This window comes from Aquarana catesbeiana, linkage group LG11, assembly GCF_042186555.1.
Source record: "Aquarana catesbeiana isolate 2022-GZ linkage group LG11, ASM4218655v1, whole genome shotgun sequence".
NCBI classification, from domain to species: Eukaryota; Metazoa; Chordata; class Amphibia; order Anura; family Ranidae; genus Aquarana; species Aquarana catesbeiana.
The window spans coordinates 16827298-16971476 of NC_133334.1; the positions used below are offsets into that span (position 1 = coordinate 16827298).

Here is a 144179-nt window from a genome sequence, read left to right on the forward strand (position 1 = left end):
GGTGTACAGATTTCTTGCTCGGCATTTGTTCAGATCTATGCTAACATTTCATTTATAAAACTATGTGGCTTATTTTATATCTGTGTTTAACATTATGCCTGCATGGTATCTGCAGTTCATCACCAGCTTGTCAGCTGCAGATTATACCAGCATATGAGGATTATGAATATGTTCAGGATGGAGACATCATCATTGGAGGAGTCTTCACCGTCAACTGTCTCATGGCCGATTACAGGAGCCGTGAGAAGCCGAACGTCACTAGCATGTTCTGTGTAAAGTATGTAATTGGAACAAAAAAATAAAAGTCTACTGAGACTCATACCTGTAAGGCAGGGTTCCCCGAACTACAGCCTGTGGGCCACATTAATCCCACTACAAGATTTGATATGGCCTGCAGCTCGGGTCAGAGGCCTATCCCTGTACACAGTTTGAGGATGCAGATGAGCTGAGATTGCCTATTGTCTCTGCTTTGACCCAAAGTAAGGGGGAATGTGATGGGGGTCTCTGATGTGAGTGGAACTCTGATTGGGATTCTGATGTAAGGAGAGACGTTTATGAGAAGTAGGGGAAGGGGTATAGGTTGTAAGGAAGAGGCCCTTGTCCTCAACAACATGGGGGCAGGGTGCGTTGCCAGTGTGTACTCATGTTGAGGGCATGTGACCTGGTATGGTTCAGGAAGGGAGGCTACGTGCCCCTCTCCCCTCTCTTTCCTGGCCAGCCAGGCTGCATAATAGGATTAAGGGACTGGTATGGGTTTTTAGAGGAACCTCAACATATTTTTATTTTTTTTATTTTTTTTGTGTATGGAGTCTCCTTAAAATCTATACCAAAATGAAAGTTTTTTTTTTTTTTAATTATTATTATTCTTGCTGTAGAAAGTGCTACGGTAAAAATTACATTTACAGTGAAAAATATGATAGATTGCCAGGGTGGCTGCAACCCTATCCTGGTCAAGCTCTCACAGACAGAGACAGCTATTCAAAATGGGTAAAAATCATGGACTGTAATTTTTAGGGCTTCCAAATTTAGAGGGAAACTTATTTAACCCCCCCCCCCCCGCTCTTTTTGTGAGTTGTCAGGTACAAGAGGGGAAGGGCCGCCAGCAGAAAAACATTAAGCGTACAATCCTGTGGTCATACTGCCTGTCCTTCCCCAGAGTGAAACCTTTAAACTCAAGAGGAAAACAAGCAGTGCCATCTAAGTGCAGCATCAATCATTTTATAAGGATAAAACAAAGGAGAGACACTCACAAGAAAATAAGTGCGCTACGCTTTTAAAAATCATAGAGGGTTCCTCCGCTCCCAGGATCTGTGCCACTGCCGAGACGCAGCCGGTAGAGGTGTCGGCGCTGATGGCTCTCAGCGCTTCTGGGCTGTGCGCATGGGTACACTCTGTCAGTGGAGATGGCGTGGCTGCTGGATCCGAGGCGTGGTTCATGTTGGGAGCATGCGTTCTCCTTCCTCAGGCTTGTCTGAGGGCCCTCTTGTGTAGGGATTAGTAAGCACTGGTGGGGGCGGGCATGAGAGTCTCGTCCCTAACTCACCATAACAACACATTAGCGGCCATTATAAACCTATGTACACAGTGCTAATGAAAAAAACTATTGCTTACTACAGGTAATGACATAAAAAGATTAAAACATATATGTACTTACAATTTCAGAGCACCGGAAAGGTTTAGACCTTAACGGTCATACCTTAATAAATAAATAAATAAAAACATATATTTGTATTAGTAAGCAATACAAAAAAACATTAAAACAAACTATTTCATTCATAATATTCTAAATAGATTAAAAAAGAAAATAAAGATAAGAACAGAGAAATAAAATCTAATATACACTCAGCAACCACTTTATTAGGTACACCTGTTCAATTGCTTGGTAACACAAATCAGCCAATCACATGGCAGCAACTCAATGCATTTAGGCATCTAGACGTGGTGAAGACAAATTTCTGAAGATCAAACCGAGCATCAGAATGGGGAAAAAAGGGGATTTAAGTGACTTTGAACATGGCATGGTTGTTGGTGCCAGACGGGCTGGTCTGAGTATTTCTGAGATTTTAACACACAGCCATCTCTCAGGTTTACAGAGAATGATGGGTAAAAGAGAAAATATCCAGTGAGCGCAGTTGTGTGGAGGAAAATGCCTTGTTGAGGTCAGAGGTCAGAGAGGAATAGGCAGGCTGGTTCCAGATGATAGAAAGGCAACAGTAACTCAAATAACCACTTGTTACACCCAAGGTATGCAGAATACCATCTCTGAATGCACAACACATCCAACTTTGAAGCAGATGGGCTACAGCAGCAGGAGACCACTCCCATCAGCTAAGAACAGGAAACTGAGTCTAGAATTCACATAGGCTCAAAAAAATTGGACAATAGAAGATTGGAAAAACGTTGTCTGCTCTGATAAATCTCAATTTCAGCTGCGACATTCAGGTGGTGGTGTCAGAATTTGGTGTAAACAACATAAAAGCATGGATCCATCCTGCCTTGTATCAATGGTTCAGGCTGGTGGTGGTGGTGTAATGGTGTGGGGGGATATTTTCTTGGAACACTTTAGCCCCCTTAGTACCAATTGAACATGGTTTAAATGGCACGGCCTTCCTGAGTATTTTTGTTTACCATGTCCATCCCTGTATGACTACAGTGTCCACATATTCTGATGGCTCCTTCTAGCAGGATAATGCACCATGTCACAAAGCTCCAATCATCTCACCACTGATTTCTCAAACATGGCAATGAGGTCAATGTACTCCAATGGCCTCCACAGTCACCACATCTCATCCAATAGAGCACCTTTGGGATGTGGTTGTCAGAGCTGGGCTCACCCCTTCCTTCTCAAAGCTGGCTGCCACAACCCCCACAAGGGCAAGGGTTGTGGGGATGAGGCCCTTCTCCCCATCAACATGGGGACAAGGTGCTTTGGGGGGGCTACCCCAAAGCACCCTCCCAATGTTGAGGGCATGTGGCCTGGTATGGTTTAGGAAGGGGGGCGCTCTCTCGTCCCCTCCTCTTTTCCTGCAACCTTACCATTTTGCGTGCTCGGATAAGGGTCTGGTGTAGATTTTTGGGGGAACCCCACTCCATTTTTTTTAATATGGCACGGAGTTCCCCTTAAAATCCATACCAGACCTGAAGGGTCTGGTATGGGTTTTTGGGGGGAACCCCATGCCATTTTTTTTTTACATTTTGGTGCGGAGTTCCCCTTAATATCCATATTAGACCCGAAGGGCCTGGTAATGGAATTTTGGGTGACTCCCACGCATTTTTTTTTCAATGACTTTCAATGACTTTTATGTGTATTGTCGGGACCGACAATTCATTAATAGCTAGCACCAGCGCTAGCGCTTTTAAATTACTTTTTTTTCCTTTAGAAAAGTAATTTTGCTTTCGGACTGTTATAAACACGAAAAATATGCGCTACTTTACAGGCATACTATAGACACCCCATGTACAAAATTTAAAGGAATATTTCACTTTAATGCCCTGTACACATGGTTGGATTTTCCGATGGAAAATGTCCGATCGGAGCGTGTTGTTGGACATTCCGACCATGTGTGGGCTCCATCGGACATTTTCCATCGGATTTTCCGACACACAAAAGTTTGAGAGCAGGCTATAAAATTTTCCGACAACAAAATCCGATTGCGTCAATTCCGACCGTGTGTGGCCATTTCCGATGCACAAAGTGCCACGCATGCTCAGAAGAAATTCTGAGACGGAACAGCTCAATCTGGTAAAATTAGCGTTCGGAATGGATACAGCACTTTCGTCACGCTGCAATGTCAAAAATAGTTTAATACAGCACACTCTCTTCTTCTTTATAATGTGAGAAGAATGAAGTAGTTTTGCTGCTCATATTCACTCAGACTTCTCACAAACTTATTTCTTTATTATTATTTGGGATTCCCTCAATATATTTAGATTTGTCACATCTGACCAAATTTTTTTGGGGTTGTTTTTAAATATTTTATGTTTTTTTCAAGGCTGTTTTTTTTTATTTTTTGGGGTTTGTCTTTTTTTCAAGTGTTTTTATTGTTGTTTTTTTGTGTTTTACTACATAATATTTTTGTGTGTGTTTTGTGTGTCAAGTTACCACAACACCATTGATATCTTGTATTATTGAATCTCAAGGAGATTGTTTGGTGTTGGTGTCCCTTGTTAATTTCACATTGTATTTTTGAAATGTACCTGCCTCCTCACAAACAAACTGTCCTTTTTGAAGGAAAACACACATAGGAGAGTATAATTGAAACAAAAAATCCTTTATTAAGGGCTCAGAACCAAACAAAGAGGGAGGCAACGCTGGATAAACAGTTAAAATTAGCGAAGCCTTGGACCCCCAGGGCAGACATCAATTCTTTACCAGCAAAATTGGTGGCCTGAGGAGTCTTCCTTAGACGCTTCTTTCCATGCTGTGGCTGTGGTGTGGGAGATGTGCCAGGAGGAGGAGTAGGACCTTGAGGAGTAGGAGGAGGAGGAGTAGGACCTGGAGGAGGAGGAGGAGGAGGACCATGTGTGAGGTCACAAATGTGGGCAGCACATGTTATTTTGCCCCTCAACTCCTTATTGAGAGCTTCCAAAATTAGGAACTCACACAGGAGTCTTTGGACCTCCTCCATCCGCATCATTTTGCAGGCAGTTCTGCCAGCAAAGTCCTCCTCCACAGTGTGGAGGGTTTTTAGAGCCCCTGTAGCCTTCCAAAAGAGGCCTATGGAAGCCTCCTCCAGGGTACTCCTCTTCCTGGCACTTTGACTTTGCAGGTGTAGGGGAAGGACCAGGATATCAGGAAGCCTGCTCGGCCTGGCCACCTCCTGGCTGAGACTTCCCTGTGTATGAAAAAGGGACATGGTTTTAGTTTTTGCTTCATCAATCACAATCGTAAATTAGTAGTACTCCAAACTAACATCTAGTTAACATCATTGATTGGACAACCATAAATATTTAGAAGAATGCTATACCTGGCTCAATCTGGGCTCCTCCACATGTTGCTGCCTGAAAGGCCCAGGTTGGGCATCAGAAGCCTCAGCTGGGGGGAAAGAAGCGTGGAAAGAAGACTGGAGAGTGATGGGCCGGGTTCAGTCTGACCTGCCAGAAAATGCAGCCTGTCATAGTACCACAGCCTAGGGAGATAGATGTCACCTGCTGCTCCGGATCTCTGGGAATGCTGGACCTTCTTGTGCTCCCTTAGATATGTGCTCCTCAGGCCACCAATTAGGGCCTTCAAATAGAGGATGTCTGCCATGGGGATCACCTGCTTCACAAATGCCAACAAACTATCCAGCGCTGCCTTCCTCTTTGTTAGGTTCTTATAAGGTGGGTGGTTTATCTGCCACAGTCAAGGCAGCTCCCTGTACATATAAATGAATATGGCCATAAATTCATCCTCTATAAAAATATCTATTTTCACTGCAAGACACAACACAAGACAAACCCTAATGTCAGCCTAAAGTCTACTAAACTTGTGCAAATACAGGCCTCAATCTAGAAGCAGTATAGGCCCAATGTAAAATCTTACCTTACCTTACCTTACGCTTTATAGACACCGCACATGCGTGAAACGCCGCCCGCCCCTGACGTTCTTTCTAGCCCCTTCTCGTTCGTCACAGCGGGGAAGAGCACACTGCGGAGTCAGAGCAGGTGTCGGATAATTAGACCAACGAGGAGGAGGAGGAGGAAAAGCCCGGAGCCTGAAACGTCCAGAAGGAGACGATATAAGGCATCAAATATGTCCTTTGGGGAGATGTTGGAGATGGTCAACATAATGAAGAAGGCCAACCATGACGGGAAGTATGGACCTTACCCCAACGTCAGAAAGGCCAAGATAATGGCGAAAGTAGTCAAGAGTCTGCACCGGAATTTCGGGGTACGACGATCGAAAGATCAGCTCAGGAAGCGGTGGTCTGACCTCAAATTAAGAGAATACGAGCAGTACAGAAAGATCCGGAGAGTGCTGCAAAAAAGTAAGTAGTGCTGTGTTCCTATTCTTTATGTTTATTAGTTTCGTGCTGCTCCATGTGCTTTTCTTAACTGTTTTCTTAACTGTTATCCAGTTTAAAATGGCAACTTTCATGTTCATGGGCACATTATTCATTCGTATCAAACATAGTTTGTTTGGCCATATGCAATTGCCATCATTTTTTGGGGCTTACTTGTGTGAAAAGAATTGGGTTGTGTAGATGTGTTTGTTACTAGAATGAAATGCAAACTAGATTCTGTGTAAGGAGAGGACACTCAGCAGTTTACACATCTGGACGCAGGAGCACTAGTGTGGGACCCCAGAACACCCTTTTTATTAGGGGGCGGGACCCCAGAACACCCTTTTTATTAGGGGGCCCCACACAGGTGCTCCAGTGTATACTATAGGGGGGTCTCCATCTGTGAAGCTTGTACAAGACAGGTAAAGTATTCAAGCTTGACAAAGAACTCTGCCAAAACAGACAATTGTACCCCACTTCCAAGCAATGCTTCATATTTATAGTTCTGACATCAAATATCTGTGTGCTAAGTATACCTATTTTTTTGTACATAGGGGATAAAAGACTCAGAGGACACCCCTCATCCGAGGAGACCACAGACCCCCCCCCTCTGGAAGAAGGTGAAATCCCCCAAAGCCAAGCAGAGCAGGAGGAGGAAGACGTGGTGGAAATTGTCACCACAACAGGTGAGTGTCTGCGACCACAGGCTCAGGTAAGAGATGGATGCTGGCAGATTTATAATACATGGTGTTTTTTTTGTTTTATCTCTTTTTAGGTGATCGTGATGTTGTGGATCCTGATCCTTTCACCTCTGAAAGTGCCCAGATCCTGATCGGGGAGATCATGGGGTGTAATGTTGTATTGGAAAACATCAAGAAAAACATCAATGATGTTCTTCAAAAAAATAAGATCATCATTGATGTTTTAGGGCGAGTTTAAAAGCCCTCCAAATCCCTTTGTTTTTTGGTGTGCTACAATTTTTGAACATTTTTTTACAAATATTAGAAAAGCCAAATTTTGAAGAGGCACACAGTGTGTCAACATGTGCTATCTGCCATCATGGGAGATCAATGGACGCGTTTTGGGGGTGCAACCCCTTTCTCAATAATAAAGTAGCTGTGAGGAAAGGGTTGCACCCCCAAAACACATCCCTTGATCCCCCATGATGGCAGGTAGCACATGTTGACAATCTTAAATTTGTGTGCATCTTCAAAATTTGGCTTTTCCTGGGGTGACCCTCACCCCATCTGCTGAACGCAATATCAAACTCAGTTTGTAAATACTCATGTCTGATATTGCCTTCAAGTTCTACCAAATGTGAACTTTGTAAGTTCAAGATTTGTGTCTTTCTTGTTGGTTTTAAACATGCCTGTTTGATCTAAAATGGACATTTCTAATTTTTCTAATGTGACCCCAAAAATTGTTATACAACAAACATGTTGATTTGTTTTAAAAACCTTTTCTAAATGCACATGTGATTGTGCTGGTATTAAAAAGATTGTTAATCAAGATTGTGTGGATTATTGTCTCAACGCTACAAAACTTTTGTTGTGCTGTAATGGGTGTTTTCTGTGACAATGGGGGTTATTTCCTGAGGGGAAATCCACTTTGCACTACAAGTGCAGTTTCAGTGCAGTTTCAAGTGCACTTGTAGTGCAAAGTGTCTTTGCCTTTAGGAAATAACACCCAACAGTGCTTTGTAAGGTTACACAATCACGCCAATTTCAGGACTCACCACATTTCTCTCAGGGTCAGCTAAAACAAACACACACAGGAAATGTCACCAAACCTTGTTTTGTTTTTTTTTATTTAAAAAATGTTTTAGACATTGTCTGGCATATTGATGGCCCCCCTACCCGCAAAGAATTCAAGGTATCTTAGCCGGACATCACGGGCAGTCAGGGGGGGCAAGCCAGGACGGCCACTTTCAAGCGCCGTCAGGGTTGGTTCATTTGGAATTGCAGCCTCAGGCCCAACTGAGCCAGCATAGTTGGCAGAATGTTTCCGTAAAAAGTTGTGTAGAACACAGCACACCAGGATAATGTGATTTAGTTTGTACTCCGCCATATGTATGGGTGTAAGAAATAGGCGTAACTGGCTGGCCATGATTCCAAATGTGTTCTCCACCACTCATCTGGCTCTGGCCAGCCGGTAATTAAAAACCCTCTGGTCCGGGGTGAGGGTCCTCATTGGGAATGGCCGCATAAGATGGTCCCCCAGCGCAAACGCTTCATCCGCAACGAAGATGAATGGGAGTCCTTCCACATTGTCTTCTGGAGGTGGCAAGTCCAAGCTGCCATTTTGGAGATGCCTGTAAAACTCTGTCTGGGCGATGACTCCACCATCCGACATCCGGCCATTCTTCCCCACGTCCACATACAGGAACTCGTAAGTAGCCGACACCACCGCCAACATCACAATACTATTGAACCCCTTGTAGTTGTAATAGTACGACCCCGTGTTGGGTGGTGGGACGATGTGGACGTGTTTCCCATCAATTGCCCCTCCGCAGTTAGGAAAGTCCCACCGCTGGGCAAAGTAGAAGGCCACAGTCTGCCATTCCTGTGGCATGGAAGGAAACTGGAGTCAAAACAAAATCAAAAATTAGTCATTTTGCACATAAACAGGGAAAGCAGATTAGACACAAACATTCTTGGCCAACATCAAGCTAACATTTTTATGAGGGAATTTTTTAAGACCAAAGTATAAGGTACACCTATCAGATCCCCCCCCTCATGGGCCATTTATAACATTATAGGGGGGGAACTCTTGGACAGGTAACCCTCTTGACTTCATTGAGAGATGAATGGCTAAATAATGGTTATTACTTTGGCCAGCCCCTCCTTAGTTACACTATTGGCAGCCCACTGGATAGGTAAGAAGTGTCACAATACAAAGATATAAATACACACTGTACACATTTGAGCACATTTGGACATTCTGCTATTACCTATCAAGATAATAATAGTATACAAAAACTTTAAACAGTACCATTTGAAAGTATACAGGCAGGCCCTTGCACTACATGCTTTGGGGAATTCATCCATACATCTGAGCACAAAAGAGATGGGTATAGTGTGTATGGGTTTGGCAAAGTCAGCAGATAGATGATTGAGGATAGATAGAGAATTGGTATCAGCTGACTTAGCAGTTGGGGGGAGGGAGGGTTACAAATGATTTGGGGACACCCAAAAAAAGCCTCTGGCACTCTGCCTGAATTTAAAGCACAAATCACATTTCTAAACATTTTAGGGGGTGTTTGGGGTAAAGCACTACTATGGAGCTGATAAAATACATTGTTAAGTGACTACATGAGGTGAATATAGGGCCAGGAGAGCATGCTGGGGAGGTAAGTGAGGCAAATATGTATGAAGGACAAAAAATAATTACATAAAAATCCAGCATGCATGAGGACATTCACAGCATATTACAATCATGGTATTTAGGGAATGATGAAAGAAACACTATACATTATCAAACATTATATACAATAAAATGTGATGTTAAAGGATAAATCTTACCTTAATATACTCCTTCTGCAGGACCTGGATGATGGCAGAACAGGTCTCCGGGATAATGATCCCCAGAGCCTGGGGGGGGATGCATGTCAAGAACTTGAGGTCCTGCAGGCTTCTCCCTGTTGCCAAGTACCGCAGGGTGGCGACCAGCCTCTGCTCCGGAGTGATGGCTTGCCTCATGCAGGTATCCTGCCTGCTAACATAGGGGGTCAGCAAAGCAAACAAACGGTGAAAAACGGGGTCCGTCATCCGGAGAAAGTTCCTGAAATCATCAGGATTATTCTCACGGATCTCACGGAGCAAAGGCATATGACAGAACTGATCACGCTGGAGCAACCAATTCTTGGTCCATGAACTCCTCCCCACCCTGTTCATGGACTGGACTTGTGTCAAGGTCAGGACCCCAACACCAAGCCCCCGCACAGCACGAACTCTACGTGGAGTACGTATATGCAACATGGCTGGAAAACGGTCAGCTGCTCAGAACGAAGTAACAGAATGCACTGAAGAACAGCAAGGCCTGTGAAGAGCGACCTGAAAAACAGTAACAAACGAACAAGAACACAATGACAAGTCAAGGGTACTCGCTGCACGCACTGAAGAGCAGATACAAACCCACAAGCACAAACTGAACAGCAGAAAACGATCTGAAAACCACGAGTCTGAAAAAGCGCGAATCATCTCTCACCAAACTTTTACTAACTCGAGATTAGCAAAAGGAAACCAAAGGGTGCCGCGCTTGGTTCTGAACTGCCCTTTTATAGTCTCGTCGTACGTGGTGTACGTGACCGCGTTCTTGGCGATCGGAAATTCCGACAACTCTGTGCGACCGTGTGTACGCAAAACAAGTTTGAGCCAACATCCGTCGGAAAAAATCCTAGGATTTTGTTGTCGGAATGTCCGATCAATGTCCGACCGTGTGTATGGGGCATTATTGTTTCACTTTAAGCATTATTAAAATCACTGCTCCCGAAAAAACAGACGTTTTTAAAACTCTTTTTTGCTTTGATACATGTCCCCTGGGGCAGGACCCGGGTCCCCAAACACTTTTTATGACAATAACTTGCATATTAGCCTTTAAAATTAGCACTTTTGATTTTTCACGTTTGAGTTCCGTAGACTTTAACGGTGTTCACGTGTTCGAACACATTTTTTGCCTGTTCGCATGTTCTGGATGCAAACTGAACCGGGGGGTGTTCTGCCCATCCCTAGCTGTGAGTGATGTAGTCTGATTCTCGTGTGCAATTATGTTTGAGATGACAAAACTGACTTTTGGGAATGTTGTTCACCCAATGGGTGATGGCATCTCCTATGATGCAAATAGCAGTTGCCCGTCGTGGGTTTATTGTAATTTTGTGCACAAATGGTATTTCCATCATGATAAATTCCAGATCTAAGAACGCCAACGTTTCTGTGTCATATATTAAAGTAAAAGATAGCCCCACGGAATTTTGATTACAGTGTTCAATGAAGAATTGGGCTTCCTTTAACCTACACTCTGGGTTCACACTAGCTGCGGCTGCGGCTCACAGCAGGGGGTCCGGTGCATCCTTGTTCTCTGTTTCAGGCACGAATCAGGTCCGAATTTTTGCCTGAATTTGGACCTGAAACGGAGCCAAAGACACACAGGAACCTTCTCTAGTGCAGACCGTGGCCGACCCGGAGCTGTGTGAACTGGCTCCATTGAGAGCCGGTCATAGTCACCTGTCATGCGAATCGGATGTGGGAAAAACCTGCATCCAATTCGCATAAGTGTGAACCCAGCCTTAAATTCAAGGCAGCACTCACCAACACCCTCCTTACCACCTTCCCAAGCCGGCGTGTTTGCTGAAGTGTAAAAAAAAAATGTTTTTTCCCAATCCCCACATGCTCAACATCTATTTTCCAGCTTGGCACCTCCACTGGTTCAATATCTGCTGGTTAAAACAACCCCTTTTTTTTAGTTATAGGTTAGGGCATGTAAATTTACCTTGATGTACATGTCATGTCAGAGAGGACCTTCAAGAAAAGAGGGAAAGGGGGATCTATGACTAAAAGGATGACTTTTAATAAAATGAATGGGATCTGGATCACAGAGTGCTACTAATCACCTACAGCAGATGGTAATCAAATCAATACATTTATTTTATATATGACACTATATAAAACACCAACTTCAGCCAAGAACAATTAGCAAACATGTCCTTTGAACATAGTGCAGATGGAGAGGGAAAGGTTGCAAGGAGGCTGCAGAGCATCAGAAGAGTAAGTCAAAAGGAACATGTTCCCTCTATGGTTTCCTGAGTCACTGGGGAAGCTATCCAATTGGATCTATCTTGGATGAGGCAGAGTCTATTTAAAGTGATACTAAACACACACTGTTTAATTTACATTCTCCCCTAGTGTAGGGCCAGGTCACCCATCTGGTAGAGACAGTGATAAGTGGTAGGGAGAGGTTCCAGATGAGTAGGGAAAGCATAGGAACACACCATCCTTCCTGAAGACCTCCCCATTTGGATACAGACTGACCAGGATGCATTTGACCCCTCAAGACAGAGATGCTGTTGGCACATCAGAGACCTGCTCTGCTACACACTGCTGGTACATTGTGTACGTTTTCCTGGTCGGGCATCTTGCTGTCGGGCTTGTCGTGAATTATTGAACTTTGACATTAATACAAGTTCTGTTCTCTGCAACTGGACTCTAAATGTTTACTGCACCATGCTGCACTTCCCAGCAAACTACCTACATTCATTAAAGGTTTACATCTTCCATCGTACATACTTTAATATACCATACAATATCTAGGCAGTTATCAGGAGCAGATGTGTCTACATTTTTTTTTTTTTGGTGGGTCAGCAAGTGTCACTTATTATTGAAAAGGATCTACATAACTGGGCAATGGCATTGATGAATTACCATTGTGGGACATTTTTTGTTTTATTTTATTATTTTTGTTAGGGTGTCTTTTTTTTGTTTTTTTTGTAAATGAGTAAGCAGTGGTTCCATGTATCCGTTACTTATTCACATATGGGTATCTAGGCCACCATTATTTTCAAGGGAGCTTCCAGATCCTGATAAGTTTTCCCCTCATGGACACCTCACAACCAAGAGCCAAGGTTGAAAAGAGGAGGACTTGTCAACATGAAGACAAGGGTTATGCTCCCTAGCAAGGTACCTTCCACATATTGAGGGCATGTGGCCTTGTTTGGTTGTGGATGGGGTTCTTTGCCCTCCAATTCCTGGTCAACCAGGCTGCAATCTCCAATAAGGGTCTGGTGTGGATTTTGTGGGAGACAGGAATGGAATATTCTTGTGTGGGATCTTTGTTAAAATCCATGCTAGATTTTCATTGGGGCTACAATAGACTGGAATGTATTTTTCTTTTTTTGGTGGTGAACATTTTTTTAAATTTTTTTATTTAAACTATAATAACCAATGACTGTTGGGCTTTACCCCCGCCCCTTCGCAAATTTCCCTCCCAATGTTGAGGTCAGCCTGGTTCAGGGGGTGGATTTACAGCAACAGAATTTTTGTTCTATAAAGGACATGTCAAAATTTGTCTGTGCGTTTATTTACAATTTTTTTTTTTAAATGGGGGAGGCAGAATCTACAGGGTCCCCTTATTTTTACAAGGGATTCCATATTTTGATAAGCCCCCTATCTGCAGACCCCTACAACCACCAGTCTGCCTCAAAATCCACACCAAACCATTATTCAGGTAAGCAGTCTGGGTGACCAGAAAAGGGGTGGGGCAGTGGATCTTTGACATGGCGAAGATCATATGTAAGCAACTGGAATAAGCTCTTTTTATTTCCACTTTGTCACTAAACCTCTAGGTTTTAGGAAGCTGATGACCTCCTATAGCCAATGTATTAATTCTCTTATATTAACAGACCTATGCATCATTACTACAAGAGACTTCAAATGTTCCTTTTTGCCATTGACCAAATGAATAGGAACTCAACAATCCTGCCTAATGTTACCCTAGGATATCATCTTTATGACTCGTGTTCTGATCCCAGAAAGGCCATTAAAAGTGTTTTACAGATTTTATCCGGACCTGGAGAGACTATTCCAAATTATTCCTGCCGAGACCACCAGAAATTAGCTGGTTTTATTGGAGACCAGAGTTCAGCCACATCCCTGCCTATAGCCCAGATATTATCTATCTATAACCATGTGCAAGTGAGTATAATAGCATAAACTACGTCTCATGTCTTACGAATAAAAGGAACTCTCGCAAAGATTTTGATAGGGGGTGTCAGAAACCATTAAATCGGGCCGAGACAGAAGTACAGTTAAATCAAACTTGTTTAATAATAAAAGTAAAAAAGAACAAACGTAGTCAAAACATAGCCAAAGTTCAGTAAACGGAACTGATAGTCAGTCAAGCCAGAAGTCAGGGATCAATGTAGTGGAACAGCAAGCAGGATCTGGAGCCAGAAGGGATGTCAGCAAAACAAGTCTTGAACAGGATCGCAGGAGATTGTCTCTGAGATGTTGACCAAGACTTGCTTTGCTGACAACCCTTCTAGCTCCAGATCGAGCTTGCTGTTCCACTACATTGATCCCTGACTTCTGGTTTGGCTGACTATACATTCCGGTTACTGAACTTTGGCTATGTTTTGACTACATTTATTCTTTTTACTTTTATTATTAAACAAATGAGATTTAACTGTACTTCTGTCTCTGTCTGATTTCATGGTTTCTGACAATAGGTGAGGAGAGAAACTGGTGGTGACAAGAGCTTAATGGAATGAGACAACCAACCCGCATCCCTTTATACATATACAATGGACGATTTTTCCTCTTAAGTGGGATTTTAAAGGGTGGAAGTCTCAAAAAAAGGTATAACAAAAAGTATAAAAAATTATCAGAATTTTATTGTATCAAAATTTAAAAGAAAAACATGTGCTAGAATAGAAACAATGGATAAAAGCAACAATGGATGCCAGAATTAACAAATGATGAAAAATACAACCAGGATATACATGACAGGTCGACAGAGCTACACAAAACCCCACAAAGGCTATATCAGCAAGGAGCCAATTGACAGTGCAGGCCCAACGCATTTCGAGGCTTTATATAAGGATTACGACCTCTTCTTCAGGGGCTAGAGGTAGGGTGTATATCTGTCATGCTATTGCAGGGTCAATACTGTATGGCATCCACCCCAGGCAAGGGGGAAGGGGAGAACGGTAAGCCACCGGGGCCCAGATCCGAATATCAGCGACGCCGCCACACAACCAGGACCGCCAGCAGATCAGGACCAGACACAGAGGGCGTCACGTCCCTCAGCTGTATTTTAAATTCTCTTTATCAAAATCTCTTTGTCAGCTATTGACGCAGGCTAGGATTATCTAAGCCTTGACTCCTCGGGCGGGTAAACAGCAACTGACAGCACCCCCAGTGTGTAGGATATACTATTGGTGCATAATGAAGGGTTGATCCCTGTGCTGATTCACACAACAGTGTTGTCTATAGTGGCTGATAGATTTTAGATACCTCGCTCCGGGGGAAAAGATGGCAGAAGAGCGTCTATTCAGCAGCTTGAGCATATAGCAGCTGCACTTTCAGTTCTGTGTCCTCCCAGGGCATACCCTGGGAGGACACAGAACTGAAAGTGCAGCTGCTATGATATGCTCAAACTGCTGAATAGACGCTCTTCTGCCATCTTTTCCCCCAGAGCGAGGTATCTAGGGGGAAGTATATTGATAAAACATACCAGTCATTAGTATATGTACATATATACACATACACATGCACATACATATCATGAGTATATCTCATAGGTATAGAGGGTGTAGAGGAGCAGAATTATTGGAGACAAAACAAAACAAAAAAAACAAAAAAAACAAAACAAAACCATGTATATGAAATGAAAAGAGAATGATAAAGATGCAATACTAATAAAAACTCAAAATATGCCATAATTTTTCAAAATAGTATATAGCATTATAGGGACTTACTAGTTCAAACAATTAGCTGCATACAGAGCAACAGGCTATGGTCTGACAGTCTGCCAACAGGTACTTCAGGTCAACATCACCATGGTTCATTGCAGATTCAGATATGAGTAACATGTGTGGATATATATAAAGTGGAGGTCTGAACTCAAAGATGGTATAGAGATTTGCTGATATATATCAGGAGGAGGTCATTGATGCCAATTAGGTACGGCCAGGTAGGTCAAACCACCAGCGTCCACGAGGAACAACCAATGCAAAGAGGGGAATGTACATCCCTACATAAAAAATAAAAAATAAAATAATATAATACTATTGGAGTATAGATGTCAAGGGTCCATAAAGTAACAATCCATACATAAATAAATATTAAATGTGCAATGGATGTAATGTAATAAGTTGTAGCAAGGAAGGGAAGAAAGGGGGGGGGAAGAGGGGAAGGGGGAGTGGGGAAAATGGAAAGAGGGGAAAGGTTGGCCAAGGTTGGGGCATACATACACACACATATATATATAAACACATAATTATAATATGTAATGCATGAATGGATATATAGGAATAGTGGGTGTCTAGGGCCAATGCAAGTATATTTATCCCCGACAGTCATGTCCTATGGTATGCAGCATACAGTCAAAAAACTTTTAATGTAGATAAGATAGGTTAGGTGAGGATATGCCCAGTACACGTTGCTCTATGCAGTCACGATATAGGCAAAAAGAAATAATATTGGGAGTAAAGCTTACTTACAGATTGTGGGATGTATGGAATCACAACCTCCAGCCTGGCATCCAAACCTGGATATGCAGCACAAATGTGTTTGCATTTGGAGGTTTTTTAAATGCAAAGAGCAAATGAGGAGGGAGTGGTAACACCTGTGTTGGGCGGGGAATGTGTATTAATGACAACTGAAGGTACTAGCTAGTGAAACTGGGTGTGAGTAAGACCCGGCGTCAACCCCCTCCGCTGAACAGTGTCAGCAGAGGATGTAATGTGTGCCAGGAAGTTGTAACCCCGGCGCCGGGGCGTCCGGCGTACACCGCGTCAACGGGCGCGGCGACGCCAGATGTCGCAGCGCCGCCGACACAGGAAAGGAGGACTCAGTAAGGCCGCCCCGGATGGCAGCCGCTATGCGCAGGTGCAAGCAGCGAACCAATGGGCGGCCGAGAGTCCTAAGTATGGCTCCACTATCGAAGGATGTGGAGCCTACCTGTGCCGGGGGACATGATGCTGGCAATAAGCGCACCACGGCCGATGGAGCAGCAGAGTGTCAGATTAAGCGCAATATACAATCATGTATAAGCAATATATACAAACATCTACATGCAATGTACAATGTATATTTGATCTGTACAATGAGCCCAACATACAGTCATGTATTAGATAACCAGAGGCATATTATATAAATACCGATGGAATTACAGGTATCAATGTAGCATTGTGTCTCAAAAGCAAACAAAACGCATACATATGTAAAACGCATACATCATGTAACCTCATTATAAATGAAAAAGACTTTTTGAAAAGAGATAAATAAAAATTTTTTTACATAATCTAAACATACATATATAAAGTACTGTATGATTGAGTGCGATAGGCAGACTTTTGCTAAATGGTCGGCTGATAAGATCAAATTAGGTGGTTATAGATCCCTCTCATAGCCCCCTGACGTAAAGCCTTGTAAAAATGGTTTAAAGCTTAATATTTCATTAAGGCCTGGGGGTGAGGTGGCATTTAAATTTGCAATCCATCTCATCTCTCGTTGGAGGAGCAGTTTATTAAGGTCTCCACCTCTACACGTCTGATGGATACGGTCTAAGGCTGTAACTGAGATTCTGGGAAAGCGTTTACAATGGACTAACTTAATGTGTCGGCCCCATGGGGAATCAGGGTCTTTTGATTTCATTGCCGCTATGTGTCCATATAGGCGCTTACAAAGTTTCTGAATAGTTTTGCCAACATAGAAACAACCACACTCGCACAGTATTAAATACACTACAAGTGTGGTCTGGCAATTAACATAATGTCTGGGGAAAAATGTCCACCCATTAGGGAGGCGCGGATTTGTGTTGGTATTGATATACCTGCAGTAGCCACACGACCCACATGGAAAGGTGCCAAATGTATTGCATAATGAAAGAGACCTTGCCTGATTTGCCTTTAGAGGAACTGGTCATAGACCGCATACATAGACTTCCGAAAACCGCAACACATTCCTGCAAAGCTTCCTAGGGATACCATTGCTAGGATTCATTATTACAGGGTTAAGGAAAAATTGATTTATGCCACAAGACGTGCTGAACACTTCTCTGACTGCATGCAAGGGTTATCATTCTTTGCTGATTTATCCGCCCATACTATGCAACGAAGACGTAACCTTATGACTATAACAAAACCACTCAGAAACCATAATATTCCCTACTGATTTTTTCTTTTACTATTTCTGGGCATTCCTCATACCAATTACAATATTTAGTATGTTTCTTTTTCCTTTACCTTGATTTACCCATTGCTTACTCCCTTCCCATTCACCCGTACCATCCCAGGGTTTCCTTCTTTTTATCATTATTTGTTGTAATTCACACCATTCGGGGTCAAAGTCTCTAGTTCAAAGTTCCAAGGGTCTTATTTTGTGAAATGTCTTTCTTTAAATGTAACCCTCTCCAGTGTTTTTTAACCCCATCTATTCTATAAAAGGTCAATAGACTTGGGTCTTTATTATGGAAAGCGTTATAATGTCTAAAGACACTATGGGGGGTCATTTACTATAGCGCTGAAAAATTATCCTGCAGTGCCAAAAAATAGCGCTCAGAAAATGCCAGAAAGACTGCAACTCTCAGAAACTGAGCGCTAATGCAAATGGAAAGCAGCGCTATTGCCGGCAATAATGCCTGTCAGATCACATATGCTGGAATAGTGGAAGTCAATGGGGCTCGAACCTGCAAAATCCAAAGTTTTCACTGAAGGCTTATATGCAAGTTCTTTGCCATAAAAGTCATTTAAAAGTGCTAGTGCTAGTGACAGCTATTAATGAATTGTCGGTCCCGACAATACACATAAAAGTTCATTGTTAAAAATGGCCTGGGATCCTCCACAGTGCATTACCAGGCCCTTTGGGTCTGGTATGAATATTAAGGGGAACCCCCGAACCAAAATTAAAAAAAAAATGGCATGGGGGTTCCCCCAAATTTCATACCAGGCCCTTCAGGTCTGGTATGGATTTTAAGGGGAACCCCGCGCCAAAATAAAAAAAAAATGGAGTGGGGCCCCCCTAAAAATCCATGCCAGACCCTTATCCGAGTACAAAACTTGGCAGGCTGCAGGAAAAGAGGGGCAGCGAGAGAGCGCCCCCCCACCTGAACCGTACCAGGCCACATGCCCTCAACATGGGGAGGATGCGTCAGAGGGGCGGGGTCTCCCACGCACGTCACGGGTGGCCCCGCCCTCAGCTATTTAAGAACTGTCACGGCAGGTCTAGCATCATTCAGCGGGCTCCTCCCATGGACGCAGCTCGTGTCATGGTGGCGTCTTTCTCCGTATCTCAGGACGAGGAAGGATTACATCACTGGATTTTTTTTCTTTTTTAATTAAGAACTTGTCCCATTGTCCAAATGTACCCGTTACCATTTCACACAGGGGGGTCCGTGATCTGGGGGTCCCCTTGTTAAAGGGGGCTTCCAGATTCCGATGAGCCCCCCACCCGCAGACCCCTACAACCACCGGGCCAGGGTTGTGGGGATGAGGCCCTTGTCCCCATCAACATGGGGATATCCTCCCCATGTTGAGGGCATGTGGCCTGGTACGGTTCAGGAGGGGGGGCGCTCTGTCATCCCCCTCTTTTCCTGCGGCCATTTTTAAAACTTTTTTTGCATTGATACATGTCCCCTGGGGTAGGACTCGGGTCCCCAAACACTTTTTATGACAATAACTTTCATATTAACCTTTAAAATTAGCACTTTTGATTATTCATGTTCGTGTCCCATAGACTTTAACGGTGTTCGCACAAATTTTTTGCCTGTTCGCATATTCTGCTGTGAATTGAACAGGGGGGTGTTCGGCCCATCCCTAGTTATCATTGAGAATCATGGGGTACAACTTGTCAAGCAACTCGGAGGTCCAAAGTCGCCCAATTGTGAACCAAGTCATATATATTTTAATAGAAAGGAGCTCTCATTTATACTTGCATTTACATCAGCAGAACAAATGCAGGAAGTGATGTGTGCACATGGGCCAGAAGCAAATGTGTGGGGATGCCAAACAAATTAATGAACCCCACCCACACCAAATCTAATTACCACATCCACCCCCACATTGATTAAGTAGACATCATACCCTTATCTGGAAAATGAGCAGCACCTCCTCTTTGCTAAAGAGGGACCTCACCATGTCCACCTAGACGGAGATCCTGACCAACACAGGAACTTCTGGGTGATTACAATGACTTATTTCTGGGTCAGAAGGCGAAGCCATGCTCTTTTGATCGCTGCTGCAAATATTTGATCGCAAACACGATTAGAATTTTATTATTTTTGTTTATTTTCAGATATGCAAATTTGTATTTCTACTTATCATATTTCAAGGCATTCGATAAGAAATGGTGTCCCTGGGATAGCAGCAGGCAAATGACAAAAACAAAAGGCCCAGTTTGAGCCCTGGTTCACACTGACAGAGGGAGGAAATCGTTCAGATGAAATCACAATTTCATTCCCACATGTCAGTCCCGACTGCAGGGGGAATTTCAGAGACATCTGTGCAGGTTTCTGCACTGATATCAATACAAATTGCACTCCAAAGTCGCACCAATTAAAACAATTGTCACCGATTTGACATGTCAAATCGCACCAATGTGAACTAAAGCTGACACATACAACACTGCCTATCCACCAGCTGAATTCATTACCTGCAATTCTCCACAGCTGTTATATATAAAGATTCCACCTTTATCATTTACTTGCAGGTGTGCAGAAGCCTAGGTTTACATTGTAGCGATTTGTCATGTGACTTGAGAGATCAAATCACATGACTATTGGCAGCAATGGCACTGTTCCAATCGATGCGACACCGATTTTGTGGTGCCGCACCAATTTGCTAAAGTAGTTCCTGCACTACTTTTGCCAATTTCAGGTGCGACTTCAATAGACATCTGTGTATGAAGCCACATGGATGTCTATCAAGTAGCACCTGAAATCGCACTGACCTTGCTACTTTGAAATCATGCTACTTCAAGTGAAGTAGCGTGATTTCAAAGTAGCATCAATGTGAACCAGATGCTAGAGATTAGTTTTTTGGTGCACAAATACATATAGAAATAAGATAAGAGATATTGCACTTTCCCAAAACCACCACCACAAAAACTAAAGAGAAAGAGAAAAAAGAAAAAAAAAAGAAAAAAAAAGAAAAAAAAAAGAAAAAAAAACACCACAACAAAGTTCAATAATGTACTTTTATTTTATCAGCAGAAAAAAAAAAATGTACATTCATTTACTAGCTTAAAAAAATTGGACAGGATATATGGTGCTACATTTAGCAATTGGATTTTAAGGGCTCTGCTCATAGGAGCTTACAATCTAAAATTTGACAAAACCTTAGAGTGGATACAGCTTTAATTACAGTGTATAACGGGCAACACATCACATTTTTATCTGCAAGATTATAGAAACATACTTAACAGTCATTCTTACAAAGCATTCCAACATAATATTAAAAAAGACTTATTCAAAACACCCACCACCAGCCCACAATCCACACATACATACATTGGTGACCATGTTCTGCTGGAAGCTGCATTTCTGTGTACACGATTAAACAACAAGATCAAAAAGAGTAGAAGGTCAGCAGATGCTTCAAAACGATGTTTGCATGGTCAGACCGGAACAATACACACACAACATGGCCACATAAACCTACTTTTGATTGAAAAAATCCACAAGAATTTTAGCAAATATCCCTAGTTTGGCATTTGTCAATAGGCATAATATTATTCCTTCTCCCCCACGCATCACAGCAAAAAACCTGACCTTCTCAGGCCCAACGAACCCCCCCCACTGCAGCCCTTTATATAAGAGAGGTTGTATTGTTAGCACACTGACATGCCCAATAGAAGTACACGCCCACCAGTATCTTTCAATCTGTCTTCTCAGTGATTGCACCTGATGGGCTGGAACACATAATAGTATTCGCAACTGTGTTCGCCCTTGGCTATGTGCATCAAACCTCCAACTACAGGCCAAAGATCGAAGTCTATTTGCATTTACAAAGCAACAGTTTTCTAAGCATATGTACCTGTGCAGTGTAAACCCTAAAATTTGAAATGTCCGAGTCCCTAGGCATGATTAGTGCTAACAAACATTAACATCAGTCCCTGGCTTTCGACAGGAGACAAATAAAATGCCAGCATGTCTTTAGATTGTGGTGAGAAACCCACACAGGGAGAACATATAAACTTCAACACAAGCATAATGATTTTGGGGAATTGAGCCAACACCCCAAGTGCTGCTAGACAGAACTGCTACCCACTTAGCCACCAGGCAGCCTTACACATATTCTCTGCATCTCTGTGGTGTGAACCAGCCCTAAGTCCATAGCCATGCTCAGTCAGGCACTGATGTTGGACGAGAAGGCCTGACCTACAGTTTCCGCTCTAATTCTTCTCCAAGGTGTTATGTTGTGTTGAGGTCAGGACTCTGTCCAGGCCAGTCAAGTTCCTCCACCCCAAAATCACTCATCCATGTCTTTATGGACCTTGCTTTGTGCACTGGTCCAAATTATTTGGTGGAGGGGGGATTATGATGTGGGGTTGTTTTTCAGGAGTTGGGCTTGGCCTCTTAGTTCCAGTGAAGGGAACTCTTATGCCCCATACACACGGTCGGATTTTCCGACCGAAAATTTGCGATCGGAGCGTGTTGTTGGAAAATCCGACCGTGTGTGGGCTCCATCGGACTTTTTCCATCGGATTTTCCGACACACAAAGTTTGAGAGCAGGCTATAAAATTTTCCGACAACAAAATCCATTAGTGTCAATTCCGACCGTGTGTGGCCAATTCCGACGCACAAGGTGCCATGCATGCTCAGAAGAAATTCCGAGATGGAACAGCTCAGTCTGGTAAAATTAGCGTTCAGAATGGATAGAGCACTTTCGTCACGCTGCAATGTTTTAAATTGTTTAATACCGCGCACTGTCTTCTTCTTTATAATGTGAGAAGAATGAAGTAGTTTTGCTGCTCATATTCACAGACTTCTCACAAACTTCTTTCTTTATTATTTATCGTGATTCCCTCAATATATTTTGATTTGTCACATCTGACCAAATTTCTTTTTTGTTGTTTTATTTTTGTTTTGTATTTTTTTCAAAGCTGATTTTTTTTCTAGTTTTGTTTTGTATTTTTTTCAAGGCTGATGTTTTTTTTTGTTTTTTTGGGTTTTACTCCAGAATATTTTTGTGTGTGTTTTGTGTGTCAAGTTACCACAACACCATTGATATCTTGTATTATTTAATCTCAAGGAGATTGTTTGGTGTTGGTGTCCCTTGTTAATTTCACATTGTATTTTTGAAATGTACCTGCCTCCTCACAAACAAACTGTCCTTTTTGAAGGAAAACACACATAGGCGAGTATAATTGAAACAAAAATTCCTTTATTAAGGGCTCAGAACCAAACAAAGAGGGAGGCAACGCTGGAGAAACAGCAGAAATTGGTGAAGCCTTTGGCTCCCAGGGCAGACATCAATTATTTTACATCAAAATTGGTGGCCTGAGGAGTCCATATCTAAGGGAGTGCAGTCTGGTCCAGAAGTCCCAGAAGTCCTCATGAAAGCAACAGATGACATGTAAGTCCCCAGGCTGTGGTCATACAAGAGACTGCATCTTTTGCCAGACCAGACTGAACCCAGGTCATCACTCTCTGGTATTCCTTCCACGCTTTCTTCAATGCTGTGGCTGTGGTGGTGGAGTTGTGGCAGGAGGAGGAGGAGGAGGATGTTCCAACTCACTCAGGTGGGTATTGGGTGTGATTTCGCCCCTCACCCCCTTAGTAATGACTTTATAAAGAAGGTCCTCACACAGCTGGCATTGACCCTCCTGCATGCCCTGCTGTTTGGTGGCAGCCATGCAGGCAAAGGCCTCTTCAGGAGTGGGGGTGGCTCTGAGGGACGCAGAAGCCTCCTGAATCAGCCTGAGTGCTGAATACTGCACGTGACTCCCCTTCCTGGGTCTTTTGGTTGGAAGGCGGAGGGGAGGAACCTGCGATTCGGTCAGGCTCCTACTGGGCCCAGGCTTCTCCTGGCTGCCACTTAGCCCCGCCTCCTCCTGGATGCCACTAACCCCCGCCTCCTCCTGGCTGCCACATTCCACAGCCTCCTTCTGTGTGCCACATTCCACAGCCTCGTCCTGGCTGAGGTCTTCCTGTGTATGAAAGGGGACATAGTTTTAGTTTTTTAGTCATCAATCACACACAATTTTCATCTCATGACTGTTGCAAATTGAATGTTTTTTTTTAACATAAAAGTTTATTAAAGCATTAAACTTGTATACATACATATCTGTATAGAATAAATTTGAAAATGAGGTAAAAAGTACAATACAATGAACAATCCAGTTGAGTACAATTATGTTGTCTTGGATATTAATAAAGATTGGCAAACATATAATGAAACCAAGTTATCAATTATGACACATGGTGATGTCAAAGGCAGGATATTCAGGTGGTCATAATGTTATTATACATGTCCTGTCATTATTGTAGGCTTGATAAATTAAAATATGATCTACCATTTTTATTAATACGTACTTCAATTGTTATTAAGAGGGTATATGGAAAGAGTATAAGGAGAAAAAGTACAGAAGACATTTCAGAGGGGTGGGATATGCGAGAAGGGGAAGAAAAAACAAAAAAAGGGGGACAAAGAAAATAATAGGAGAAGTTACCTTAGGTTACATTGTTAGGGAGGACCTGTTGGTTTGATCCATAATATGAAGGATGAATCTACCATATTCAACACATTATATTGTTCCAAATCTCTAGGGATATATCCGGGAGTTTGTAAATCAGCAAATCAAGAAGAAAGGTATTCAGACCCTCTATTTATCTCATTAGTTGTTCAAAGGCCTGTGAGTACTTGAAAACAAACCACGGAGACCAAGTTTTATGATATTTCTCGATAATTTCAGATGATTGTGCTGCTGTATCTTCCATCTCGCAGATGTATGCAACTTTATGAAGCCATTCTTTTAGTGTAGGAGTGTGTGTGGATTTTCAGTAAAATGGAATAAGTGAGTTGGCTGCATTAATTAGATGTTTAGAGAGAGATGCTTTATATTTTTTAAATGAGTAATTTGTTACATGTAGCAAGCAACATGCCGCATCTAATTTTAGTTTGGTCTCCGTGATCTGTTGAATAACTTTCCTAACCCCAAGCCAGAAAGCTTGTATCATATCACATTGCCACCATACATGTAGCAACGTACCTCTAGCCTTACTGCATCTCCAGCATAAATCGGTAGTCTGAGGGTACCATTTATGTAATTTATCAGGGGTGGCATACCAGTGAGTCAGGATCTTATAAGCCGTTTCCTGCATCCGTGTGCTTATCGAACCTTTATGGGATAGAATACAGGCTGCCTCCCATTGTTTGTCAGTGAACTGTGTATCCAGTTCCTTTGACCATCTCTCTCTGAACCTGTCCATGTCATTACTCTTCAAATTCTGTAGCAAAGCATAAGAAAAAGAAGTAGATTTTTCCACTAGTTCTCCCTTCATACATATTTGTTCGAATTCAGTAAGGTCTCTTGAAAAATTATTCCTGCAAATAGCAGAATTGACAAAACTGCGTGCCAGGAAGTATGTCCACATAGGCATGTGAGGCGCTTTGTTATCTCTCCTGAATTGAGGGAGATCTTTTATTGTCTTGTTGGTGAAGCATTGCCATGCAAGAAGAGGCATATTGGTGTCTGTTGTTGTCAGAAGGTGATTACCCATGCCCGATGGAAAGTCTGGATTATCTTTTAGCGGTGTGAGAGGGCTTAGTGGAGAAGAAAATTTAGACTGCTTTGCTAGGCTGTGAAAAATGTCTAGGGAAGCACCTATAAGTGGGTGAGTCTTCACTGTGTGGGGGTATTTCAATTTGGAAACCCGAGGTAGAAATTGAAGTGGGATAGAGTACACGTCATTTTCTATGGTGACCCAGTCTTTACTTTTTGAGTGTCAGTGCCAATCAATGATACAGGCAAGATGTGTGGCAAAGTAATAACTTTTAAAATCAGGTATCCCCAATCCCCCCAAATTTTTGGGTCTAGTGAGGAGAGAGGCTTTAATACAGGGCGGTTTGTGAGCCCAAATAAATTTCATTTGCAGTGCGTGTAGCTTTTTGAAAAAATTGTGGGGGATTTTTATAGGTAGAGTGCGTAGTAGGTATAGAATTTTTGGCAAAACAGTCATCTTATATGTGGCTGCTCTGCCGAACCATGAAAAATATGAAGTGTGCCAATTTTGTAAGTCTTTTTCGATAGTTTTAAGGATAGGTGGTATACCTGGTTCAACAGCTCTCATGATTGGCTGGCAAACATTCAAGGGTATACCCTATACCGCAAGGATAGAGAGAGTAAAAAAGGGGGAGGGGTATGCCTTTATATCAAGAATAATGTACAAGTGAATGTGAGAGATGACATCACTGAGGGGGCTAGGGAGGAGGTGGAATCTTTATGGGTAGAGCTCCAAAGGGATGAAGCTAAGGGGAAAATAATACTGGGAGTATGCTATAGGCCCCCTAACCTGAGGGAGGAAGTGGAGACGGATCTCCTATCACAAATTGGATTAGCAGCAAGGATGGAAAGTGTTATCATAATGGGGGATTTTAATTATCCAGACATAGACTGGGCGGAGGGAACCGCACATTCATTTAAGGCTCGCCAGTTCCTTAGTGTCTTGCAGGACAATTTTATGGGTCAGATGGTAGACGCACCAACTAGAAATAAAACATTACTAGATCTACTGATTACCAACAATACAGACCTGATAACAGATGTGGAAATACGGGGCAATTTAGGTAACAGCGATCACAGGTCAATTAGTTTCAGTATAAATCACACAAATAGGAAACATGAAGGGAACACAAAGACACTGAATTTCAAAAGAGCCAACTTCCCTAAACTACAAACCTTGCTAAAAGGCATAAATTGGGATAAAATATTAGGAACAAAGAATACGAGGAGAGATGGGTTTGCTTTAAGAGCATATTAAATAAGGGCATTAGCCAATGTATCCCATTGGGTAATAAATTTAAAAGAGCGAACAAACATCCTGGATGGCTTAACTCCAATGTAAAAATGCATATAAAAGCAAAGGAGAAGGCCCTCATAAAATACAAGGTTGGGGGATCATCCTCAGCATTCAGAATTTATAAAGAATGCAATAAGAAATGTAAGGGTGCAATTAGGATGGCTAAGATAGAACATGAAAGACACATAGCGGAGGAGAGCAAAAAAAATCCCAAGAAATTCTTTAAATATGTAAACAGTAAAAAAGGGAGGACAGACCATATTGGCCCCATAAAGAATGAGGAAGGACATCTGGTTACAAAGGATGGGGAGATGGCAAAGGTATTGAATTTATTCTTCTCCTCAGTCTTCACGAGTGAATCGGGGGGCTTCAGTAACCAAAACTGCAGTGTTTATCCTCATGACACAACACAGGAAGCACCTACATGGTTAACAGAGGACGGAATTAAAATTAGACTTGAGAAACTTAACATTAATAAATCACCGGGACCAGATGGCTTGCATCCGAGGGTACTTAGGGAACTCAGTCAGGTGATTGCCAGACCGTTGTTCCTAATTTTTACAGACAGTCTATTGACTGGAATGGTACCAGCTGATTGGAGAAAAGCCAATGTAGCACCAATATTTAAAAAGGGCCCAAAAAACATCCCTGGGAATTACAGACTAGTTAGCCTAACATAAATAGTATGTAAACTCTTGGAGGGGATGATAAGGGACTATATACAAGATTTTAGTAATAAGAATGATATCATTAGCAGTAATCAGCATGGATTCATGAAGAATCGTTCTTGCCAAACCAATCTATTAACCTTCTATGAGGAGGTGAGTTGCCATCTAGATAAAGGAAGGCCCGTAGACGTGGTGTATCTGGATTTTGCAAAAGCATTTGACACAGTTCCCCATAAACGTTTACTGTACAAAATAAGGTGCGTTGGCATGGACCATAGGGTGAGTACATGGATTGAAAACTGGCTACAAGGACGTGTTCAGAGGGTGGTGATAAGTGGGGAGTACTCAGAATGGTCAGGGGTGGGTAGTGGGGTTTCCCAGGGTTCTGTGCTGGGACCAATCCTATTTAATTTGTTCATAAACGACCTGGAGGATGGGATAAACAGTTCAATCTCTGTATTTGCAGACAATACTAAGCTAAGCAGGGCAATAACTTCTCCGCAGGATGTGGAAATCTTGCAAAAAGACCTGAACAAATTAATGGGGTGGGCGACTACATGGCAAATGAGGTTCAATGTAGAAAAATGTAAAATAATGCATTTGGGTGGCAAAAATGTGAATGCAATCTATACACTGGGGGGAGAACCTCTGGGGGAATCTAGGATGGAAAAGGACCTGGGGGTCCTAGTAGATGATAGGCTCAGCAATGGCATGCAAGGTCCGGCCACACCTGGAGTATGCTGTCCAGTTCTGGGCACCAGTCCTCAGGAGGGACGTACTGGAAATGGAGCGAGTACAAAGAAGGGCAACAAAGCTAATAAAGGGTCTGGAGGATCTTAGTTATGAGGAAAGGTTGCGAGCACTGAACTTATTCTCTCTGGAGAAGAGACGCTTGAGAGGGGATATGATTTCAATTTACAAATACTGTACTGGTGACCCCACAATAGGGATAAAACTTTTTCGCAGAAGAGAGTTTAATAAGACTCGTGGCCACTCATTACAATTAGAAGAAAAGAGGTTTAACCTTAAACTACGTAGAGGGTTCTTTACTGTAAGAGCGGCAAGGATGTGGAATTCCCTTCCACAGGTGGTGGTCTCAGCGGGGAGCATTGATAGCTTCAAGAAACTATTAGATAATCACCTGAATGACCGCAATATACAGGGATATGTAATGTAATACTGACACATAATCACACACATAGGTTGGACTTGATGGACTTGTGTCTTTTTTTTCCAACCTCACCTACTATGTAGGTGGAAAATTACGTTCAAAAACTGAGGAGAGTTTAGGTGTCAGCCAGGTACCCAGATATTTTATTGCGGAATTCTCCCATTTAAAGGGGCTGTTACTCTGAGCTCTATTCAATTTGTCAGCCGGCAGCGTGATGTTCATAGCTTCGGACTTCGAAAAATTAATTTTAAGGTTGGAGATGTAGCCATATAGGGAAAACTCTTTCATTAATGAGGGGATAGATATGTGCGGGTCTGTCAAGAAAAATAAAAGATCATCTGCGTAAGCAGCAACTTTGAATTCTCTGTCTGTTAATTTGAAACCACTAATAGAGCTATTTAAAAGGATATGTCTAATGAACGGCTCCAGTGATATGATGAAGAGCAGAGGAGACAATGGGCACCCCTGCCTAGTCCCATTTTTTATACTGACACTTTCTGATAATGTGCCATTTATTTTGATTTTGGCTGAGGGATTTTGATACAGAGCTGAGATCCACGTCAGCATATGTGGTCCCAGTCCTATATGCTCACAGGTCTTCATCATATAGTCCCAAGCTACTCGATCGAAGGCCTTCTCCGCGTCGGTGGACAAGATAAAGCCCTCGATCTTTCGCTGATGTGCTGCATATATCAGGTCTAAGGATTTCATGACATTATCTTTAGCTTCCCTATTGGGGACAAAGCCCACCTGATCTGGTCCAATTACGTCATGTAGTAGGGGTTTCATCCTATTAGCGATAATCTTAGCTAGTAGCTTGGCGTCAAGGTTTAATAGTGAGATCGGACGATAACTGGCGCAATGCGTTGGGTCCTTGCCTACTTTGGGAAGTACTGTTATGTGTGCCGCCAGGAAATCATGAGGGACGGTTCTCTGATTAGATAGTGAATTCAATGCGTTTGTTAAAGGGGAGGTCAGGATATCTGTAAATGTTTTATAATAAATGGCGCTAAAGCCATCTGGGCCTGGACTCTTTCCTGTTTTCAAATCTTTGATAGCGTTTTGAATTTCTGAAGCTTCAATTTGTTTCTCCAATTGTGCAATGTCCTCTGTAGCTAGAGGTGGGAGTTTAGATTCTTTTAGATCATTTTTAATAGCCAGGTCCCTGTCTCTCAATATGTTGTTGGGTTTGTGTTGGGGTGGAAGATTGTATAGTGCAGTATAAAATGCATGAAAATGTTGTGCTATTTTATCCGTTGCTCTATCGATTTTGCCTGATTTATTTTGTATGCCTAAAATTGAGTGTTGGGATATTTGACCTCTTAAAGCCCTTGCTAGAATTTTCCCCGTTTTGTCCCCATGTTCGTAATAGATCTTTTTTTTAAAAAAGAGAAATCTCCTAGATTTAGTTTCCAGAATGTCTTTGAGGGACTTTCTTGTTTCCAGTAACAAAGCCGCTGATTGAGTTGTGAGTGATTGCTTATGCAGGGTCTCTAATTCACGTATTTTATTAGTCAATTTAACCATTTCTTTCTCTGTTTCTTTTTTCTTATGTGTTCCCATTTGGATCAACTCCCCTCTGATATAGCATTTGTGTGCCTGACAGACCATTAAGGGATCTGCTGCTGGGGTGATGTTATGTGTGAAGTACTCTCTTAATGATGACGTCAGTTTTGGTAGTAAGGATGGGTCTGTTAAAAATGAAGAGTTTAATCTCCATGTGTTGGATTTTACAGTGGGTTCTGATATGTTCATTGTAATGGCTATTGGGGCATGGTCCGAGATGGTCTGTATGCCTATGTTCGCTTCACTTAGTGTGTCTAGGTCCCTTTGTGTGACAAATAAGAAGTCTATTCTCGCATGACGATTATGTGGGATTGAGTAAAAAGTATAGTCTCGGTCCTCTGGGTGTAAAAATCGCCATGTGTCGACCAATGACAGAGAATGTATCAGATTTTTGATTTATTTGAGAATTTTATACGTGAGATATGTTTTCCCTGATGAAGTATCTTCAGAGGGGTTGAGAGGGACGTTAAAGTCCCCTCCCAGGATCACGCGACCTGTATGAAAACTTGTCAACTCTGTGATCATTTTCTGGCAGAATGAGATTTGTCCTGAATTTGGGAAGTATACGTTAGCCAGGGTTATGGTAGTTCCATGACATGACCCTTTCAGGAAGATAAATCTTCCTTCTGGGTCCACTAATTTATCTGTTAATTCAAATTTTGCGTCTTTACTGATTAAAATTGAGACCCCTTTGGATTTGGAGGTATTATTTGTAGCATGATGTGCCTCTGTGAAGTAGTGGTCAGTTAATCTTGGTATATGGTTTGTCTTGAAATGTGTTTCCTAAAGGAAAACAAAATTGGGCCTACCTTTTTTCAATTCTCTGAGGAGAGAGGATCTCTTCTCAGGGATGTTCAAACCCCTCACGTTGTGTGAGATGATTGTAGGGTTGCCTCCCAGACCTGAGTAAGCCATGGTAGGTATTCAGAGAGAGATGCTCCAACACTCCCTTATGCCCTGCTTGATAGATAAGTGGTAAATACAAAAAAAAAATTAAAATAAATGAAATTAAATGAAATTAAATTAAATAAAATTAATTAAATTAATAAGAATAGACAGGGAAAAATTATATACAAATAAATGAGAAATATGTAAATAGCAGATATATAACTGTTATCTGAAGATTCTATCACTTTATACAGGTATATGTATGTAAAGGAGATATCAAAGTTTAAGATAAAGATAGGAAGAAGAGTAAAGAGTTAGGGTAAAGAAGTAAGAGTGGAGGGGATATAGGTACTTCTTCCTTGAACGAATGGTACGTCTTGGAAGATTAAATTTAGTGTGGGCTGATGGGCACAGCCGTTGCCCACTGCTCATATTACTGTGAGGTTGGGGAAGACACCCAGCGAGGGGGACCCCTTGAGAACAAACACCTATCCACAAATAAACGTAGGTGTTTAAACACTCTGTGGAAATAAGGTGTTATTCAACAGTGGGTGAACCAAGCCTGGCCAGACTATGGCCTGAAACTTTCATTTAGTGTGCTGAAAGGTCTAATCTGCACTAACCAAACTAATTGAACAATAATAAAAAAAATAGTAATCAGTCGGCTATAGGCACCATTTTGCCACCTTGTCAAACAGTTAGGTTCTGCTATTTAAGGAATATTTATAATTATAGAATGATTGTCTATAACTATAGCTGAGTTCTTGGTTACACTTGGGAAGTTGTGGAGTGAATATGGAGTCATCCGTTCTTCACCAATGCAAACGGAGTATAGGATGTAGCCTATGAGAAGCGTAATATGAAATGAACTTCGTTTCCCTAACTGCCTCTTGTCCAGAGGGGGGGAACACAGCAACCAAGAACTTCTTAAACGAAAAATGAAACCAAAATGGTCATAAAGAAAAATAAAAACCAGGCCAAAAACGCTGCTGATTTTCCTTAAAATCCATATGCATCTGGTAGATATATTTCAATAAGCAGATAGTCTACTCCTGAAGACCACATTGGTGTCCTGAAGTATGCTAAATTAACTGAGTTTGGTCATATTTATCCGAGATCCGTAAATATCAGTGAAATGTGAGTATAACTCAACTCAAATTGGATCTGGTAGCATTAGAATATAAAGCATAAAAAAAAAAAAAAAAAAACATAAACCCCAAAAATGAACCAAACCGATTGTATGGAAGCCATCCGATAAAGACATTAGCAGGGTGCAGTTTCCTCAAACATTTCTATGCAGGAATGAAGCTGTTGCTGTTATTCCTGGTCCTCCATCATGTTTCCGACGGGATGCGAGCGACTGCGCGGTGTGCCATTTGATTGTGTCTCTTGACGAGAATGCTTCTGTTTTTTAGAATGTTGTTTCTCAGGTGTATTCAGAGGAGAGCGTAATGGACTCCGTTCCTGGGGTGGGATGATAAATTCCTGGTACCAGTCCGGGAGCTCAATTACTCCAAGTTGGAGTGCGTCACAGAAATCCGGGAGATCTTCTGGCGTGCGTAGCGTGTGCTGTCTGCCATCAAAAGTAACCAATAGTGCAAAGGGGAAGCGCCAAGTATATCTTATCTCTTTCTCCCTTATTTTATCCAATAAAGGTCGCAGGGCCCTGCGGTTTTTCAAGGTGGTCTGGGATAAGTCTTGAAATAGTTTAATGCATTCGCCGTTGAAAATGATTTGGTCATTTCTGCGAGCTTTAAACATTATTTCCTCTTTGAGTGCAAAGCTTTGCAGGCAGCAGATTATGTCTCTTGGGGGTAAAGTGTCTGGGCCCCTGGCCCTCAGGGCTCTATGCGCCCGAATGAACTCAATTTCTGTGTCTTCTGGTTTCTCTAAGAGGCTGTTGAAGACTCTTTGTAAGACTGAGGGGATTTGAGATCTGTGATGGCAGCAGAAAACGAGGCCTTAATGTCAGCTGCAAAGCTTGACATGTCCTCATATGTAAGGGGGTGATCGGCTCGTGAGCTTCTCCTACCGTACTCCTCTGCTGCCGACTGAGAATCCTCACTGAACTCGTCGTCCGCATGGACCGGCGCCATCTTGCCTCCCTCCATGTCTCTCAATGCCGCAGCCTGATTCCAGAATATGTCGGAGATATCTCTCCCAGCGCTTGTGGCCATAGATCGCCATGATCGGGTGTGATGAGGGTGCTTGTTTTGTCTGCTCATCCTCGGTGCCGAGTGCAGAAAAGATGTGCTTGGGCCGAGTATCTGGCGGAGCTCTGAAGTTAGGCTGCCATCCTCGCTGCGCGCCAAGCCACGCCCCCGCAAATTGAATGTTAACAAATATAAAAGACTATCATTCTGAGCCCAGCATTTTTCATTCTTGTCCCAAATATTTTTGCCCACTACTGTCTATTGATATGTAAAACACTTTATTAAATCAGCACCGGAATGCACCGGAATTTCGGGGTACGATGATCGAAAGATCAACTCAGGAAACAGTGGTCGGACCTCAAATTAAGAGAGCATTAGCAGTACCGAAAGATCCGGAGAGTGCTGCAAAAAAGTAAGTAGTTGTCCTGTGTTCCTACTCTTAATGTTTATTACGTTCGTGCTGCTCCATGTGCTTTTCTTAACTGTTATCCAGTTTCAAAAGGCAACTTTCATGTTCATGGGCACATTATTCATTTTGTTCGTTCAGCCTAGAAAACACCATTGTTTTGGCCATATGCATTTGCCAACATTTTTTATGGCCTACTTGTCTGAAAATAATTTGGTTGTCTACATGGGTTTGTAACTAGAATGAAATGCAAACTAGATTCTCTGTAAGGAGAGGACACTCAGCAGTTTTCACATCTGGACGCTGGAGAACTAGTGTGGGACACAAGAACACCATTTTTATTAGGGGGTCCCACACAGGTGCCCCAGTGGATACTATAGGGGTGTCTCCATCTGTGAAGCTTGTACAAAACAGGTAAAGTATTGAAGCTTGACAAAGGACAATAAAAATGAAACATCTTGGAACTCTGCCAAAATAGACAATTGTACCCCACTTCCAAGCAATGATTCATATTTATAGTTCTGCCATGAAATATCTGTGTGCTAAGTATTCATATTTTTTTATCATAGGGGATCAAAGACTCGGAGGACACCTCTAATCCGAGGAGACCACAGACCCCCCACCTCTGGAAGAAGGGGAAATCCACCCAAGCAGAGCAGGAGGAGGAAGACATGGTGGAAATTGTCACCACATCAGGTAAGTGTCTGCGACCACAGGCTCAGGTAAGAGATGGATGCTGGCAGATTTATAATACATGGTGTGTTTTTGTTTCTATCTTTTAGGTGATGTTGTGGATCCAGGGCATTTCACCTCGGAAAGTGCACAGATCCTGATCGGGGAGATCATGGGGTGTAATAGGGACTTGGAAAACATCCTGAAAAACATCAATGATGTTCAACAAAAAAAGAAGAACATCATTGATGTTTTAGGGAGAGTTTAAAACCCCTCCAAATTCCTTTGGTTTTGTGTGTGCTACAAATTTTATACATTTTTGGTCAAATTGCCGAAAAGCCAAATTTTGAAGATGCACACAGTGTGTGAACATGTGCTATCTGCCATCACGGGAGATCAATGGACGCGTTTTGGGGGTGCAACCCCTTCCTCAATAATAAAGTAGCTGTGAGGAAGGGGTTGCACCCCCAAAACACGTCCCTTGATCCCCCGTGATGGCAGGTAGCACATGTTGACATTCGGAAATTTGTGTGCATCTTCAAAATTTGGCTTTTCCTGGGGTGACTTCACCCCATCTGAACGCAATATCAAACACAGTTTGTAAATACTCATGTCTGATATTGCCTTCAATTTCTACCAAATGTGAACTTTGTAAGTTTAAGATTTGTGTCTTTCTTGTTGGTTTTAAACATGCCTGTTTTATCTTAAATGGACATTTCTACTTTTTCTAGTGACACCAAAAATTGTTATACAACAAACATGTTGGTTTGTTTTAAAAACCTTTTCTAAATGCACATGTGATTGTGCTGGTATTAAAAAGATTGATAATCAAGAATGTATGGATTATTGTTTAAACGCTCCCAAACTTTTGTTGTGCTCTAAGTGGTGTTTTCTGTGACAATGGGTGTTATTTCCTAAGGGCAAATCCACTTTGCACTACAAGTGCAGTTTCAAGTGCACTTTAAGTGCAAAGTGTCTTTGCCTTTAGTAAATAACACCCAACAGTACTTTGTAAGGTTACACAATCATGCCATTTTCAGGACTCATCACATTTCTGTCAGGGTCAGCTAAAAGAAACACAAGCAGTAAATGTCACCAAAGATTTGAGTAGTTATTTTTTTTTTATTTGAAAAAGGTTTCAGACATTGTCTGCCATATTGATAGCCCCCCTCCCCGCAAAGTATTTAAGGTATCTTAGCCGGACATCACGGGCACTCAGGGGGGCAAGCCAGGACGGCCACTTTCAAGCGCCGTCAGGGTTGGTTCATTTGGAATTCCAGCCTCAGGCCCAACTAAGCCAGCATAGTTGGCAGAATGTTGCCATAAAAAGTTGTGTAGAACACAGCACGCCAGGATAATATGATTCAGTTTATACTCCGCCATATGTATGGGTGTAAGAAATAGGCGTAACCGGCTGGCCATGATTCCAAACGTGTTCTCCACCACTCTTCTGTCTCTGGCCAGCCGGTAATTAAAAACCCTCTGGTCCGGGGTGAGGGTCCTCATCGGGAATGGCCGCATAAGATGGTCCCCCAGCGCAAACGCTTCATCCGCAACGAAGACGAATGGGAGTCCTTCCACATTGTCTTCTGGAGGTGGCAAGTCCAAGCTGCCATTCTGGAGATGCCTGTAGAACTCTGTCTGGGGGATGACTCCACCATCAGACATCCGGCCATTCTTCCCCACGTCCACATACAGGAACTCGTAATTAGCTGCCACCACCGCCAACATCACAATACTATTGAACCCCTTGTAATTATAATAGTATGACCCACAGTTGGGTGGTGGGACGATGTGGACGTGTTTCCCATAAATTGCCCCTCCACAGTTAGGAAAGACCCACCGCTGGGAGGCTACAGTCTGCCATTCCTGTGGAGTGGAAGGAAACTGTGGAGTCAAACAAAAAAAAATAGTAATTTTGCACATAAACAGGGAAAGCTGATTAGACACATTCTTGGCCAACATCAAGATAACATTTGTTTGAGGGAGTTTTTAAAGACCAAAGTATAAGATACAACTATCAGATCCCCCCCCCCTCTCATGGGCCATTTCTAACATTATAGGGGGGGACTCTTGGACAGGTAACTCTCTCCACTGCATTGAGAGATGAATGGCTAAATAATGGGTATTACTTTGAACAGCCCTTCCTTAGTTACATTATTGGCAGCCCACTGGACAGATAAGAAGTGTCATAATACAAAGATATAAATACACATTGTACACATTTGAGCACATGTGGACATTCTGCTATTACCTATCAAGATAATAATAGTATACAGAAACTTGAAACAGTACCATTTGAAAGTATACAGGCAGGCCCTTGCACTACATGCTTTGGGGAATTCATCCATACATCTGACCACAAAAGAGATGGGTATAGTGTGTATGGGTTTGGCAAAGTCAGCAGATAGATGATTGAGAATAGATAGAGAATTGGTATCAGCTGACTTAGCAGTTGGGGGAAGGGAGGGTTCAAAATGATTTGGAGACCCCCCCAAAAAAGCCTCTGGCACTCTGCCTGAATTTAAAGCACAAATCACATTTTTACACATTTTAGGGGGTGTTTGGGGTAAAGCACTACTATGGAGCTGATAAAATACATTGTTAAGTGACTACATGAGGTGAATATAGGGCCAGGAGAGCATGCTGTGGAGGTAAGTGAAGGCAAATAAGTTTGAAGGAGAAAAAAAATAATTACATAAAAATCCAGCATGCATGAGAACAAAGGGGACATTCACAGCATATTACAATCATGGTAATTAGGGAATGAGGAAAGAAATACAATACATTAGCAAACATTATATCCAATAAAATGTAATGTTAAAGGAAAAAAATCTTACCCTAATATACTCCTTCTGCAGGACCTGGATGATGGCAGAACAGGTCTCTGGGATAATGATCCCCAGAGCCTGGGGGAAGATGCCTGTCGAGAACTTCAAGTCCTGCAGGCTTCTCCCCGTTGCCAAGTACCGCAGGGTGGCGACTAGCCTCTGCTCCGGAGTGATGTCTTGCCTCATGCAGGTATCCTGCCTGCTGATATAGGGGGTCAGCAAAGCCAACAAACAGTGAAATACGGGGTCTGTCATCTGGAGAAAGTCCCTGAAATCATCAGGATTATTCTCACGGATCTCACGGAGCAAAGGCATATGACAGAACTGGTCATGCTGAAGCAACCAATTCTTGGTCTATGAACTCCTCCCCATCCTGTTCATGGACTGGACTTGTGTCAAGGTAAGGACCCCAACACCAAGCCCCCACACAGCACAAACTCTACGAGGAGTACGTATACGCAAAATGGCTAGAAAACGGTCGGCGGCTCAGAACGAAGTAACAGACCGCACTGAAGAACAGCAAGGCCTGTGAAGAGCGACCTGAAAAACAGTAACGAGCGGACAAGATCGCACTGAATAATACAATACGAACTGACTGCACGCACTGAAGAGCAGATACAAACCCACAAGCACAAACTGAACAGCAGAAAACGATCTGAAAAGCAAGAGTCTGAAAAAGCGCAAATCGTCTCTCACCTAACTTTTACTAACACGAGATTAGCAAAAGGAGCCCAAAGGGTGCCGCGCTTGGTTCTGAACTGGCCTTTTCTAGTCTTGTCATACGTGGTGTACGTCACCGAGTTCTTGGCGATCAGAAATTCCGACAATTTTGTGTATGCAAGACAAGTTTGAGCCAACATCCGTCGGAAAAAATCCATGGATTTTGCTGTCGGAATGTCCAATCAATGTCCGATCGTGTGTACAGGGCATTAAGGCATCAGCATATCAAGACATTTTGGACAATTTCATGCTCCCAACTTTGTTGGAACAGTTTGGGGAAAGCCCCTTCTTGTTCGAACATGACTGCACACCAGTGCACAAAGCAAGGTCCATAAAGACATGGATGAGCAAGTTTGGGGTGAAGAAACTTGACTGGCCTGCACAGAGTCCTGACCTCAACCCGATAGAACACCCTTTGGCTAAATTAGAGCAGAGACTGTGAGCCAGGCCTTCTCATCCAACATCAGTGCCTGGCCTCACGAATGCACTTCTGGAAGAATGATCAAACATTCCCATAGACACATTAAACCTTGTGGACTGCCTTCCCAGAACTTGTTCTAGCTGCAAAGGGTGGGCCAAATCAAATTTTTACCCTACGGACTAAGACTGGGCTGCCATTAAAGTTCATGTGTGTAAAGGCAGGTGTCCCAATACTTTGGGCTAAATAGTGTATCTGGAAAAGACAATAGTGGTGGAACCCTCCTACACATAAATACTACATTTAGACATAGTTATAGGAACTGGGAGATGAGACAACTTCTCTACATGAAGCAGCATGTTTGGGATTTGAACCAAGACACTCAGGGATACTAAGCAGAACTTCTAACCTCAAAGCCACGGAGCTGCCATGCGTGAGAACCTCCTACACATTAAAACACATACATACACATAAAAACACATAAATACTGCATTTCTTTGGACATGCAGGTGATGGAATTACATTACTTAAGAGTTATTCTTCTTGATTTATTCTGTGATATTTGGTGTTTTTTTGTGGGTGAGAGTAGAATATTACCCTCAAATTTTGGGGAATTACATTTCAATTTTGGATGTTGGTACACATATCACATTTTTTGGGCTCAAATGATGAATATTTGGAAATAATAAAAAACACAAAAAATTGTGATTCATTTTAAATTTGCATCAGCAATGGTATTGTTTGTGGATTGTAAAGACACCTGTGTGAGTTTGGGTAAAGATTGTTTTGAGATGGAGAGTAACAAGTGAAAGTGACAGAGAAAAATATATTTTAGCAAAACATCAAAACATTCCAAATTCTAGTATTCTTAAAAACAAAATATTTTATGTAGTAGCAACAATGTTGCAAAGGAAAATTTATTTCAGAGAAAGATACATTTCATCTCAACATTAAAAGGTTTTTTTTGTGAAAGTTACCATTGTTCTATTAGAATCAATGGCTGAAACTTGCATTGGACTATAATAGAGCAGATTTTCACTTCCAAAAAATGCTCTCTAATTAGCTCTCATTTTGGTATTTACTATAGCACCGGGTAAAAAAGACACTTGAGTTAAAATGAGAGCTATTTTCAGGTCTGAGCATGCTCAGTTGTCTTGGCACCTAGTTGTCCAAAACGGGGAATTTTTCACTTCTCAGACTTTTAAAAATATTTCAGTGTAAAAATCACTTTTTTACACAGTTTAAAAGCAGATTATCTTTAAATAATATACCGCATATTTCAGTACCATTTAGGCAATTATATCATGCTCTAAACATTATTTCCATGTGCAATTCTCCAGGTTTTAGCAGAGTAATGCCCCGTACACACGGTCGGACTTTGTTCGGACATTCCGACAACAAAATCCTAGGATTTTTTCCGACGGATGTTGGCTCAAACTTGTCTTGCATACACACTGTCACACAAAGTTGTCGGACAATCCGATCGTTCTAAACGCGGTGACGTAAAACACGTACGTCGGGACTATAAACGGGGCAGTGGCCAATAGCTTTCATCTCTTTATTTATTCTGAGCATGCGTGGCACTTTGTCCGTCGGATTTGTGTACACACGATCGGAATTTCCGACAACGGATTTTGTTGTCGGAAAATTTTATCTCCTGCTCTCCAACTTTGTGTGTCGGAAAATCCGATGGAAAATGTCCGATGGAGCCCACACACGGTCGGAATTTCCGACAACACGCTCCGATCGGACATTTTCCATCGGAAAATCCGACCGTGTGTACGGGGCATAAGGGTTTGGGTGGTATTTGGTTTCAGGGAACTATAGTAAATTTGATTTTTGGAGTATTTTCTCACCAGCGCTATAGTGAATACCATTTTAGCGCTAATTAGCTCGATTAGGGCTAATTAGCGCTAAATTGCGGCAATTAGCGCTAATTAGCGCCCCGGGGCTATAGTAAATGACCCCCTATGGGGTTGATTCACTAAAGGCAAATCCACTCTGCACTTGAAAGTGTACTGAAAGTGCACTTGGAAGTGCAGTTGCTGTAGATCTGAGGGGAATATTTGAAATGAAGGGAAGCTCTGCTGATTTTATCATCCAATCATGTGCAAGATAAAATGCTGGTTTTTATTTTCCTTGCATGTCTCTCTTCAGATCTACAACATATGCACTTCCAAGTGCACTTGCAGTGCACTTGTAGTGCAAAGTGAATTTGCCTTTAGTAAATAACCCCCCATGTCTTTGATACTCCTTTCTTATGTAATTTATATGTTCTTTAACTCCGTTCTCTTCAAATACTGGAGCCCGCATATTCACAAATGGAAGAAATACAAAAATAACAGTCGATCACTCTTGATCTGGAGCTCCATGTGAGATTTTGCCTCATGGGGTAAGAATGACCATAAGAAAAGTGAGGGATCAGCCCAGAATTACATGGAAGGAGCTTGTGGCAGTTGGGATCACATTCACCAAACAAACCATTGGTAACACAAAATGCCACCATGGATTGAAATCCTGCAGCACCTGCAAGGTCCCCCTCCTCAAGAAGGTACATGTACAGGCCCATCTGAAGTTCGCCAATTAACTTCTAAATGATTCAGAGAAGGATTGGAAGAAAGTGCTGTAGTCAGATGAGACCAAAATTTAGCTCTTTGGCATTAACATAACTCACCGTGTTTGGTGGAAGAAAAATGTTGACTATGACCCTAATGCCACGTACACATGAGCGGACTTTACGGCAGACTTTGCCCGGCAGACAGGATTTCGTCTGACAATTCGATCGTGTGTGGGCTCCAGCGAACTTTGTTTCAAATCTATCCGACGGACTCGAGTTCGGTCGAAAAGTCCGCTCGTCTGTCCGCTAGTTCGACGGACAAAAAGCCACGCTAGGGCAGCTATTGGCTACTGGCTATGAACTTCCGTATTTTAGTCCGGTCGTACGTCATCACGTACGAATTCGACGGACTTTGGTTGATTGTGTGTAGGCAAGTCCGTTCATTCAGAAAGTCTGCCGTAAAGTCTGCTCGTGTGTACATGGCATAAGAACATCAGCCTTACAGTCAAGCATGGAGGTGGAAACATGATGCTTTGGGGCTGTTTATTTGCTAAAGGTACAGGCTGACTTTACCACATTGAGGGCCAATGGACGGGGCCATGTATTGTAAAATCTTGGATGACAACCTTTTTCCCTCAGCCAAAACACTGAAGATGGGTCGTGGGTGGGTCTTCCAGCATGACAATGACCCAAAACATACCGCCAAGGCAACAAAGCAGTGGCACAAGAAGAAGCATATTAAGGTCACGAAGTGGCCTAGCCAGTCTCCAGACCTTAAAGAATAAGTTCACCTTTACAAAAAAAAATAAATGCACATATTTTTGAAGTTAAAAAAATGGGCATTTGTTATTTTTTTTTGTTGGGAGCCCAGAAAGCATTGCACCCAAGATCAGCAGATTATGGGTGCAATGCAAGGCCCTTGCAGACTCTGTGTGTAAGCTGTTTGGTCCTACATTGTATGGCCAAGCAGTTACACAATAGCAGGAAGCATCAATGAACTACCACAGTATGTGTATATATATAAATATATAGATATATATATGTGTGTGTGTGTGGGTGTGTGTGTGTGTTGATAATCGATACACATTATCAAAATTTGATAACAAGAATAAATAAAAATTCATATCTGCATCCTTCATCAATGTTTGCATCTTACAATCTGCAATTTGCATTCATTCACCAATTGCAATTGAGATTGCACTCTGCAGGTATACACTATCATCATTTCTGACAGGGGATTCCCACAGGCTGTGCACTACAGTTTGGCTTGTCATCTGTGGCTCCTCCTACATGTGGGCTGGTGTGCGATCTGGGGAATGACATGGTTGCTCCCTGGCTCGTGCAGAACAATCACATGTCCGCCGTTACGAGCCGCCCACATGCACAGTCTCAATATCCCACGGTAATCTGGCCCCTCGCAGACTACTGTCTGTTCAGGCCAGCCCCCTCTAGGATCATACAGATGATTGGACACATGTACGGCCTCTGGAATGCATGACCACGCCCTCTCACTCAATGGTGTGCGTTCCACCGAGATCCATCCACCCAGGTCTGCCACTAGGGTCTACCAGCCCGCCCCACGGACCCGCCCACTGCCGGCTTTTTAAAAAGCCTGCACTTCTATGCTGAACATCGCTGATGTCTCTCATGGGGAAGATGGTCAAAAACTTCCCCTAAGCTAAAGGCACTCTCTGGCAAGAGGCTTTCAGAATACCCACAGAAGCAAACGCTTCCTGCTCTCTCGCTGATGCACGCAGGCTGCAGTTCCCTCACAAATCTCGGATGCAGGTCATTAATACAGGTGTTCACTCACGTCATGGACTTATCCATTCCCTATATAGAATGATGGTGTCACAATTGATACATACCAGTAATTTGGGTCATCCCTTTCAGGTCCAATTTTCCCTGTTCCATTCCTCTCGTGTCATTCTTTGTACGTACTATTGACAGACCACACAGAAAGAGAAACACATCTCTCCACACCACATAGGTAGGTGAGATTCAATTCCCTCATACATACTCACCAGTAAGGATGAGTCGAGTTTGAGCCGAACAGTGAACAATTTGGGGTGTTCGCGGCAAATTCGAAAGCCGCAGAACATCCTTTAAAAGTCTATGGGAGAAATCAAAAGTGCTAATTTTAAAGGCTAATATGCATGGTATTGTCATAAAAAGTGTTTGGGGACCTGGGTCCTGCCCCAGGGGACAAGGATCAATGCAAAAAAAAAGTTTTAAAACGGACGTTTTTTTGAGAGCAGTGAAAAAAAGTCATTTAAAACTACTCGCGGCTATTAATGAATTGCCAGTCCGACAATACACATAAAAGTTCATTGATAAAAACGGCATGGGAATTCCCCACAGGGGAACCCTGAACCAAAATTTAAAAAAAAAATGACGTGGGGGTCCCCCTAAATTCCATACCAGGTCCTTCAGGTCTGGTATGGATATTAAGGGGAACCCCGGCCAAAATTTAAAAAAAAAAAAATGGTGTGGGGTCCCCCTCAAAATCTATACCAGACCCCCACGCCAATTTTTTTAAAAAAAATGGCGTGGGGTCCCCCCAAAAATCCATACCAGACCCTTATCTGAGCACGCAACCTGGCAGGCTGCAGGAAAAGAGGGGGGGACGAGAGAGTGGCCCCCCTTCTGAACCGTACCAGGCCACATGCCCTCAACATTGGGAGAGTGCTTTGGGGTAGCCCCCAAAACACCTTGTCCCCATGTTGATGGGGACAAGGGCCTCATCCCCACAACCCTTGCCCGGTGGTTGTGGGGGTCTGCGGGTGGGGGGCTTAACGGAATCTGGAAGCCCCCTTTAACAAGGGGACCCCCAGATCCCAGCCCTCCCCCCTGTGTGAAATGGTAAGGGGGTACAAATGTACCCCTACCATTTCACAAAAAACTGTCAAAAATTTTAAAAATGACAAGAGACAGTTTTTGACAATTCCTTTATTTAAATGCTTCTTCTTTCTTCTATCTTCTATCTTCTTTCTTCTATCTGCTATCTTCCTTCGGTTTCTTCCTCCATCTTCTTCTTCTGGTTCTTCTGGTTCTTCCTCCGGTGTTCTCGTCCGGCATCTTCCTCCGCGGCATCGGTGTCTTCTTCCCTTCTTCTACTCGGGCCGCTCCGCATCCATGATGGCATGGAGGGAGGCTCCCACTGTGTGATGCTTCTCCTCTTCTGACAGTTCTTAAATAATGGGGGGCGGGGCCACCCGGTGACCCCGCCCCCCTCTGACGCACGGGGACCTGACGGGGACTTCCCTGTGGCATTCCCCGTGACGTCAGAGGGGGGCGGGGCTCACCGGTTACATAACCCCGCCCCCTTCTGACGTCACGGGGAATGCCACAGGGAAGTCCCCGTCAAGTCCCCGTGAATCAGAGGGGGGCGGGGTCACTGGATGGCCCCGCCCCCCTTATTGAAGAACCGTCAGAAGAGGAGAAGCATCACATAGCGGGAGCCTCACTCCATGCCATCATGGATGCGGAGCGGCCCGAGGAGAAGAAAATAAGAAGACGCCACGGAGGAAGATGCCGGACGAGAACACTGGAGGAAGAACCAGAAGAACCAGAAGAACCAGAAGAACCAGAAGAAGAAGAAGATGGAGGAAGAAACCGAAGGAAGATAGAAGATAGAAGAAAGAAGATAGAAGAAAGAAGAAGCATTTAAATAAAGGAATTGTTAAAAACTGTCTCTTGTCATTTTTAACATTTTTGACAGTTTTTTTGTGAAATGGTAGGGGTAATTTTGCACCCCCTTACCATTTCACACAGGGGGGAGGCCTGGGATCTGGGGGTCCCCTTGTTAAAGGGGGCTTCCAGATTCCGATAAGCCCCCCACCCGCAGACCCCCACAACCACCGGGCAAGGGTTGTGGGGATGAGGCCCTTGTCCCCATCAAAATGGGGACAAGGTGTTTTGAGGGGCTACCCCAAAGCACCCTCCCAATGTTGAGGGCATGTGGCCTGGTACGGTTCAGGAGGGGGACGCTCTCTCCTCCCCCCTCTTTTACTGCGGCCTGCCAGGTTGCGTGCTCGGATAAGGGTCTGATATGGATTTTTGGGGGGACCCCACGCCATTTTTAAAAAAAAATTTGGCGGGGTTCCCCTTAAAATCCATACCAGACCTGAAGGGTCTGGCATAGATTTTGAGGGTGACCCCACGCCATTTTTTAAAAAAAATTTTGGCCGGGGTTCACCTTAATATCCATACCAGACCTGAAGGGCCTGGTATGGAATTTAGGGGGACCCCCACGTCATTTTTTTTTTTGGTTCGGGGTTCCCCTGTGGGAAATTCCCATGCCGTTTTTATCAATCAACTTTTATGTGTATTGTCGGACCGGCAATTCATTATAGCCGCGAGTAGTTTTAAATGACTTTTTTTCCTTTGAAATGTCATTTTGCTGTCAGACTGTTCTAAACACGGGAAACATGCACCCTTTTACAGGCATACTATAGACACCCCCCAGGTACGAAATTTAAAGGGATATTACACTTTTATTGTTTCACTTTAAGCATGATTAAAATCACTGCTCCCGAAAAAACGGCCTTTTTAAAACGTTTTTTTGCATTGATCCATGTCCCCTGGGGCAGGATCCAGGACTCCAAACACTTTTTATGACAATAACTTGCATATAAGCCTTTAAAATTAGCACTTTTGATTATTCATGTTCGTGTCCCATAGACGTTAACGGTGTTCGAACAAATTTTTTGCCTGTTCGCAAGTTCTGGTTCGAACTGAACAGGGGGGTGTTCGGCTCATCCCTACTCACCAGTTTCTCACCTCAATTTAATGCAATATGCACTTCTTTAAGCTCACTCCATGTGCACACCTCTGCACGTATGTTTATGTGCTCCGTTTGCACGCTGATATGTTCACATAATAGTGGCTTTACTTTTGTCACCAGCAACAGAACAGATGCGTGCTCATCACGCATGCGTCTCTGCATGCATATGTTTGCGTGTGCACCCGTGCATCTTTTTGTGCACGCCATGTGCACATGCTTATATGTACATGCACGTGTGGATTGTGTGATTTTACATGCACACTTGCTGGTTGTTTCAATTTATTTCTATACAGGTGTGTGTGCATATGAAATTTCATGTGTGTGTATGCGCACATGTGTATGCATGTATGTGTGTTTATACATGTATACACTTTATATGCTTCTATATATACATTTTAATGTGTATTTTTTTATATATCTTGCATGCTGTCTATCCACATGTGCACCCCATTCATAGCTATGTCTAGTGAACCCACTTCAGCAAGTAGCAATTTTAAAGGTTTTTTAATGTTTTAATGTTTGAATTTTTAAATGTTTTAATGCTTCAATACTTGTATTATTATTTCTTTATAGAAAATACCTCAATAGGTCTATACCTTTTGGTTTTTTTATGTATTTTAACATATAATTCCTAATTCAATTATACGTCTCTGGTCTGTATTGTTAGCACACAACCCCAACTTTTAACATACGCTCTGTACTATACACATATTTGATATCTATTCTGTCTCGAGCGCTGGGATGTGGACAGGTCTAGACCTAAGCAGAACTGATCACTTATCATGTGACACACCTCCCAACTAGCCGTTCCTTTCATGTTGGTTTAGCGCATTATACAGATTCTTCTCCTTTTTGCAAGGCTCTGATGAAGAGGGAAATTCCCCCGAAATACATCAGCCTACTTTGAGTACTTGCCCTTGCATGGGCATGTTCAACTTTTAAACTTTTTATGTGTACATTTTGTAACCCAGCTTTTATGAAAACGTAGAAACTTTTTATATATGCATTTGTCTTATTTGTATAATAATAAACTGTATAATCTTGATCCAAGCGTTTGATCACGCGCCTTCCACCTCTTTTCTTCCACTATGACAACTACCACAGGGCTCAACAGCGCCGTGGTAGTTCAGTTGAGAACAACAAGCCTACAGCCGCAAAGATCTTGCAGTTTTTTGATTCACAGAACACTGTGAATAGATGAAACTGGCGGGTGGAGGCCCACATCGCTGTGTTTTTTTACGGATTATGAAAGCTAGCAGAAGGGAGAAGATACCCCTCTAGCTGTCAGACTGGGGGTTTGGGAGAAGGGGAGGCTGATGCATCTGTAACATGTTACACCCTGAATATGGGTGTAACTTGTAACATGTTTCAAAAGGTGAACGTATCCTTGAATCCTATAGAAAGTTTATGGAGGTAGCTGAAACTTCGAGTTGCCAAGTGACAGCCAAGAAACTTTAAGGATTTAGAGAAGATCTGGAAAGAGAAGTGGACCAAAATCCCTCCCGAGATGTGTGCAAACCTGGTCACCAACTACAAGAAACGTCTTACCTCTGTGCTTGCCAACAAGCGATTCTCCACCAACTACCAAGTTATGTTTTGCCTGGGGATCAAATACTTATTGTATTCTCTGAACTGCAACTCAATTTATAACATTTGTATCATGTGTTTTTCTGGATTTTTGGTTGATATTCTGTCTCCATCATTTAAAATACACCTATTATTAAAATTATAGACCCTTCATTTTTTTGTATGTGGGCAACCTTACAAAATCTGCAGGGGATCAACTATTTATTTTCCCCACTGTAAAGTGATGCTATATCTACCGTTACTAGTATTCTATCTTTATTTAAAGTGACTCCCTGAAGGTGATTGATAACATCTTTGCTATCTTTTATATAGGAATTTCTGTTCTTTGCCAAGGGTTGTAGATAGAGGTTTCATGGCTTTAATAAATGGTATTACCCTATGAAATGTCTTTCTGGTGCCCTCTCCTTTATGATGCGGATCTGAGAGTAACTATGATGGCATTATATATACAGCATGGATGATGGTATGACACACAATTGGTCCAAATCTTTTATTGACCTCCCTCGGTAAAAGCTCAGGGGGTCAACAACCTCTGGTGAGTTTGTACCTTATAGGAGACACAGTGGACACAAGGAGTGGAGGAGATTGAAGTGGATTTGCACAGAGCACTAAAACACTTAGGACTCTAAGAAGATTTCACTTTTATTTTGCACCATAGCCCTTTAGTTTTGGACTGGAAATAATATTGATTTATTGGTATATAATCTACATGTATTGTATTTTAGGTTGTGTTATATTAGATTTTGCACGGTGGTAAGGTGAGCGCAACCTTTTTTTTTTTACGTCTCAAGTCTGGTGTGTCAGGGCTGTTCTGTCAGCCTGTTTTCACCTCAGTCTCTTCGGTTCATTTTTATAATTTTTTTTGCATGTAAATTTTAATAGTTTTAGCAATAACCACTCAAGGGCCGAGCCTCTTTCAGAGATTTGTTGTTTACAAGGTAAAAACTGTTTGTTTTTTTTGCTAGAAAATTACTTAGAACCCCCAAACATTATACTTTTTTTTCTAACTTAGAGAATAAAATGGTGGTCATTGCAATACTTTCTGTCACATCGTATTTGCCCAGCGGTCTTACAAGCGCACTTTTTTTGGAAAAAATAGTTTTTTGAATTAAAAAATAAGACAACAGTAAAGTCTTCCTAATTTTTTTTAATATTGTGAAAGATAATGTTACATCGAGTAAATTGATACCCAACATGTCACGCTTCAAAATTGCGCCCGCTCGTGGAATGGTGACAAACTTTTACCCTTAAAAATCTCCATAGGCGACGTTTAAAAAAATTCTACAGGTTGCATGTTTTGAGTTACAGAAGAGGTCTAAGGCTAGAATTATTTCTCTCGCTCTACTGATCACGGCGACACCTCACATGTGTGGTTTGAACACCGTTTTCATATGCAGGTGCTTCTCACGTATGCATTTGCTTCTGCACGCGAGCTCGTCCAGATGGGGTGCATTTAAACAATTTTTTTTATTTATTTATTTGACCTTTTATTTATTTTTTTTACACTGTTTTTTTTTTAAATTGTCACTTTTATTCCTATTACAAGGAATGTAAACATCCCTTGTAATAGAAAAAAAGAATGACAGGACCTCTTAAATATGAGATCTGGGGTCAAAAAGACCTCAGATCTCATATTTAGACTAAAATTAGGGATGGGCAGAACACCCCCCGTTCAGTTCGCACCAGAACTTGCGAAGAGGCAAAAAATTTGTTCGAACACGCAAACACCGCTAAAGTCTATGGGACACAAACATGAAAAATCAAAAGTGCTCATTTTAAATGTTAATATGCAAGTTATTGTCATAAAAAGTGTTTGGGGACCTGGGTCCTGCCCCAGGGGACATGGATCAATGCAAAAAAAAGTTTTAAAAACGGCTGTTTTTTCTGGAGCAGTGATTTTAATAATGCTTAAACTGAAACAATAAAAGTGTAATATTCCTGTACATTTTGTACCTGGGGGTGTCTCTATAGTATACCTGTAAAATGGCGCATGTTTCCCGTGTTTAGAACAGTCTGACAGCAAAATTACATTTCTAAAGGAAATAAAGTAATTTAAAACTACTCGCTGCTATAATAAATTTTTGGTCCGGCAATACACATAAAAGTTAATTGATAAAAACAGCATGGGATTCCCCCACAGGGGAACCCCGAACCAAAATAAAAAAAAATGCGTTGGGGTCCCCCAAAATTCCATACCAGGCCCTTCAGGTCTGGTATGGATTTTAAGGGGAATCCCTGACAAAATTTTTAAAAAATGGCATGGGGTCCCCCCAAAAATCCATACCTGAGCATGCAACCTGGCAGGTCGAACACACCAAATTGTTCGCTATTCGGCGAATGGGCGAACAGCCAATGTTCGAGTCGAACTCATGTTCCACCCGAACATAAAGCCCATCCCTAACTAAAATGCAATAAAAAAAATTTGTCATTTAAAAAAAACAAAATGGCCCTTTAAGAGCTGTGGGCAGAAATGATGTTTTGACATCGCTTCTGCCCTGCATTGTTATGGAGACGGGTGGGGGCCATCTTCCCCTCACTTGTCTCCATGCCCAGCAAGGGCGAAGATCCGATTGCCTCTGCCGCTGTGGACGGTTCTGGTAAGCCGCGGAGGGCACCGCAGCACGGCGGGAGGGGGGCCCTCTCCTGCCACCAATAAAAGTGCTCTTGCGGCGAATCCACCACAGAGACCACTTTTATCTTAAACCAGACCACTCACTGAAGTAGAGGATACCGGGGTTATGGCAGCTAGCTGCTGCCATAACAACGGTATTCCTCTTCAAACAGCCGACATAAAACGACGATGGGTGGTCTGGAAGTGGTTAAGTGTAACAAGTTCAGTGTATCTATCATATACAGTGCCTTGAAAAAGTACTCATACCCCTTGAAATGTTCCACATTTCGTTCTCTAGCAAACCTCTGAGGGCTTTACAGAACAGCTGTATTTATACTGAGATTAAATGACACACAGGTGGACTCTATTTACTAATTAGGTGACTTCTGAAGGCAATTGGTTCCACTAGATTTTAGTTAGGGGTATCTGAGCAAAGGGGGCTGAATACTAATGCACGCCACATTTTTCACATATTTATTTGTAAAAAAATTTGAAAACCATTTATCATTTTCCTCCCACTTCACAATTATGTGCCACTTTGTGTTGGTCTATCACATAAAATCCCAATAAAATAAATTTACGTTTTTGGTTGTTACATGACAAAATGTGGAAAATGTAAAGGGGTATGAATACTTTTGCAAGGCACTGTACATAGGCATACAGGCACAAGTGAAAAAAAAATACAAAAGACATAATATATTAAAAACACTGAAGATATCTCTCCACATTATCCATTGCTCGGTCAGAGAGCATAGATACCTGAGCAGTGACTGATAATTGATAATCATAAAATAGTAAACATTTGCTCCTCTCATTCTCCTCCCATCAGGACTAAAATCAAATGGGTCGGAGTCATCCCACCACTATCTACAAGTTAGTAAGCTCCTGGCAAGGGATCTGGCATCAGATAAACTACCAACACTTCTAATGTGCCCTTGAGTTTTTCTGTAGCGTATCACACTGTGTATTGTCATATACCTCAACTGTTGACTACACAGCCTTAAAAATGGTTTGATCTGTGTGTCAGTTTTCTGGGCGGTATACAATTTATCCATAAGCATATAATAGTGTTACAATAATTTACAAATGGGGTCCCATCTCAACAATTGGGTTTTCCCGACCTCACTGGATTGTTCAGTACAGTGGAGAAATGCCCCTGCCTGCAGACCACCACAGCCAAGGGTTCAGGGTTGTGGGGAAAGACCCTTATTCTCATCAACATCGGGACAAGGTGCATTGTCAGGGGGGTCTCCCAGGCAAGGTACTCCCCCATGTAGCTGTGCTCCACCCAGCACTGATTAGAAGATAGCTGTCACAATTAGGGGTCAGGCTCGTAGACCAGTAGCTATGGCAGTAGAGTGGCACCCAAAAACCAGCAGAATAAGTCAACAGGCAGGTCACCCCAGTGGATGATGGGCTCACCCAAGATGCAGGGTCTAAGCACTAACCAGTATTCACCAGAGCTCCTGATTGTGTATATATGTTTTTCTGCATGTTAGTACCAGGTTGCAGTCCTCAGGGTCGTCGCGCCAGGAGGTGAGCAAGCTGGGGTTCAGTAGCAGATATAGTAGGTAGAGATCAAGCAAAAGCATAGTTAATAAACTAGTGAGAAGGTCAGTAACAAGTGATTGCAGGTTGGTACCAAGTAGAGGTGTAAACAAGGAACAAGTCAAAAGTCAGTAACAAGTGGTAGTGTAGATAAAGACAGCTGCAGGTGCGCAAAGGAGCAATTTATCAGCTGGAGAGAGCACAATAATCTGGCAAGCACAAAGCCATGGCTTAAATCAGAGTTCATGGGAGGAGCAAAGTGTTCAAGGTTCACCCGAAACAAGAGACGAGGCAAGAAAGTCCATTTGAGCTGTCCATCATCTCAGGAAAGTCCAAGATCAGACAAGGAGCTGTCCCACATCTCAGGTGGCTCAACAAGTAGAGCCCCTGCTGGACGCAGCAGAGGTTGTGGCTTCATATCCGGGTCCTGACAATAGCATTGGTAACAGGACAACGGGGCATCACATATTATAGAAATCTACAGAGTGTATGTACCCACCACCTCTTAAGTCAGTGATGACCTCACCTGCTCCACACTTTTCATCACTACTTGGTTTTGTCAGGAGCAGTCAACCCACAGACACATTAAATTCCCTAAATCCCTCTAATAGCTCCATCAGCTTCCTTATCAACCTGCAAATATTATTTTATTAATGCCAAATTCCTATTCAACAAGCATTTTTTTTTGTAGCTGGCTTCCACCCCAAACAAGATGACAATATAAATGCTTTTCTACTACTCTGGATCTGGTTTGCTGAACGTATTTACTATTATTAACATTGAGACAATTGCTAATATAATAAAAATGTGCAACATCCTAAATAAACTCAATAACCAAACACAATTTCAGCAAATTGAGTGGAAACAAAGAAACAGAATAATATAAAAGTGATAAGTTTAAGCAACCACCAACATTGGGGCTGCATAAATAATATAATATAAACACTGTATGTGCATATAATGTATACATTTTTTAAATACTGAGCTTATGAGACCAATAAAACATGTGATCAAAATTAAATAACCAGCACAAAATAACAGTGAAAACTCAAAACTTTTGTACACTGTCTGTGAAAAGTCCAAAAAATCCAAATCTTTGTGAAATAATGCATATTAGGAGTTGGCCTTCAACAAAAAAAGTAGATTTCCAAACTCTGCTTCTTTGAGCCTGATTATATGGGATTTTCTCCTGGAAGATTAAGTCTGCTGGAGTCTTGCTTTGTGATTTAAATGGATTCATGACAGGGGCATATCTGCCGCGTCGCTGCCCCCCAGGCAACTGCGCTATAGTTGAATGTCGGCTACAGCGCGGTCATCTGGTTCTGGAAGGGTGTCTATTGACACCCTCCCAGAACCACCTCCCATTGTGTGCCTGCTGTGGTGCACACCATCGGACACAGCTGGGGGTAAAGAGTCAATCACAGCATCTCTTTACCACATGATAAGCTGTGACCAAGGAGCTGCAGAGATCCACAGCTCAGGTGGGAGAATCTGTCCACGGGACAACTATTAGTCGTACACTTCACAAGTCTGGCCTTTATGGAAGAGTGGCAAGAAAAAAGCCATTGTTGAAAAAAAGCCATAAGAAGTCCCATTTGCAGTTTGTGAAAAGCCATGTGGGGGAACACAGCAAATATTTGGAAGAAGGTGCTCTGGTCAGATGAGATCAATGTAACTTTTTAGCCTAAAAGCAAAACATTATGTGTGGCTGAAAACTAACACTGCATATCACCCTGAACACACCATCCTCACCGTGAAACATGGTGGTGGCAGCATCATGTTGTGGGGATGTTTTTCTTCAGCAGAGTCAGATTTGATGGGAAGATGGATGGAGCCAAAAACAGGGCAATCTTATAGGAAAACCTGTTAGAGTCTGCAAAAGACTTGCGACTGGGGCAGAGGTTCACTTTTCAGCGCACAATGACCCTAAAAATACAGCCAGAGCTACAATGGAATGGTTTAGATCAAAGCATATCCACGTGTTAGATTGGCCCAGTCAAAGTCCAGACCTAAATCCAATTGAGAATCTGTGGCAAGACTTGAAAATTGCTGTTCACAGATGCTCTCCACCCAATCTGACTAGTAGAGACATCCCCTAAAAGACTTGGAGCTGTAATTGCAGCGAAAGGTGGTTCTACAAAGTATTGACTCAGGGGGGCAGCATACAAATGCCCCCACACTTTTCACATATTTATTTGTATCATTTATCATTTTCCTTCCATTTCACAATTATGTGCCACTTTGTGTTGGTCTATCACATAAAATACATTTAGGTTTTTGGTTGTAACATGACAAAATGTGGAAAATTTCAAGGGGTATGAATACTTTTTCAAGGCACTGTAGTATATAAAAATATACATATCATAAAACTAAAATAAAACTAATTACACTTCAATCCCAACCCAGGTTTCCACCACGGTAGACGCGGACACCATCCTTGTGCCATCCATGGCACTTCATAAAATTACAATTTAAACTATGTAACTAAAAGTCCTCAGAACAACATAGAGGACAAATTCATACTCATATTCTACCGCTGCACCAACTATCCCTTATAGGTAGAATAGATCAAATGTACCTACACAGATAACCCTAATATTTAATTATCAGAAATAAAACAGTTCATGTTCAAACCACTAGGATGCAAGATATTTATCAACAAATCCATATTAATCTATACATATTTAATTGTTTCATATTAGATCCGCTCCGGGGGTTGAACATGATATTAATAACATAACATTTTAGTTGGATCCATTCCATAAAATTCCTTAGAATGTTTAGAAACTTTTTATAATTATCATGACCCTTAGGCACATTATTATTCCATTCTTTAACCCTAGTCACCAATTTTCTTGGTGTGTGACCCACATACTGATGCCCACATGGGCATTCTAGTATGTAGGAGGCATAACAGATGTCACAAGATATATCTTCTAGATTCTCCCCCCATGCTATTACATTCAAAGTGATCTATTTTCCTAAGACTATTACCAATCACTCTGCAGGGTAAACACTTCCTATAGGTAAAGGGATCTTTACCCTCAAAAAACAGTTGGCCTGAAGGTGGCAGTGGTTAGTTGCTGGCTGAAGGCTTTTTTTTGTCAGTGAAGCCCTTAGCCTGCATGTGATCACTATGACATAGTTGGATCATTAATGTCAGTAACATCAGGGACTGGGCTAGCAGCTTTGAGAAGTATCCTCTGGTGGCTCTCAAAGGGGGACATTCTTGTGACTGTTTAGTGAATGTCACTTTTTGCCACTAAAGAGCAGATTTCGGTGAATGAGGGTGAATGAGGGTGAATGTTGTTTGGCCCACTGAATGTGCACGTTATTATATAGATTTGTTTATTCATTACAGGGAAGGATTTATGTTTGACTGTTTGGAGAGTGTGAAGTAAATGTAACATTTACCATTTGATACATAGGACCTTAACATCTCATTTTAGAAAGGTGTGTCTTCCTAGATACTTCAAAGCTTAGCTATCTCCTGTAGGTTTATAGCCTCAATGCTGAAACACGTCTCCTTTTTTTTTAGATCAGTTATGGGGCAATGGATGATTTTTTCATCGACAGAGCTGTTTTTCCCTCTTTTTACCAAACAGTCCCAGATGAATTTATGATTTATCTTTATATATCAGAACTTATCAGACATTTTGGATGGACTTGGGTTGGAATAATGTCATCTCCAGATGAAACTGGGCAGAGAGCATCGTTACAGTTATTAAGAATTTTGTCACATCTTAAAATTTGTGTGGCCTTTATATTCACTTCTTGTATTCATTTATCAATGTTTGACAAGAGGGATTTGGAAAGTTCATATCGGACCATTGAGAAATCCTCGGTAAAAGTGATCATACTCTGTGGAACATATCATGATGTAATATTTGAAACCTTAATGAGAAGATTATTCAGGGATGTAACATTGATCCTCCCTCCTAATTGGGCCTCACATATTGCTCTTATAGAAAAGTATCCAGATAGTTTTAATTGTAGTTTATCCTTGAACTTGTGGTCAGAAGCTAATAAGCATTTTAAGAATTTTGTTGATGGTTTCCATCCAATGATCCGCCCAAAAGACAAGTTACTTAAAGAGCTGTGGATGACAACACTTTTCTGCTTGTCAGGAAACAAAGAAAAAGATACTTTATATGAAAATCTTTATCGTATTTCTCTTCACAATTGTACGGGTCAGGAACATTTACCGGACTCCGGAGATTATTCATCTGACAGAACTTCAGATCCTGTGTATGATGCAGTGCAATCTATGGTCTATGCTCTGAACATTCTTCATTCATGCCAAAATTATTCTTATATTAAATGTCACGCAGATGATGAAGAAAAATATAAACAAAAGGTGAGAACAAATGTGGCCAAAAAATAGATTAGACTTTTATTAGAATTCTTCAGTGGACACACACGAGTCAATGAGTCATGATTTGTAACAATTGAACAAGTTGCAGCTTACTGTTTGTAGTATCAGGTATAGCAGATAGCCATCCCAATGGCCAACTAGTGCGCACAGCAAATTATCACAGCTGCTGCAATTTTGAAAGCATCAGCTTAGCATTGTCAACCTGCAACAAGAAGTGTTGTTTCTGGCAGCATCTCTGAGTAAGAAACTTTGCAGCAGATTTTACAAAAAAAAAATATGCTTAAGAAAACTGTATATTGTGAGGCATCATGTGAAACATACCAACAAATAAATGTAAGATTTACATACTCTCTGGTAATGTCTTGTCTAGATCCTATATATTTAGCTGTCAGAAAAAATGAATGGTGCTAGTTTAGATGACTGGTTAAGTTAGTAACTTCAAGTAGATGTTGAATGACATTTAGTTTGATAAAAGACCCGGTATCATAAACACTCTAAAACATGCACATACACCCCCATACTTAAAAAGCCTTCCGTGGACCCAACCAAGCTTAACAATCTATGCCCCATCTGCTTGCTCCCCTTTTCCTCTAAACTCCTTGAACGCCTGGTCTACAACCAACTGAGTGACCACCTCATTAAGAATAACCTCCTTGATCCCCTTCAGTCTGGATTTCGCCCTCAACAGTCCTCTGAAACTGCTCTTTTAAAACTCACAAATGACTTACAGATAGCAAAATCCAATGGACACTACTCTGTACTCCTACATCTGGACCTTTCGGCTGCCTTTGATATGGTTAACCACCCCTCCTCCCCAAAAAAACATTGCTCCTTTGGTCTCTGTGACTGTGCTCTTTGCTGGCTCTCATCCTACCTATCCCACAACACCTTCAGTGTGACTTACAATTCTGCTTTCTCCTCTCCCCTTCCCTTCACCGTTGGGGTTCCCAAAGGTTCTGATCTTAGACCTCTCCTATTTTCAATCTACACCATCTCACTGGGTCAACTGACAGCCTACCATGGCTATCAATATCATTTTTACACTGATGACACTCACATCTCTCTCTCCACCCCTCAACTCACTCAATCAGTCTCCTCATGCATCTCTAAATTACTAGCAGACATATCTATCTGGATTCTGGATGAGCCGAACACTCCCCTGTTTGGTTTGCACCAGAACTTGCGAACAGGCAAAAAATTTGTTCGAACACGCGAATACCATTAAAGTTTATGGGACACGAACATGAATAATAAAAAGTGCTAATTTTAAAGGCTTATATGCAAGTTATTGTCATAAAAAGTGTTTGGGGACCTGGGTCCTGCCCCAGGGGACAAGGATCAATGCAAAAAAAAGTTTTAAAAACGGACGTTTTTTCGGGAGCAGTGATTTTAATAATGATTAAAGTGAAACAATAAAAGTGTAATATCCCTTTAAATTTCGTACCTGGGGGGGTGTCTATAGTATGCCTGTAAAGGGGTGTATGTTTCCTGTGTTTAGAACAGTCTGACAGCAAAATGACATTTCAAAGGAAAAAAGTCATTTAAAACTACTCGCGGCTATTAATGAATTGCCGGTCTGACAATACACATAAAAGTTCATTGATAAAAACGGCATGGGAATTCCCCACAGGGGAACCCCGAACCAAAATTTAAAAAAAAAATGACGTGGGGGGTCCCCCTAAATTCCATACCAGGCCCTTCAGGTCTGGTATGGATATTAAGGGGAACCTCGCCAAAATGTAAAAAAAACAGCGTGGGGTCCGCCCAAAAATCAATACCAGACCCTTATCAGAGCACGCAACCTGGCAGGCCGCAGAAAAAGGGGGGGACAAGAGAGCACCCCCCTCCTGAACCATACCAGGCCACATGCCCTCAACATTGGGAGGTTGCTTTGGGGTAGCCCCCCCAAAACACCTTGTCTCCATGTTGATGGGGACAAGGGCCTCATCCCCACAACCCTTGCCTGGTGGTTGTGGGGGTCTGCAGGTGGGGGGCTTATCGGAATCTGGAAGCCCCCTTTAACAAGGGGACCCCCAGATCCCGGCCCTCCCCCCTGTGTGAAATGGTAAGGGGGTACTTACCCCTACCATTTCACAAAAAAACTGTCAAAAATATTAAAAATGACAAGAGACAGTTTTTGACAATTCCTTTATTTAAATGCTTCTTCTTTCTTCTATCTTCTATCTTCCTTCAGTTTCTTCCTCCATCTTCTTCTTCTTCTGGTTCTTCTGGTTCTTCCTCCTGTGTTTTCATCCGGCATCTCCTCCGCGGCGTCTTCTTATCTTCTTCTCCTCGGGCCGCTCCGCATCCATGATGGCATGTAGGGAGGCTCCCGCTGTGTGACGCTTCTCTCTTCATCTTTTTCTTCATCTTTTCCTCTTCATCTTCTTCTCTTCATCTTCTTGGCTTCATCTTCTTTTCGGGCCGCTCCACATCCATGATGGCATGGAGGGAGGCTCCTGCTGTGTGATGCTTCTGCTCTTCTGACGGTTCTTAAATAACGGGGGGCGGGCCACCTGGTGACCCCGCCCCCTCTGACGCACGGGGACTTGACGGGGACTTCCCTGTGGCATTCCCCGTGACGTCAGAGGGGGCGGGGTCACCTGTTACGTAACCCTGCCCCCTTCTGACATCACTGGGAAAGCCACAGGGAAGTCCCCGTCAAATCCCTGTGCGTCAAAGGGGGCGGGGTCACCGGGTGGCCCCCCCCGTTATTTAAGAACCGCCAGAAGAGGAGAAGCGTCACACAGCGGGAGCCTCGTTCCATGCCATCATGGATGCGGAGCGGCCCGAAAAGAAGATGAAGACAAGAAGATGAAGAGAAGAAGATGAAGAGGAAAAGATGAAGAAAAAGATGAAGAGAGAAGCGTCACACAGCGGGAGCCTCCATCCATGCCATCATGGATGCAAGAGACCTGAGGAGAAGAAGATAAGAAGACGCCGCAGAGGAGATACCGGACGAGATCACCGGAGGAAGAACCAGAAGTACCAGAAGAAGAAGAAAATGTAGGAAGAAACCGAAGGAAGATAGAAGATAGAAGAAAGAAGATAGAAGAAAGAAGAAGCATTTAAATAAAGGAATTATCAAAAACTGTCTCTTGTCATTTTTAACATTTTTGACAGTTTTTTTGTGAAATGGTAGGGGTACTTTTGTACCCCCTTACCATTTCACACAGGGGGGAGGGCCAGGATCTGGGGGTCCCCTTGTTAAAGGGGGCTTCCAGATTCCAATAAGCCCCCCGCCTACAGACCCCCACAACCACCGGGCAAGTGTTGTGGGGATGAGGCCCTTGTCCCCATCAACATGGGGACAAGGTGTTTTGGGGTGCTACCCCAAAGCACCCTCCCAATGTTGAGGGCATGTGGCCTGGTACAGTTCAGGAGGGGGGCGCTCTCTCATCCCCCTCTTTTCCTGCAGCCTGCCAGGTTGCGTGCTGGGATAAGGGTCTGGTATGGATTTTTGGGGGGACCCCACGTGTTTTTTTTTTTCATTTTGGCGCAGGGTTCCCCTTAAAATCCATACCAGACCTGAAGGGTCTGGTATGGATTTTAGGGGGGGACCCCACGCCATTTTAAAAAAAAAATTTTGCCCGGGTTCCCCTTAATATGCATACCAGACCTGAAGGGCCTGGTATGGAATTTAGGGGGGCCCCCTCGTCATTTTTTTTTTAAATTTTGGTTCGGGGTTCCCCTATGGGGAATTCCCATGCCGTTTTTATCAATGAACTTTTATGTGTATTGTCGGACCGGCAATTCATTAATAGCCGCAAGTAGTTTTAAATTACTTTTTTTCCTTTGAAATGTAATTTTGCTGTCAGACTTTTCTAAAAAACGGGAAACATACGCCCCTTTACAGGCATACTATAGACACCCCCCAGGTATGAAATTTAAAGGGATATTACACTTTTATTGTTTCACTTTAAACATTATTAAAGTCACTGCTCCCGAAAAAACGGCCGTTTTTAAAACTTTTTTTTGCATTGATCCATGTCCCCTGGGGCAGGACCCAGGTCCCCAAACACTTTTTATGACAATACCATGCATATAAGCCTTTAAAATGTGCACTTTTGATTTCTCCCATAGACTTTTAAAGGGTGTTCCGCAGCTTTCGAATTTGTCGCAAACACCCCAAATTGTTCGCTGTTCGGTGAACTGGCGAACAGCCGATGTTCGTGTCGAACATGAGTTTGACTCGAATTCGCAGCTCATCCCTAATCTGGATGTCATACCACTTATTCAAACTCAACTTGTCCAAAACTAAGCTCAAATATTTCCTTCCCCACGTGCCTCTTCCCCTGACCTCTCTGTCTAGAGCAATGGCACAACCCTTCCCGGCATGCCAGGGTGCTAGGTGTTATCCTGGACTCTGAACTCTCCATTTGGCCCCACATCCAATCACTTTCCAAAGATTGCCGTCTCAACCTCCGCAGCATCTCCAAAATACATTCCTTCCTAACCAATGAAACCAGAAAGCTCCTAGTTCACCCCCTGGTTATCTCTTGCCTCGACTACTGCAACTCCCTCCTCATTGGCTTACCTTTAAATAGGCTATCCCCTCTTCAGTCCATCATGAATGCTGCTGCGAGACTCATCCATCTTTCAAACAGCTCAGCATGTACTACCCCTTTCTGCCAATCCCTCTATTGGCTGCCACTCACCCAACAAATTGAATTCAAGATACTAACAACAACTTACAAAGCCATCCACAACTCGTCCCCCAGCTACACCACCAAATCGTCCTCTTCGTTCCTCCCAAGATCTCCTGCTCCCTCATCACCTCCTCTCATATTCGCATCCAGGATTTCTCCCGAGCCTCTCCCATCCTTTGTAATTTCCTACCCCAATCTGTATGATCATCTCCAACTCTATCCACCTTTAGGCATTTCCTGAAAACTTTGTTTTTGATGACAACTAGAGTACAGTACTTGGCTGAAACTAATTGAATAGCAGGGGGAAGAGGTTCAGATGCTCATGGAGGACTATTCAAAGAGGTAGAGAAACACAATAAGAAATAATTTCATTGAAAAATTAGTTAGTACAGAGCCATTAAGTAGAGGAAGTGTGTGGATTATTTTTGGAGAATAAGGACATTATTTAATGTCACTTTAAATTTTGTTCTGCCAGGCTGTAGCTAGCTTTAGCTGAATTGATAGTTCTGCTTCAAGTTCATTTTCCCCTAAGCTCTGGTTATTGTTTGCTTCTGTCCGCTGTTGGGTATTGTCCCTGGGAATAGTGTAAGAAGATCCAATATTTATATCTTCAAGGCTAACCACCAAGAGGTTTATTGTCAGTGGTGCATGCTGAAGAAAGGTATAAATATTAGAGGGAACATTTTGGAAGCTCTCTCTCCATGTATTACCCAAGTCAATCCATCAATCAACTTGGGTACAACCAGCCTGTTGGATGTTTTACATTAAATTACTGTTGGCGGCTATAGTTGCTAGTGACCATTGTGTTCTGACAGTCGGGAAGGCTCTTTATGCCCCTGTGCTGGCAGAACACATTAATGCAGCGAGTGTCATCCCCCCATCAAAACTGACCAAACCTGTAGGGGAAAGGAAGAAAATAAAGTCATCTATGGGGTGCTTTATGAGCCTGAAGAAAGGTACAGTAGACTCAAGCCTGGGGACACAAAGGTTGCACTGCCTGGCTGGAGATGTTGCCCAAAGGTAGTGAAGCCAGATTCTAGATTAGATCAATGACCACTGCAGGTATTCTGAAGGCTGGCTAAGTAGGCCTAGGTTCACACATGTGTGGTGCGGGAAACGCAACAAATCTGCTGCGGGTCTCAATACAAAGTTAGGGACACCCCAAATGCACCATAAATGCAGTTCAGTTTGCCTGCACCGGATAGCATGGTACAAAATGATTGCATTGCTCTCAAAGGTGCCTGTACTTCTTTGGATTTGAGCCAAAATTAATGGGCTCAAATTGCACCGCACTGAATCGCACAGGATTGTGGAGTGGTTCCTGTGCGATTCACATGCGGGTTATAGTGTGAACCGGGGCTTAGTGTAGTGTGCTGCAACCAACGCTGTATCCTGGCCTAGGCCGACAAGGCAGCACTTTGCAGGGTGGCAGCACGGAAAGAGTCCCCGCCAGCTTGCACTACACTGTTAGTGTAGTGCCAGTCTTATGGGGCGGACTGGGCTGAAAGGCAAATTAGTCTAGTGCCCCCATAAAGCAATCGCCCTGCTTCCGGTATGTGTGCAGCTGGCATTCTGTAACTGTGGGAGGGGGGGCTTCGCTTCTAACTTACGTCCCATCTCCTTACTCTCCTTGTCCTCCAAACTTCTTGAAAGACTGGTCTACAACCGACTAAGCGACCATCTGACCATGAATAAACTTCTTGATCCCCTTCAGTCCGGTTTTTGCCCTCAACACTCCACGGAAACTGCTCTCCTTAAACTCTCAAATGACCTACTAATGGCTAAAGCCAATGGACACTATTCTGTACTACTTCTCCTGGACCTCTCTGCTGCCTTTGACACAGTGGACCACCCCCTCCTCCTCAAAAAACTCCACTCCTTTGGTCTCCGCGACTGTACTCTTCGCTGGTTCTCATCCTACCTATCCCACCGCTCCTTCAGTGTCACTTACAACTCTACTTCCTCCTCTCCTCTTCCTTTTTCCGTTGGGGTCCCCCAAGGTTCTGTTCTCGGACCTCTCCTTTTCTCAATCTACACCACCTCCTTGGGTCAGTTGATTGCCTCCCACGGCTTTAAATATCATCTCTACGCTGATGACACCCAAATCTATCTCTCCACCCCCCAGCTCTCTCCATCTGTCTCCTCACGCATTACCAACTTACTAGCAGACATATCAGCCTGGATGTCACATCACTTTCTCAAACTCAACCTATCCAAAACCGAGCTCATGATATTTCCTCCCTCAGGTGCCACTTCCCCTGATCTCCCTGTCAAGATCAACGGCTCAACTATCAACCCATCTCCCCACGCCAAGGTCCTAGGTGTAATCCTGGACTCTGAACTAACCTTTCGACCCCACATTCTATCACTATCCAAAGCTTGCCGCCTCTGTCTTCTCAACATCTCCAAGATACGCCCCTTCCTAACCAATGACACCACAAAGCTTCTAATCCACTCCCTGGTCATCTCCCGCCTTGACTACTGCAACTCCCTCCTCATTGGTTTACCTCTAAATAGACTATCCCCACTTCAGTCCATCATGAACGCTGCGGCCAGGCTCATCCACCACACAAACCGCTCAGCATCTGCTACACCCCTCTGCCAATCCCTCCATTGGCTGCCACTCAGTCACCGAATTAAATTCAAGATACTAACTATAACTTACAAAGCCATCCACAACCTGGCCCCTGGCTACATCTCTAACCTAGTCACAAAATACCAACCTAATCGTTCTCTTCGCTCCTCCCAAGACCTCCTGCTCTCAAACTCCCTTGTCACCTCATCCCATGCTCGCCTTCAGGACTTCTCCAGAGCCTCCCCCATCCTCTAGAATGCTCTACCCCAATCCGTCCGATTTTCTCCTACTTTATCCACTTTCAGACGATCCCTGAAAACTCATCTCTTCAGAGAAGCCTATCTGGCCCCCAACTAACAACTGTACATTTATCTTCTCAATCAGCACATCACCCACAGTTATTACCTCTTGTATCTCTTGACCTTCCCTCTTAGATTGTAAGCTCTAAGGAGCAGGGCCCTCTGATTCCTACTGTATCAAATTGTATTGTATTTGTACTGTCTACCCTCAAGTTGTAAAGCGCTACGTAAACTGTTGGCGCTATATAAATACTGTATAATAATAATAATAATAATAATTTTGACTGTCCTCTCATCCTGGACCACAAACCTTTCTCACTGTGCTATATGTTTTCTGCTGCACCATTGGCATGGTTATATCTTCTTAGTCCTCTCCATAAAATTATCAGAAATTTGTGCTTAAAGTAGAACTATAGGCAACACTTTTTTTTTTCATTTTGGACACACTAAGGGAGGGTTTTAACCCCTGTCATTTTATTTTTTACCATCCCTGTCCTATTGCAGAGATTTCCCTTTACTTCCTGCCCCATAGCCAAACAGGAAGTGAGAGGAAATCTATGCAAATTAAGGGAATCCATTGCACCCCCAGGCCCTCAGAACTATTGTCCCCACACGAAAATTTCAGGGCGGGTCCCAGCAGAGAACCCTGTGGGCTCCACTACCCACCCCTGACCATTCAGAGTATTCCCCATTTATCACCACCCTCTGAATTTGCCCTTGTAGCCAGTTTTCAATCCATGTACTCACCCTATGGTCCATGCCAACGGACCTTATTTTGTACAGTAAACGTTTATGGGGAACTGTGTCAAATGCTTTTGCAAAATCCAGATACACCAATTCTACGGGCCTTCCTTTATCTGGATGGCAACTCACCTCCTCATAGAAGGTTAATAGATTGGTTTGGCAAGAACAAGTCTTCATGAATCCATGCTGATTACTGCTAATGATGCTGTTTTTGTTACTAAAATCTTATATATAGTCCCTTATCATCCCCTCCAAGAGCTTGCATACTATTTATGTTAGGCTAACTGGTCTGTAATTCCCAGGGATGTATTTTGGGCCCTTTTTAACCAGCTGCTGACTGACTCACGACGATATACGTTGGCAGAATGGCATGGGCAGGCAGAATCACGTACCTGTACGTGATCTGCCTCCCGCAGGCGGGGGGTCCAATCGGACCCCCCCAGGTGCCCGAGGTGGTCGGCATCTGTCCGGAAGTGATCAGACATGAGGGGGAGGCCATCCATTCATTGCCCCCCCTCGCGATCGCTCCCAGCCAATGAGAATCTTCCTCTGCCTCTGTATAGTAAACAGAGGCAGAGGAAGTGTCATCTCTCCTCGGCTCTGTATTTTCCGTTCCGGCGCCGAGGAGAGAACACATTTATATGAGTGCACAAACACTACACACACAGTAGAACACGCCAGGCACACATTACATCCCCCATCACCCCCCGAACCCCCCCTGATCACCCCCCAATCACCCCCCCGTCACACTGACACCAAGCAGTTTTTTTTCTCTGATTACTGCATTGGTGTCAGTTTGTGACAGTTAGAAGTGGTAGGGCAGTTAGTGTTAGCCCCCTTTAGGTCTAGAGTACCCCCCTAAACCCCCCTAATAAAAGTCTTAACCCCTTGATCACCCCCCCTGTCGCCAGTGTCACTAAGCGATCGTTTTTCTGATCGCAGTATTAGTGTCACTGGTGACGCTAGTTAGGAAGGTAAATATATAGGTTCGCCGGCAGCGTTTTGTAGCGTCAGGGACCCCCATATACTACCTAATAAAGGTTTTAACCCCTTGATTGCCCCCTAGTTAACCCTTTCACCAGTGATCACCGTATAACTGTTACGGGTGACGCTGGTTAGTTCGTTTATTTTTTATAGTGTCAGGGCACCCGCCATTTATTACCGAATAAAGGTTTAGCCCCCTGATCGCCCGGCGGTGATATAACTTAGGTTTTAGGGTCAGATAGGGTCTGCGTCGCCCCAGGCAGCGTCAGGTTAATGCCAGTACCGCTAACACCCATGCACGCAGCATACACTTCCCTTAGTGGTATAGTATCTGAACGGATCAATATCTGATCCGATCAGATCTATACTAGCGTCCCCAGCAGTTTAAGGTTCCCAAAAACGCAGTGTTAGCGGGATCAGCCCAGATACCTGCTAGCACCTGCGTTTTGCCCCTCCGCCCAGCCCAGCCCACTCAAGTGTAGTATCAATCGTTCACTGTCACTTACAAAACACTAAATGCATAACTGCAGTGTTCGCAGAGTCAGGCCTGATCCCTGTGATCGCTAACAGTTTTTTTGGTAGCGTTTTGGTGAACTGGCAAGCACCAGCCCCAGGCAGCGTCAGGTTAGTGCCAGTAGTGCTAACACCCACGCACGTACCGTACACCTTCCCTTAGTGGTATAGTATCTGAATGAATCAATATCTGATCCGATCAGATCTATACTAGTGTCCCCAACAGTTTAGGGTTCCCAAAAATGCAGTGTTAGCGGGATCAGCCCAGCCCACCCAAGTGCAGTATCGATCCATCACTGTCACTTACAAAACACTAAACACATAACTGCAGCATTCGCAGAGTCAGGCCTGATCCCTGCAGCGTCAGGTTAGTGCCAGTAGTGCTAACACCCATGCACGTACCGTACACCTTCCCTTAGTGGTATAGTATCTTAACGGATCAATATCTGATCTGATCCGATCAGATCTATACTAGCGTCCCCAGCAGTTTAGGGTACCCAAAAACGCAGTGTTAGCGGGATCAGCCCAGATACCTGCTAGTACCTGCATTTTGCCCCTCCGCCCAGCCCAGCTCAGCCCACCCAAGTGCAGTATCAATCGATCACTGTCACTTACAAAACACTAAACGCATAACTGCAGTGTTTGCAGAGTCAGGCGTGATCCCTGCGATCACTAACAGTTTTTTTTGGTAGCGTTTTGGTGAACTGGCAAGCACCAGTGGCCTAGTACACCCCGGTCATAGCCAAACCAGCACTGCAGTAACACTTGGTGACGTGGCGAGTCCCATAAGTACAGTTCAAGCTGGTGAGGTGGCAAGCACAAGTAATGTCCTGCTGCCACCAAGAAGAAGACAAACACAGGCCCATCGTGCCCATAATGCCCTTCCTGCTGCATTCGCCAATCCTAATTGGGAACCCACAACTTCTGCAGCACCCCCATTCACATTCCCAACCAAATGCATGAGAGGCATTTTCTTTATGTCCTCCTGAGTACCCCTACCCAACGAACCCCCCAAAAAAGATGTCGTGTCTGCAGCAAGCATGGATATAGGCGTGACACCCGCTATTATTGTCCCTCCTGTCCTGACAATCCTGGTCTTTGCATTGGTGAATGTTTTGAACGCTACCATACACTAGTTGAGTATTAGCGTAGGGTACAGCATTGCACAGACTAGGACACACTTTCACAGGGTCTCCCAAGATGCCATCACATTTTGAGAGACCCGAACCTGGAACCGGTTACAGTTACAAAAGTTACAGGTGATATATGCCGAAGCATGGGGGCAGCAGGGGCGGAGGAGCGATTTGGTCCTACCTTTTGCGGGAGGATGCCCCCTGCTTCGGCATATATAAATGGTGCATGTATGCCCATCATTAGAAGTGGGTGGATGAAGGGAGGTATTCTAATGGTTGGCATACCCACCGATCAATCTCTTTTTTTCATTCAGCCCACAGGCTGCCTGAAAAAAAAAGATTACAATATATGCCCAACAAGGACCAGCAACGTACTGGTATGTTGCTGGATTTTGAGTGGTTATACCAGAATGATGCCTGCAGGTTTAGGTATCATCTTGGTATCATTCTTTTCAGCCAGCGGTCGGCTTTCATGTAAAAGCAATCCTAGCGGCTAATTAGCCTCTAGACTGCTTTTATAAGCAGTGGGAGGGAATGCCCCCCCCCCACCGTCTTCCATGTTTTTCTCTGGCTCTCCTGTCCCAACAGGGACCCTGAGAATGCAGCCGGTGATTCAGCCAGCTGACCATAGAGCTGATCAGAGACCAGAGTGGCTCCAAACATCTCTATGGCCTAAGAAACCAGAAGCTACAAGCATTTCATGACTTAGATTTTGCCGGATGTAAACAGCGCCATTGGGAAATTGGGAAAGCATTTTATCACACTGATCTTGGTGTGGTCAGATGCTTTGAGGGCAGAGGAGAGATCTAGGGTCTAATAGACCCCAATTTTTTCAAAAAAGAGTACCTGTCACTACCTATTGCTATCATAGGGGATATTTACATTCCCTGAGATAACAATAAAAATGATTTAAAAAAAATGAAAGGAACATTTTAAAAATAAGATAAAAAAAAAGAGCACCCCTGTCCCCCCCTGCTCTCGCGCAAAGGCAAACGCAAGCTTCGGTCTGGCGTCAAATGTAAACAGCAATTGCACCATGCATGTGAGGTATCACCACGAAGGTCAGATCGAGAGCAGTAATTTTAGCAGTAGACCTCCTCTGTAAATCTAAAGTGTAAACCTGTAAAGGCTTTTAAGGGCTCTTTCACACGGGGGATCCATATGTTCGTTTTTCATCCTTCCGTTTTCGGATGAAAAACGGACATACATGTATCCCTATGGAGCGTCGGATGTCAGCGGTGACATGTCCACTGACATCCGACCCGCTCCGATCCGAAAAGTGTAACGGAGGAAAACCCTACTTTTCCATACATTTTCGGATCGGATCGGGTGACAACAGACTCTATGGTCCATCATCATCCGATTCCCCATAGGGGAGAGCGTCGCTCTGACAGGTCCGTCGCTGCACACCATGGACCTGTCATCTTCCTGCTCAGCGGGGATCGGCGGAGCGATCCCCGCTGAGCAAGCAGGTGTTCATGAGGCGGATCATCACTGATCCGCCCCGTGTGAAAGAGCCCTTAAGGTTTTTAAAAATGTATTTAGTTTGTCGCCACTGCACGTTTGTGCGCAATTTTAAAGCATGTCATGTTTGGTATCCATGTACTCGGCCTAAGATCATCTTTTTTATTTCATCAAACATTTGGGCAATATAGTGTGCTTTAGTGCATTAAAATTTTAAAAAGTGTGTTTTTTTCCCAAAAAATTTGAAAAATCGCTGCGCAAATACTGTTTGAAAAAAAAATGAAACACCCTCCATTTTAATCTGTAGGGCATTTGCTTTAAAAAAATAGATAATGTTTGGGGGTTCAAAGTAATTTTCTTGCAAAAAAAATAATTTCTTCGTGTAAACAAAAAGTGTCAGAAAGGGCTTTGTCTTCAAGTGGTTAGAAGAGTGGGTGATGTGTGACATAAGCTTCTAAATGTTGTGCATAAAATGCCAGGACAGTTCAAAACCCCCCCAAATGACCCCATTTTGGAAAGTAGACACCCCAAGCTATTTGCTGAGAGGTATGTCGAGTCCATGGAATATTTTATATTGTGACACAAGTTGCGGGAAATAGACACATTTTTTTTTTTGCACAAAGTTGTCACTAAATGATATATTGCTCAAACATCCCATGGGAATATGTGAAATTACACCACAAAATACATTCTGTTGCTTCTCCTCAATACTCACTATACCTCTCAGCAAATAGCTTGGGGTGTCTACTTTCCAAAATAGGGTCATTTGGGGGGGTATGTGCCACCTGGGCATTCCATGGCCTCCGAAACTGTGATAGGCAGTGAAGAGTGAAATCAAAAATTTACACCCTTAGAAATCCTGAAGGCGGTGATTGGTTTTCGGAGCCCCGTACGCGGCTAGGCTCCCAAAAAGTCCCACACATGTGGTATCCCCATACTCAGGGGAAGCAGCTAAATGTATTTTGGGGTGCAATTCCACATATGCCCATGGCCTGTGTGAGCAATATATCATTTAGTGACAACTTTGTGCAAAAAAAAAAAAAATTGTCACTTTCCTGCAATTTGTAACAAAATATAAAATATTCCATGGACTCAACATGCCCCTCAGCAAATAGCTTTGGGTGTCTACTTTCCAAAATGGGGTCATTTGGGGGGGGTTGTGCCATCTGGGCATTTTATGGCCTTCAAAACTGTGATAGGTAGTGAGGAGTGAAATCAAAAATTTACGCCCTTAGAAATCCTGAAGGCGGTGATTGGTTTTCGGAGCCCTGTACGCGGCTAGGCTCCCAAAAAGTCCCACACATGTGGTATCCCCATACTCAGGAGAAGCAGCTAAATGTATTTTGGGGTTTATTTCCACATATGCCCATGGTCTGTGTGAGCAATATATCATTTAGTGACAACTGTTTGTATTTTTTTTTTTTTTTGTCATTATTCAATCACTTGGGACAAAAAAAAATAATATTCAATGGGCTCAACATGCCTCTCAGCAATTTACCTGGGATGTCTACTTTCCAAAATGGGGTCATTTAGGGGGTTTTGTACTGCCCTGCCATTTTAGCACCTCAAGAAATGACATAGGCAGTCATAAATTAAAGGCTGTGTAAATTCCAGAAAATGTACCCTAGTTTGTAGGCGCTATAACTTTTGCGCAAACCAAAAAAATATACACTTATTGACATTTTTTTTACCAAAGACATGTGGCCGAATACATTTTGGCCTAATTGTATGACTAAAATTGAGTTTATTGGATTTTTTTTTATAACAAAAATTAGAAAATATCATTATTTTTCAAAATAATTTGGTCTTGTTCCGTTTATAGCGCAAGAAATAAAAACGTCAGAGGTGATCAAATACCATCAAAAGAAAGCTCTATTTGTGGGAAGAAAAGGACGCAAATTTTGTTTGGGTACAGCATTGCATGAACGCGCAATTAGCAGTTAAAGTGACGCAGTGCCAAATTGTAAAAAGTGCTCTGGTCAGGGGGTAAATCCTTCCGGGGCTTAAGTGGTTAAATATTGGTGCTACGTTGGCTTTTATCCAATCCGCTGGTACCATTCCAGTCAGTAGACTGTTAGTAGAAATTAGGAACAATGGTCTGGCAATTACTTGACTGAGTTCCCTAAGTACCCTCGACTGCAAAGACATCTGGTCCTGGTGATTTATTAATGTTAAGTTTCCCAATTCTAATTCTGTCCTCTGTTAGCCATGAGGGTGCTTCATGTGATAGGGCATTGTTAACCCCCACTGAAGCCAGGACATGGTGCAGCCCCTTAAAGTCTGAAGTACAGTAAACTAGCCTCTTGTTTAGAAAGTTTGGAGACCCCTGCTCTAGGGATTAAGGAGGTACAGTGGAACCTTGGATTACGAGCATAATCCATTCCAGGAGAATGCTTGTAATCCACAGCAGTCGCATATCAAAGCGAGTTTCCCCATAGAAGTCAATGGAAACTAAGATAATTAGTTTCACATTGACTCCTATTGCATGCAATACCGCATGTGGCCAGAGGTGGTTGGGGGGGCGCTGGAGAGACTCGGAAATACTCTGAGACCACTCAGATGCACACGGAAACCCTCGGAAAAGCTTGCAAACACTCGGGAACTGAGTATTTCTGAGTGTTTCTGAGTATTTCCGAACGGCTTCGAGTGTCACCGGTGCCCCTGCACCTCTGGCCAAATGCGGTACTGCACACCGCAGAGGCTTGAATCCTGCTCGTTTTTCGAGACAAATCTCACAAACCGAGTCAGGATTTTTTTAAAATAATTGCTTTTATTGCGAAACGCTCGTTAACCGCTTTATTCGCAATCCGAGGTTCCACTGTATTACACTTGTTTACATCTTTTTACATAGTTTGTTACATCTGATGTGCTGCAACCTATTTGCAAACACACCCTCTCTGCATTCACTCCAGTGATGGCTGTATGGCATTTCCAGGGTTGGTTTCCTGAGGGTGACAACAGTGGACCATGCCTGGGTAATGTGTGTTGAAACAGCCAGTTGTACTCTCTGGTGGAATCTCATGTGACAAGATGATAACGCATCAGCACAATTGGGAGATAGAGACAGAGGTTGTCACTCTATAACAAGAAGTACCTAAACAAGGACCTTCTTGGCTGGATCTCCAGGGATTATTATTTACATCAAAGCTGCAGATTAAAAAATGATTGAAAATGGTGTTTGAAAAGACATTGACATGTGAACATATTCTAGTAATTGGGTTTAAAATGTAGTAGTTCAGTAACAGTGATATGTAATACAAAATGCAATGTTTTTATCTGGTAGTTTAACCGGCGCTTAAAAACAATATTGGATGAGAATGTCAGTAGAAATCAAGGTAATGGAAATCTTGCTGTACAGTTTACTATTCAGAACCATGTTTTTGTTAATGGGAGTTTGTTTACAAGATCTGTTGGGAGTTTCCATCATGATGGGTTTGGTTATTGGAAACTTGCAATTAATTCTACTTTAATTAACTGGAAAAATAAGAAAAATCAGGTAAGGCTATATGAGATTCTGTAAAGTGTTAGAGAAAAAAAGTCTTGAAGATGTGGGTCATTCATATGCCATAATCTTAACTATCAACTATCAGAACGATTGCCTCCGAGTGAAGACTCTTCTTGCCTCAGGGTAAAGTAAGAATAATGTAAGTGATTCTTTTAGCCTGCATTTTTTCTAGGATAGACATAACATTTTCTTATCTCTAAGCCCCCTTCTGTCTCTTCTGGGCTTTCTGGAAACCATGTGATGAACTGATAAATAATGTGAAGATCAGAGTTCTGTGCAGGCTACTTGAGTTCCTCAACACCTAACTCATAAAATCCAGTTATGCTGAAAGAGAAATGGGCCTTTCCCAACCTGCGACTCTTTGTGGGCTGATAGCAACATATTCAAAGGATCAGTGATAAGCACTGAAAGCAAGAATAAGTATCAAACCTAGAAGTAAAAATAGGAATAAAAATAGGAATAGGGACCAAAAGATGTATCATGAAAATGGTGAAAGTGAGAAGAATGAGGTACCAGGAGGAATAGAGGCAATGGTTACTAACATCATCTTTTGGGTACCATCAGTAGGGAGGCCCCTCACGTTGAGCTAGGTGGGAACCCCCCCCTAAAAATGGTGACCTCCACCTGGATATTCCTGTGAAGGTGAAAACCCATAGGAAGAAGAAGCTACCACACATACAGGTGATTTGGGAGCCAGACCTAAACATTTGTCTCAGTCAACATCACCTTTTTTGGTTGCCCTAAAAGGGGTGTGAAGAGAAAAAGAAGAAGAACGGGACTAGATCCCAACGCCGGTGAAGATGTACAGGGAATTAGTGTTTTACCATTTGGTAAATGCAACTCGGTCTTGCATTCCTGCCTTGTGGAAATCCACGTCTGCCCCCACTGTCACACAATGGTTCCATTTGGTGGAAGACATCCTTCATATGGAGAGATTGACTAGCGCCCCAAAGGGAACAGGGGAGAAGTTTCATAAGACTTGATTTTACTGGCTCGAATACATCTGCGCTGATGAATTTGACCAAATTTTGGCAGACCAATCACCTTCTTAGATGCCAAGATGCTGAGCCTATACAGCCATGATGGTGGAGTGTAGAATACTTGTGCTTGAGTGGTCAATGACTGGTGGATGCAGAGCAGGCCTGGTCTGTCCTACTATTTTTCCCTCTTTTCCTTCTCCCTGCTCCAACCCCCCCCCCCCCTCCTTTTTAATATTTTTTTTATCCTGGAGTGTCATTTGAACCGTTGATATAGATGGGTAAAGTCCAGGTAAGTGAGCAACAATAGGGGATTCCAGTGGAGCCACTCAAACAGCCAGCTGTGCGGGGAGGTGACAAGACCTATTTCTCTCTTGGTTGGATACCTAACATGTTTCATTCTGCCACTGCCTTCATGAATGGTTGTATAAATAGATCCCTTTATCTTTTATGATTGTGTGTCTATTTTGTTGTAAGCCCTTAGGCTTCTACTGTATTTGGGATTTTGAATGTTTTTCACTTTATTATTACTTGCTTGTAAACTTTTGAGAATTTGTTTTGGTCTTTACAAATAAAGATTGCAAAAGAAAAAAGACAGTTTCACCGTATAACATAAATTATATTATTTTGCCTTCTCTTTGTTGAACAAATAATTTATTGGATCAAGTTCATTCATGCATAAAATAAAATTTGAAAAATTATTAAAAGAAATAAAGTATTTCAGTTAATAAGCTGGCTTTTAAAATCTACATCTGGAAAGTATTTACAGCGCTTTAGTTTTTCCACATTTTGTTATTTTAAAGCCTAATGCCGCGTACACACGGTCGGACTTTTCGTCTACAAAAGTCCAACGGACGCTGACGGACTAAAGCTGGCTGGTAATCCGATCGTGTGTGGGCTTCTCCGGACTTTCAACGGACTTTTTCAGCCTCAAATCCGACGGACTTTAGATTTGAAACATGCTTCAAATCTTTCCGACGGACTCGAGTCCGGTCGAAAAATCCGCTCGTCTGTATGCTAGTCTGACGGACAAAAACCCACGCTAGGGCAGCTATTGGCTACTGGCTATCAACTTCCTTATTTTAGTCCAGTGTACGTCATCACGTAAGAATTCGACTGACTTTTGTGTGATCGTGTGTAGGCAAGTCTGTTCGTTAGAAAGTCCGCCGCAAGTCCTTCGAAAGTCCGTCGAAAGTCTGTCGGACAGGCTGTCGGACTTTTGTAGCTGAAAAGTCCGACCGTGTGTACGCGGCATTATTCCAAAATGGATTAAATGAACTATTTTCCTCAAAATTCTACAAACAATTCCTTATAATGACAACGTGAAAGACTTTGAAATCTTTGCAAAGTTATTAAAAAATGTAAAAAATCCCATGTGCATATGTATTCACAGCCTTTTCTCAATACTTTGGTGAAGCATCCTTGGGACAATTATAGCCTCACTTCTTTTTGAGTATGATGCTACAAGCTTGGCACACCTATTTTTGGGCAGTTTCTCTCATTCTTCTTTGCAGGACCTCTCAAGCTCCATTAGGTTGGATGGGGAGCGTCGGTGCACATCGATTTTCAGATCTCTCCAGAGATGTTCAATCTGGGTCAAGTCTGGGCTCTGGCTGGGCCACTCAAGGACATTCACAGAGTTGTCCCTTAGCCACTCCTTTGTTATCTTGGCTGTGTGCTTAGGTACAGTGTCCTGTTGGAAGATGAACCTTTGCCCCAGTCTGAGGTCCAGAGCGATCTGGAGCAGGTTTTCATCAAGGATGTCTCTGTACATTGCTGCATTCATCTTTCCTGACTAGTCGCCCAGTTCCTGCCTCTCAAAAACATTCCCACAGCAGGATGCTGCCACCACCATGCTTCACTGTAGGGATGGTATTTAACAGGTGATTGGTGCCTGGTTTCCTCCAAATATGACGCTTGCTATTCAGGCCAAAGAGTTCATTCTTTGTTTCATTAGACTAGAGAATTTTGTTTCTCGTGGTCTGAGAGTCCCTCAGGTGCCTTTTGGCAAACTCCAGATGGGCTGCCATGTGCCTTTTACTGAGGAGTGGCTTCCGTATGGCCACTCTACCATACAGGCCTGATTGGTGGGTTGCTGCAGAGATGGTTGCTCTTCTGGAAGGTTCTCCTCACTCCACAAAGAAACGCTGGAGCTCTGTTAGAGTGACCATCGAACTCTTGGTCACTTCACTGACTAAGGCCCTTCTCCCCCGATTGCCAGGTGGCACGCTCTAATAAGAGTCCTGGTGGTTTCAAACTTCTTCCATTTACGGATGATGGAGGTCATTACGCTCATTGAGACCTTCAATCCTGCAGAAATGTTTCTGTACCCTTCCCCAGATCTGTGCCTCCATACAATCCTGTCTCGGAGGTCTACAGACAATTCCTTGGACTTCATGGCTTAGTTTGTGCTCTGACATGCATTGTTAACTGTGGCACCTTCTATAGACAGGTGTGTGCCTTTCCAAATAATGTCCAAGCGACTAAATTTACCATAGATGGACTCCAATGAAGTTGTAGAAACATCTCAAGGATGATCAGTGGAAACAAGATGAACCTGAGCTCAATTTTGAGTGTCATGGCAAAGGCTATCAATACGTATGTACATGGGATTTTTTCATTTTTTATTTTTAATAAATTTGCAAAGGTTTTAAACAAACCTTTACATGTTGTCATTATGGGGGATTGATTTTTAGAATTTTTTGGAAAATAATGAATTTAATCCATTTTGGAATAAGGCATAAGAAAGTATGGAAAAAGTGAAGCGCTGTGAATACTTTCCGGATGCACTGTATTTATGTGTAAGTATAACTTGCCATATAAAAAAAGATCACAAGATGTGGTAATCTGCCAATCATAAAAATATATTGTAGAACTGCTGCACCGAAATAAAAAGATATTTTCAAAGCAGCTCAGGAAAAAAAAGAGTTGCTGAAGTCCACAGTCAGCAGATGGTTTACAAGTTGAAGAATTTCGGCACCATGACTGATTTCCATAAAAGAAGAGATTTTATGTCACAGACAGTAGAATAGTGGTGAGGCCACATCACTTGTAAAGTGTCCACCATAGATGAGAAAACTTGGTTTTATAAATACATTTATACAATATATATAACATAATACATGTTGCTCTCTGTTAGGTTCCAAAATCTCAGTGCTCAGAAAGTTGTTTCCCAGGATACCGGAAAGTTCCCGGCTTCGCCATACATTCTTGTTGTCATAGCTGTGTCCCATGTGCATATGGAGAAATATCAAATACTACAGGTAATGGTTATCAAATATTGCTGGGGGCGTTATGCCTAACCACCTGATATACGGGGTGACTTAGAACCATCAAACCTTATATAATTTCTAAAAGCAGAGACCCTGGAGAATAAAATGGCAGCTCTTGCAATTTTTTATGAAACACGATATTTGTGCAGCTGTTTATCAAAACTTTAATTTCTCAGGAAAAAAATCACCTAAATTAATTTTAGTGAATGCAAACACATTATTATGACCAATTGTTCCATAAAAAAAGTGTAAAGAGTAAAGAGACACCAAACATGTCACGATTTAAAACTGCACACTACTGTGAAATGACGACAAACTATGTTACCTAAAGTTGTCCATAGGTGATGCTTTAAAGCCTTTACAGGTTGTCACTTTAGCGTTAATCATGAATTTAGACTTAATCATCCCCCCAATCTCAGGAAGCGTATCCTGAGACCCGATTGGCCAGGGAATGTTAGGACTCCTGGCCAATTGGGTCTCAGGACCCACTTCCTGCTCGGACGGGAGGAGAAGCAACGACCCCGGATCTTTCCTCAGCAAGCTGGAGCGAGGAGCAGCATGGGCCTCCTAAGATAAGGCCACTGATCACCACCATCTATCTCCTCACTGCTGTCCATCTCTTGTGGGGGGGCACTGATCGCCGCTGTCCATCTCCCGCCAGGGGGTGGGGTTGTGGCGTTAGTGCAAGTGAGGGGGGCCGCCCCCCAAAAACATTGAACACCAGTCGCCTTCATCTGTGGGGGTACATTTATCATGGTCTTGCATTTCCCGGAGGAACAATGAACCCAGGAACCACCATGGATAGCAACCAGAGGCTTTGCAATGCCCAGATCACTTTTACAAGAAACCTGTTCAAATATTGAAATACATGATGCCAGGACCATGTTTTAAGCTGCAGCCATGATCCTGGGTATAACCAGTTGCTGATGGAATGTTTTAATACATTTTAATACTTACTCTAAAGAGCATTAACCAGTTCAATACCGGGTTCTTTCACCCTTTTCCTGCCCAGGCCAATTTTCAGTCTTCACTTTAAATGACAATTGCGTGGTCATGCAACACAGTACCCATATGAAATGTTTATCTTTTTTTTTCACACAAATAGAGCTTTTTTTGGTGGTATTTAAACACCATTTTTTTTTTTTTTTGCTAAATGGACTAATGTAGTGGTGGCAGATTTACAATCTACCGCAGGTTAGGTAAATTTAGTAATTTGGGTGTTAGGAAGGTAAAAGTTCACCTCTGTTCAAGCTTGGCTGACATTGTGTGTGTTTCCGTGCTGACCGGTGGGTGTCGCTGTTGCCACTGGTCAGTGTTGGAAAGGCAACGTGTCGAAGTGTATAGATGCTCCTCTGTCCCGGAGACACGCTCGGTGGAGGTGGTCCTCCGAGTTGCATTCTGGGAAGAGGGTATTATGGGACAGACGCCATGTTCTAGGGTCGTTTTACAGCCACCTGCTGGCCCTCCTGGCCGACAGGTATGCGTTAAGGAGCTACCTCGTGGTCCTCTGATCGGGAGGCCCACAATACAGCGACGCAGGGGTGGGTCCAGAGGCTTGTCTGGGGCCTACCATTGCTGCCAAGGAATGGTCCTAAGCTGTCGGTCTTGTGTGACGAAGCTGGACAGCCGAGGAGATCCCAGGGGAGGACCCGTCTTGGAGAGATCACGCGGTGAGCTGGTCTATAGAGGGGCCTGGTGACTCAGTTGAAGGACGTATCCAAAAGAAGTAACTATACAGCATAGTGTTGCCGGTTCGGCTTAAAGGTTCAAGCACTGTGACTGACTTTCACTGCAGAAAATCTGATACATCCTGTGGCAGGGGATCGTACAGATTTATTCCCCCAAACGAGTCTGTGGCAGAGACTTTTAATTTGTGCTGCGTACTGGCTGCTAGACCGGTGAGAGAGGCCTATCCAGACGAGCAAAGAGTGTGTCCCACAAGGGGAGCGCATTCCACATAATTATCTGAATTCTACCGGGACATTTGTCGCTAAGATTCTATAAGAAGATATTTGAGTTTCTCCTGAAAGTTTCCTTTCCCGCCTCTTTCCTGCTACTTCCTAAAGTTTGACTGTTTAATAAAGCATTGAAAACGTACTCCACTGTTGGTGCGTGTGTTGTCCAGAAGTAAACTCAACGGAACCCCTAGACCCGGTGTCGGTGAAACAGAGGGAAGCAAAGTGAAGGTAACAGACCCGCTTAAACCAGAAGCTCCAACGTGAGTTAGTGCTACACTAAAAAATACCGAAATTTCTGAAAAGAAAAATTCTGTTTCTGTTATACAATTTTGCAAATAAACAATTTTTCTTCATCAATTTAGGTCAAAATGTCTACTACTAAATTTCTTTGGTGACAATTATCCAAATCAGTGTATATGTTTTAGTTTGTAAGAAAGTTTTAGAGTCCACAAACTATGGGATATATATATATATATATATATATATATATATATATATATATATATATATATATATATATATATATATATATATATATATATACATATATACAAATAGATCAATCCTGATGAACTGACGATCTTATTTTTTGAGGCCCGAAAATATCAGGTCAGTACAAATACCCCCCAATTTTTTGGAAAGTAGACAGTTCAAGGTATTTAGTAGGATGCATGGCAAAAATTGTTTATTTTACAACTTTTTTTTTAGATACTGCCACCAATGCAGTACAGTATCATCATATAACTGGTGTGGCGGTGATCAAGTAATGATTAAGTAATGATTAAGTAATGATTAATTAATAATTAAGCACACTTGGAGTGTGTGAAATGCATCTACCAGCTTTCTGTCTTTTGTCCACCCTTGGGATGTTCTGAACAAAAAAGAATTTTGATCCAGTACAGAGTGCGGCCATTTCTTCTATTATTGACTGCATGCAGAGGCGAGCCGAGGTGGGCACCTGTCTAGATCATCAAACAGGCATCTAATCTCACCTGGAACAGCGAGTTTTTCTTGGTGGACGCAGTGATCAAGGACACTGACTGGTGACAGTAAATTTAAAAAAAAGAAGAATTTTTTTTTATTTTTTTAAATGTTTTTTTCTTTTTCATTACATTTTTTTCCATTTTTTTTTTACATACTGATCAGAGCACTGCAGTGTTACCAAAGTAACATTGTACTACTCTGGGGGGGTTATCACGATTTTTTATATTTGCTTATAATTGTCAATTTCACTGTTATAAGCAACCATTTTTACAGAATGAAATCTATTAATTCAGTGTTTACTATTGTGATTAGCTGTGATTGGCCACAGCTAATCACATGGTACAGATGGGTTGTGGTTGGACATATCTGTACCATGCGATCACTGTGACCAATCACAGAGATCAAAACAATAGTACACAAGGAATAACATGAATGAAAGCCATCCATTGTGTACAATTGTCTTGTGATTGGTCACAGCGATCACATGGTATCGGCAGGGGGGCGGTACACTGTTCCTTCACGGACACAGCGGGTGTCAGATCGCGCCACAGTGTGGCCCTTGGGTGCGCGTGAGGCACATTCTGGGGAGGATGTCATATGACATCCACGGGGAACATCGAATGTACACAACCTAGAACACTAACGTGGAAATGCGAGACTAGCTAGAACTAAGCCAAGCAAGATATCCTGTAAGTGATCACACTGTTCATTGATTTTATTTTGTTTTCCAGATAGAGAAAATTGCATGAGCTGTCCCGATCATGAATGGCCAAATGAGAACAGAACTCGCTGTATTCCCAAACAAGTAGAATTTCTTTCCTTCACTGATGACAAAATCTCATTTGTTTTTATAACCTTCTCTTTGTTGTGTTTTGGGAAGACTCTTCTAGTTCTCGTCATTTTTATTTTATACCAGGACACACCAGTTGTGAAAGCCAATAACAAGAGCCTCAGCTTTGTCCTCCTGGTCTCCATCATGTTGGGTTTCCTCTGTGTGTTCCTCTTCCTGGGTCGTCCTGTGGATGTAACCTGCTTGCTACGCCAAATTTCTTTTGGAATTCTCTTTACAATAGCCATATCTTCTGTATTGACCAAGACTATTATGGTTTGCATTGCCTTCAAAGCCACCAAACCCAACAGCGTGTGGAGGAAATGGATTGGAGTAAAACTGCCCACCTGTATAGTCTTAGCTTGTTCCAATGTTCAGGTTATAATCTGTGTTAGTTGGTTGTCCATCTCTCCTCCCTTCCAAGAACTGGACACACACTCCTACCAGGAGAAGATCATCATTCAGTGCAATGAAGGGTCAGTTATCGGGTTCTACTCTGTCCTGGGCTATATGGGGATCCTGGCTACTGTTAGCTTTATTATAGCTTTTTTTGCCAGGACTTTACCGGACAGTTTTAATGAAGCCAAATACATCACCTTCAGCATGCTGGTGTTCTGCAGTGTCTGGATTGCCATGATCCCGGCCTATCTGAGCACCAAAGGCAAATACACGGTGGCTGTGGAGATATTCGCCATACTGATTTCCAATAATGGTCTCTTATATTGTATATTTCTTACAAAATGCTTTATAATTCTCTGTAGGCCGGAACTGAATACAAAAGTCTATCTGCACAGTAAAAGAAATATATAAACATTATTTTATTTTAATACATCAAATAATGTAGACAGTTATGTAAATATTACATTACTTTTTTAAATTAGGCCAAGGTTGCAAAAAAATAAAATAGCTGATCTATTTCCTATACAGTATATTGTATAACAGAACATCATTCAAAAACAAAAAAAAAATCAAATGTATTTCAAAGTTTTAATGAATAATCTAATCATCAAGATATGAATGTTTTGAATGTTTCCAAAACATTAGAAACACAAAAATAAAGAAATGAAAACGTGGCCATAAGACATAAACATTATACTGGTACCATAAAACCTAAAGTTTAAACTCCATACAGATATAAAAGGCACAAATTAATACAAAGCTGTATTTATTAACATGTCATTTTTCCGGTACATATATGAACACAACAACAATACGGATATGTAAGTGAGATATGCCTAGTCTACTTTGTTTTGTTCTAGCTGTCAGTCTGTTCTTTTTTTTTTGCTTTGTTTTGTTGTTCTGCTTATTATTTATTTTTTTTGCCATAGATTTTTATACTTTATATTAAGACAAATAGCTACCAGCACCCTAACACACTCCCTTTAACCATTTCAGCCCCAGAAGGTTTACCCCCCTTCTTCCTGACCAGGCCATTTTTTGCGATACTGCGTTACTTAAACTGACAATTGCGCAGTCGTGCGACCCTGTACCCAAATAATATTGATGTCCTTTTTTTTCCCACAAATAGAGCTTTCTTTTGGTGGTATTTGATCACCTCTGTTGTTTTTATTTTTTATTTATTTATTTATTTAAAAAAAAAAAAAAACGACACCTTTGAAAAAAAAAAAAAAAATTTTTTTTACTTTCTGCTATAAAACATCCAATAAAAAATGTAAAAATCTAATTTCTTCATCAGTTTAGACCAATGTGTATTCTGCTACATTTTTTTTGGTAAAAAAAATCCCAATAAGCATATATTGATTGGTTTGAGCAAAAGTTATAGCGTCTACAAACTATGGGATAGATTTACCGTATTTATTGGCATATAACACACACTTTTCCCCCCTTAAAATAGGGGGGAAATCGTGTGTGCGTGTTATACGCCAATATAGGCTGCCACCGAGGGGAAGGAGGGGATGAGCGCTGCTGAAAGTCATGCTCAGTCACGCTCAGTCACGCTCAGTCCCGCCCCCTGGACAGCTCCTAGCATTGACGTCCCGCCATTGGACCAGCGTTAAGTCCATCATAGGATCCGGGCCAAGGGGCGTGACTGGGCGTGACGCCGAGCCAAGTACTCAGGAGATTTCGGCAAGGCTGCAGATGCTGATCAGGCTGCAGTGAGGAGCAAGGCTGAAGATGGGCACTGATTAGGCTGCAGATGGACACAGATCAGACTGCATTTATGCTCACTGACCATTATTTTGAGATTGCCAGGTCCAGCAGAGCGTCATTCCTAGTCGGGGCCTCAATAAACTGGACCATAAAATTGTCTTGTAATAGGTTTATAAATTTTTGCCCTAATTCCTCAACTCTAAGTGACACTCCAAACACAAACAAACAACAACAACAAAAAAGTGCCATGTGATTAAATACCGTATTTATCGGCGTATAACACGCGCCGGTGTATAACACGCACCCCAAGTTTAGGGGGGAATTTTAAGGAAAAAAATGTTTTAAAGGAAAAAACTTACATTTAAATGACCATCAATGCAGCCTTATCAGGGTCCATCTACAGCCTTGCACAGCATCCTTCTGCATGCTTGTCCAGTGTCATTTGCAGCCTTGGTGTCATTTTCAGCCTTGGTGTCATTTGCAGCCTTGCAGTCATTTGCAGCCTTGCAGTCATTTGCAGCCTTATCAATGTCCATTTGCAGCCTTGCAGCCTTGTCAGTGCCCATCTGCAGCTTTGTCAGTGTCCATTTGCAGCTTTGTAAGTGTCCATTTGCAGCCTTGCCCAGGCTGCAGTTAAACTGCAGTGACTTACCAGCGTCACTGCAGTTTGAAAATGGCGCCGCCGAGTACACAGAGCCGGTCCTGTGTATCTCGGCGGCCCTCGGCCACTTTCGGCTCCTCTAGTAGTCCCTCGGGATGGGTGTGACTGTGAGCAGAGCCGAGTGCCGCCCATATACAGATAGCCAAGTGTACTCGGCTAGGTTCGGCTAGCTCCACTCACAGTCACGCCCAGTCCCTTTGTCCATCATAGGGCGGGACTGGGTGTGACTGTGAGCGGAGCTAGCCAAACCTAGCAGAGTATACTCGGCTATCTATGTATATCGGCAGCCGGCGATCGCTCCACTCACAGTCAGTGGGGGATCGGCGTATAACATGCACCCCTGATTTTCCCCTGATTTTAAGGGGAAAAAAGTGTGTGTTATACGCCGATAAATACCTTATTGATTATCCATAATTGTGTATATCGGTCTTCATGGCCTAGTTCCTCAACTCTAAGTGACAAAAAAAAAAAAGGGAGTGGAAAAAAAAGGGATAATCCCCTCTCCTACTTCCATGTATTTACCCAGCCTCATATAATATAAGAGGCCACTAGTGGCCATGGTTAAGATAAAACTTATACCATGTGAAAAAAAAAAAATGTTTTGCACCCTGGTTATATATGGACAAACTTCGCAACCCACTACTACGCTTCGGGTGCCAAACCCTCCACCCTTCTTCCCATCCCCCCCCTCACCACCTCCACATAGCTTAACTCCCTCTCTCTATCTCTCTCTCTCTCTCTCCCCTCGTTAGGGGCAGGCATCTCACCCCGCACCAAAAAAAATTGGTAGGAGGGCCAAAGATAGAGGAGGAGGGGGGAAGAAAGAAAGAAAAAAAAAAAACAATATAAATCTATCCTGGTCATAGTTCCTAATTCGGCTCTTTATTCCTTTATGGCTAAAACCATACACAGCTATGTAATTGTAAAAAAAAAATGACTGATTAAACCCACAAGTGCTTTTTTTACAACTACTATTCCTTTATATTGGCTATTGAAATTTACAAAAGCAGCAATTTAGAAATAGGATGAAAGGTTTAGCACTGGGAAACACTTTTTGATAGCTTAGTGGTGCATTTTATATACAACTATATAGATCAGACCAAAATGAGGGACAAATGAGGAGGAAAGAGGGACAGAGGGACTGTGTTCCAAGTCAGGGACAGTTGGGAGCTATGCATATGGTGGACAGACAGACAAGTTGATATGAAAAAAAAAGAAAAATACAATTACTGCACAGCTTTTAGAATGCCATTTAAAAGAATATTTTTTTCAGGTAACTCTCAAGCAGACATATGCTTTACCTAACAATAGGAAGATCTATTTTTCTTTCTAAGGTTTGTAAAACTCGGTAACACATGTCTTTATAAGCAGAGCACCTCTGACCTGCTGCACAGACACCGGAGAGCACACTGCCCAGTGTGGTGTAAAGCCTATTACTCAGCATTGGTTCATGTCAGGTCTATAGAAACATTTTATTGGGTGAAAACAATGTGGCAAATTGTATTTCTTTGTGTTATATTATGCCAGATTCCGATCTGCAGCCTATTATCAGCTTGTCACCTGCAGATTCTGTCAGCATACGAGGATTATGAATATGTTCAGGATGGAGACATCATCATCGGAGGAGTCTTCACCGTCAACTGTCTAATGGCTGGGTGGACAGTCCCCAAGAAGCTGATAGTCACTGGCATGTTCTGTATGAAGTAGGTAACTGGAAACAAACAAACAAAAAAAAAACGTTTCTATTGACACTCAGGCTGGGCAGTACAAGGAGCAATGATGAATTCAAGAGTTGCAGTCTCTCCTTTTTACCAATATACAGCTAATAGTAGTATGGTAAATTAATGGCTGCTACTAATTGGTTGTTATGTATTGCTGCATTTTGCATATCATAAATTTCTTTGTTGTAGGGTTTAGAAAGCCAAACTTAATTTAACGTCTTGCCCACCAATGTACGCTTATAATCAGTACAGTATGCAAGGGGTAAAAGCCAACTCTTGCGGCCGTGAGCTTGCTATTGACTTTAGAGTTAGCAAAGGGCATTCAAATAAAGAGTGATCTGGGCGGCTCTAGATCAATTTTTTGATCCCACATAAGGAAATTATTCCGGATGGCTATACTTCCAAAAATCCTTTTATTGAAGCTTCATATAACAAGTGGTTGACAGGTGGAGCAGGGGACAAAGCGGTAGATGGATCTACCACTTTGTCCCCTGCTCTATCTGTCAACCATCTGTCAACAACTTTTCATATGAAGCTTCAATAAAAGGATTTGTGGAAGTGCAGCCATCCGGAATCATTTCCTTATGTTACACAGCATGCAAGCTGGGCTAGCACCTAACTAGTGTTTGTGGGGATTAACTAGAGACTCACTCACTCACTCACTCACTCACTCACTCTAGTAGCTTTGGTTTTTTCATTGAAGAGTGTCTCCCCCACAGATGGCACCTGCAGGGCCGCTGATAGAAATCATGGGCCCCATACAGCCTTCCTCACTGGGCCTCCCCAACAGCACCATTCCTTCCCCCTTCCCCCGTGTTCAATTGAGCAACAGCACTGACATTATTTGCCATCACACCAAAAATGAAAATAAGTCCTTTTTCTGCTCCCATCTCCTGGGCCGCTCTGTTGACCTGATGGGGCACAGGGAAATGTAATTTATGACATGGTAAGCAAGTAGAAGTGGGGGGGTGGTCTAGTAAAATCCATTAAAATCAATTTATTTAGGCAAACAAGAACAATAAAGCTGCCCTGGGCCCCTCTATTTATGGTGCCTGGGTCCAGTACAATAGGACCAGTTGTACTGCCTTATCGGCAGCCCTGGGCACCTGTGGTGGTTGACCTGATGGGGCACAGGGAAATGTAATTTATGACTTGGTAAGCAAGTAGAAGCGGGAGGGGGGTTGGTCTAGTAAAATCCATTAAAATCCATTTATTTAGGCAAACAATAACAATAAAGCTGCCCTGGGCCCCTCTATTTATGGCGCCTGGGCCCAGTACAACAGGACCAGTTGTACTGCTTTATCAGCAGCCCTGGACACCTGTGGTGGTTGATAGGTTCTTGCTCCGCTCTACAAGGAGCCCAGGAACACGAGGCATGGCCCCCCACAGTGAGAGCAGGAGGTGATCTGGCAACATACATTACCTGATTCCCCCTGCAAATAATGAACCTGGAAGTGCCACGTATTATGTCACTTCCCGTTTAAGGCTACATGTACACTAGCCTATCCCGGCCATGGCTGCGGGAAAAAGCAAAATGCTGCAAAGAGGCAAAGTGCATTTTTGTAGTGTTTTTCCTGCAGCTGGCAGTCAAAACATCCCTATTCTGAATGTGATTCTTCCTTGTTCAGGAGAGGGAGGTTTAACCTCACCTAAACACAGCAGCTCCTAAATTCTACTAAAAGCCTACGTGTACATGGACACATAAGGGTGGATTTACTAAAGGCAAACAGACTGTGCACTCTGCAAGTGCAGTTGCTCCAGAGCTTAGTCGATGAGGTGAACCTTCACTTTGCAAAGAATAGCCAATCACATGCAAGGAAAATAAAACAAATCAGCATTTTTGCTTGCACATGATTGGATGATGGAAGTCAGCAGAGCTTCTGCTCATTTACTAAGCTCTGAAGCAACTTCACTTGCAGAGTGCACAGTCTATTTGCCTTTAGTAAATCAACCCCATAGGCTTTTATGGAGTTGAGTTTAGGAGCTTTGGCAAAAAACAAAAACTTAAGTTTGGGAGCTACCAGTGTACATGAAGCATAAGAACTATCATTCACCAGATGTGTGCTTGATTATCTGCATTTTAGAACATAGGGTGAGCATGTGTATGCCAACATAAATTGTGCCACACATGTGAGGTATCACCATGAACGTCAGAGTGAGAACAATAATTCTAGTTCCATTATTCATGATTAGAAACTAATTTTTTGCATCACCCCAGGGTGGTTACCATGGATACAAAGTTGGTAGAAATGTGCCACATCCTAGTTTGGTTAAAAGACTATCTTTAAAACATTGAAATGGACTTTACAGGTACTGAGATACACATGATTAAAAGTTAAACATCTTTATCCAAACAAAAAACATTTCTATAAAAGAAAATAAACAAACATTGCTTAAAAAAATTCCACAATATGTATGTTGCCTAAAAAGACAGGAATCACACCACCAATTGCACCAAAATTGCATCCTGAATGGTCGTAAGAGCGTCCAAGGTGTAACAATTACTAATGTTCCATCAGGCTTGGTGTAGGTTGGTATGGCATGATAACTCAGAATCTCTAAACTACGGCCCTCCAGCTGTTGCGGAACTACATGTCCCATGAGGCATTGTAAGACTCTGACATTCACAAACATGACTAGGCATGGTGGGAATTGTAGTTCCTAAACAACTGGAGGGCCGTAGTTTGGAGACCTCTGTGGGCTTAAGCATTACCTATGTTCAAATTTGGATAACAACGTTTTTATGTAATTTCACGAGCTTGCAAAATTTTAAGGCTTGACATGTATGATATCTATTTATTCAACAAAACCCAATCTTTTTTGTTTTAGCAAAAAAAAACCTAGGTTACTTTGTTGTATATACACTTATTGGGATTTTATTTACCAAAAATATGTAGCAGAATACATATTGGTCTAAACTGAGGAAGAAATGTGATATTTTACATTTTTTACTGGGTATGTTTTATAAGCAGAAAGTAAAAAAAATTTTTTTTTTTTCAAAATTGTGGCTCTTTTTTGTTTATAGCGCAAAAAATAAAAACCGCAGAGGTGATCAAATACCACCAAAAGAAAGCTCTATTGTGTATCAATTTTATTTGGGTACAACGTTGCAGTGTTGCGCAATTGTCAGTTACCCACTTTAACCCCGGAAGGATTTACCCCAACAAAATTTTTTTCCCCACAAATAGAGCTTTCTTTTGGCGGTATTTGATCACCTATGTGTTTTTTATTTTTTGCGCTATAAACAAAAAAGGAGCGACAATTTTGAAAAAAAAAAAAGAATATTTTTTACTTTCTGCTATAAAACATATCCAATAAAAATATGTAAAAAATCAAATGTCTTCATCAGTTTAAGCTGATATGTATTCTGCTGCATATTTTTAGTAAAAAAAAACCCAATAAGCGTATATTGATTGGTTTGCACAAAAGTTATCGCCTCTACAAACTATGGGATATATAAAATGGAGAGGTTCCCTCATGGGGTTTTTTAGCAGCCAAAAAATGGTTCAAAGATTTTTAATTAAAATATTTTATTGTATCAAAAAGCAATTTGACAGTTACATAAGAGTTGTAAAAAATTGTGCTCTGGCATTCACATAAAAATGATCAAGACGAAAATACATTTATATGAAATTGTAGTCAAATTGCATTTTATTGCCAAAGAATAATGTTCCACATAGAACCCCTACGCGTTTCAACCCTTCTATTTGTGGTCTTCTTCAGGGGGGCATTTTATTCTATGCAGAAAAAATTGAATTATTTTACATTTTGATAATCATTTGATTTATTTTCCCATGTATTAAATTGCACAAAAAATGTATATTTACCAATCAAGATGATGGAAAAGAGAAAAACATGTCCTATAGCCAGAGATTTCTTTTAAAAGCAGCTTATTCCAGCAATCCCAAAGACATGGGATATATTTAGGGACTTTTTGTTGTGTTAGTAGTAATGGCAGCGAGCAGCAATTTTTAGCGGCACTGCGACATTGCAGAGGACAAATCTGACACTAAGTGACACTTTTTGGGGACCAGTGACACCAATACAGTGATCAGTGCTAAAAAAATGTCCTGGCCAATGGACCAGCTGATTGGTCCCCACTGTATCCAATCACAGTAGGAGCGGGTCGGCCAGTGGTGCGCGTGGGTCGGCAGTGGCACGCGCCTCAGACCAGGAAGTGCAAACAACATACAGGTTTGTTGTTTCATGCAGCCGGGCCGCCCTGCCGCAGTATATGTACTGTGGGCGGTCCGGAAGTAGTTAAAGTAACGCAGTGCCGTAAACCTTTCGGGGCTGAAGTGGTTAAAGACAGTTCTGATCCCCAGCCTGCTTATGTTTCTAAACAAAATAAAAAAATTAAAGAAAACTTATTCCACTATATTAATCTAATGTCACCCCTGCTATCCAGTAATGTAAACCCTTGGCCAATTACAATCAATGGCGACTATGCTCCACATTGACCAGAATTACCAACCATCAGTAAATTCACAGACAGTTTGTAAAAATCCATGATTTTTACATCTGTCTGTGAATGTCCATTATGGACATGAAGTCTGCATATCTGTAAAGAGCATTCATGGACAGATGTAAAATCACAGGAATTAACTGATGGTTGGCAACCCTGATGATGACAAAATCCACAATGATCCTCTCCCACCAATTGCAAGTGATAGTTCTCTGGCCAGCTGCTGGATTTCACCAAACCAGGAATCCTGGCTAATATTACTGGCCACATATGGCCATCATCATATGTGGTCAATGACATTACCAGAGATGCCTGCCAGCTTGTTTATAGTTTGAAACCAGCCGGCTGGCAACAGGAAACTGTCATTATTTACTGGCAGCTGTAATACCACCTCTAAAATAATGACTTCTGGCTGCAGAGAATCTGGAGGATGAGGCTGGCCGGCAAACTGGTCAAATCTAGACCTTTAGTTCTCCCATTCAGTAAACTGCAAACAGCTTGGGTTTGGGTTAAACTCATAGCTGACCCGAAGTTCATTTCAATTGGTAAGCCAGTTTATGTGTTATTCATAATGATTTCTAACTTTGCCTGAATTTCAATTTGAAAGTGTGAAATGTGATTTGGTTGGTATGAGAGCTCTTCGTTTCCATTTTATTAATAAACCGCAGGGTGTAAGAAAGCTGATGGCCTCTTGTATCCAATTTATTAATCCATTATATTACCAGACCTCTGCATCATTACTACAAGAAGCTTCAAATGTTCCTTTTTGCCATTGACCAAGTGAATAATAACCCAACAATCCTGCCTAATGTGACCCTAGGATATCATCTTTATGACTCGTGTTCTGATCCCAGAAAAGCCATAAAAAGTGTTTTACAGATTTTATCCGGACCGGGAGAGACTATCCCAAATTATTCCTGCCGAGACCACCAGAAATTAGCTGGTTTTATTGGAGACCAGAGTTCAACCACAACCCTGCCTATAGCCCAGATATTATCTGTGTATAACCACGTGCAAGTGAGTATAAAAACATGAATGATGTCTCAAGTCTGGTGTGTCAGGGCTGTTCTGTTAGTCTGTCTTCATTTGAGTCTCATCTGTTCTGTGTTATCTGTTTTTTTTTGGTTCAATATGTCTTTATTGAGATTAAAATGTTGCCAGATCACCTCCTGCTCTCACTGTGGGGGCCATGCCTCATGATCCTGGGCTCCCTGGAAGAGTGCAAGAACCTATCAACCACCACAGGTGCCCAGGGCTGCTGATAAAATAAAGAAAGAAGTAGTGATACATTGTTAGACATGTCAATACCAGTAACAGGTAGTTGTAAAACCATAACATATAATTGAGTATGAAGGGATATATATTTATCGGAAGTGACCTAGAGAAGTTCTTAGGGGAGGAGAAAGAGAAGGAACAGAGGAGAGGGGAGGGGGAAGTAGGGGGTAAGAGGTTGGCATGGTTTCTCTTACGTGGGGTACAGAAACTACTTTGCCTATATAGTATGTTGCATATAGAGTAAGTATTATAGTATGCCAGATCATGTTAGCGGGTAGGGGACATAATGAAATTGACTTTTAAGTGCCATTTCTCAGTAGGAACCTCTAGGCTTTAGGCATGAGCTCCAGGTGTGGTTCTGGGGTGATCATCATAGTAAGGTTTATCTAATTAGGTTTGGATGGAGCAGTTAGGATGACTAAGCCATGGTGTCCAGTGACGTTTAAATTTGGAAATTAGTAGGTGAGCTCTAGCAAAGGAGTATTCGTAGAGGGCATGTACGTTGAGAGTTAGAATAAAGAAAGTATAGTCGGGGGGGGGGGGGATATCGAAATTTTTCCAGCTACAGGCTGCTATGAAGATGTGTGTGATTTTGGGATGGAAGCTGGTTGGCCAGGAATTCATGTCTAAGCCCAGTAAAGCAGATTTAGGGTTAGGTGAGCTCTGGGTCCCTGTAATAACAGTAATTAGCGAGAATACTCTGGACCAAAAGGCTTGAATGATAGGGCAGCTACCAGATATGGGTTAATGTGCCTGGCTCCAGCATAGAGGAGAATGTTCTGGGTATATCTTTGCTAGTTTAGAGGCTGCAAAATCCCAGTCAGGCAGGAGTTTCTGAGAAGATTCCTAATGTGAAATGCAACGGGAGTATTTTAAAGTTAATAGAGATGCGGCTTGCCAGGAATCTGAGGAAGACGTAAAGGAGAGAGCACATTCCCAAGTACATAATGTGGTGTTTTTGGGTTTTGAAGAACACGGGTGTCAATGGCCAGCGCTGCATCTCTCTGAGTTGATCTGTATTCTGCATTACAGCTTCTATGTGAGACTTTGTTTGGAGCCTTCTGCATTGTGTGTCCTAATCTTACCTGTATTGGCTTTGCTTCTAATTTATTGGTTGTGCCGGTTTATGCATGCATTGCAGAAAGCCATGATATTGTATGAATGGGTCTTAAAGAAAGACAAATTCAGAAATGTGAAAATTCAGAAATGCGGAATCTGAAAATTTGGAAATTCGAAAAATTGGAAATTCGAAAATAAATAAGAAAATCCGAAAATTCGAAACTACGAAAATCCAAAAATAAGAGCGAAAATCCAAAAATAAGAGCGAAAATCCAAAAATAAGAACGAAAATCCAAAAATCCGACAATCCGAAAATCCGAGAATTTGAAAATCCGAAAATTTGAAAAACCTAAATAATAACTAACTAACTAAATAATACTAACTAACTATTAAATTATAGGTATTGCAATTTCCTTTCAAATTTGGCTGTTAGTGGACATAATGAATACGAATTTATCCTAAGTTATGAATTATCCGAAATAATGAATGATGCATCTAAATGAATGGAATGCAATGAATTAATAATAATAAATAATAATAATAAAACGTTATTATTATTATTTATTAGTATTAATTTGTTATGTTCCATTTGTTTAGATGCGCCATTCATTATTTCAGATAATTCGTAACTTCGGATAAATTTGTATTCATTACGTTCACTTCACAGAACGTGTTCCATAGGAAACCATGGTAAATGGACTGTAGTGCAAATCTGCAAAATGCAAAAAGCACTAAAAATGCGTAAGTGTGAATCCAGCCTCACAGCCAAATTTAACAGGAAACTCCAATACCTATAATTTATTAGTTAGTAATAGTTATTATTAATTAGTTAGTTGTTATTTCAGATTTTAGAATTTTCAGGTTTTCAAATTTTCGTTCCTATTTTCGGATTTTCATTCTTTTGAATTTTCGGATTTTTGATTTTATTTTCATATTTCCGAACTTCTGATTTTCAGATTTCCGAATTTTTGAATTTCCGGATTTCCGAATCTTAGAATTTCCTAATCTTAGAATTTTCGGCTTTTCGGTTTTTCAAAATTTGGAAAAATTTGTTAAACGGGTTTTAGATAATTCGAATATTTCCGAATGAACAAATTTGTCGAATTTTGTCGAAAAACAAATTCGGAACTAAACGAATTGCACATGTCTGCTAACAGACCACTGATGTCTCAGAATCTGTCATTACAATATGCTATCACACAAAATTCTGTTCTATTATCCCCTTCTATAATAGTAATACATTTAATTGAAAAAAAAAGGAAAAAAAAAACAAGAAAAACACAAAAAAAATGTCAAAGTCCCCCACCTCCATGTATACACACATAAGAACATAAATGCATGTGGGGGATGGGCCTAGGAATGAAAATGACAATTGCCTTAGACATGTTACATACGTAATGACCATGAAAATGAGAGTAATACTTCTATTGCCATCATTCACGGTTATCTCTAACCTGATAATCTGTCAATGCCTATAGACAATGTTGAGTTCCAAAGTTTAATTTTTAAGGCTTGACATGTTGGGTATCTATTTACTCGTTGCAACCCCATCTTTTATATTTTACTAAAAAAAAGGGTTAAAGTGGTTGTAAAGGCAGAAGGTGCATTCTATGCATTAAGATAAAAAATCTTCTGTGTGTAGCAGCCCCCCAATACTTACCTAAGCTCCCTCTCTTTCCAGCGATGTGCACGAGTGCCCCGGCTGTCCGGGACTATCCCTGCTGACTGGCTGATATACAGCAGCAGCACCATTGGCTCCCTCTCAGGGCTGAGCTCAGCCCTTCCATCACTGAGCTGGCCGCTCAGCTGTCGGCTAATTGCCAGCTCCTATCTCTTCACAGTGACTCACCTGTTGATGATATCCTGCTCGTCAGTCCTGCCTACTTAAGCCATCCAGTCCAGAGGATCTCTGCCTTCGCCTTGGTCAACATCACAGACATCTCCTGCGATCCTGTTAAAGACTGGCTTTTCTGGCATCCCTTCTGGCTCCAGATCCTGCTTGCCATTCCACTACATTGATTCCTGACTTCTGGCTTGGCTGACTACCTGTTCCGGTTACTGAACTTTGACTATGTTTTGACTATGTTTGTTCTTTTTACTTTTATTAGTAAACAAGTGTGATGTAACTGTACTTCTGTCTCGGCCTGATTTCATGGTTTCTGACACTCCCACTGCTGTCCATCAAACTCAGTTAGCCAATCAGGGAGAGAGAGAGGGGGCGGGGCTGAAATTTGGCTCCATGTCTGAATGGACACATGGAGCCGCAGCTCGGGTGCCCCCATAGCAAGCTGTTTGCTGTGGGGGCACTCGACAGGAGGGAGGGGCAAGGAGAGCCGAAAAGGGACCCAAGAAGAGGTATAACATGTTTATTATTTAAAAAAAAAAAAAACAAGACTTTAATATCACTTTAAGTAATACCATTTGGGATTCAGTGAAGAATATGCAGTGAATGTTTGGTGAATATGTAGTACATCTGGCATTTACCACTTAATACACAGGCCCTTAGAATCTCATGTAAGTTTCTTGGCTCAATGTTGAAACACGCCTCCCTGTGTTTTAGGTCAGTTACGGGGCAACGGATAATTATTTGAATGACAGAGCTGCTTTTCCCAATTTTTACCGCACAGTCCAAGATGACTTTATGATTTATTGTTATGTATCAGAACTTATGAGACATTTTGGATGGACTTGGGTCGGAATAATAACATCTGGGGATGAGAGTGGGGAGATAGAGTCATCTTGGTTATTGCGATTTCTGTCACGTCTACAAATTTGTGTGGCCTTTCTAATAAGAACTGGTATCAATGTATTTACTGAAAGTCGTGATTTGGAAAGTGCATATAGCACCCTTGAGAAATCATCGGTAAAAGTGATCATACTCTGTGGAACATATCATGATGCCATGTTTCAATCCTCAATGAGAAGATTATTCAGGGATGTAACATTGATCCTTCCACCCAATTGGGCCTCACATATTGCTCTTATAGAAAAGTATCTGGAAATTTTGAATTGTAGCTTATCCTTGAACTTTTGGTCTGAAGCTGATAAGAATTTTAAGAATTTTGTTGATGGTTTCCAGCCAATGATCCGCCCAAAAGACAAGTTACTTGAAAATCTGTGGATGACAACACTTTTCTGCTTGTCAGGAATCAAAGAAAAAGATACTTTATATAAAAATATTTATCATATTTCTCTTTACAATTGTACGGGTCAAGAACATTTACCAGACTCTGGAGATTATTCATCTGACAGAAACTCAGACCCCGTATACCGTGCGGTGGAACTCATAGTTTATGCTCAGCATGCTCTGCCCTCATCTCAAAATCATTTTTGTCTTACAGGTCAGGCAGGTGATGAAGAAAAATGCAAACACAAGGTGAATCAAATGCATTGGCAGAGGGTTATTCATTTACATGGGGGGGCAGTATCTGGGGGGCCCCCTTATTTTTAAAGGGGGCTTCCAAATTCCAAAAAGCTCCCTGCCCTCAGGCCCCATTACTTCAAAGCCAGGGTTGTGGGGAAGAGGCCATTGTCCCAATAAACATGAGGACAAGGTGCTTTGCCAGGGGGTACCCCCATATTAAAAGCACATGGTCTGGAATGGTTGAGGGAGTGGGGCACCACACTCCCCCACCTTTTCCTGGCCACAAATGTGGCCAAATATATAGATTAGACCTTTATTAGAATCTGTAAGTGACATGTAACAATGAGTCTTCCAGATTCCAAGGTGCTTTGCCAGGGGGTACCCCTATGTTGAGGGCACATTGTGTGGAATGGTTCAGGGAGGGGGGCACCACACTCCTCCTCCCCTTTTCCAAATATATAGATCAGACCTTTATTAGAATCCGTAAGTGACATGTAACAATGAGTCTTCCATATTCCAATAACGCCCCCAAACTCAGACCCTCACTACCACCAAGCCAGGTTTGTGGAGAAGAATCCCTTGTCCTTATCAACATGAGGACAAGGTGCTTTGCCAGGGGGTACCCCTATGTTGAGGGCACATGGTGTGGAATGGTTCAGGGAGGGGGTCACCACACTCCTCTTCCCCTTTTCCAAATATATAGATCAGACCTTTATTAGAATCCGTAAGTGACATGTAACAATGAGTCTTCCATATTCCAATAACGCCCCCACCCTCTGACCCCCACTATCACCAAGCCAGGGTTATGGAGAAGAGACCCTTGTCCTCATCAACATGTGGACAAGGTGCTTTGCTAGGAGGTATTCCCATTTTCTCCTTTTTTTTTCCTGGCCACAAATGTGGCCAAAAATATATATTAGGCTTTTAGTAGAATCCTTAAGTTACATGTAATAATAAGTCTCCACACTATAGAAGTCATGATTTGCGGCAGATGACCAACCTGCAACTTACTGTTCATAATATCAGGTATAGCAATGGCCAACTGAAAAGCAAGCACAGCAGGTGGACAATGCTGCTGCTGCTGCTTGAAGAGCATCATTTTAGTGTTGTCATTCTGCAACAGGAAGCGCTTCTACTGGCAGGTAATCTAGGTAAGGAACTTTGTAATAGATTCACAAAAATAAAAATGGGTTGACCCTGGCTCTTTGTATACTTTAGCAGCAGGACCCAAAGATTTCATTAAGATGATCCTCCTCCTCTGTTTTACTATAGGGCAATCAAGTAAACAACGTTAAAGTAAACACTGAAGTATGGACACTTTTGAATAAGTATTATTGTTCTTTGCGCTACTGTGATTGTGTAGAGTGACACTACTGTGTATTGATTTTCACCTCTTGTTTAATTGATGAATTGTACATACCACATAACTCCACAACTAATTAAGGAGTGACCCTAGATGTAAAAAACCTTCAGGGCCAGCGAGATCCATCAAAGAAAAAAAAACAATTACAAGAAAAGAAAAGTGCAACAGCATGCTGAAAGATTCAGCCAAAAGTGCATCATGCAAAATGGACATAGATAGTCACCCTTGACCCATGCAGACCAAAGGCAATCTAGAGTGATACAGCTGGATCTAACCACATAGGAAGGTGACTGGATATGGGGTGCACCTGGTTATATAGCCCAAGTGAGGGTCAAAGCCTGCCCCCTCAAATGTCACAATGGCAGGAAATCGCCAAGGGGCTCATGCTGAAAAAATGGCGGTGGACAAACCATGGCCTGAATAATAGCATGGCTGAAGGAACAAGAAGCACATGGGCTGGAGCACCCATGATGAGTCACAATGCTGATCCTGCCTAAGGAGGGGAGAAAAAACCCTAGCATTGTCTCTGAATAATATAAATACCATGTCTTGTACTCATATCAAACTGATGATAAATATTAACAGACAAAATAGCAAACCACAATCAAAAAAATATATACATTATACATGTAAAAAGGGCTTAAATGAGGTGGCATCATTCAAACTCGGGGCAGCTGTTGCCCTGAGTGAATGTATTCACCTCAATTCTCTCTGCAGGATACATCAATCCCAATCCCCCCCCCCCACAATTGGTTATGTGGAATGTATACCTTAAAGGGACGATAAGAATGGTCAAGGGCAGCATGTCTCCCTATGGGGGAATAAAGATCACCAACTTCCGGGTCAAGCTCTCTGTGTCTCTGGCTAGCTTAGCCAGGAAAAGATGTTTTGCAATGCGATGTGCATTGCAAAACATTCCGTGGAGCCCAGAGGAGTTATTGGGGGGGTCTTTCAGATCCTGCATGTCTCATTAAAGCAAAGCTGTAACCGAAAAAAAACATCACTTAGGGGACCTTTTGTGAAGTTAAGTCAAAGCCCCCCCAACCCCACATATATGCCAATACGACCGCAAACGCATGCATCAGGGGTGCCTATGTGTGCAAAGGTTGATTGTGATACACATGTTACATATCGCCGCGTACGCCAGAGGGAGAGAAATAACTCTTTTTTATTACAAATGTTTTTATTGGAAGATCAAGTTACATACAGGTGGTGATAGACATGCATATTGTGAATAAAGAAGAAACGTCTAAACATAGAGATGTTCCACATAAAATAGAATTGGGAGTGAAGAATCTGCTAACTTCATATAAAATGTAGAGGGTAATATAAAGGGAGAACAAGAGGGTGAGATGAGTAATGGACAAATCGTAGTAAATCGTACATTAACACACATTTAACACACATATACCGCAATGGGTTACAAAAAAGGGGTGTCCCAGTGCTCCTATTTCCTGTCATAGAGATGCATGGTATCATACAAAGTATGGTGGATGCATCCTGTTAATTTGATCATCTCCATCCTGGCCAACACTTGTGACCAAAAAAATGGAGGAGGAAAGCCAATTTAGACCCCATACTGGGGCGCTTTTCAGGCGTCTTAGCGCTAAAAATAGTGCCTGTAAAGTGCCCGAAAAGTGCCTCTCATGCTCCCCCAGTGTGAAAGACTGAGTGCTTTCACACTGGGGTGGTGCGCTCACAGGACAGGAAAAAAAGTCCTGCAAGCAGCATCTTTTGGGCAGTGCGGGAGCGGTGTATACAGCACTCCCAAAACGTCCTGCCCATTGAAATGAACGGGCAGCACTGCCAAAGCGCCGCAACACTGGCGATTTTAACCCTTTCTTTGGCCACTATCAGGGGTTAAAAGCGCCCCGCTAGTGGTCAAAAAGTGCCACTATAACAGCAGTAAAGCGCCGCTAAAACTAGTAGTGCTTTACCACTAACACACCCCGCCCCAGTGTGAAAGGTGTCATAGTGTCAACCAATGAATAGCTACGAAAAGTGTATAAATCAATCTCTGACACTGAATGGGAACATCTGGAATAGAGGTAAAAAAGAGACACATCTGCACTATGCTATGGAAGATGATTTTGTGGCTGCATGTTGCCAAATAGGCTTAAGATATTTACAACTCCAGAAAATATGGAAAAAGGAGCCTGAGCCTGGGAAGCCACGGAAGCATTGGGGAGATACTGTAGGGTAGATGATGTGGAGCTTAGCAGGTGTCAAGTACCATCTGGTGTGAAGCCTTATTGCGGTTTCACAAATGGACAATGATCTTGTGTTTTTGTACATATTCTCCAACATCCTCTCCCATTTGACCATGGGTTTAGTTTTCTGAGCAAGAGAAAGTTCATTGAGTTGCCTATAAATAAGTGAAAAATGATACACTTATCTCTAGACATAAACTCACATATATGTTCAAACTGAGTGCTACGGGACATTAGTGTACCTCTGCTGTGGAAGAAATGTCGGATTTGAAGATATCTGAAGTGCTCGGAGGAGGGTAAATTCTGTTCTGCTTGAGGTTGGGAGAATGTTTTAAAATGTGAACCTGATTTAAGAGATGCAAATGTAGTTAAGCCACCAGAGCTCAATCTAAGGATACCTTCTCTTTCATGAAAGGCCTGAGGAAAATCGGGGTCACCTATAAAAGAGTATAGAGGTGTGAGCGGGGAGGCCAATTTAAATCTACTGTTGTATAAAGACCAAAGATAGAGAGTTTGACAATTTATACTATCAAGGGGAGCTATGTGACTTGAATCAAATGGATCTGGGAGAGCGATAATTCTAACACAAGACCTCCTCCGTAAAATTAAACTGACACCTATAGGGGGATTTTCAAGAATCACCTATAGAAAATATAGGGAACTGAAGTTTGTCACTGAAAGGAAATAGTAGGTATTCTGGATGACCACCCTTCTTGTAGGTACACCAACAGGGCCCTCAGATACCTGGGGACACTAAATGAAACGAGAGGCAGGTTGTGCATTCGTAAAATGTCTACCTTTATTAGGTGCGTATCCAACTTATATATGGCTCAACTTACCAATAGAAAGAGGGAAGGGGGGAGTAGCTAGTAAATGATGTATGTATGTATGGTATAAAATATATGGTTATACAAGTCAGCAACCCCTAAAATACATTTTTCATGTGCTTACAAGAGTCAACAGACCATCTGGTTATGAGTCATAAGTCATGTATCCTGTCACATGGCCTACAGAACAGGGAACAGGAAAGGACAAACCAAACCACAATGATATATATATATATAGTGCTGTACAAGCATTTGTATGAGCATTCCTTCATAATTGTAGGTTTCAAGCCAAAATGACAAGTAAGCCAAAATTACAAGCTTGACAAGATCTTGTAAATTATAATGGCAAAGCATAACAAAATGGTTTGGGCATAATATTACAGTCACCATTTCAGGGGCGCACACAAATTTAAGGTTGAAAGTGTTGGGAATCTATTTACTCGACACAACCTCGTCTTTTATACTTTACCAAAAATTTGGGTAGTTTATTGCATTTGTTTGCCCTAAAATTCACTTTAGTGTGTTTTTTACGGAAATTTTTTGCGTTCCCTAAACCTTTGTGGTAATAAAGTGTGACATATAAAAATTGGAACTACCACTGTTTTATTCTCTAGGGTGTCTGCTCTCAGAAAATATATAATGGTTGGGAGTTTTGAGTAATCTTCAGGCCGAAATTTTTTTTTTAAACATGTGTGCAAAAAACTCAAAAAACGACTCTGGCAGCGAAAAGGGTTATATGTAGTAATTCAGTAGCAGTGATATGTAATATCTTTATTTTGCAGTTGAGCTGGTACTTCAAAATGATATTAAATAAGCAAATCAGTAAATATAAAGAATTGATGATACAGTTTACTATTCAGAACCACGTTGTTGTTAATAGGACTTTGTTTACAAGAACTGTTGGAAATTTCCTAGCTGATAGGTTTGGTCTTTGGCAAATTGCAATTAATTCTACGCAAATTACATGGAAAAATAAGAACAATCAGGTGAGGCTATATAACATCATGGGGTGCTGTGAGGACCTACAGACTAAGGCTGCATTTACACCTCGGCGTATTGAATCACATTCCACAATTTCAAAACATTTTGGTAAAATGACAAATCTCACAATTAGAATTTCAGATGGCATTCACTTTAATGACACTTAAAAATCCGGTGTGGTTCTGCTGTTATTGTCGAGCGATAAATCGCACTGCAAATCAATGCAAACTGCAATGAGTGAAGCTTGACGCAAAGCTCCTGAGCTTTATTTTGGGGCGACAAGCTTTGCAAAATGCATTTTGCCTCGATTGCAGAACGCTTTATCGTGCGAAAATCACGGCAGAACCGTGCCGCGGTTTTAGGTGCCATTAAAATGAACATATCTGAAATTTGCGCTGTGCGATTTGTCATTTTAGCAGAGCATTTTGAAATTGTGGGCAAAATGACCACGATTCAAAACTCCCAGCCTGGAGGCTTGGTAAAAATGTGGGTCCTTCATATACCGTAAACATAACTATCAACAATCATAGTTACATGTACTGTATAGTTACATCGCTGGTAAGGTTGAAGTAAAACACCTTTACCATAACTATTGACCTCACAACAAGGGCTCTTTTTTCCATTCCTCTTTCAATGGTACACATAAAAAATTCACATCTCCCAGCCCCCTTCTGTCTCTGGTGTGGTGATAGATAGGAATGAGGTTGGAGTTTTGTGAAGACCACTTGAGTTCCTTCATAATAGGGATGTGGCAATGGTTCGCTCCAGTGTAGGTTCAGAACTTTTGAAAAAAATGCAATCAGTGACTCAGATCATTTACAGAATCTATTAATTTAGTATAGGCAGAGGTAAAAATCCAGAAAGCAAGCATGCTACATGTTTCAGCCCTCAATGGAACTTTGTCATCAACCACTTCACGCCCGCAATATAGCCGAAAAAAACGGCAACAGCATGGGCTTAGATTGCCAGGAGGGTCATCCATGTATGTCCTCCCATGCTCGTGCTGCCCACAGGGGGCACGGGCAGCGTGCTCTGTGATCACCGAGCCCTTGGCACGCAGCTGATCACAGATCGGAGTAAAGGGCTGAGGGGCCCTCAAACAGGCGCCGTGTACAGCTGATTTCTATTCTATTCGGCTTCGGCTATTTCTGCCGACTCCTACTGCGCAAGCGCTGCGCCTGCGCACTAGAGGGGGGTCCTTATCCGCCGAGGGGAACTTTTTCAGCAGAACACCGGCTTCTATAAGAGGGACATCGGTCCCACTCAGAAAACACAAACACTGCTAACCAATGCTTACCAGTGCCACCTACCAGTGCCCACCAGTGCCACCTACTAGTGCCCATCAGTGCACACCAGTGCCACCTATCAGTGCCCCAATCAGTGCACATCAGTTCCTCATCATCAGTGCCACCTATCAGTGCTGCCTATCAGTGCCACCTACCAGTGCCTATCAGTGCCCATCAGTGCCACCTATCAGTGCCCATTAGTGCCACCTCTCAGTGCCGCCTATTAGTGCCACCTCTCAGTGCCCTTCAGTGCTGCCTATCAGTGCAACCTCATCAGTGCCTCCTGATCAGTGCACACCAGTGCCACCTCTCAGTGCCCATCAGTGCCGCCTTATCAGCGCACATCAGAGAAGGAGAAAAATTACCTGTTTGCAAAATTTTATAACAAACTATGATAACTGTGTCTTTTTTTGTTTGTTTAGCAAAAAATCAAAAAAACCCAGGGGTGATTAAATACCACCAAAAGAAAGCTCTATTTGTGTGAAATACATTAAGAAGATTGTTGACCTTTCAAATATAACACAACATGTTGCTTTCTGTTAGGTTCCAAAATCTCAATGCTCAGAAAGTTGTCTGCCAGGATACCGGAAAGTTCCCGGCTTCTCCATACAATATTGTTGTCATAGCTGTGTCTTGTGTGCATATGGAGAAATTTCAAATATTACAGGTAAAGCTTCTCAAATATTGGTGGGGTGTAATGTTTATCAAGGTGTTGCTTTTTAAGAGAAATAACTAGACAAGCAACTTCACAAGCTAATTTTTTTGTTATTGATAGGGATGTGTGTCCAGTTTCCGTGAACTTGATTTCACATAGAAACTGCCAATTGCACATTCCCCCGAAATTGCGATGATCTTGAACTCTAATTACTTTTTTTAAAATTTTTTCACCTAACCAGGTCCCTCAAGGGGTGAAGTAGTGATGAACATCCTTATAATATACCCACCCTTCAAACATTAACTCTATTGGTAATGGCCCCTTAGTTTTTTTATAATTCATAAATATTAATATCTGATTACCCCCATACAAGTAAACCAAGACAAGGGAAGTGATCACAGTTTTCATTGATTTTATTTTGTTTTCCAGATAGTGAAAACTGCATGAGATGTCCCAATCATGAATGGCCAAATGAAAACAAAACTCGCTGTATTCCCAAACAATCAGAATTTCTTTCCTTCACTGATGACATGCTCTCACTAGTTTTTATAATCATCTCACTGTTGTGTTTTGGGAAGACTCTTCTAGTTCTCGTTATTTTTATTTTACACCAGGACACACCAGTTGTGAAAGCCAATAACAAGAGTGTCAGCTTTGTCCTCCTGGTCTCCATCATGTTGGGTTTCCTTTGTGTGTTCCTCTTCCTGGGTCATCCTGTGGATGTAACCTGCTTGCTACGCCAAATTTCTTTTGGAATTCTCTTTACAATAGCCGTATCTTCTGTATTGGCCAAGACTATTATGGTTTGCATTGCCTTCAAAGCCACCAAACCCAACAGCATGTGGAGAAAATGGATTGGAGTAAAACTGCCCATCTGTATAGTCTTAGCTTGTTCCAATATTCAGGTTATAATCTGTGTTAGTTGGTTGTCCATCTCTCCTCCCTTCAAGGAATTGGACACACATTCATACCAGGAGAAGATCATCATTCAGTGTAATGAAGGGTCAGTTATCGGGTTCTACTCTGTCCTGGGTTATATGGGGATCCTGGCTGCTATTAGTTTTATTATAGCTTTTTTTGCCAGGACATTACCGGACAGTTTTAATGAAGCCAAATACATCACCTTCAGCATGCTGGTGTTCTGCAATGTCTGGATTGCCATGATCCCGGCCTATCTGAGCACCAAAGGGAAATACACGTTGGCTGTGGAGATATTCGCCATACTGATTTCAAATAGTGGTCTCTTGTATTGTATGTTCCTTGCAAAATGTTTTATAATTTTCTGTAGGCCAGAACTGAACACAAAAGTCTATCTGCACAGTAAAAGAAATATATAAACTATCTTTTATCTAAAGACAAAAAGAAAATGTAGATATTTATGTAAATCTATGGGTGTATAGAACCTTTTAGTGAAAAAATAAATGAAGTTCCATGTTTAAAAAATCCTGTGTAAATTAATAGACAACAGTGAATTGTGTAATAATAAAAAAAATCATCTACCAATACAATTATACATTCAAAAATAAATCAAAAAGTAAAAAAGTTGATAACTTTTAACGTGCAAAGATAATTTGAGGTGAAAATCTCTAATAAAGTGCTGATATCTGAAAGTGTCACTTTACTTTATTTATTTATTCACTTTTAATATAACATACATCAATGACAATGCGAGCAAAATAATTGTGCAATATCCAAAGTCCAAAATACAATATAAGCAATATGCTTCTAGTGTAGCTAACTTATTTATGAATTTATGGCAGGAAGCAGAGATATATAGAGCAAGGACTGGCCTAATCTCAGGTTGTATAAAGGGTATATAGATGATATTTTTGTTATATAGGGGGACACACCTGGGACATTGGAGGATTTTATAGAACATATTAATATTTTTGATATTAATAGTAATAATAATGTTCCAATTTGGTCATTTACAAGCAAGGGGAAAGGCTACATGCCAAAATATATTTAAAGATACTGACCACAATAGCTACATCCCTACGACCCAGAATAGATAAGGGGTATCTTTAAATCCCAATTACTGGAGTCAGGAGAAATTGTGATTGAGAGAGTGAGTTTGAAGTACAATCAGATATACTTATAGAAAGGTTTGAAAAAAAAGGTACAAAAAAGAGGTCCTAAAAATTACAAAGTGAACAGTAAAACAAATGGGTAGAGAAAGAATGGTGCAAGTTACAAAAAAACACACAAAAAAAAACAAAAACAGATCAACAAGGCTCGTATCACAGATTACAGCAGACAGAACAAAGTTGTAGAAAAGAGTGTCAAGAGACATTGGCCTATATTATTAAAGGATACAATGCCAGCCAAAGTACGACCCAAAAAAATAAAGTTTGTATATAAGAGAGCAAAAACTTTAAGAACCAAACTGATGTATATATATTTATGTATAAACCAGACTCCCTAAAAAAACTGTTACATTTTTTGGACCAAAGGGGGTTTTCAGATGTAAAAGATATATATATATATATATATATATATATATATATATATATATATATATATATATATATATATATATATATATATATATATATATATATATATATATATGATATATCCCTTGTAAGATAGTAAAACATAAAGAAAGAAATTGTACTGTATTTAGTTCTACAAGTACAGCCAAGTCAAATGAGATCAAGAAGTGCATATCCTGTGATATTTCTCATGTCACCTATGTATTGGAATGTCCATGTGGACTCCAATAGAACAACTAGGAGATTCGTTACATGGATAGGGGAACATATAAATAATAGACAATTCGTTTCACTATTAATCGAAATGCAGATGAAATGTTCACTACTCAGAGGTATACTAAATCTCATAATCACAATAGTAAAGCATTTCAATGAATCCAAAATAAATTCTAACAAAATACATTTAATTTGAATATAAAAAAAACATAACGACTATGCAAATGATCCAAATTGAATCACATCTATTTCGTTTTTATTTTGCAGTAATATTTTTATAAAAAATGCACTACATATAAAATGGAAACATATCACAATACAGTAAGGTATGAAAGTGAAATAAGATGACTCCTACATATTTTGTTTGGGTTGGATGGAGATGGAGCCATAAGAATCTTCAAATCATAACATAATGAATGAATCCAAAATTAATTTCATTCCATTCGTTATGTTATGATTAAGAGATTCTGATAGATCTTCCTCCATCCAAAACCAAACAGTGTGTATTAGTAATGAACATATTAAAACAAATCTATCCAATTTTCCAAAATAGCTCCTGAAAAAAAAATTGATTCAGAACAACAAATATACAAAACAAATCTCAATACATGAAACAAATTCCGAAAACTAATCGCTCTAACAACGAATATGACAAAACAAAATGATTAACTTAAAGTAGAACTATAGGAAAACCTTTTTTTTTTCATTTTGGATAGAGCAAGGGAGCTCTACAACTCCTGTCAGAATTTTTTCGTCATCTGTGTCCCATTGCGGAGATTTCTCTTAATTTCCTGCCAAACAGGAAGTGAGAGGAAATCCCTACAAAATAAAGGAATTCTTTGGGGACCCCCAGGTTTATTAGAACTAATGTCCCCATTGGAAGATTTCCACTCTATTTCTTTTCTGCGGACAACCCAAAATTTGGGATTTTCATTTACAGTACTTTCACTTTTAATGATAATGGTAAACAGGACAAATAGAGAGAGGGAATCTCCCTAGTGGGGGTACAGATAGTAATAAAAACTAACAGGTTTCCTAATCCCTCTCTATTTTATCCAAAACATCCCAAAAAATGTGCCTTTAGTTATAGTTTAACTAATGAACCTGAAATGAAATTATATTTTATTACTCTCATTAACAACTTGTCATCCCAGCCCTGTCAACTCTTCTCTACCTTCAACTCTCTACTTCGTCCTCCACCGCCTCCACCCACTAACTCACTCACTGCCCAGGAGATCGCCCATTATTAACAGATAGGGATGAGCCCGATGTTCGAGTTGAACGTAAGATTTCCTTCACAAATGTCACTCTCCGGCTCTATCCTACTGTCTCTAACTCACACCTTCAATCTCTCCCTCTCTTCTGGCATCTTCCCCAAACATGCACTAGTCACCTCCACCCTTAAAAAGCCCTCACTGGACCCCATCAATATTAACAACCTATGCCCCAGCTCCTTACTCCCTTTTTATTCAAACTCCTTGAACATCTGGTAATGGTTAAATCCAATGGACACTATTCTGTACTCCTACTCCTGGACCTCTCTGCTGCATTTGACACAGTGGACCACCCCCTCCTCCTCAAAAAACTGCACTCCTTTGCTCTCCATGACTGTACTCTTCGCTGGTTCTCATCCTACTTATCGAACAGCACCTTTACAGTTACTTACAATTCTACTTTCTCCTCTCCTCTTCTTTTCTCTGTCGGGGTCCCCAAGGTTCTGTTCTTGGACCTCTCCTATTCTCAATCTACACCACCTCCTACCTGGGTCAGCTGATCAGCCCATAGCTTCCAATACTATTCCTACACTGAGGACACCCAAATCTATATCTCTACCCATCAGCTCACTCCCTCAATCTCCCCACACATTAATAATTTACTAACACACATATTAGCCTGGATTTCACACCACTTCCTCAAACTCAATCTATCCAAAACCAAGCTCATATATTTTCCTCCCCCCACGTGCCTTTTCCCCTGATTTCTCTGTCAAGATCAATGGCACAACTATAAGCCCACTTCTAGGTGTCTAGGTGTAATGCTTGACTCTGAACCATCCCTTCGACCCCACATTTATTCACTGTCCAAATCTTGCCGCCTTAACCTCCGCAGCATCCCAAGATACTCCCCTTCCTAACCAATGATGCCACAAGGCTCCTAGTTCACTCCCAGGTCATCTCTCACCTCGACTACTGCTACTCCCTGCTGGCTCATCCACCTTACCAACCATTTAGTGTCTGCTACCCCTCTCTGTCAATCCCTCCATTGGCTTCCACTCACCAAACTAATTAAATTCAAAATACTAACAACTTACAAAGCCATCCACAACCCAGCTACATCACTAACCTAGTCTCAAAGTACCAACCTACTTGTTCCCTTCGTTACTCCCAAGACCTCCTGCTCTCTAGCTCCCTTGTCACCTCCTCCCATGCTCACCTACAGGACTTTTCCTAAGACTCTCTTATCCTATGGAACTCCCTACCCCAACCTGTCCGACTATCTCCTACTCGGTTTGCTTTTAGACGATCCCTGACAATCCACCTCTACAGAGAAGCCTATTCTGCCCCCACCTAACAACTGTACTTTTATTTTCTCCATAAGCTCATCCCCGACAGTTATTACCTTTTGTCTTGACCCTTGCCCCTAGATTGTAAGCTCTAACGAGCAGGGCCCTCTGATTCCTCTTGTATTGAATTGAATTGTATTGTAACTATACTAAACTGTTAGTGCTATATAAATCCTGTATAATAATAATAATAATGTTATTTTATTGAATTGTTATTTTTTAATTTAGCCTTTTAAGCAATTACTACCTTCACCCCCCCCCGCTCTGTTCCATATGTTTGCAGAAAAAGGGTGACAACCCTATTACATGACTACAATGGTGGAAGATGAAAATCAATGCTTGTGTGTAGATATGTTAGGCAGCTCTTTTGTTTTTTGTTTTTGTTTTTGATTCTTCCCGCTGCATACTGAATATGGTTGGTGTGGTAATCTCCTATACATTTATATGGGTATATTCTAAATTGCATTACCACTGCAGTGCTAACTGACTGCAGTTAAGTACCTAAGAGAGTTCTGGATTACATCTAAGTCATTCTGAGAGTCCTGTCAACCACCAAATGTATGAACATGAATGCAATATAGTGCATATCTGTCAGAGAACACGCACAGGCACAAACAGCTGCAAAGACTCATGCGCCACGATGCACGCAATGCGTGACAGATTCTGGCGCCTAGTGGCCTATTTAAAGCCAGCAGCAGGAGCCACTAGTTGCTGGATGATCTTCAGCTCCCCTGTGAGTTCCTGTGTTCCTGTTCCTGCTATTGGATTTCCTGTTACTGACTCAGCTTGCCTTTCACCTGTCTTGTCTCCATTCCTGGCTTTGACCCTTGGCTTGTTCTGTTGACTCCGCTTCTGCCTGCTGATCCATGCACGAACTCTGGCTTGCTCTTCTGACTCCGCTGCTGCCTGATTACCAGTGTATGTCCCCGGCTGACTCCTGACTCTGCTTACTTCTTTACCCCTGTCCAGTGGCGGTTGGTGGAAATTTTTTTGGTGGGGCAGCAAACAGTATGCCAACCCCCCCGGTCGGTCAGTAGCACTTACCCTATCACCAGTGGCTTCCCTTGCTCAGTGGCAGCGGCCTCCCATTCTCCTGCTCTTGAATATTCATTCACTGTTGTAACACACCTGGGTGGGATCTGAGCGCATTCTCTGCTCTCTGAGCCCACCCTATTTTGAAGCCTATTAGAGCCTCTGGCTCTAATCAGGTGCTTAAAAAAACCTGGCCACTGTAACGAATGCACCCGGTGACCTGAAAGGGGCCGGATCCATGAATAGGGGGTGGCCTTGACGGCTATGCATGAATCCATCCATTGCATATAGGGGGGTGGCGTGGAGAAAGGGGGCAGAGCCTGGGGCGCCCCTAATGGATGGACCACTGCCCCTGGCTGATATTCCATGTATGACTACTGGCCTAGCTCCTGACTCTGCTCTTGGCTCTCCCTTCCGCCAAGTCTCATCTGCTACTTCCGAGGGACTCCTGCCCAGCAGTGCACCCTGCTCATCAGCTGCCATCCAGCGGACATCTCCTCAACTCTTCAGCCTGTCGCAGTTGGCAACCCCTGCTTCTTTGAACATAGTACTCCCTGTTACTACCTTCAGGGGCGCTCTGCACTCAGCTGCAAGGGAAGCCCTTTCAGCACTTCGGCCTCGGACCAGGTAGGTGGCAATATCACTTTGACATTGACTGTCCAATCATCACAAAATGGATTGCCCTAGCTGTCAATAATTCTGATATTATTCACATAGTTTTTTATGCTATGTTATTATCATGTTTTGAACTTTTAAGAGCATCAGGTGAACAGAGACAAAAGAAACAGAACAGACAAAGAAGTATAAAAAGAAAGAGAGCAAATAAAGCCTTTAGCACATTATATATTTTAACGGAAAAAAAAAGCTTTAACTTATTTTATTATGGTAACTTTGAAGCAATTATGTGTTTTAATAAAAATACAAAGGCCTATTTTCCTCTTTGCTACGGCTAAATAAACTCGAGGTGCTAAATCTCTGCACTACACGTCTTTATAAACTGAGCACAGAGAGCTCCGACCTTCTGCACCGACAGACACGGCAGCTCCCACCATCCAGTGTCATGTACAGATTTTTTCTTCTGCATTTGTTCAGATCTATGGAAATATTTCATTTGGTAAGAACTATGTGGCTTATTTTATTTCTGTGCTTAACATTATGCCCGATTGCTATCTGCAGTCTATCACCAGCTTGTCACCTCCAGACTGTACCTGTGTACGAGGATTATGAATATGTTCAGGATGGAGACATCATCATCGGAGGAGTCTTCACCGTCAACTGTCTCATGGCTGGGTGGAGGATCCCTGAGAAGCCGAATGTCACCGGCATGCTCTGTTTAAAGTATGTAACCTAAACAAAAAAATAAAAGGCTATTGATACTCATACTTGTAATGTAATGTAACAAATAATGATGAACTGAACAATTACATTAACTCCTAACAAACAGATCACAGCTAGTAATAACCAGATTAGTGAATGGTGGTTTATGATCGATCATCATGTCGTACTGCATTTTGCTTATTTTTTTTTTTATTCAAAATAATTAACTGTTTTGCTTTTACTGATAAAAGTTGGTTGTAAATTCTATATATTCAGGAGCAACCACAATTGAAAGCACTGATCGGGACATTCTTCAAAGGACAAACAGTCAAATAATTAAAACGTTCAATGAGATAAAAGCATGTGCCGATTTAATAATAACATATGATTGGATGAACAATTAGACATCTCCTTGCATAGATGGAACAACTGCAAAGCATGATCCTCGCTGTGACAGTACCTTAACCACTTAATGACCGAGCCTCTTTTTAAAATTTGTTGTTTACAAGTTAAAAACTGTTTTTTTTTGCTAGAAAATTACTTAGAACCCCCAAACATTATACATTTTTTTTTTTAATACTTTATTTATAAAAGGGAGGCAGAGAATACATTAATACATATCTTTCTATCCAGTACATACACTGGATACAGTTGTTCCATCTATACATTTTTTTTCCTAACACCCTAGGGAATAAAATGGTGGTCGTTGCAATACTTTCTGTCACACTGTCTTACAAGCGCACTTTTTTTGGAAAAAATACACTTTTTTGAATTAAAAAATAAGACAGCAGTAAAGTTAGCCCAATTTTTTTTATATTGTGAAAGATAATGTTACGCCGAGTAAATTGAAACCCAACATGTCACGCTTTAAAATTGCGCCCGCTCGTGGAATGGTGACAAACTTTTACCTTTAAAAATCTCCATAGGCGACGTTTAAAAAATTCTACAGGTTGCATGTTTTAAGTTACAGAGGAGGTCTAGGGCTATAATTATTGCTTTCGCTCTACCAATTGCGGCGATACCTCACATGTGTGGTTTGAACACCGTTTTCATATGCGGGCGTTTCTCACGTATGCGTTCGCTTCTGCACGCGAGCTCGGCGGGACGGGGCGCGTTTAAAATTTTTAATTTTTTTTCTTATTTATTTTACATTTTATTTTTTATTTTTACATTGTTTTTTTTTTTTTAAATTGTGTCAAATTTATTTCTATTAAAAGGAATGTAAACATCCCTTGTAATAGAAATAAAGCATGACAGGACCTCTTAAATATGAAATATGGGGTCAAAAAGACCTTAGATCTCATATTTACACTAAAATACAATAAAAAAAAATTGTCATTTAAAAAAAATGGCCCTTTAAGAGCTATGGGCGGAAGTGATGTTTTGACGTCGCTTCCGCCCTGCAATGGTATGTAGATGGGTGGGTGCCATCTTCCCCTCACTCGTCTCCATGCCCAGCAAGGGTGAAGATCTGATCACCTCCGCCGCTGCCGTCAGCTCCGGTAAGTGGCGAGGGCACTGGAGCAAGGCAGTAGGGGGAGCCCCTCTCCCGCCGCCGATAAAAGTGATCTCACGGCGAATCCGCCGTAGAGACCGCTCTTATCGGAAAGCGGACCTCCTGCCGAAGAAGAGAATACCATGGTTGTGGCAGCTAGCTGCTGCCATAACAACGATATTTCGCTTCAAAGTAAGTATGTATATCAGCGTGCGGAGGTCCGGAAGTGGTTAAGCAACAGTCGGTGGTAGACTGGCTTGGTGGGGCAGTGCTGCGATGGCAAAACCCTCATGTGTTCCTGGGTGTCACTAGGAAGAGGGAAGCCAGAGTGTGCAGAGCCGGATGGACAGTGTGGAGCCTCGATCGGATCCCCAATCATACTCACTAAAGAGTAATGATAATAATAATATTGATGATAGAACCAGGCAAGTTAGTTAGTTAATTAATTCAATGATTCAAACCTAATTGGTGTTTTATCTATTACCATGCATATATAACAATTATATGGAGTAGAAAATGTAATAAAAAATATAATGGTGATTGGAAGCCATGTAGGCATGGACAAGTGGTGCCCAATACAAAACATCCTATGCTATATGTTTACTATGTTCCCCTCAGTATGTAACCTTTGGGTACACCCTGAGGATATACAGACTGAAAACTGGTGGTGACAGGACAATAGGGAATGATAACAGAAGTGGTCTATATGATACTATGAATCTCTAGGCTTTCATTCAACCCACTGGGAGATAGAGAGGCCAGTTTATAGATCCAAAATGATTCTCGTTTGCACAACGAGGAGAACCTCTCACTATCAGTCAGAGAACCACCCAGGATGCATTCGATGGCCGCAACCTTTAGACAATGGATGTTTTTAGCATGATAGGTTTTGAAGTGGCAGGGGGACACTATGTTCATGAAGTCCCTTTTGTATAAACCGTCGGTGCTCCCCTACACGTTTTCGTAAGGTTCGCATTGTACGGCCCACATATAACAAGTTGCACAGGCATATGAGTACATATCACATACTCAGTGGAGCAGGTAATAAATTGCTTTATATTGTACTCATTACCGACCCTATCAGAAAAAGAGGATTGGCCATGTTGGATGAACTGGCAAGTCAGACAACCCCTTTTCTTACACTGTAAATTCTATACATTTGTCTAAAACACATTTTCTTTTTTTTTTTTCTTTTTTTTCGTTGTTCAATGTTTTTATGTCTACAACAAATTTTAAATAAAATGACCCTGCCAGGCTTCACATATCAATGCTAACAAATTTATTGACTAAAGAGCATCAATAGCAATAATGGTGTATAGGATTCAGTAATCCATACCAAGTGGGTTCAAATGTACTGCACTCATCAAATCAATAAATGTGTAATCTAGTGGGTATAAACTACTGCACTTCCTTCATTGCATCTGCAAACTAGGGAATAGATATGAGCTCAGTATTCAGTCCAAATATTAAATAATGAGGTCAAGGGCCTCTTCCCCACACCCCCGACCTGGTGGTTGTTGGGTTCTTCAGCTGTAGGACTTATCGGAATCTGGAAGCCTTTTAACAGCCCTTTCCTGCTTTATTAGGGCTGGTATTGGAGGAATGGAGGTAAGAAAAAAGTCTTGACGCTTGTTCCATGATGTGGATGATGTGGATAAAGTGGAGATGGCTTCAAGGTTTACCTAATGTAGGTTTTTGGATTACTGTAATATTTAACATAAGCCACAAAGATGTCATATGGTTTTTAATATGGGTATTTTATGTATAATTACCTATTTTCATTGATGTTTAAATAAATTACCTAAATAAAATGAGTTTTTTTTTTCATATAGTCTATGTGATGCCTTAAAAATATATATGTTTTTATTTTTCATACGTTCTATAAGGAAATTTACTCTTAAAAAAAAAGATCTTCCTCCATGTTTCCCAGCCTAAACAGATTTCTAGGGACACTTTCATTTAGGGACAGACTACAGAAATTGGGGACTATCCCCAGAAAGCGGGGATGTTTTGTCAGCTCATTATTTGGGCAGTTTAGTGTATTTCATTTAATGTTTTTGTATTAGGTTTTTTTTCTGTTTTTTTTTTTTTACCAAATTCTCTTAATCTTTTTACTAAAATTTTGGTGAAAAGAAAACATTCAGTTTCACTTATCCCCAGTATACACCACAGATGGGGAAACTTGGTATTCATTTTAAACGTAGTCAAATTTCCTTGTCAAAAGAAGTTTATTGAGTATACAATGTTATAAAGATACATAAAGTAAGTTTACAAGGATCTATAAAGTAAGCTCATTGTTTTACAGTAGGGTTTATATAGGTAAATATCATGAAATTTCAAATATTAAACATTGGGTTCACGCAAACCTAAATTAAAGATATATATCATTTCCTTAGTTACTTTTGTAGGTATTTAAATGATTTATACCTACTATACATATTGTTTACAAGTAGAGTGTATATAGGTCAAATAAATTCTGAGCTTTAATCGTAAGGTGGAGAAAAGGAAAGAGAAAGAAGAAAAAGGGTTGAAAGGTAGAGGTATGGTCCACAAGGTTGTCCCGCTCGTCAGTTTATTATTCTTTTTAGTTCTCTTTGAAGCCTTAGAATGGGTGTCTCTGTAAGTCATTTAATCTGTTACCATGGCAACAGGACAGAGTCATTGAAGTTTGACAGGAACTGTTGTTTTATCCAAGGATGCCAAAGTTTTTCAAATTTTGGAATTTGATTTTGATCGATGGCTACCATCTTAGCATGGGACATTGTATTATTCATTCTGTGAATTGTTTCTGCTAGTACCAATGTAGGAGATTTCCATGCCTTGGCCACTGTTTGTTTTGCAGCCATTATTAGTTGGATCATAAGTTTGAATTGAGAGAGTGTTAACCATTCCGGTTTTAGATTAAGTAAAGTTAAATATGGATCTGGTTGTATTATTTTTTTAAATATTTTAGATGCAATCACGAAGACTTCCTTCCAGAAGGTTTGGATTACTGGGCACGTCCACCATATGTGTAAATATGTGCCTATTTCTGGGCATCCTCGAAAACAAAGAGCTGAGGTATTAGGTGAATATTTTGCCACTCTAGCGGGTACAAGGTACCAGCGAGTTAGGACTTTATAATTTGTCTCCAGTGCTAAGATGTTGGGTGAAGATGACTTAGATGTGAGCCATATGTTAGACCAGTCCGTGTCTTCTAAAGTTCGTCCCAGGTCCTCCTCCCACCTCTGAACGTAAGAGGGTCTATTAAGATTTGCTACTCCATATAATTGATTATAAAGTGATGAAATTGTACCTTTAGCAAATGGATCTTTTGTACAGATTGATTCAAAAATGGATAATTGGGATAATGGTGTATCCCCCTTTAGGAATGGTGTATAGAAATTTTTGATTTGGAGATATCTAAATATCTCAGAGTTTGGTAGATCATATTTTTCTCTAAGCGATGGGAATGAAAGGAATGATTTAGATGCTATGAAGTCATTTAGTGTCTGAATGCCTGATGTTGTCCAAGCCTTAAAAGAATTTGGGTAGATCCATGCCGGATAAAAGGCCGGATTTCTGATAAAAGAAAGGAGAGGATTGTGTGGAGATTGTAACTGATATTTGGTTTTTAGTTTATCCCAGAGAGATAAGAAGTGTTTAGTTATGGGATTATGAATTTTAAAGCGGTCTTTAGGATCAAGCCATAACAAATTTGATATTAATAGAGGGTCATTTTCTGAAGCCTCTATAAATACCCATAATGGGATTTCCTGTTTTGCATGGTATTTGGACAGACTGGCCAAATGTGCCGCTCTGTAGTAGTTAGTAAAATTAGGGTATCCCAGGCCTCCTTTATTTTTGGGAAGATGTAGTGTGTGTATAGGTATACGTGGTTTAGAAGAGCCCCATATAAACGAAGTTGCTCTTTTTTGTACTATTCTCAAAAAATAGGAAGGAATTGGAATAGGGAGGACTCTGAATAGATAAAGCAATTTGGGTAGAATAGTCATTTTGATTGCATTAATCTTCCCCATCCAGGATAAAGGAAGTTGCGACCATTGTTTTATTAGATTTGTGATCTGTCTTAATACAGGAGGATAATTGGTTGAGAATAAGTCAGAATGAGAGGCTGTTAAATGAATTCCAAGATATGGGATTGATTTTTCTGCCCATGTGAATGGGAGTGCAGCCCTAGCCGGGATCAATTCCATGTTTGTGAGTGAAATATTAAGCACTAGGCATTTCTTAGGATTAATCATAAGGCCGGATAGGGCTGCAAATCCATCAAGAGCTGGTATTAAGTTAGGACCAGAGACCTGTGGTGATGATAGAAAAAGTAATATATCGTCTGCAAATATACATAATTTGTGTGTAATACCTCCTACTTCAATGCCAGTTATAGTTTGGTTTGTTCTGATATATTGGGCCATGGGTTCGAGTATAAGGGCAAATAATAAGGGAGATAATGGGCAACCCTGTCGGGTACCTCTTTCTATATTAAAGGCTTCAGATTTGTATCCAGCATATTTTATATAGGCTTTGGGTTTATTATATAATGCTTTGATCCATGTTAAAAAGTGGGGTCCAAAACCCCATTTTTGTAATGAATATTGCATATATTGCCAGGATACTGTGTCAAATGCCCTCTTAATATCGAGAGATAGAAAACATAAAGGGATTTTCTGTTTTTTAGCAATATGTGCCAATAACACTGCCCTGCGTATATTATCGCCTGCCTGTCTATTTGGCATGAAGCCTACTTGATCTCTATGTATTAATTTTCCTATAATGCTATTGAGGCGTTTTGCTATTATTTTTGCTAATAATTTAATATCGAGGTTTAACAGAGAGATAGGCCGATAATTCACACAGGAAGTGTCATCAGAAAGGGGTTTTGGGATCATACAAACAATTGCCATTAGTGTTTCTTGCCGAAAAGAATGTCCATCTAGAAGTTTGTTAAAAGTTTCAGTGAGAATGGGAGAGAGTATTTCTGAGAATGTTTTATAGTATAAAGCCGAGTAGCCGTCTGGGCCTGGTCTTTTGTTAAGTTTTAGGTCTTTTATGGCGTTAGCAACTTCATCTATAGTTATAGGCTCATCCAAACTGCTTTTTTGATTCTGAGATAACTCAGGTAAGGTTATTTTTGAGAAGAAGGATTCAGTCTCTGTAGGATTAAATTCATTGTTTGTCTTGTATAAAGTTGCGAGATGTGAGTGAAATTTATGGACTATTTTAACTGGATTACAAGTGTAAACATTTTTTGATAATTTCAAACGTATTGGTTTGAAAGATTTGTTAGTTGAATTTAATGCCCGAGCCAAATATGTACCTGGTTTGTTTGTATTCATGTAGAAATTGTGTTTGGAGCGTTTGAGGGATTTATCAACTGACTCAGTGAGAAATAGATCGTATTCCAATCTAGATTTTTCCAGATGAGATTTTGTACTCTGAGATGGATTATCTTGAAATGATATGTAGGCTGCATTAAAATTGAGTTCTAGTTTTTTTGCTAGATTTTTGCGTTCCCGTTTAAATAGTGCCATTTGTCTTTGTATTGTACCGCGCAAGACAGGCTTATGAGCTTCCCACAGTGTTATTGGGGAGATGTCTGTTGTATTATTAATTGATATGTATTCCTTTAAAGCTTGTTCAATGGCCATCTGATGTAGTGGGTGTTTGAGCATTATGTCCGGTAAGTACCACGTTGGGTCATGCGCTTTTGGTATGGCTGAGGCTATAGTAGTGTATACTGCATTATGGTCAGACCACGGAATCGGAATTATATCTGATGCAATAATTTCTGGTATCATTCCTATTGTTAGAAAAATATGATCTATTCTGGTGAAGGTTTGATGAGGGTGCGAGAAATAAGTGAATTTCTTTTTCATTGGGTTACTTTCTCTCCATGAATCTACCAGATTGTATTTGGAAAGAAGTTGAGAAAAAGGTAATCTAGAGGTTATTTTGGATGTTGTAAAAGGTGATTTATCTAGAAATGGGAGGAGGACCTGGTTCGAATCCCCACACATTATCACTGTTCCTATTTTGTGTGTATTAATCACTTGTAATATATGTGAGAGGAATGGTGTAGGTTGTTTGTTAGGAGCGTAGTAGGAAATCACCGTGATTGCTGTATCCATTATATAACCCATGAGTATCAGGTATCTACCTTCTGGGTCTTTAATTTCTGATGATAAGGTGAATGGTGTGGATCGGTGAAATGCAATTAGAGTTCCCCTTTGCTTGGTACAGGCAGAAGCCGTGTAAATTTGTTGATAAAAAGGAGAAATATATTTAGGAGTAGAATCTTTGGTGAAGTGTGTTTCTTGGAGGCATACTATGTGAGCCTTCTTGTTATGGAAAGTACGGAAGGCTTTGGTCCTTTTTTGAGGGACATTTATTCCCTGAACATTCAGGGAAAGTATATTCAGTGGTGCCATGGCAATAGATCAAATAGTTTTGACTTACTTTTTGTTATGCAGAGCTGACTGCGCAGATCAACCTGTGTGGACTGAAGAGATGAATAGATAGAAAAGAAACCAGTGAATTCTGGAGTAAAGAGTAAACAAAAAACATATGAAATTAGATGATACATTGTATAAATTATTTTTTGCAAGTAATCACAATTTACCCGTGAAAGAGAATAAATATCTCTCTCAGGGGAATAAGTGCCTTCGTCACACTCCCACATAATATGGTTGGGAGAATGAGGAGGGCTAATGGGGGTACACGGATCTTCCGCTTACAGGAGAGAAGTGCTATGTCAAAAGACATCAAAATGTTTCATTAATTGGAGTGCAGAATATAGTTTTTGTTGAAATTATTTATTCCAGGGTGGTTGTATATGGTTAGTCTTGCCCTAGGCTAAATAATTCAGTTAGAAAGGTACTGTTAATAACTTTGGTATTGATGAAGATAGTTTGAATTATTTTGGGATTTTAACCCTTTTAGAGTAAACAATTACATATTTTATTCATATGTAACTGTTTAGATATGTTAACTCATAAAATTGAGGTTGTATTGCTTCAGATTAGAATAAACAAAAACATAATTCTAGGAACTAGTTAGGTAATAATATATTTGTTTTAAGAAAAGAAAGAAAAAAAAAAAAAGCTTCCATTACTTCTGGATTATTGAACATATTTGTCCTAAAAAGTAATAAATCTATTGTTATTACCTGATAATAGGGATGAGCCGAACACCCCCCGGTTCGGTTCGCACCAGAACCCGCGAACGGACCGAAAGTTCGCACGAACGTTAGAACCCCATTGACGTCTATGGGACTCGAACGTTCGAAATCAAAAGTGCTCATTTTAAAGGCTAATTTGCATGGTATTGTCCTAAAAAGGGTTTGGGGACCCGGGTCCTACCCCAGGGGACATGTATCAATGCAAAAAAAACTTTTAAAAACGGCCGTTTTTTCGGGAGCAGTGATTTTAATGATGCTTAAAGTAAAAAAAAAAAAGTGAAATATTCCTTTAAATATCGTACCTGGGGGGTGTCTATAGTATGCCTGTAAAGTGACGCGTGTTTCCCATGTTTAGAACAGTCCCTGCACCAAATGTCATTTTTAAAGGAAAAAATCTCATTTAAAACTGCTTGCGGGTTTAATGTCATGTCGGGTCATGGCAATATGGATGAAAATCAGTGAGACAAACGGCATGGGTACCCCCCAGTCCATTACCAGGCCCTTTGGGTCTTGTATGGATATTAAGGGGAACCCCGCACCCAAATTAAAATAAGGAAAGGTGTGGGGCCACCAGGCCCTATATACTCTGAACAGCAGTATACAGGCGGTGCAAACAAGACAGGGACTGTAGGTTTGTTGTTAAGTAGAATCTGTTTGTAATTTTGAACATTTTTAACGTGTTTAGCTCCAGCCAAAAAATCTTTTCTAAGCTTTTTGGAAAACATAGGGAAGGGTTATCACCCCTGTGACATTTGTTTTGCTGTCTTTCCTCCTCTTCAGAAGATTTCACCTCACTTTTTTGTCCCAATGAAAAATGTTTTTTGAAAATTTGGGTTTTTTTGTGGAACAAGGATTGGAAAGCATCAGTGGAAAGGAGAAATTGTTTTCCCATATTAACTCTTACAGGAGAGAATTTCCCTTCCTAGGGGTAGATTTCATCTCACTTCCTGTTGTCTCCTTCCGTTTGCAAGTAGGAGTCGTTTGTAAGTTAGATGTTTGAAAGTAGGGTCCTGCCCTATATACTCAGCAGAAATTTGGGCCTTAGGTGTTGCTGTGGCCACAACACTGTAAGCCCTCACAGGGCCCTGCTGTGAAATATTAGATCAAGAATTGTAATTACATGCCCCTGTTGAACAGGAGCTGAAAAATTAGGCCTTAGGCACTGGTGCTGGTGCCACAACACTGCAACCCCTCACAGACACTCTAGTTGGAACGCAGGAACGAGCCCTGCTGCAAATTATTGCTTCAAAAATTGTAATTACACGCCCCTGTTAGACAGGGGCAGAAAAATTGGGCCTTAGGCACTGGTGCTGGTGCCACAACACTGCAACCCCTCACAGACACTCTAGTTGGAACGCAGGAACGAGCCCTGCTGCAAAGTATTGCATCAAAAATTGTAATTACACGCCCCTGTTAGACAGGGGCAGAAAAATTGGGCCTTAGGCACTGGTGCTGGTGCCACAACACTGCAACCCCTCACAGACACTCTAGTTGGAACGCAGGAACGAGCCCTGCTGCAAAGTATTGCATCAAAAATTGTAATTACACGCCCCTGTTAGACAGGGGCAGAAAAATTGGGCCCTAGGCACTGGTGCTGGTGCCACAACACTGCAACCCCTCACAGACACTCTAGTTGGAATGCAGGAACGAGCCCTGCTGCAAAGTATTACATCAAAAATTGTAATTACACGCCCCTGTTAAACAGGGGCTGAAAAATTGTGCCTTAGGCACTGGTGGTGGCGCCCAGAACCAAAAATGTTCTTACAAGCTATCAGCGTGATGATTGAGGAGGAAGAGGATAATTACTCAGGGATAGTCACTCAGCATCAGCATAGGCAGTCTTTGAAGGGATCTGAGATTTCAAAAAAAATTATTCGGTTACATCAGCATCAGGTGCTTGGTAGCTGGTGGTGATCCAAGACTCATTCATTTTTATGAAGGTCAGCCGATCGACCGAGTCGGTGGACAGACGCACCCTGTGATCGGTTACCACGCCTCCAGCAGCACTGAATGTGCGTTCCGAAAGAACGCTGGATGCAGGACAGGCCAGTAGCTCAATTGCATACTGTGCAAGCTCTGGCCAGTGATCCATCCTCAAGACCCAGTAACCCAGAGGATTTTCGGTGGGAAAGGTGTCCAAGTCTGATCTTGCCCCTAGGTATTCCTGCACCATGTAAAACAGACGCTGGCGATGGTTGCTGGAACCGATCATACCTTGGGGCTGCGGACCAAAAAATTGTCTGAACGCATCGGTCAGACGGCCACCTTCTCCACCGCTCCTTCTTTGACTGACCGAAGCCTCAGCAACACGTTGTCCAGAAACAGGAGTTTGTAACCTCCCAGTCTCTGGGAACGCGTTGCACAGACCTTTCTGCAAGGCCTCCCGAAGATGTTTCATCCTCTGCTCCCTCTGCGATGGCAAGATAAGGTCCGCAACCTTACCCTTGTAACGTGGATCAAGGAGGGTTGCCAGCCAGTATTGGTCCTTCTCCTTGATACCACGAATACGAGGATCCTTACGCAGGCTTTGCAGGATCAGGGAGGCCATGCAGCGTAGGTTTGCTGAGGCATTCGGTCCGGAGTCCTCTGGGTCACTAAGAACGACATGGTCCGCAGCCACCTCCTCCCAGCCACGTACAAGTCCATGTGTTTCTTGGGACTGATCCCTTAAAGACTGCTGCTGATGCTGAGTGCCAGGCTCCACCTCCATACTGACACAATCTTCCTCCTCCTCCTCTTCCTCCTCGTCCTCTTCCTGTGTGATCGGCGGGCACGCAGGAACACTGTCTGGATAAAGGGGGCCTTGAGAGCTAAGGAAGTCCTCCTCTTCCTGCCTCTGTTCTGCCTCAAGTGCCCTGTCCATTATTCCACGCAGCGTGTGCTCCAACAGGTGGACAAGGGGGACAGTGTCACTGATGCATGCACTGTCACTGCTCACCATCCTCGTGGCCTCCTCGAATGGTGACAGGACAGTGCATGCATCCCTGATCATGGCCCACTGGCGTGGGGAAAAAAAACCAAGCTCCCCTGACCCTGTCCTGGTGCCATAGTCGCACAGGTACTCATTGATGGCCCTCTGCTGCGTGTGCAGCCGCTGCAGCATGGCCAACGTTGAGTTCCACCTGGTGGGCATGTCACAGATTAGGCGGTTCTTGGGCAGGTTAAACTCCTTTTGGAGGTCCGTCAGCCGAGCACTGGCATTATATGACCGGCGGAAATGCACACAGACTTTCCTGGCCTGCCTCAGGACATCCTGTAAGCCCGGGTACCTGCCCAAGAACCGCTGCACCACCAAGTTAAGGACGTGAGCCAAACAGGGCACATGGGTCATTTGTCCCTGTCGGAGGGCAGAGAGGAGGTTGGTGCCATTGTCGCAAACCACCATTCCTGCCTTAAGTTGGCGTGGCGTCAACCACCTCTGAACCTGCCCCTGCAGAGCTGACAGAACCTCTGCCCCAGTGTGGCTCCTGTCCCCCAAGCACACCAGCTCAAGCACCGCATGGCATCTTTTGGCCTGCGTACTTGCGTAGCCCCTTGAACGCCTACGGAGCACCGCTGGTTCCGAGGAAGAGGCCATGGAGGAAGAAGAAGAGGAGGGGGTGGAGGAGAGAGGTGTGTCACAATCAGCATTTTGGAGGCGTGGTGGCAGAACAACCTCCAACACTACTGCACCTTGTCCTGCATCCTTCCCAGCTGCCAGCAGAGTCACCCAATGCGCCGTGAAACTTAGGTAACGTCCCTGTCCATGCCTGCTGGACCATGAGTCAGCGGTAATATGCACCTTACCGCTGACCGCCCTGTCCAGCGAGGCATGGACATTGCCTTCCACATGCCGGTAGAGAGCCGGAATCGCCTTCCGTGAGAAAAAGTGGCGTTTGGGTACCTGCCACTGAGGAACCGCACATTCCACAAACTCACGGAAGGGGGCAGAGTCTACCAACTGAAAAGGCAGCAGTTGAAGTGCTAGCAATTTTGCCAAGCTAGCATTCAACCGCTGGGCATGTGGATGGCTGGGAGCAAACTTCTTTCGGCGGTGCAGCAGCTGGGGCAGGGAAATTTGCCTGGTACAATCTGACGTCGGTGTACCAAAAGCAGATTGCCCACAAGTACTTGGCTGTGACACACCTAATTCTACACCTTCATTCCTCTCACTGCAGGTCTCAGAGAGGACTGAAGGTCTAGTGGGGTTGGAAATCTCAGCTGATGAGGAGCAAGGAGAGATCCTCTTTGTTCTTTGGTGTGGGTCTTTTAGATACGCTTGCCAACGAACTGCATGGCAGGTCAACATATGTCTGGTCAAGCATGTGGTACCCAAGCGGGAGATATTTTGGCCACGCGAGATACGCTTGAGACATATGTTGCAAATAGCAGCGGTGCGATCTGATGCACTCGTCTCAAAAAAGGCCCACACCAAAGAACTTTTTGAATAACGCGCAGAGACTGCAGCGCCCTGCACATGTGGAGCTTTGGGGTGTGATGCAGTCAATGTGTTGCCCTTAGGCTGGCCCCTGGAGGGCATCCTGCCTCGTTGGTGATGTGCTGCCGCCTCCTCCTCCTCCTCCTCCTCCTCCTCCTCCTCCTCCTCCTCTCTCCTATCAGGCACCCACGTTGAGTCAGTGACCTCATCATCCCCTCCCTCCTCATCACTGGAGCAAACCTGGCAGTATGCTGCAGCAGGGGGAGCATGACTGCCAGATTGCTGTCCTTCTTGGGCACCCCCTCTGTCCGCGCTCATGTTACTGCCTTCATCGAGCTCAGTATCGTCATCAGAGCCTTCCAAACGCTGGGCATCCTCCTGGAGCATGTACCCAACACTGTGGTCAAACAGTTCGAGGGAATCCTCATGAGGACATGGTGGAGCTAGGGAAGGAGTCACTGATGACATTGAGCTGAGGGAAGAGGCCGCTGCTTTGCCAGACAAAGCACCCTGGGCATGGGTGAGAGAGGATGAGGAGGATGAGGACGGCTTGGTCATCCACTCGACCAAGTCTTCCGCATGTTGCGGCTCAACATGGCCAGCTGCCGAAAAAAAGGCCAAGCGTGTCCCATGGCCACGTGCTGATGAGGATGCACCGTCTCCACGACCAGCACTAGACACAGAGCCTGCTTGCCCTCTCTTATTGGCTTGTGACTGTCTGCCTCTCCTTCTTGGCCTTCCAGACATACTAATGGCCTGTAGCTGCACTAAGCTGGGATAGAACACCTGTAATTTTCTTCAAGTAGCTTTATATACTGTAACCAGACAAGCCTGCCTGTCAGTAGGAAGATAACAGGAACGGATCTAGCTGAACACTGTGAGCAGGACGCACTGTACTAAATGTAAATAGTCTAGCTGCCTGACCGTGGTACTAATAGGATCAAATAGAACACCTGTAATTTTCTTCAGGTAGCTTTATATACTGTAACCAGACAAGCCTGCCTGTCAGTAGGAAGATAACAGGAACGGATCTAGCTGTACACTGTGAGCAGGACGCACTGTACTAAATGTAAATAGTCTAGCTGCCTGACCGTGGTACTAATAGGATCAAATAGAACACCTGTAATTTTCTTCAGGTAGCTTTATATACTGTAACCAGACAAGCCTGCCTGTCAGTAGGAAGATAACAGGAACGGATCTAGCTGTACACTGTGAGCAGGACGCACTGTACTAAATGTAAATAGTCTAGCTGCCTGACCGTGGTACTAATAGGATCAAATAGAACACCTGTAATTTTCTTCAGGTAGCTTTATATACTGTAACCAGACAAGCCTGCCTGTCAGTAGGAAGATAACAGGAACGGATCTAGCTGAACACTGTGAGCAGGACGCACTGTACTAAATGTAAATAGTCTAGCTGCCTGACCGTGGTACTAATAGGATCAAATAGAACACCTGTAATTTTCTTCAGGTAGCTTTATATACTGTAACCAGACAAGCCTGCCGGTCAGTAGGAATTTAACAGGAACGGATCTAGCTGAACACTGTGAGCAGGACGCACTGCACTAAATGTAAATAGCAGGAACGGATCTAGCTGAACACTGTGAGCAGGACGCACTGCACTAAATGTAAATAGTCTAGAAGATAACAGGAACGGATCTAGCTGAACACTGTGAGCAGGACGCACTGCATTAAATGTAAATAGTCTAGATAGAAGATAACAGGAACGGATCTAGCTAAACTGAATACAGTGTATATATATATATGCAACACCTGGGATGCATATATATACACAATACACTGTAAGTGCAGCTAACTGACTGACTGTTCTGCCTAATCTATCTAACTCAAATCAAATGACACTGTCTCTCTCTCTCTCTATCTCTCAGCACACCGGAACACACACTACACAGGGCCGCCGTGCAGGCGGCCTTATATAGTGTGGGGTGTGTACTAAATGCCCTGAGCCGTAATTGGCCAAAGCCACCCTGGCTTTGGCCAATTACAGCTCTCTCTACTGACAGCGCTGTGATTGGCCAAGCATGCGGGTCATAGTGCATGCTTGGCCAATCATCAGCCAGCAATGCACTGCGATGCCGCAGTGAATTATGGGCCGTGACGCGCCACACGAATTTAGCGCGAACGGCCCATAACGTTCGCAATTCGGCGAACGATCGAACAGCCGATGTTCGAGTCGAACATGGGTTCGACTCGAACACGAAGCTCATCCCTACCTGATAATATATAACTGAACAAGAATTTCCTTATTTCACTTATATATTCTAAGGCTATATGAATCAGAAGTAATAAGAAATATAACTGGAATGTAACATGATCCCACACAGTGTGTGACTATCAGAATGCAGTTGCATTCAGTTATAAATACAGGTTTTTTATAGAGAACCATCTCTTAGTATAATAAATGAAGAGATATCAGGAATTAGGATGTCAGTCCATTGAATCTTCTTGGTCCATGGATGATGTGGCATAACGGCCTCTTTTGTGAGAATGATGATTCCCATTTTGTTCTGGAATTTTCTGGGTGCTGCCTGAAGGTGAAGATGATGCCATTCTTCTGCGTGTGGGAGTGTTGCTGCTTGTGGGTTCTGTCAGATTTAATTTTAAAAGGGTTTGTTGTAGTTCATCTGCTGATCTGCTTCTGTAAATTGTACCTTGGTAGTTAAATCTGACTGAAAAGGGGAAGCCCCATTGATACATAATGTTGTGGCGTTGCAGTTCCATTAGTTGGGGTTTCATGGATCGTCTTTTAGTAATAGTAAGTTGGGATAAGTCAGCAAAAATTTGATAATTGTGTCCTTGAAAATTAAGTTCCTTTTTTTCTCTTGCAGCAATTAGTATTTGTTCTTTCGTTCTGTAATAATGAAATTTTGTGATTATATCACGTGGGGGTCCATCTTTCTTTTTGGCTGTGAGGGCTCTGTGTACTCTGTCCAGTTCTAAACGTTCAATAGGGATATCTGGCTTTAGTTCTTGTAATAGAGCAGTAATAGTAGATTGCAGGTCTGTCACAGTTTCAGGTATTCCCCTTATGCGCAAGTTTGAACGTCTGGCTCTATTTTCGTAATCTTCGAGCTTAGTTTGAAGTATTAAATTCTCTTTTTTTAATTGTTCCAATTCTGTTATATTTTCTTGGGTTGTAATTTCAATTTCATCCATTTTTATTTCTAAGGCTGCGGTGCGGTTTCCCAGCTCTCTTATTTCTTTGGTTAGGCTGTTTGTTATTTGGTCTGAGGTTTGTTTTAAAGCCTTATGAAGCATCTTTTCAAATTGTAATAATATTACTGGGGATACTGAGGAGGCTTGTGGAGAAGTTTGTGAGAGGATTTGTTCTGTATCTGACTCAAATGGAGAGTCTTGCTGTGACATTTTCTGTCTGTGAGAGCGCCCTGATGCTGTATATTGTGAGGTGACTGGAGCTGCTTCAGCTGCAGTGAGTGCCTGTGAGCTCTTTGTGAGGTGATTTTTATTTCTGCCACGGTTTCCTCCCAGTACCATATTTCCTGCCCAAACTTTCACAGTTTGTTCCCTGGGGCAAAAAGGTTCAAATGGATACCTTTTGAGCCTGCAGGCTCCGCTTTGTCCTTCTCTTCTCTCCTCAGCGGTGTGGAGCTCTAACAATGCATGTCTGCTCTGCTAGGCTCCGCCTCCTGCCCCCAAAACGTAGTCAAATTTCATACGTAAAATGTTCTTTTCTGTCAGATTAAAGGGTCTCGGAAAGTTGTTTACCCAGATACATGAAAGTTTCCGGCTTTTCTTTAAACTTTTGTTCCCGTTGCTGTATCCTGTGTGAAAATGGAGAAATATCAAATGTTTATCAGATATTACTAGAGCAGATTATATTTTTTACATATTTTCTGTAAAGAGGGCCAGCTAGGCAACATTGTACTCTAGAAATATGAAGGTGCCCCAGTTTTCAAGTTTAATTTTTTTTTCTCTTTTTTTCACAGGATACACTTGATCAGCACATGTAGCAATCTAACACCAAAAATTCTCATTTAGCAACATGAGCAATGCAAAGTACAGTTTGAACCTATTTGCCATTCTAATACACACTATATTGTCAAAACTATTGGGACACCTGCCTTTACACACACATGAACTTTAATGACATCCCAGTCTTAGTCCGTAGGGTTCAATATTGAGTTGGCCCACCCATTGCAGCTATAACAGCTTCAACTCTTCTGGGAAGGCTGTTCACAAGGTTTAGGAGTGTGTCTATGGAAATGTTTGACCATTCTTCCAGAAGCGCATTTGGGAGGTCAGGCACTGATGTTGGACGAAAAAACAATGGTGGACAGCGGCACTAGATGAAGGTGATAGCATATGGTTGTATAGCAACTGGAATATACACATCTATTAACATAAAATTATTGGTTTAAATTGCAAACATTAATATGTAGAACATATAAAAGTCAGTTAATGTATGATCAGCACCTGGAGGCAGCACCCTTGGAGTGAAGCATTGGACTCAGTATTGAAATGGAAACAGAGGGGCGCCAGGCTGAGTGCAGTATTTATTATGAATTTAATTATAAACAAGTAGTAACTCACAAATGAGATGAATCAGATCGGTATGTGGTAGAAATCGTCAGACCTGGAGACTCTAGAATACGTCCTATTTAGCCTTGGGTTCCTGGGGCACTGATGTATAATGCAGAGATCCAGGAAGAGCCAGGAACTGGGAAACAGGAAGCCAGGAGCAGCCAATCACAGCCGTGACCAGCATGGACCACAAGATGGTGCTGTGCCAGACAAGAAATCACAGGAACAGGACGTTTGGCGTTTCACAAGACCAAGGGGCGGTAATGCATTTCAAAGCTACTGCTTCTTCATCAGACCACTGGACGAGAAGGCCTGGCTTGCAGTCTCCACTCTAATTCATCCCAAAGGTGTTCTATCTGGTTGAGGTCAGGACTCTGTGCAGGCCAGTCAAGTTCCTCGACCCCAAACTCGCTCATCCATGTCTTTATGGACCTTGCTTTGTGCACTGGTGTGCAGTCATGTTGGAACAGGAAGGGGCCATCCCCAAACTGTTCCCACAAAGTTGGGAGCATGAAATTGTCCAAAATGTTCTGGTATGCTGATGCCTTCACTGGAACTAAGGGGCCAAGCCCAATTTGGATTTGGACCAGTGCACAAAGCAAGGTCCATAAAGACATGGCTGAGTGAGTTTGGGGTGGAGGGAGTCCTGACCTCAACACGATAAAACACCTTTGGGTTGAATTAGTGTGGAGTCTGCAAGCCAGGCCTTCTTGTCCATCATCAGTTCTTGACCTCACAAACGCGCTTCTGGAAGAATGGTCAAAAATTCCCATAGACACACTCTTAAACCTTGTGGACAGCCTTCCAAGAAGAGTTGAAGCTCTTATAGCTTAAAGGGAGGGCCAACTCAATATTGAACCCTACAGACTAATGCCCCGTACACACGGTCGGATTTTCTGATGGAAAATGTCCGATCGGAGCGTGTTGTCGGAAATTCCGACCGTGTGTGGGCTCCATCGGACATTTTTCATCGGATTTTCCAACACACAAAGTTTGAGAGCAGGCTATAAAATTTTCCGACAACAAAATCCGTTGTCGGAAATTCCGATTGTGTGTACACAAATCCGACGGACAAAGTGCCATGCATGCTCAGAATAAATAAAGAGATGAAAGCTATTGGCTACTGCCCCGTTTATAGTCCCAACGTACGTGTTTTACATCACTGCGTTCAGAACAATCAGATTTTCCGACAACTTTGTGTGACCGCGTGTATGCAAGACAAGTTTGAGCCAACATCCGTCGGAAAATATCCATGGATTTTGTTGTCGGAATGTCCGAACAAAGTCCGACTGTGTGTACAGGGCATTAGACTGGGATGCCAATAAAGTTCCTGTGTGTGTGTAAAGGCAGGTGTCCCAATACCTTTGACAATATAGTGTATGTTAGTACATACAGTGGGGATGGAAAGTATTCAGACCCCCTTAAATTTTTCACTCTTTGTTATATTGCAGCCATTTGCTAAAATCATTTAAGTTCATTTTTTTCACACAGCACCCCATATTGACAGAAAAACACAGAATTGTTGACATTTTTGCAGATTTATTAAAAAGAAAAACTGGAATATCACATGGTCATAAGTATTCAGACCCTTTGCTCAGTATTTAGTAGAAGCACCCTTTTGTTCTAATACAGCCATGAGTCTTTTTGGGAAAGATGCAACAAGTTTTTCACACCTGGATTTGGGGATCCTTTGCCATTCCTCCTTGCAGATCTTCTCCAGTTCTGTCAGGTTGGATGGTAAATGTTGGTGGACGGCCATTTTTAGGTCTCTCCAGAGATTCTCAATTGGGTTTAAGTCAAGGCTCTGGCTGGGCCATTCAAGAACAGTCACGGAGTTGTTGTGAAGCCACGCCTCCGTTATTTTAGCTGTGTACTTAGGGTCATTGTCTTGTTGGAAGGTAAACCTTCGACCCAGTCTGAGGTCCTGAGCACTCTAGAAGGTTTTCGTCCAGGATATCCCTGTACTTGGCCGCATTCATGTTTCCCTCGATTGCAACCAGTCGTCCTGTCCCTGCAGCTGAAAAACACCCCCACAGCATGATGCTGCCACCACCATGCTTCACTGTTGGGACTGTTTTGGACAGGTGATGAGCAGTGCCTGGTTTTCTCCACACATACCGCTTAGAATTAAGGCCAAAAAGTTCTATCTTGGTCTCATCAGACCAGAGAATCTTTTTTTCTCACCATCCTGGAGTCCTTCAGGTGTTTTTTAGCAAACTCCATGCAAGCTTTCATGTGTCTTGCACTGAGGAGAGGCTTCCGTCGGGCCACTCTACCATAAAGCCCCGGCTGGTGGAGGGCTGCAGTGATGGTTGACTTTCTACAACTTTCTCCCATCTCCCGACTGCATCTCTGGAGCTCAGCCACAGTGATCTTTGGGTTCTTCTTTACCTCTCTCACCAAGGCTCTTCTCCCCCGATAGCTCAGTTTGGCCTGATGGTCAGCTCTAGGAAGGGTTCTGGTCATCCCAAACGTCTTCCATTTAAGAATTATGGAGGCCACTGTTAGGAACCTTAAGTGCAGCAGCAATTTTTTTGTAACCTTGGCCAGATCTGTGTCTTGCCACATTTCTGTCTCTGAGCCCTTCAGGCAGTTCCTTTGACCTCATGATTCTCATTTGCTCTGACATGCACTGTGAGCTGTAAGATCTTATATAGACAGGTGTGTGGCTTTCCTAACCAAGTCCAATCAGTATAATCAAACACAGCTGGACTCAAATGAAGGTGTAGAACCATCTCAAGGATGACCAGAAGAAATGGACAGCGCCTGAGTTAAATATATGAGTGTCACAGCAAAGGGTCTGAATACTTAGGACCATGTGATATTTCAGTTTTTCTTTTTTAATAAATCTGCAAAAATGTCAACAATTCTGTGTTTTTCTGTCAATATGGGGTGCTGTGTGTACATTAATGAGGAAAAAAATGAACTTAAATGATTTTAGAAAATGGCTGCATTTTAACAAAGAGTGAACAATTTAAGGGGGTCTGAATACTTTCCGTCCCCACTGTATACCATTGCATCCAAAACCATAGATCATAAGAATAAATAGCAGACAAGGAGAAAGAAAAAGAGTAAGAAAAAAAAACAGCAAGAGGAAAAGTAGAACCCCTCCTCCCCAAAGAAAAGGAGGAGAGGCCCTTCTACGGACACCCCAACTCAGTTCCACATGCTCAATTATAGTGGGAGGCTAGGTAAGATCTCATATTATCCGAGGTACCAAAGTCTTTCCAGGCCTGCCATATGGCTATAAATGTTAGATATTTCTCCTGTAAACTCGCTGTCAGCTCTTCCATCTGCATGATGTAATTTAATTCAGACAGCCATTCTTTAAAGTAATTGTAAAGGTTAATTTTTATTTATTTTTTTTAACCGCTTGCCGACCAGCGCATGACGATGTACGTAGGCACAAGGACACAGCTGCGCAAATGGGCATACTTGTACGTCCCCTTTAAATCGCGGGCTAGTGGGCGCACGCCGCATGAGCGTGCCCACAGGTCCCGCGGACTCTATGTCTGCCGGTGGCCCGTTATCATGACAAGGAGAGGCAGAATGGGGTGATGCCTATGTAAACAAGGCATTTCCCTGTTCTACCTAGCAACATGACAGGGATCTACTGCTCCCAGTGATCTCTGTCATGTTCTATTGTGCCCATCCCCCCAACAGTTAGAACACACTGAGGGAACACACTTAACTCCTTGATCGCCCCCTAGTGCTTAACCCCTTCCCTGCCAGTGTCATTTACACAGTAATAAGTGCATTTTTATAGCACTGATAGCTGTATAAATGTCACTGGTCCCAAAATAGTGTCAAAAGTGTCCAATGTGTCCATCGCAATGTCGCAGTCATGATAAAAATCACAGATCGCCGCCATTACTGATAAAAAAAAAGAAGAAGAAAAATGCCATAAATCTATCCCCTATTTTGCGTAAACCAATCAATATACGCTTATTGCTATTTTTTTACCAAAAATATGTAGAAGAATACATATCGGCCTAAACTGAGGAAGAAATTTGTTTTTTTATATTTTTTGGGGGGATATTTTTTATAGCAAAAAGTTAAAAATATTGCTTTTTTCAAAATTGTTGCTCTTTCTTTGTTTATAGCACAAAAACTAAAAACCCCAGAGGTCATCAAATACCACCAAAAGAAAGCTCTATTTGTAGGACAAAAAGTCTGTCAATTTTGTTTGGGTACAATGTCGCATGACCGCGCAATTGTCAGTTAAAGCGACGCAGTGCCGTATCGCAAAAAGTGCTCTGGTCAGGAAGGGGGTAAATCCTTCCAGGGCTGAAGTGGTTAATAACAAACATGTTATTCTTATCTTCTCCATGCAAGGGTTATGCACAAAATGCCCCCACCCCTCCTCTTCATTGGGTGCCCCCACGGAGAGCCGACTTCCCTGGGGGCACTCGCTCCCCCGAGTTCGGCTGCTGTGTCCACAGACAGCAGGGCTTGGCCCCGCCTTCAGCTCCCGTGTCACTGGATTTGATTGACAGCAGCGGGAGCCTAATCATTATAGCTAACCTGGATAATTAAAGGAAAACCCCCTTCTGCTAAAAACTGATTCAGTATTACATATGGTATATCATTACAACATAATGTATACATTTTCCAAATTATTGTTATTAAAAATACAGCAGCTTGGGAAGAGCTTCAGGTTTGGGTCTATGGTGAGGTCAACCAAACTCTAGCCGTTTAAGGTTCACTGAACGGGCAAGCTAAATGTTCAGATTTAGGCCAGTTTGCCCGTCCTCCCAAGCTTCTGGCTGCTGTTGATGAAAGTAATTCATTTATTGGCAGCATCACTACAACCACTAAATAAAATGACTTCCCTCTTGACCACTGGCTGGTTTATGTCCCGGGAAGTTATTGACAATGTATAATCATACCATATATGGTCAATAACATCACTTTCCTGTCCGTTTTTTTTTTTTTGCAATGAGAGTCTGCACAGAGAGGATCATTGTGGGTTGTCATGCATTGTGATTGGTGATGGATCTACATGGAGCTGACTTTCTAGGGACCTCCTTATTCTAAAGGGGCTTACCGATTCAGATAAGTCCTCTGCAGACCTCAGCATTCACTAATTTGGCATTGGGGGGCCTACGTCTTTTATTGGAGGGGTTGTGTATGCCCCCCCCCCCTAAAAAAAAACATAAAATGCTCCTATCTAAAATAAGGATTGGATTTTAAGGGAGAACCCACATCAGGTTTGGTCTGGTATGTTTCAGGAAGGGGGCTACATGCACACTTCCACCTCCTTATTTGGCCACCCAGGCTGCTTACCCTGATACAAGTCTGGTGTAGATTTTTAAGGGGGGAACAAGCAAAAAAAAAAGTGACATAGGATCCCCACCAAAATCCATATCAGACATTTATCTACAGTGCCTTGCAAAAGTATTCACCCCTCTTGGCATTTTTCGTATTTTGTTGTCTCACAACCTGGAATTAACATGGATTGTTTGAGGATTTGCATCATTTAATTTACAGAACATGCCCACAACTTTGAAGATTTTTTTTGTTGTGAAGAAAACAACAAATAGGACAAAATAACAGAAAAAGTCAGTGTACATAACTATTCACCCCCCTAAAGTCAATACTTTGTAGAGCAGCCTTTTGCGGCTATCACAGCTCCAAGTTGCTTTGGAAAAATCTCTATGAGCTTGCCACATCTTACCACTGGGATTTTTGCCCATACCTCCTTGAAAACTGCTCCAGCTCTTTCAAGTCGGATGGTTTGCATTCGTGAACAGCAATCTTTAAGTCTGACCACAGATTTTCTATTGGATTGTATTTCCCCTTAAACCGCTCAAGTGTTGCTTTAGCAGTGTGTTTGGGGTCATTGTCCTGCTGAAAGGTGAACCTCTGTCCTAGCCTCAAATCACACACAGAGTGGTACAGGTTTTGCTCAAGAATATCCCTGTATTTAGCACCATCCATCTTTCCCTCAACTCTGACCAGTTTCCCAGTCCTGACTGCTGAAAAACATCCCCACAGCATGATGCTGCCACCACCATGTTTCACGGTGGGGATGGTGTTCTTTGGGTGATGTGATGTATTGATGTGATGCGGATGGAAAACAGGGTCACCATCTGTCTGGATTTCATGGACAGGATCAGACAGCAGCGGGTGTCAGCGGACATGTCACCGCTGACATCCGCCGATCCATAGGAGTAAACGGAGGCTCCAATCAGGTGAAAAACTGACAGGTGGACCTGGTCAGAAAGCCAGTGTGAAAGGGGCCTATGTCAGTTCTGCCAGTTAGTGTCCCTAACCTCTGCCGCACTACTCACAATGTCCCTGACACACCTGTCATATTGTTCCTAATCACCGCCACACCAGTTACAATGTCCTTGATCTCCACCACACCAATTAGAATGTCCCTGATCTCCACCACACCGTTACAATGTCCCTGATCTCCACCACACCAGTTACACAGTCCCTGATGATCACCACACCAGTGCACTTTTGCCCCTGCCTGTACTAGCGTGTTTTGACAATATTTCTGCCTGCTGCCTGGACCGATCTTTTGCCTGTTTGTTGAGCCTGGCTCTGCCTGTGGCCCGCACTGACCCATCTGCACATCTATCTGATTATATTTGTGTAAGATATCAGGCCAGTGAACATGGCATTCCGGAGGGCAGTCATGTACTAGTAAGCTGGGCTTGCTTGGATTATAGGAACTGGGACTGCTAGAGGTGATGCTACACTACATCATATTCCTTGACCACTCGTATAGAGGTGATCATTACAGTACATTGGTTTTGACACAATTGGTTGACTTGTGTAATACACACGATACAATGTCCTGTACATAATCAGTCCAGATAGTGGTATTTTCATACTCGGGCGGAGTAGAATGTGTTTTGGCGTGTAATTCTAAGTATGTATATTCTGTGTGTAAGAAATATCCTATTAAATTGACAACTTTGAGTAAAAAAATAATTTTCATTTTCTTTCAGCATTGAAGTCTTTAAAAGACTCACTATGCCTCCTAAAAAATAAATTGGGGTGTTACCTCTCCAAAATGTGGTCAATTTGTGGGTGTTTTTACTGTACTGGTTCTATAGGGCCTCTAGAAATGTGGTAGGTAGTCAAGAAATTAGGTGCGTAATTAATGTCCCTAGAACACCTGAAGGTGCTCCTTGGATTTTGGGCCCCTCTATTTGGCTGTGAAAAAACCTCTGGCATGTGGTATCTCCATACTTAGGAGGAGTAGAAGAGTGTATTTTGGGGTGTAATTCTAAGTATGCCTATATTGTGTGTTAGAAATATCTTATTGATTGACAACTTTGTGTAAAAAAAATATATTTTAATTTTCTTTCCAAACCCTTATCCAGGCCTGCAGACTGGGTAAAAAGGCAGGAGGGGAACAACTGTGCTCCCCTATCAGACTCCTACTTACCAGACCGGTGAGTCCGCTTGGGCAGAGAGTAGGCTCCCTTACGCGTCCGACTCGCGGCCCCTGGTAAGGTAACAGGAAGCACAGGAGTGCGGAGTGGTATGAGAGCCTGTGAACTAGAGTCCAGATGCTGGTGGAATAGCAGTCTATGAACAGCAGGTGCAGGCTGGAACACAGGCGATGAGACTGAGCAGGATGGTCAGGAGACAGGCTGGGTTCGGCAACAGACGGGCAACAAGGTACAATAGGAGCAGGCAGAAGCGGAGTCAAACAGGCCAAGGTCGGGTACAGGCAGCAAGAAGGGGAATCCAAGGGCAATCCGGGTCGTCAGGAGATCAGGTAAACAGGAAGACAAGACAGGAAACAGGAACTACGGCACAGGAAGCTGATGATCAGGCAGCACTGAACAGAGTGCCTGACAAACTTAAATAGGCCGGCTTGCTCACAGGCACTCCCTCTGGTGGCCAATCCCATGACCAGCAAGGTGAGCTCTCTGACAGTGCCCCCTCCCCAAGGGCAGCCTCCGGATGCCCAGCCGGGCCAACCTGGAGGCATGAACATTTCTGAAAGTCTGCAAAAGTTCCGGGGCATGCAAATTGTTTTCTGGTTCCCAGGAATTGTCCTCCGGACCATACCCCTTCCATTTGATAAGATACTGTATTTGATTGCGCCTTTTCCTACAGTCCAGGATAGCCTCGATTTCAAACTCCTCCTCGTTATTGATCATAACAGGCTTAGGAGGACTGGTACTACGGTTGGGGAAAGGATCAGGAGCGACCGGTTTCAGTAAGGACACATGGAAAACCGGGTGTATTTTGAAGGAGTCCGGCAGACTGAGCTCGTACGCTACGTTGTTTATTTTTCTTCTCACCGAGAAGGGTCCCATGAATTTAGGCCCTAGTTTCCTAGAAGGGCAAGCCATTTTTAAGTTAGTTGTGGACAGCCATACTTGATTGCCAGGTTCCAGGATAAGCTCCCCGCGCCTCTTCTTGTCGAACGTCTTTTTATAAGAAGCCTGGGATTGGGCCATTGTTTCCTGCAGAAGTTTGTTGTTGGTAGAGAAGAATTCCAATGTCTCGGTCACTGCAGGGAGGGAACATTCAGGTATTGAGCTGGGTAGAAAGGAGGGATGAAATCCATAATTGGCAAAAAATGGCGTCTGGTTGATGGCTGAGTGCAGGGAGTTATTGTATGAAAACTCCGCAACTGGTAGCAGAGAAACCCAGTCATCCTGGGAAAAGGCAGAGAAACAACGGAGGTATTGCTCCAAGGTTTGGTTGGTTCTCTCCGTCTGGCCGTTTGTCTGAGGGTGATAGGCTGAAGAGAACGCTAACTCAATTTCGAGGGAACCACACAATGCCTTCCAGAACCTGGAGGTGAATTGGACACCCCGGTCCGAGACGATATTAGAGGGAACCCCATGTAATCTCACAATTTCTTTAATGAAGATCTTCGCCGTTTCCACGGCTGAGGGTGTGCCTTTCATAGGCAAGAAGTGAGCCATTTTTGACAATCTATCAATTATGACAAAGATGGTAGAGAAGCCTTCGGATGGGGGCAGTTCCACAATGAAATCCATTGCGATCATTTTCCAAGGTCTGTCAGGGATGGGCAAGGGTTTCAGTAAGCCCCAGGCCTTCGTCCGAATATTCTTGCTTCGGGCACATGTGTGGCAGGAACTGACGTAATTCCTACAGTCCTCGGCCAACTGTGGCCACCAAAAGGTGCGCTGCACCAGTTCGGTTGTCTTCTGAGCCCCGAAGTGCCCAGCCAACTTGTGGTCATGGCAAAGCTCTAGTACTGGTACCCTAAGGCTCTCAGGAACCATGATCTTCTCCTTATGCCAGAGTAAACCATCTCTTAGGCTGGTCTCAGTGGGTTGGGGTATAGTTGTGGAAGCTTGCCTTATTCTGGAGATTAAATCCCCCTGAAGTAATAAAAAATTTCCTGCAGGCAGGATAGTGTCCGGAGGGACGGTTTCTTTGGAGTCATGGAACATTCGTGAGAGAGCGTCTGGTTTGATGTTTTTGGAGCCGGGTCTGTAGGTAATATGAAATTGAAAGCGAGAGAAGAAGAGCGCCCATCTGGCTTGTCGCGGTTTTAGTCTCTTGGCAGATCTCAAATATTCCAAGTTCTTGTGGTCCGTGTAGATTAGAATAGGATGTACAGCACCCTCCAAAAGATAGCGCCACTCCTCCAGAGCCGTCTTGATGGCCAGAAGCTCCCGGTCTCCTACATCGTAGTTTCTTTCAGACACCGATAATTTGCGAGAAAAAAAAGCTATTGGAAACAGAAGGGCCTTGGGGCCCTGACGTTGGGAGAGTACAGCTCCTACTGCGACCTCTGAGGCGTCAACCTCCAACACGAATGGCAAGGCAGAGTTAGGGTGTTTGAGGATGGAGGCCGACGTGAATAATCCTTTTAATTTTTCAAAGGCCAATTGAGCCCTAGGGGTCCAGCAGAATCGGGTTCCTTGTCTTGTTAATTCAGTAATGGGGGCGATGATCTTGGAAAAGTCTCTGATGAATTTCCTATAGAAATTGGAAAATCCAACGAAGCGTTGGACCCCCTTCTTGTCCGTAGGTGCGGGCCAGTCCAGGATGGCGGACACCTTTTGAGGGTCCATTTTAATACCTTCCACTGAAATGATGAGCCCCAGGAATTGGATGCATTGGAGTTCAAATTCACATTTATCGAGTTTAGCATACAGCCCGTGTTGCCTGAGCCGGGCGAGGACATTCCGGACGTGCCTGCGATGATCAGTCAGTGATGATGAGAAAATGAGAATGTCATCGAGGTAGACGATGACGTAGAGATCCAAAAATTCCCGGAAGATGTCATTCACAAAATGTTGGAATGTGGCTGGGGCATTGCATAGACCGAAGGGCATAACGCAATACTCGAAATGCCCAAAACGAGTGCGAAAAGCGGTTTTCCACTCGTCCCCCTCCCGGATACGGATTAAATTATAGGCTCCGCGAAGATCCAGTTTTGTGAAGACGGTTGCCGTTCCTAGCCTCTGGAATAATTCAGGCACCAGGGGTAAGGGGTAGCGATTCTTGATCGTTATCCGATTTAATTCCCGGTAGTCGATACATGGCCGAAGGGAATGATCTTTTTTTTCCACAAAGAATATGCCTGCGCCGGCCGGAGATGTGGACGGGCGGATGAACTTTTTCTTTAAATTCTCATCAAGGTATTGTTTTAGTGTATCCAATTCCTGCTCAGTCAATGGAAAGATCCTACCGAAGGGTACTTCGGTTCCAGGTAGCAACTCTATAGGGCAATCATAGGGCCTGTGTGGCGGTAGAGTCTCAGCACCTTTCTTGCTGAATACATCAGAGAAATCTCGGTAGGGTTCTGGGATGGCTTGGTGTGAGTTGGTTTCAGGGTGTAGGCCGAGGAGTTGAGGTATCTCATGGGCCATTCTTGGCAGGCAATGTTGTTGGCAATAATCAGACAGAAACTCCACTTTCCCAGAAACCCAGTTGATATGGGGGTTATGGCCCAGCAACCACGGCATGCCCAGGATGACAGGGAACAGAGGAGAGGAAATGACATCTAAACGGAGGAATTCCTGGTGTTGAGAGTTTATAGTAGCTATTATAGGGATAGTCTCTTGAATGACAGGACCGGAACGGAGGGCGGAACCGTCTGCAAGATGAACAGCCAGGCTCTGGGTCTTGAGTCGGAGTGGGATATCATGCTGAGCTGCAAAGGCCTGGTCCATGAAGCAGCTGCATGCTCCGGAATCAACGATGACTGGAACTTGGATAGCCTTTCCGGGAAGCTGCAAAGTGACAGAGATGGTAAGGTGAGTACTAGGTTTTGGCATGATAGTAGCACATATACGAGCAGAAGAACGACACTTACGCGTCTTGTTGGGGCAGACGCTGGCGTAGTGCCCAGGTTCCCCACAGTAGAGGCATAGGTTAAGGTTACGTCTTCGTAACTTCTCTTCGGGAGTCAAGGAAGGACGGAGCAGACCAAGCTGCATAGGCTCTGATGTGTCGAAAACTGGAGAGGTTGGAGGAGCCAAAGGCCTACTAGGAGGACTGGGAACCTGTGGAAGCATCCAAGTGGGTCGATAGGCACTGGTAGACCTTTCGGTGCGTCGTTCTCTCAGACGACGGTCAATTTGGATTGAGAGGTTAATTAATTCTTCCAGGGTCTGAGGTATCCCAACCCGTGCTAACTCGTCCTTGAGTGGATCGGACAAACCCATTCTAAAGTGATGACGCAGAGCCGCGTCATTCCATGCCGTATCGGAACTCCAGCGCCTAAATTCAACGGCATAGTCCTCCGCTGCCCTGCGGCCTTGCCGAAGGGAGTGCAGGGAAGCTTCAGCAGAAGCGGTTAGTTGAGGATCCTCATAAAGTTGAGACATCGCCAAGAAGAAGGCGTCCAGACTTTCCAGGGCATCCGACTTTTGTTCCAGAAGGTGATGGGCCCAGGTTTGAGGCTCACCGGACAACAGGGAAATAACAAAGCCCACTTTGGTAGCTTCTAGGGAGAAGGTCCGAGGCTGCAGAGCAAAATAGAGACTACATGCATTCCGGAATGCACGGTATTTACTACGGTCTCCAAAAAATCTCTCCGGTATAGGTACTTTGGGCTCTGGAGGGAGCATGACTACGGAGGGTGCCCCGGTTGCAGACGAAGTCCCCTGAGGATTGGTAGGTGCAGACAGGGCCTGAACACGTTCCTCTAGTCGGGTATAGCCATCCTGTAAACTTTTGACTGCTTGGGTTAATCCTGCCAAGTGTCTGCAAAGTTCGTCCATAGGGGAGGCCCCCTGCCCGGACTCGGTCATGGCTGCCTGATACTATCAGACTCCTACTTACCAGACCGGTGAGTCCGCTTGGGCAGAGAGTAGGCTCCCTTACGCGTCCGACTCGCGGCCCCTGGTAAGGTAACAGGAAGCACAGGAGTGCGGAGTGGTATGAGAGCCTGTGAACTAGAGTCCAGATGCTGGTGGAATAGCAGTCTATGAACAGCAGGTGCAGGCTGGAACACAGGCGATGAGACTGAGCAGGATGGTCAGGAGACAGGCTGGGTTCGGCAACAGACGGGCAACAAGGTACAATAGGAGCAGGCAGAAGCGGAGTCAAACAGGCCAAGGTCGGGTACAGGCAGCAAGAAGGGGAATCCAAGGGCAATCCGGGTCGTCAGGAGATCAGGTAAACAGGAAGACAAGACAGGAAACAGGAACTACGGCACAGGAAGCTGATGATCAGGCAGCACTGAACAGAGTGCCTGACAAACTTAAATAGGCCGGCTTGCTCACAGGCACTCCCTCTGGTGGCCAATCCCATGACCAGCAAGGTGAGCTCTCTGACATCCCCCACTCCTGAATTCCCAAACTCCTGAACCCTACAAGGAAACATGCTCTAAATAAAACCTTAAAAAATGGTGTGTTTCTTCTTAAGGGTCTAGTATAGATTTTGAGGGAGACTTTGTGTAAAATAAAACAAATGGTACTGGTTCCCCCAAAAATCTATAACAAACCCTTGTGAAGTCATGCAGCCAGGCTAGCCATTAATAAGGGTGCAGCAAGCATGCACCCACCTCCCCTGAACCGTGTAAGGCCACACGCTCTTAACACTGGAAGAGACCTTAATAAGGTTATACCTTCCTGGCAAGGCACCTTGTTCCCATGTCTCTGACCTAGTGGATGTGGGGTCTGTGGGGGGCATACTTATCTGAATCTGAAAGTGCTAGGGGCATTTCATAAACATCGGATAGTGTAATTACAATTCATCAACATTGTGAGGGAGTACCCTCTGATGTATACTGTTTATCAGTTATATCACATGGTATTATCCACTGTTTGCTTCCCCTTCATAGTTCAAACTGTCTCGCATTGTATACACCAGAGCTCATATTTTAACTTTTATATCACATTGATGTCCAATTGTCTCTTGTCCAACTGTAACAATAGAGTTAAAAACTACATTTAGTTGAAAGATGACAATAACCTCCCACATCTACCCTTCTGGGCCTACCTCCAAATCCGTAGCTACGTCACAGATAAGGCTAAACGACCCTTCTTTCAAAGAACACTGACTGAACTAGAAACGGCGTGTCATAAGGGTGACAACTTTAGTAAGGCGACCTCGACCATATATACTTTGCTTCAATATTCTAAAACTTCACACGAACATAGATTTAGAGGGGAATGGTCCAGAGCTTTACAAATGGACATTATGGACAATCAATGGTCCATGGCCTGTTCTCTCTCACACAAGTGCTCTATTAGCACCAAAATGCAAGAGACGGCTTACAAACTCTTGACACAGTGGTACGCCACGCCGCACAAACTCAAAACATGGTTCCCTGAGGTATCAGACAAATTCTGGAGATGTGGGGAGGAGATTGGTACTCACCTACACAGTTGGTGGCAGTGCCCGGCACTTAACGCTTTCTGGACCACAGTGAGAGACACCATACAGCAAATCACGGAGACGAGAATTAAGCTAGACGCAGCTTGCTGTTTGCTTCATATCTCCAATTTCCCATATAAAAGATACAAAAAATCTTTAACTAAGCATTTATTGAACGCCGCCAAGGCCTTGATACCACTACGCTGGAAAAGCACACAGGCTCCCTCTATACGGGACTGGCTGCAGAAAGTCTCTGAGGTTTTCCAAATGGAAGACACTCTAGCACAATTATCTGACACCATTATCATACTACATGGTCCCCCTGGCTCCATTTTAAGGTCTCAACAGATTATGACCGACTGATAAACGGATAATGCCAATTCGAACACAGGTGCCTTTCGCTCTTCCCTAAGTTTACATTTGCAAATAGCAACGACCAGGGAGAGAGCCCTTATCAACTTGCAGGTACTCTTTCTAACCCCCCCCCCTCTGTTTTCTCCTCTACCTTTTCTACTCTATCCTACTATAATTTTATGGCTATGAGCAATCAAAGTTAAGCGACTAGCTGCGCTTGTTGTCTTGTGTGCTACTTCACTCTTAGATTTTCAGTTGGCTAATGTAAGACACACCCTCATCAGAATCTCGTTTGTTACATACCCTCAACTAGTGAGGGATATTGCTGTTAACTCTAACCATATGATATAGTTAACCTTGGTAAATAATTTGCTTCACCACTGTTCACATGACAATACGTGTACGTGTACCATTTTGATTTTGAAATAAGGTTTTGATTGTTAATCTGTAAGCGCTTTTAATAAACCTTTTGATGAAAAAAAAAATGGAATCGTAAATAAGACACACATACTATTGAAAAAGTATTTTATTAAAATAAAACCAGGTCATACAATACAACGTCAATCACAGTGTCCAGTAATGTAGATCCATTGACAATCACAATGAACATTGACCCACGCACACAGTGATCCTCTCCTACAGATATTCTGTTACAGATGACACTTCCCCAGTCAGCTTCTGAACAGTTCCGGTGTCTTGCCGAGAAAGTTCCCTCGGCGGATAAGTTCCCCCCTGTACTGCGCAGGTGCAGCGCCTGCGCAGTACGTACTACTATCAGCCGCCGGAGATAGCCGAAGCTCAAACGCTTCAATCAGCTGTACACGGCACCTGCGCCCTAGGTCCAGGTTCCTTCCCCACCATCCAAGTGGACCTAGAGGGGGAATCTAAAAGTGCCGAGCGCAGCGAGGCCATGCCCGAAGCGAAGCGAGCCCGCGAGGGACCCTCTTACAGGCGCCGTGTACAGCTGATTTTCAGCTGTTCCGCTTCGGCTATTTCCGCCGGATCCTACTGCGTAGGCGCAGTAGAGGGGGGAACTTATCCGCCGAGCGGAACTTTCTCGGCAGAACACCGGGACAAGGTCACCTAGAGCCTGTGATGAACATGCCAAATTGGGCCCCCCTCAGGATGTACAATTATGTGTCAGCAAACCCCCCCCCCAAAAAATTGAGCACTAATCTGCATGCTTACCCCTAAGCATAAATTCCCCCTTCCCCTCCTGCTGAAATGCCCCTTCTAGCACAAATCCCCCCAAAAGAACTTCCCCCTCCTAGCACAAGTCCTCTACACCTCAAATCTCCCCTCCAAGCACAAATCCTGACCAACCCCCACTCCTAGCAAATTTTCCCTCCTAGCACAGATACCCCTATTCGTACCTGCTAACACAAATCCCCTACCCGCCCAAAAAAATTCCACCCTTACCACAAATCCCCTCTACCATACTACCTTTCCTAGCACACCCCCCAAATCCCCCCTCCTAGCACAATTCTTCAACCCCCATCTCCCCTTCCCAGACAAATCCCTCCAAATCACCACTCCTAGCACACCTCCCAAAATTTACCCTAAATTTGTCCTAGAACAATTCTTACCCACTGCCGCCCCCCCCACCAATATTAACCCTGCCAACACAAATTTTCTTCCCCAATCTCCTCCTGGTGCCCTGCCACCTTAAATGATACCAGAGTGCCCAGGGCAGCCGCCACTCCTGCCCCCCCTTGTCCCAGCCCTGCTTCTGAATGTCAACAAACTGGTAGGGGAAGCTGGCTGAAGTAATTCATCATATATGGCCAAAAACATACAGTGTGTGGTCAATGATGTTGCCCAAGATGCTTGGCAGCTTGTTTAATATTTAGTGATGGTGGTGATACTGCCATTGATTGAATTATCCCTGGTTGTGGAAGCCATAGGTTGGGACAGCTGTTTAAAGTGGCCAAATCTGACCTTTATTTTGCACATCCGTCAAACTGTGAACAGCTTGGGTTCTGATCGATCTTATGCTAGACCCAAAAGATCCCTATTGGTAAATCAGTTTAGGAGTTAATGACAAATACTATATTTTTTTTTTCTAAAAATTTTGAAGGGTGAAATGTGATTAGTTGTTATAAGGTTTTGTTATTTAAATTTTGTCACTAAACTGCTAGGTGAACCTGCTGACCACTTGTATTCAATTTATATATTGACAGACCCTTGCATTATTACTACAAGAATCTTCAAATTTTCCTTTTTGCCATTGACCAAATGAACAAAAACCCAACAATCCTGCCTAATGTAACCCTAGGATATCATCTTTATGACTCGTGTTCTGACCCAAAAAAAGCCATAAAAAGTGTTCTACAGATTTTATCTGGACCGGGAAAGACTATCCCAAATTATTCCTGCCAAGACCACCAGAAATTAGCTGGTTTTATTGGAGACCAGAGTTCAACCACAACCCTACCTATAGCCCAACTATTATCTGTATATAAACACGTGCAAGTGAGTATAATAACATGAATGATGTCTCAGGTCTGGTGTGTCAGGCTTGTTCTGTCAGTATGTCTTCATCTGAGTCTCATCTGTTCTGTGTTTGTAGTTATTGAGGGACACCATTGTCACTGGCCAGTGCTGCATCTCTCTGAGTTTCTGTCTGTGTGCCCGTCTGTACTGTATGTCCTAATCTGATCTGTATTGCCTTTGCTTGTTTTCTTTTCTTGTATTTGTATTGGTTGCTCCTGATTATCATGAAAATGTGTGCATTGCAGCAGGCAGACCAAGTATAGAACATTTTCCATTCCAAGTGATGCTCTCAAGGGGTGAGTCCCTTGAGAAGATCTTCTGGGACAAAACGTGTCAGGGTGGAGCCTATGTTGACACATAATGCTGCAAGACTGAGCAGTGGGTGGGTGGTTTGTTTCATTTGTACAGCGGTGGCCAACTACACAAATGTTAATTTTCACAAAGTCTGTTGCGTCAGTGTTTTTAGATCTTTTTGTCAGATGTTACTAGGGTATACTGAAGTACAATTACAAGAATTTCATAAGTGTCAAAGGTTTGTATTGACAATTACATGAAGTTTATGCAAACAGTTAATATTTGCAGTGTTGACCATTCTTTTTCAAGACCTCTGTAGTTCGCCCTGGCATGCTGTCAATCAACTTCTGAGCCACATTCTGACTGATGGCAGCCCATTCCTGCATAATCAATGCTTGGAGTTTGTCAGAAATTGTGGGTTTTTTTATTTTTTGTTCAT

At 42.5% G+C, this 144179-nt stretch overlaps 2 protein-coding genes across 2 annotated transcripts; both read left to right on the plus strand.

The window, feature by feature from the left end:
* Nucleotides 1-54979: 54979 nt before the first annotated feature.
* Nucleotides 54980-80371, plus strand: LOC141111669 (vomeronasal type-2 receptor 26-like). The gene is made up of 3 exons (XM_073603817.1): nt 54980-55657; nt 75658-75781; nt 79464-80371. Exons 1-3 carry the CDS (start codon nt 54980-54982, stop codon nt 80369-80371), a joined length of 1710 nt encoding a protein of 569 aa, XP_073459918.1.
* Nucleotides 80372-82429: 2058 nt separating this feature from the next.
* Nucleotides 82430-103862, plus strand: LOC141111670 (vomeronasal type-2 receptor 26-like). The gene is made up of 6 exons (XM_073603819.1): nt 82430-82441; nt 83862-84037; nt 89246-89537; nt 93415-93717; nt 101429-101552; nt 101970-103862. The coding sequence occupies exons 1-6, from the start codon at nt 82430-82432 to the stop codon at nt 102875-102877; spliced, it is 1815 nt and encodes a 604-aa protein (XP_073459920.1). The 3' UTR covers nt 102878-103862.
* Nucleotides 103863-144179: the final 40317 nt, after the last annotated feature.

Excerpts from the sequence above, each read along its gene's own strand:
- LOC141111669 (XM_073603817.1), top strand. The coding sequence starts at position 54,980 with ATGTCATCTCCAGATGAAACTGGGCAGAGAGCATCGTTACAGTTATTA. Across the intron at positions 55,658-75,657 it reads AAGAAAAATATAAACAAAAG|GTTCCAAAATCTCAGTGCTC; the intron begins GTGAGAACAAAT and ends GCTCTCTGTTAG. Across the intron at positions 75,782-79,463 it reads AGAAATATCAAATACTACAG|ATAGAGAAAATTGCATGAGC; the intron begins GTAATGGTTATC and ends TTTGTTTTCCAG.
- LOC141111670 (XM_073603819.1), top strand. Across the intron at positions 93,718-101,428 it reads GCACCCTTGAGAAATCATCG|GTTCCAAAATCTCAATGCTC; the intron begins GTAAAAGTGATC and ends GCTTTCTGTTAG. Across the intron at positions 101,553-101,969 it reads AGAAATTTCAAATATTACAG|ATAGTGAAAACTGCATGAGA; the intron begins GTAAAGCTTCTC and ends TTTGTTTTCCAG.